Here is a 137,077-nt window from a genome sequence, read left to right as displayed (position 1 = left end):
CCCGCCTTGAAGGGAGGAAGGGTACAAAGTGAGCTTGGTGATGGTGGGGCTATGGAGGAGCAGAAAATGGGGCTCAGACAGCCTGACACCTCCCAAATCTCCTCTAGGCTACATCATCATGCAGGCAGATGAGCACCTGCCTTTCACTAGGGAGTACTGCATTATTATTATTATTATTATTATTATTATTATTATTATTATTATTATTTGTTTATACCCCACCCATCTGGCTGGGTTTCCCCAGCCACTGTGGGCGGCTTCCAACAAAATATTAAAAATACAATAAAACATCAGACATTAAAAACTTCCCTAAACAGAGCTGCCTTCAGATTTCTATAAGTCAGATAGTTGTTTATTTTCTTGACATCTGATGGGAGGGCACTCCACAGAGCGGTCTCCACAACCAAGAAGGCCCTCTGCCTGGTTCCCTGTAACTTCGCTTCTCACAGTGAGGGAACTGCCAGAAGGCCCTCAGAGCTGGACCTCAGTGTCCGGGCAGAACGATGGGGGTAGAGACGCTCCTTCAGGTATAAGACCAAGAGTTGAAGCAGGGCAGGGAAGCCCCATTCCTAAGGCTCAGAGAGACCCCCATCAATCCCAAGAGGCAGGATTTGACAGGCTTAATCCACTCTGGAGGTTCCTTGCCTGCAAATTTCATTGCATATCTGAAAACAAAAAAGGATGCAGGCATTTTTAGATCCCCTGTTACAATAAACAGGGGCAAAACAGAGCCTCAGATCTAACAGAACAAATTCAGACCAGAATAATGAATTAAATTGGCACAAGGCAGAGAGCATCCAAAACATATTGGGATGCCTCTCAGTGCTACAGATACAAGGTGAATATGGAGCTTGGATTAAACTTCCAAAGAGATCCAGGTTTTTCTAGGAATTTGTGGTGTTCATGCCCCATTTTCACTTACTAGGGAGTTGCCTCGTGTTCTCTACCTGTTGTAGCTGCATCCATCCCAAAATAAGACTCAGACTTTTTTTTCTCCCTGGGCAAATGACTGACTGGTGCTGCTTCTGTTGAATCAACGCTGATTGAAATGAAGAGAATGAACCTCCCTGTGGAGCTCTTTGCCCTAAGAGACCCGAGACAATGGAATCCCCAGACAGGTAATTGGTATCCGAGAGACAATTGACAGGGATTAGGGGTAAACAAAGGGAATCAATTATCTGATAAGAGGGTTTAGGTGCTGACACACAATGGAATCAAAATTATCTGTGTCATGGATCAAAGAGAGAATTCCATCCTTAGCTGAGACAGCTCCTGCCCACCCAGTATTGCAGAAACTGGTACCCTGACTGCTGCCATGTGGGACTATTATCAGGAAAGTCCTTCTTCATGCTGTGTGTGTAGTTAAGCTATGGAACTCCCTCCCACAGGAGGTAGTGGTGGGCACCAACCAAGATGGCTTGGAAAGAGGTTTAGACAAATTCATGAAGGAGAGGGCTATCAATGGCTACGAGCCATGCTGGCTATGCTTTGCCTCCACAGTGGGAGGCAGCAATGTTTCTGAAAACCAGTCACTGGAAACCACAGGAGGGGAGAGGGGTCTGGTCGCAGGTGCTGCTTGTGGGTTTCCCATTGGGGCATCAGATTGGCCACTGTGAGAAGAGGGTGCTGGACTAGATGGGCCAAAGGCTTGAGCCCACAGGCTCGTCTTGTGTTCTTAAGACTAACACAATTTAGATAGGAGCTGGGATTCTGGGCTACAGAACTCTCTCTCTCTCTCTCTCTCTCTCTCTCTCTCTCTCTCTCTCTCTCTCCTCCAGCCTATATAAGACACCTGTGGGGACCATAGCTTAAGAGGAATCTACCCCATGTCCCTACAGCTAGTGACCTTAAGGGGCCCCCCAAAAGCAACTTATTACAGCTCTACATCTTATTGGGATAACAATTTTAAAGGGCAGGGAGATCATGAAGCACAATTGCAATTGCTTTCTGGAGTTACCAGTTGATGGTTGTAAGGATTCCCCCCCCCCAAAGTTCTCTTTCCAAAGTTCAGGTGAACCTAACCTGTTGATGTAATATGTCAAGGGATAGTGATAGGCATTCCCCACTGAACACTGGAGGTGCAGACACTGCCTTAAACTGAGTCGGGCCATCAGTCTATCCAGTGTAGTAATGTCTATTCTCACTGGCAGCAGATATCCAAAATTTCAGATGGAGCCATTCCCAATCCTACCAGGGGATGCCAGGGATTAACAGAGGGACATTCTGCATACAGAACAGGTGAGATATGACAGCCCTTTCCCAGTTAAGCTTTCTCAGCTTCTGAAAAGTCAGCCTGCGGCAGGCATTGCAACCTAGAGGGATGGGAGGGGGTCCCTAAGCAGCAGACAGCCCCAGTGGCTGCCTAACGAAGAGAAATAATTAGCGCCACCCGTACTTCCTAGGTCTGGTGGGCCTTCCTGCCTTCCCTTCCAAGAGGCTGTATTTACATTGCCTTTGCATTCCTTTGAATCTTCCTTCCTGTATGTCTGTGAGTTAGGAAGCCTGTGGCAGGTCCTAATGGTGGTTTTGCAAATATAATGCTAATTGCTAGATTTTGCAATGAGATTTTGCAATAAGCAGTACTTATGTGCCCAGCTGAGCTGCTTCCTACAGGACTCTATTGCTGGAGCGGCAAACACTTGGAGCCTGAATGGTGTCTGTTGGCACAAAAAGACCCAGGAGAGGGGTGCTGAGCACCATTGGCTTTGATAGCATCAGACAGAGCACAGTCCAGGCTAACAGGAAAGTCAGCGTTGGGGCAAATCAAGGGGAGCAGCCTAGCGGGGTGGGCCAGGGGGGCATTTGATGTGTGCATATAAAACACATAAAGAATCAAAGACATCGCAGCAAGAGCAGTAGTGCCAGAATTTATCCCAAGGTGAAGGCAAATGACAACAGCAGACCTAGAATGAAGGGAGGGCTCTGATTCCTCATGCCCTCATCCAGCTATCTCTCCAGGAATCAGCAGAGGGACCTTGGCAGGCCGGCAAGTGAGCCTGTCCCTGAGCAAGGATTCCACCATAAACAGTAGAAGGGTGACTTTAGGGAGATACAGTTTTCCTCCACCACCTATAGGCCTGGACCACATCCACCTGCAGCTGAAGCATGGAACACCTGCCTGGAGTGACAACAGGGCACGGGGCACCCAAGCAAACAGGCAGCTCCCTCTCTCTCTGAAACCTTCGTAAGAACGTAAGGAGAGCCTGCTGGATCAGGCCAATGACCCATCTAGTCCAGCGTCCTCTCCTCACAGTGGCCAACCAGATGCTCATTATGGAAAACCCTCAAGTGAGATCCGAACAGAAGAGCAACTCTCCCCTCCTGTAGTTTCCAGCAACTGGCATACAGAAGCACTGCTGCTTCCAGCTGTGGAGACAAAGAATAGCCATCATGGCTAGCAGCCACCAATATCCCTCTCCTCCATGAATTCATCTAATCCTCTTTTAAAGCCATCTGAGTTTAGGGCCATCATTGCCTCCTGTGGGAGCAAGTTCCACAGTTTAACTCTCTGTTGCATGAATAAGTCCTTTCTTTTAGGTGTCCTGAATCTTCCAACATCCAGTTCATTGGATGTTCATGAGTTCTGGTGTTATGAGAGACGGGGGGGGGGGACTTTTCTCTTTCTGCTTTCTCTATGCCATGACTAATTGTACAGTGGTACCTCAGGTTAAGAACAGACCTCCAGAATGAATTAAGTTCTTAACCTGATGTACCACTTTAGCTAATGGGGCCTCCTGCTGCCGCTGTGTCGCCGCTGCGACCGCCTGATTTCTGTTCTCATCCTGAAGCAAAGTTCTTAACCCGAGGTACTATTTCTGGGTTAGCGGAGTCTGTAACCTGAAGCGTCTGTAACCTGAAGCGCCTGTAACCCGAGGTACCACTGTATAGGCTAAACGTCTATCATGCTGCCTCTTAGTCATCTTTTCTCTAAAGGTCCCCAATGCCGCAACCTTTCTTCATAGGGGAGTGGCTCCACCCCCTTAATCGTTTTGGTTGCCCCTTTCTGAATCTTCTCCATCTCTACAATATCCTTCTTGAGGTGAGGGGACCAGAACTGTATGCACTATTCCAAACACAGTCACACCCCATAGATTTGTAGAATGGCATTGGCAGTTTTATTTCCAATTCCTTTCCTAATGATCCCTAGCATGGAATTTGCTTTTTCCACACCCACTGCACACTGCGTTGACGTCTTCAATGAACTACCCACAATGACCCTAAGGTCTCCAGCTCCTTCATCCCCAGCTCCTTGCCTCACTTTCTCAAGCAGGCCTGACTTTCTCCTGAGAACAGCTGCTGCCTCCTCCTTTCTTCTCACCCGCAGCCACCTTTAGGCCGATGAAACCCTCCGGAGGGCAAAATCCGGTGAGGTGCTTAGGCAGCTCTCTTCCTGCAGAAGTGACATGATCTAAGAGCTGAGTTTCTTTCTTTCTTCCTGCTTTGCCAACTGGGAGATGATCCAGTTTTTTAAGCCTGCAAAAGAGATAGTAATTAACAAGTCTCTTTCTTCACTCACTACGGATGTCAAGGAGGTTGGAAGAAAAGCTGGAGTATCGGTGATGTTCTCCGCAGGAAGGCAAAGGTCAGGAGATGGGGCCAGGGAGCTGAGCTCTTCCTCCCCAAGAGGAACCATTTGCTCAGCTCTCTCCTTCAGAGATGAGAGGCTGAGCTTGACTTTCAACATCTGAAAGCCAAGCCAAGGGAGATGCTCCACATTAATGGATTAAATCCAGAGAAAGTTTTGCTGATCTGTGCACACTCCAGAGTTGAGCAATGTTGCTGTGGAGCCACAAGTCTGGGAGCTGATTTCTTTATTTAAAACATTCATTGTCCTACTTTTCCTCAATGAACCCAAGGTGACTAGCTGCATACCTTAAAACAATCACTTTATCTTTCTAGCAACATGCTTCTCATTTTTTTAAAAAAGCATTCCTTACTATTTGTTTTCATGTGGGTTGGTTTTTCTGGGGGGGAGGGGGTTACCTGTTTGTGTGCCTTTTGGTTTTCCTCGTTTGGGCAAGACTCCCATTTGTTTTTGGAAGGAAGCCTTCTTGCCTCTAATGACTTCTTTAATTGGTATCCTCATGGCCCTGGTTGTCCCCTTCCTGATCTGAGGTTTACATTCCAGCTGAGATTGTAATATTGTGTGTGTGTGTGTGTGTGTGTGTGTGTGTGTGTGTGTGTTTTAAAAAACCAACTCCCAAGCGCTTTTGAGTGATTTGACCATCTTGATTTGGCCTTTCAGCTTCCTTTTCAGAAATCCTCTCAGTTTTGAGAAGCTTAGTTGTTTACAGCAGTGAATTGGAAAGCATTGCCCGAGTTACTTATTTTTACTATAAAAAGAGGTCCTGTAACATTCATTCATTCATTCATTCATTCATCCATTCATTCATTAACAATATTTATGGCCCACTCTTAATTGTATGTTTTCAATCCTAGGGTGGGGAGCAAAAATAAAAAGATAAACAAACAGAGAATGTACAAAAATTACAAAATTGTATAAACAGGATTAAGAAACAGCAAAATGAATCTATCATATGCTTAAGCAAGCAAAACTACAGCAGCAAAAATTAATATTTCCAATTTAACCAAATACCCAGGTAACAACAAAAAAGAATCAATCAAATTGAAATAGATTAAACAACCAACCCCATGGGTTTGGCAACCGTTCCTACTGGAGGATGTATTATTACCAGAGCAGTCAAGCACATCATTTTCCTGTTGTCTAGAATGGAAACACAGGGGAATGTGGCTTCAGACTGGGAGGACTTCCTGTCATACCTGCTCTGGAGCTTCCTCCCCTTTTGGGGGCCAGGTAGATGGGCATGACCCTAGCTGACCAAATAAAAGGGCTAGCCATGCAACCATCTCTCTCTTGGTGTTGAAGTCTTGCTCTCTTGGCTCTTAGCCAGTGCATGGCTCAGCCTTCACACAGGACGGAGCCCACAAGCAGAAAGTCTGAGATGTAGCTCAGACTTCTTTTCACTGTAACCACAAGATAAAGCCTGCCTTCAGATTACTGCTGTGAACTGAATGTGAGTAAAATTATATAACTTTATTCTTACTTTTAAAGAAGACTGTGTTGTGTTGTATTTTAAGAGAGAAATAAAGGGGAAACTTGCCGGGAACAACCAAGACTAGACAAGCCAGACCAGATTGCTTAATTACAAATCATCAACTTGCATCCAATAAGTTGCAAAGGGATTGTGCTCTGCTGTTTACTCACTGGCATGAGTGAGGAGGGATAATATCAAAACAATATATCCTCTCCTACCTTCCTTAACATTCCCACACCTAGCCCATATTTCACTTATGGCAGACAAAGTTCCTCCCTCTCAGTAGCAACAAACATATGCAAAGGAAAAGAGGGGCTGTCAGGGGTAAGACAAAACTAAAAGGCTTGCACTTAGCTCCTTCTCTGTCTCTTTCTCTCACCATAACATGGAACATTATTTTGTGGAGCCCAAAAAAGAGCACCATCAGTCTCCTTCCCCAAATGAGAAAGCAAAGAAGAAGGAATGGTTTTGTTCCAGGCAGCCTTTGGGGTGCCAGAACACCCCAAATTCATGCCAAAATGTGGGTTTAACTAATTTGTCCTGTGTCCCTTCTCCACACATTGCAGCCTTGGGGAAACAGCCATGACCCAGGGGGCTCTTTCTTCTTGGCACAGGGCAATAGGACCAGGTTGTGGCTGGGTTGGGGGCATGTTTTGCTCTGCTCCCTTTCCTTTGCTAAGCTCTTAATCCCCTCCCTGGCTCTGCTACCTCTGATAGCTGCTCAAGGTGCCAAGATGATGGAAAGTCACTCCCCTCTAGGGATCTCTGCCTAAGCCAGCACTGGTTGCTTTGCCCTTTGAATCTCCTGCCACTTGGAGGGGATTAGATGCCTTTGGATATCCTTCCAGACTGAGGCTGGCAAACCCAGCAGCACCAGCCCCACCCCCCAGCCAGGACAGGGAGAGACCTCTAGTCATTTCCCTGCTGCTGAAGGAGACATCAGGCAGCCTCTGCCCCATGATCTCCACTTCAGAGCAGCTGCCAGATAGGGGAGCTGAAGCAAAAGGCAGGAACAGGAGAGACAGAGGGAAGGCCCTTCATAGCCAGCTTTTGCGGGGGACCCGGGAGGGGGGCATCATCAGAAGCAGAATATAGACAAATCCAGTGTGAGGAAAGCTTTTCCACACGTGCCAATATGACATGAGAGCCATCTCTTCAAATAGCTCCAGGGCTACCACATGGAAGATGGAACAAGCTTGTTTTCTGCTGCTCCAGAGAGGAGGACCCGAACCCATGAATTCAAGTTACAAGAAAAGGAGATTCAGACTAAACATCAGGAAGAACTTTCTGATGGTAAGTTTGACAGTGGAGGTTTTTAAGCAGTGTTTGAATGGCTATTGGCCAGGGATTCTTCAGCTGTGATTCCTGTACTGCAAGGGATCAGGCTAGATGAGTCTTGAAGGTCCTTTCCAACTATACAATTATATGATTTTATGAGATGCAGAAAGAGGAGGAAACAGCCACTGTGGAATTCCTGCTTCTCTTTTTATTATCATCACTCAGATTTTTTTTCCTTACACTGTATTTTCAACCCAGAGGACTATTCTGACAGGTTACCATTAAAACACACACACTCACACACACCAGCAACAACGACATCTAGTCATTATAGAAAACAACTCAGCCTAATAAAACATTACATAGACCCATTTCAGTTTGGGTTCAGATGTGGTTTGTGGACCAAATCAGCCTTTGGGGGATCTTTATTGGGAGAGGGATAGGGGGAGGGGCGACTTTGTTGCTTCTGCTTGATCTCTCCATGGTCATGGAATCCTCCAGGAATGGCTCATTTCCAGATGTCGGTCCCTGTTTTACAGTGGTCCCAGCCCTACCTGTAGCGTCAGTTCCAGACAGTAGCATTTGGAGATGTTCCTTGACTCCCTGGCATTTCTGCCTAAATCTGCAGTTATACCATTTTATTCGGCATATGCAAATTTTATGTAAATTTATCTCCTCTCTTTTTTTTTTGCCAATGCATGGGAAGAAGCCAACCTGATCTCAGGAGGTGCTGGGCCCAGGGTGGAGAGTACAGCATTCAAGGCCCTGATCCTGATTCCTGTGCTCCAGATCATGACAGTTCAGAGCTCAAACACCCTCTACCCAAAGGCATGAAGACTCAGAAGAATTGGTCCCTTGGTGCTTCACACATCCTCTTCCTTCACCCCTCTAATGCCTGTCTTGTGTTACTAATGAATCGACTTCCCTTCTGCAATAATCCATTAACAGGCAACAGCTAAAAGTGAGGCTGGCAAGAATTACTGTTGTGCAAGAACAGCTCCAAAAGGGGCTTTGGGGAGAAGGAATTTTAATGGGATATTGACTGACAATATCCCACCTGATATGCCAAACTGGATCTGGAATGCTTCCATGATGACTCTCTCTCTCTCTCTCTCTCTCTCTCTCTCTCTCTCACACACACACACACACACACACACACACACACACTTGTTCTACCTTTATTAAAGAGAGCTGCAATTAACTGCTCAGCTGAACGCTTTAGATTTCAATTAATTTCCATTAGGAGATATAATTGCTTCCCAGAGACAATAATGCCGCACAATACATTCCGCTTTCCTGTTACATTTAAACAGAAATGCTGCAGCCAATTGGAAGAGCCATCTCCTCCTTAGAATCGCAGAGTTGGAAGGGACCCCAAGGATTATCTAGTCTAACCTTCCCCACTCAATTTGAAACCATACTAGCTAGCTTAAACGTGCTAGCAGTTTTATTGCTGCACCACAAAGAGCTTACTGTTTTGAACCCAATAAGTTAATGGATGTCATAATCTAGCTAATATTTGGGATATATTCAGAGTGGTAAACACAAAAGGAGATTGTGAGGAACTCCAAAAGGAACTCTTCAAACTATTTACAGGTAGGTAGCCGTGTTGGTTGGCTGTAGTCGAAACAAAATAAAAAATAAAAAAATTCTTTCCAGTAGCACCTTAGAGACCAACTAAGTTTGTTATTGGTATGAGCTTTTGTGTGCATGCACACTTCTTCAGATACCACTATGTAACTTCAAACTATGTAACTTTTTTTTTACTTATAGCTGATGTATAATAATCCCACCTGGTGACCACTCAAGTAGAACTTCTGTGGCTTATCTTAGCACTTGGGCAGGTTCATACAGGTGATGTGATTGCTCTGTGCTTCTGCAAAAAGTGCTGTTGCTCGCACACACTCATGTGATAATTCTGATAGCCGCAGGAAGCCCTGGAAATGTGCTGAGCTGGCAATTTGGACAACCAGGTCAGTCAGATGTAGACCTTTGAAGATCTTCACTGAGGACCTTATGATTCATTCATGAAGCTATACAAAACCTGCTTCGTCTGTTCGGCAGCTGTTGCCGTTTTGCTGCATGTCTCCTCTGGAAGTCTGAATAATCCACTTGCCAGCACAATGCCTGCCCTATGTCTTCACCACCCAGACATAAGAGACGCAGTCGCAACCTACACAGTGCATTACATAAGAACAGAGGAAGAGTCTTCTGGGACAGGCCAATGACACATCTAGACCAGGATCCTGCTCCCACCACAAGATGCCCCAAAGGGATGTCCACAAGCAGGATTTCCATCAGCTGGTATTCAGAAGCATTGCTGCTTCCAACTGTGGAGGCAGAGCACCACCATAATGGCTAGCAGCCATCGATAGCCCTCTTCTCCATGAATTTGTCATTGCAAGCCATCCAGGTTGGTGGCCATCATGGCCTCCTCTGGGAACAAGTTCCATAGTTTAACCATGCACAGCCTGAGAACTGGTGAGCACGGCCTCCTGCGAGGCCTCACCCCACCCTTCTGTTGCCCCATCGCTTTCACCCAAGAAAACACACAGTTTTTCACTGAATCAGACCAAAAGTCAATTGGATTTTCTCGGGATTTATGTTTGCTCCTTCTTATTTAGTAGTAAAGAATGGCTTTTCCAGGGGAAAGTACTGAAAGCAAAGGCAAAACTGCTGAGACCATGCCTAGAAAACATGGGGCAAGCATGCGTGGGACAAGAGCCTTCAGTTTTCAGGGGCTACATAAGAAGGAGAAGCCCCCTTCCCCTCCTTTAGACTCATCATCTCTCCTGACTGGTTGGGAGTATTATATGAATCGTTAATTCCTAATACCTTGAAAACTGTGCAACAGGCTTTGGATAAGAACAGCTTGATGTTTCAGAAGCAATTCATGATCTAAATTACCAAGTATAAATCACATCTCTGCGATGCTGACAGACTTTTAACAATGATCAACAGCCCTCAGAGGATTGCAGCAGACTTCTGGATGCATATGGAGGCTGAGGAAACTAGGCACAGTACGGAGCACAGAGACAAATGGTGCGCTCACAGCCCACCTCTCAGCACCTCCACTACCTGCCACCTCAAAAGGACACAAGAGCTGCCAGGCTGGGCAATTCACTACCACCAGCAAATTTGGCTGCCTCATTGCTCATTCCTTACTCCAAATGGTTTATGAACTAGCCAAAAAGCCCTGGTCCCAATACTGATCCTCCATCTCAAGGTTGGTTTTGAGGTGTCCAAGGCTTGGGAGCAGAGCTTAACAGCGTTCTGGCCTACTGTCCAACTGTCTCTGGAACTCTAGGGTTATAGTGAGGGCATAAAGCATGCCTTCCTGCTGCATTAAACTGAGTCCTTTGTCAGTACATTGGTACCTTGATTCTCAAACGCCTTGGTACTCAAACAACTTGGAACCCAAACACTGCAAACCTGGAAGTAAGTGTTCCAGTTTGCGAACTTTTTTCAAAAACCGAACATGCTCCGTTTTGAGTGCCACACTTCCATTTTGAGTGTTACACTGAGGTCTGTCTATTTTTGCTATTTATCTTGCGTTTTTGTTTTTGCGGCTTTTTTGTTTTGTTTTTGTCACTGTGTGGAACCCAGCTCAGCTACTGATTGATTGATTGATTGTATGACTGCAGTACATTGTTTATTGCTTTGATTTTATGGATCAATGGTCTTGTTAGATAGTAAAATGCATGTTAAATTGCTGTTTTAGGGGTTGTTTTTAAAAGTTTGGAATGGATTAATCCATTTTGCATTACTTTCTATGGGAAAGCAAGCCTTGGATTTGGAATACTTTCGTTTTGGAACAGACTTCTGGAACAGATTAAGTTTGAGAACCAAGGTACCACTGTAATTGGCTGCCAGGTGCTCCTATGGAGTCTCCAAGAAGAGCAGAGCCATCCTCTGGTGCTTGCCTCCAGAGATGCAAAATCAGAAGTGCCTCTGATCAAGGGGTCCCATGTGGTTCTCATGGGTCATGGCTGTTGAGAGTCCTATCCTGCATGAACAGATGTAGGGACTAGAAGCCATGAAGCCAGCCCTCAACTTGGCCCCAGAACAGTCCTCCTCCAGATGTGAGCTCTAGGTGCTGTGAAAAAGAAACCGCATTTTCCTTTACCTGGGAGTGCGGACCTTGTATGGCTCTGAAGAGCCACCTGGGCAAAAATGCCTGTTCCTAGCATCTCCAAACTGAGATTTCCAGAACTGTCCTCTGTTGAACCAGGCGTATAAACATTAATTAATTCTAGGGCAAGTAATTAAAAGATGCAAAATATGACCAACACAATTAGATTAGGTGCTCCTACCCCCCACCAGCCTCTAAAAATTAGATGACAAACCTGCCAGGCACAATCAGCAGAAGCCGAGGCCACGAGCCCGTTTTGATGCTTGTCCACCTTTGGCGAAAGTCCCAACCTGCTGGTTTTGCACTACTATTTGCTAATCAAGCAATTTCTCCAAGTTTCTTTTGGAAGAAAGTTCCTGCGGCAACTTAGCCTGGAGCTCACAAGGGCCTCACGTGGTCAACAGTTAATTAGTTACAGGCTGTGGTAGGTAGATGAAGACAGAGGCCTCCGTTGCATGGCAAGTGATGCTTCCAACCACGCAACATGCCAAAATGTGGGCACAGGAGCCCAGGAAGGGGTTTTCATAAGGCCTTTGGCTGTGGCCTCTGTGAACTGAGTGAATGGGCAGTAAAATGGCAAATGAGCCTCAACAGAAACAAGTGTGAAGTGATGCATCTTGGGGCAAATTATTATTATTATTATTATTATTATTATTATTATTATTATTATTATTATTATTATTTTCCCATATACCTTCATGAAATCTGAACTGGTGGTGGTAGATCAGAAACAAGGCCTTGGGGCTGTAGCAGGTAGCTTGATAAAAGATGCTGAGCCAGTGCACAGCAGCTGTGGCAAAGGCAGATTCCATGCTAGAGATCATTAGGAAAGGGGTTGAAAATTAATTTTGTTTAATTTTGTTATTTTTTGTAGTTTTTGTAGTTTTGTAGTGTTATGTATTGTTTTGTTGTATTTTGTGTATGTTGTTTTAATTTTTTTAAATAAATTCTTATAAATAAAATAAAAAGCCATAGACTGTGGTGAAAATGTCAAAAAAAAAGAAAGAAAAGAAAATTAAACTGCTGGTGGTATCTAATGCCATTATAGAAATCTGTGGTGTGACGGCCACACATGGAATACTGTGTACAGTTCTGGTTGCCTCTGAAAGAGCTGGAAAAGGTTCAGCAACTAAAATGATCAGGTAGTTGGTGCAAGTCCCCTTAAAAGGAGAGGAGACAGCATTTGGGGGAGTTTTTAGTTTAGAATAAAAGGGGAATGAGAAGTTAGAGAACATGATGGAGGCACATTAAACAATAGATTATGTGGAGACACTGGACCAAGAGAAGTTTCCCCTAGTCTTTTCATAATGCTGGAACTTGGGACCATGCAGTGAAGTTGGCAGATTTAGGACAAAGGAAAGAACTTATTCACACAACAATGGAACTCTCTCCCACAGGAGGCAGTGATGGCCACCAACTTGGGCAGCTTTAAAAGAGGATTAGACAAATTCATGAAGGATAAGGCTATCTGTGGCCACTAGCCAGGATGGCTACATTCTCCTTCCACTGTCACGGTGCCTCTGAATACCAGTTATGTATTAATTTTCAGTTGCTGGGAGCTGTAAGAGATGCACTGAGGTCCTGCTTGCAGGCTTCCCTTTGGAGCATCTGTCTGGCCACTGTGAGACCAGGAGGCTGGACTAGATGGGGACCCTTTGGCCTGTTTCTTATGTTCTTAATATAGATCACTGCGGAAAGCTTCATTCATCTCTGATGTGCCTTTAGAAGAACATCTGACAAATGAAACTCAATTAACTACAGTGTAATTATGCTTCCATTGTGCCTGTGCTCATTCTTATCATTTGGCTAATAGCTTTGATCCCCATGTTGGAAGTGAGCATCCTTAGAGAGCTTGTTTGAGCCACTGCGCAGAGAGAGGAGGGGGAAGCAGCCTGGCCCAATTCAGGGAGGGGGAAGCAGCACACAGAGGAAAAGACATTTCATACCCTTTGCCACAACATCACTCCTAGATCGGTCCCATGCAGAGCTGGAGGGTACCTTGTAGGCCAAATGGAGAGCAATGCAGCTCAATGTTCAATGCAGGAGCAGCCCCAGCTGAGTGGCTGTCCCTTCTCTCTTAGGAGCCCTCTAGACTAGAGAGAGAAGAGGTCCGCAATAGGGAGGTAACGATCTGTCACATAGCTGTCAACTTTCCCCTTTTTTGTGGGAAATTCCCTTATTCCAGCACAGTTCCCCATTGCAAAAAAAATGAAAAGTTGACAGCTCTGATCTGTCATTTGTGGATCTCTTAAATTCAGCAACTATTTGCAGTTTAAAAAAAAAGATCCTCATGAAAATTATTCAGCATTTTAGTGTGGATTCTTCTTAGCAAGCTACCATCGGCAATACTACAGGGGAGATTCCATTTGCAGAGAGACTATGCCCCTATGGACAGAGCAATATAGAATCAGTCTAGCAGGTTGTTTTGCATTGCCCCTTGTATCCGACAATTCAATTAAATTAATTGATCAGTTCTTTGTTAGCAGGGAGTGGCAGTCGGGTGAGTGTAAGGTGTGGCCTTTCTACTGTTTAACCAGGATGGGGATAAGATGAAGATAGTAGCCAGGTTTCTACAACACACAATGAGGATTTGTGAATGTTATATACAGTACAACAGTATTTCGACTGTTACATGCAGGTTTTGACTGCGTGGTTTTATTGTACCGAACCTTTCAGGATTTTGTCTATATGCCGGATCAAGGGTTGAGATTGGAATTGAAGTTCAGAAGGGCAAGTTGTGGGGCAGGCTTGGATGGAGCATTTAAAGAGTGCTTCAAAAACATCAGACCAAAATTTGGATGCCAGGGGGCACTCCCACCATAAGTGGGAAAATGTCCAACCCCCCCTCCCCCCCACTGTAACTGAGCTGCAATTGGGGGGGCCTCTTTGATGTCATATGAGGCAGCTGCCCAGGATTGGAAAGCAATTTGTGAGCCCTCGAGGAGCAGACAGGCAAGACATTTCCCATTAAAATGTAAATGCAGCTAAGTTGCCTTGGCTTCTCTTTGCCGCCACAGAAAAGAGAAAATGAGCAGGGAAGTGCTGGTTTCTCTCCAGCTCCCATCAATGCAATCTCCTTTCCTGTCCTGCGCTAACTAGCAAAGGCCACCTTGGAGGTGCCTCCTGACAATTAACCTCAGATTGATGCTGACAGTGGGATGGCCGAGCAGCCAGCTTAGTTAAGAGGAGCCATTTCCAAAGGGAGCAGACCCACCTCTGCCTCCAGCCTCAGGGCATTCCATCCCTGCCATTGCAAGGGATCAAAGCAAAGTGATTCCCAGGATTACTCCTCCTTCCTTGAGCTGCACCCAGCCGCTTGCTTACAGAATCTGGACCCCCACAGACACCAGCAGTCCCTGGAAACACAGCAAGCGGTCCACACAGCCCTCTTTGCTTGCCCACAGCCTTTTATTCCATCCCTATCAGGTGGGGCAGTCCAGCCTGCAGAGAAGAAAATATGGCAAAGGAGTGGGGGCACTGAGGAGGGGGAAGAGATGGGCAGTGTGGTGTAGTGGTTAGAGTGTCAGACCTTGGGAGACCATGGTTCAAAATTCCACTCAGCCATGAAGCTCACTGGGTAACCTTGGGCCAGTCACTGCCTTTTGCCCTAACCTACTTCACAGGGTTGTTGTAGGGATTAAATGGGGAGACAGAGAACCACATACATCACCTTGAGGGAGGGAAAGGAGGGTATAAATGCAACAAATGAATAAATAATAATTTCCTGGAGTTGTAGGCTCCTCCGTGGTCTTTCTCCCATTCCTTCACTTTAAACAAAATGAAAAGAAGCCCTAACCAGTCTGACAAAGGGTTCTGTGTGATTCTGAAGCTCTAAATTCACATAAGCCACTTTTTAATAAAGTTACTACTTTGCTTTCCCTACAGTCACCATACAAAAGATGCAGAATTTCCCAAGCTGTTGAAGAGGTCAGGCTCCCAGAAGTCAGCCAGATGCGAACCTGCCCTGCTCTTCCTTACCTTAAAGACGGCAGAAGCCCAAGCAAGGGAAGCCTCCTCCTCTCCCCACCCGCACCCCCTCCTGCATCTGCAGAGAGAGCAAGCTATTGGGGTCAGGGGCTTGGTACCTCCAAATGAAGGCTTGGGGAGCTTTGAGGTGAGGGGAATGGCAACTGTAGTGATCTGTGGACAATTTGACATTCGTGTGTGTGTGTGTGTGTGTGTGTGTGTGTAAAGGTAAAGAGACCCCTGACCATCAGGTCCAGTCGTGTCCGACTCTGGGGTTGCGGCGCTCATCTCGCTCTATAGGCCAAGGGAGCCGGCGTTTGTCCACAGACAGCTTCCGGGTCATGTGGCCAGCATGACAAAGCCGCTTCTGGCGAACCAGAGCAGCGCACGGAAACGCCGTTTACCTTCCCGCTGGAGCGGTCCCTATTTATCTACTTGCACTTTTATGTGCTTTCGAACTGCTAGGTGGGCAGGAGCTGGGACTGAGCAACGGGAGCTCACCCCATGGCAGGGATTCGAACCGCCGACCTTCTGATCAGCAAGCCCTAGACTCTGTGGTTTAACCCACAGCGCCACCTGGGTCCCTGTGTGTGTGTAATTGCATGTAAATGCTCATGTTGCACGGCTATTATGTTGTATTTGCAATGTAATGTGCCCAGTAGCCTTTTGACAAAGAGGGATCTATACAGGTCTTACCGGTAACTGATCCATCAATTAAATGTGGTGCTGGGTGGAGGAGATCCCACAAGCCACACCTGGGCTGCTAGTTCCCCACCTTTGCTCCATGGGCCCAGTTTATACCTCCCTTATTCACAAAGGCCCCACGGATGCCCTCCCACCTCATCTCTGGGTCATACAAGGACGAATGTAAGTCAAGCAGACTCCTAGTCAGAAATGAAATAAAATGCAGTCAACCTTAGTTTAGACAAGGAGAGAGAATGCGACTTTTCTGCAAAAAGGAACAGGGGTCAAGTGGCTGCACATGCTGTGATTTCCTCCATAAAAGCAGGCAGAGGTGGCAAATCTTCCCAAATCCTATATTAATTGTGTGGCAACCCCTTCCTCTGATGTGACCTTGATGAGCAAAGTGTCAGAGAGGAGTTGTGGGCTGGTTGCATTTAGGATAGCAAGCATGAATCTAGATGAATTTTCCTGTAGCTGACGGTTAAAAGTTGTTAAGTTGGGAGTGCATAATCACACACACCCAATACACACCTTTGTGCTCCCCCATACTCTACACAATCACAATTTGACAAGCACTTTCTTGAGGAGAGGAGGGTGCCTGGGTGGCAACTAACATTTCACTCACTCCGTGAGGCGAACATGAGGCGAGCTAAGCTGAGCTGAAGAAGCAATGCAGGTGCATTGAGGCACCGTGAAAGCTAGTATTTGCAGAACGGCCCAGTGCCAGCTGGAGGATGCAGTGATTCATTAATCTGTGCATCTTTGGGGAATCATAGAATTGCAGAGTTGGAAGGTGCCCCTAGAGCCATCTTGGTCCCAACCCCCTGCAATGCAGGAATATGCAGGTGGCCCATATGGGGATTGAACCTGCAACCGGGGCATTATCAGCACCACACTCTAATAAACTGAGCTAACTAGAGTTTCTCACTAGTCAGGAGAGTCTCAGGCTTGCCCCCTTCCTGCTTCTCATTATGCAGCAATGGAAAGGCCGTATTCCACTTCTAGAAAGTTCTAGAAAGAGTTGAACATCTTCTTGATGTGCCTCTCGCGGGACAGCACTCTGGATGGAGGGGCAGCAAGGCATTCCATGAGACAAGCAGAATCCCTGGCACTTGGGGGAGGGGGCTTGCTATTTCCTGTCTTCTCTCCCCACAGTGGTAAAGCGCCACCTGCTGCCCATCTACCAAACTGCAGCCAACAGGAAGACATGCTGTGATGAATCAGGTCATAGTTAGGGGCTGTTTAGAGACCCATGGAGTTTTAAGGGTTAATGGAATCCCCAGTTAGAGTGGCAGACACCCTTGGGAGGCGGGACATTCCGCTATTTAAAAGGAGGGAGCAGCCGTTAGAGAGGTTGGTTGAGTGGGTGTGAAAGGGTTGGAGAGTGGTGACTGAAGAAGGAGGGTGTGGGGCGAGGTTAGGTTTAGGTTAGGTTAGGAACGTTAAAGATGTGTTTATGTTTATGTTGATGAAACGAAGAATATACACTGTTAACAAACCAAGCTTATGAACCTATACTGAAACCGCTATGCTCTGTACTAAATAAAGATCTCTTGTTTTTGAGCCAAGTCGTCATTCTTTTAGTCCAGCAGGTTATATAAGCTCTTGAGGAGGGGAATTCAGGTAAAGGGCAAAACTAATCTGAAAGGCGATAGTTTGTGTCTTAGAATTCCCTCAGGAGGGGCTAGTGGGCGAAAAACCTGGGATTGCCACAGAGTTGCTAAGAGGGCTTAGTCAACTGGTATAGTGAGGGGATCTAACAAAGAGAGGCCCCGAACTATAGGCAAAGGAGAGGTTAAACCCCAAAGCCCAGAGCAGTGGAAATAACCGGCCACGGCCGCTGGACAGGAAAACTCCCGTTACTAAGGAATTCCCAGTTTATTAAATAAAGGGAAAGACAATAACAGACGGACCTCAAAGGGACAGGTGGGGTGCATGTTAATTTGACCCAGAACACCTGGTTAAAAACATAACTTAGTAACAAGGGGAGAGTCTGAGGTAGAGGTTCGTCGCATATGCCTCCACCAGCATCTACTGTCTTTTGTTTAGTGCAGTGGCAAAGTAGGCTGCCTAAGGGGTTTTTAAAAGGAAGGGGACACTGGAGATGTTAAAGACTACCAGACTTTGAAAAGCTGGTATCACTGGATCAAGTTCATCAACTTCATTGAATTATGTAAACTAAATAGTTTTAGCGACTAGCATGAGTTTTGGCCAAACTGCGGGAGGCAGTGAAAGACAGGCATGCCTGGCGTGCTCTGGTCCATGGGGTCAATAAGAGTCGGACACGACTGGACGACAACAAATACTTTTAATTGGATTTTGAATAAATGTGCAATTAATTGTTACTGCTTTAAATTTTGATCCCTTTGTTGATTTCCTTAGTAGGTTGTGCTTATGCAAGCCACTATTCTGAATGCTTTTTATAGGGTAGGGTAGCAGGTACTGGGGGAAAATTATGGAACCAAGGAAGCAATGGCCTGAAAATGTTTGGGAACCACTAATCCGGTGAACCCCCTTCATGGATCACTGCCTTGTCGTGGGTGAAAGAGGAGAGCGCAAAATATGGTCTGAAGCTCAACATCAAAAAAACTAAGATCATGGCCACTGGTCCCATCACCTCCTGGCAAATAGAAGGGGAAGAAATGGAGGCAGTGAGAGATTTCACTTTCTTGGGTTCCATGATCACTGCAGATGGTGACAGCAGTCACGAAATTAGAAGACGCCTGCTTCTTGGGAGAAAAGCAATGACAAACCTAGACAGCATCTTAAAAAGCAGAGACATCACCTTGCCGACAAAGGTCCGTATAGTTAAAGCTATGGTTTTCCCAGTAGTAATGTACGGAAGTGAGAGCTGGACCATAAAGAAGGCTGATCGCCGAAGAATTGATGCTTTTGAATTATGGTGCTGGAGGAGACTCTTGAGAGTCCCATGGACTGCAAGAAGATCAAACCTATCCATTCTCAAAGAAATCAGCCCTGAGTGCTCACTAGAAGGACAGATCCTGAAGTTGAGGCTCCAGTACTTTGGCCACCTCATGAGAAGAGAAGACTCCCTAGAAAAGACCCTGATGTTGGGAAAGATGGAGGGCACAAGGAGAAGGGGACGACAGAGGATGAGATGGTTGGACAGTGTTCTCGAAGCTACTAACATGAGTTTGGCCAAACTGCGAGAGGCAGTGAAGGATAGGCGTGCCTGGCGTGCTCTGGTCCATGGGGTCACGAAGAGTCGGACACGACTGAACGACTGAGCAACAACAATCTGGTGAACTCTGCTTATCATGTAAACTGAGGTCCAGAACTAGAGGAACAATGGAGTAGGCAGAGGATGAGCAACAGTGCCACCCAGCAAGCATTCATCTGGCAGGGACTCCCTTGTGAGAACAGAACAGAGCCCCACCGCATACAGAATGGCAATGGTAAGGCCCAGGTTTCCCTGGCCACCAGCGTCAAAGAGAGCGGCCGGTGAGAGAGACCTGTGCAGAAGATTCCCACTATAGCAGACCTGTATCACAAGATCTGGCAGATGATGCCCTCTCCAATATCATGCAGGGAAACCGATAGGGTGTGTGCCTCCCAGCAGTCCAACTCCAGTTCACTTTCCTCCTCTGGCATTTCCAGTTCTTTGCATGCAATGCAAGGCTGCTAGGGCCCTCATTCAGCTGAGCCCAAGCACCACACCCAGTGATTCATTCCTGGAAAGACCCAGACGGATACCTTGCTCCTCCTCAGCCCAAGCAATTCATATTTCTTCAGAGGACCTAATCACCCCTGGAGTACAGGGAACTCCTCCTTATATGAAGACACTCTCTTCTAGTCTCTTGTAGGGGCAACTAAGGGGGCGGGGGCAACTAGCAGCACTCCTCAGTGATTGAACTGGGTTCCAGTGGCCCTCAAATTAATCTAAGCTGAAGAATAACTATGCAAGAAAGAACCTATGGGCAGACAGTGTTGATATTTTTGTAGAGGGGTCACACATGCTGTTGGCTGGCTGCCCACCAGCAATCCAGCCACTGCATTCTGCATCAACTGGAGCTTTAGGACCAGACTCCAGGTGGTGCCAGAAGGAACAGGCAGCGTCGGACTGTATGCCCACGCAACCGGGAGTGTGCGTGCGGGGCGCCCCCCCGAAGGGCGCGGAGGGCACTCTCCACGCGCCACAGTTCAAGGTTAGGAGTGGGGTGGGGAAGCTGCTTCCTCGCAGCCAAGGGGAGTGGGCGGCAGCCTGACCTGGGGGGCGGAGTTGCACCAGGCACAAGCGCCACAGCCAAGGCGCAGCTCCTTCTGGCAAGGAGCCTGCTGTGGGGGCGACTGTCTGCGCCCCCTCTCAAAATTGCGCCTGGGGCCACGGCCCCCACGGCTCCCCCTCCTCCCACGCTACGCCTATGGAGGAATTTGCTATCCTGCGGTCTGTCAATGCATTGTCCAAGGCAGAGGAGCTCTCCAGCTGCATAATTGACTGGCAATTCTCCACTTGTGTTTTGCTCTCTTAGAATCTCTTGTCTTAGGGCTATCATTTCCCCGATTTTTTTAAGCATGTACCCTCACACCACCTGCTGTTCTTGAGAAGAGCAGGCTGCACCTCTCTCTCGCTTAAGCAGCGCACCCACGTGAATGCAGAAGGCCGAAGTAGGGATAGGGAGCACCTGTCAGCCAACACCACCAAGACTGAGCTAGATGGCTCAACGGCAGAAAGAGGCTTGCTGGGCTCCTCTGACGACTTAGGGCCTGGCACAGGAGCCGAATATGGCTTATACAGTTCTAATGGGTACCCTTGCCTTTCTAATGCAGGGGAGCTCTCTCTTCAGCATTTCCGTCATCGCTGCAATAACCGCCATCAGCCCTACTTTCCGCGGCTCGCCGCCTGCCCGGTCCTCTGCCTCGGGCGCCCTGCCCATCCTTTCGTAAGAAAAGACTCCCGTGCCGGGAATAGGAGCTGCCGTGCCTTGACCCAGGCCCAGCGCAGTCTGGCTGGACAATGAGAGGTTAATGCCGGCCTCCTCCCCCCTCCCCTATGCATGGACTGTACCATCCAACGGCCGGGAGCGGGGGGAAGAGTGCGCGTCGCCCGGCCTGCCGCCCGTTGGGCTCTTCCGCCTGGGAGGGCAGGGCGGGAGGCAGACGGGCCCAAGTGCCGCGCCGGCGCCTCGCCTGGGCCGTTAGCGGGGAGGCTGCCTGCCCGGGCCGGCAGCAGCTGGGGCTCGGGGCAGGGATGGTGCGCCTGCGCCGCCGCGCCTGCCTGGCGCTCTTCCTCTGCGCGCTCTTCGTCCTGGGAGCCCTCCTGGCGCTGCGCACCCTCAAGCCCCCACCCGACGACCCCCGGCGCCGTCGTTTCCCGGGGCCCTGGCCCGAGGAGAAAGAGGCCAAGGAGGCCCCCGCCCGAGCCGACTCCCCCGCGCCCCCGGTCGGGGCGCAGCACCCGCCCGACCGGGACGCCCCGTCCGTCTCATCCTCGCTACACGTCTTCTACTACACGTGGTACGGGACGCCGCGCTTCGACAGCCGCTACCTCCACTGGGACCACGTGATGGTGCCCCACTGGGACCCCAAAATCTCGGCCAGCTACCCGAAAGGCCGCCACAGCCCCCCCGAGGACATCGGAGCCAGCTTCTACCCGGCCCTTGGGCCCTACAGCTCCCGCGACCCGGCCGTCCTGGAGGAGCACATGCGCCAGCTCAGCGCCGCCGCCATCGGTCAGTGAGGGCGCGTCCCCACCCGACCGCGGGGTAGGGGTGCGGAGAGGAATGAGGCCGGGGGAGGGCTGGCGAGGGGCGATCGAGAGACGGAGCACCCCTAACAAGACCCCGACCCCCGCTCAGAAGCTGCCCCTTAAAGCCCCTCGTCGCCCCTTGAATCAGCGGGTGCTGAAATCTCTTGGAGCATCCAAGGACGCAAAATATCCTTCATATCACAGAAGGGAAGCCCAGAGATGCTCCTCAAAGGATAACAGCCTCTCCTGCCAGCAACTGGTCTAGCTTTGGCGGGTGGGAGGTGGGGGGGGGGGTTTGGAAATGCCACATCTGCGCTAGCGGCATCCAAAGCCAAATACCTTTCTTTTTTTCTCTGAGGTTTCCAGGCAACCCTGAGAGGCTGGAGTCTGAAATTTCAGCATCTGGACCTCAGGTGAAATTTCAGCACCGCCTTGTCCCGGACAGCTCCTCCCCCATCACTACTTTTGCTGCAGAGGCCAGATGTCTTGCTATTGGCAGGCACAGAACAAGGGATCAGGAAAGAGAGCCTACCTTCCCACAAGAGCCAATCATATGCCTGTGGGAAACTGCAAGCAGGATTCAGGGGCAACTGCTATACAGGACAACCGCTATAAGCAAGCATTGCTTGCCTCCAGCTGTGATGGCAGAGCATAACGTCCGTGGTTAGCAATCAATAACCTTCTCCCTGAATTTGTCTCAACCTCTTTTAAAGCCATTCAAGCTGGTGGCCATCACTGCATCCTGTGGGAGGGAGTTCCATAGTTTCTATGCGTCAAGTGAAGAAGGGGCAGGTTAGTTCTTTGAGAGGTGGGAGCTGGTAGGTGCAATGGTTTCGACTATCTTTTTGGCCTAGCAGGCTTTCAGCATCCATATTTAAGGGGGGCATCATCATCTTCAGACTGTAAAGCGGCCAGATGTTGAAGGCAGTATTAGCTCCTGTGGGTGGGCACAATCCTCTCTGTCTCTGCAGGAGTCATGGTTCTGTCCTGGTACCCCCCTGGCCTAGCAGACGACAACGGTGAGCCCTCTGAGAGCCTGGTGCCCTTCATATTGGACGCCGCACAGAGATACGCAATCCAGGTGCCTGTTGTTGCCCACTGCTTGGGGCTATTAGGCGAGTTTTATGACAGCTGCTTCCAACTATGTGGCAGCCAGGGTTGGTGGGGGTTCCACTCATGAGCAGTCATCCACAGTGCAAAGGGGAACTACAGTGGGGTCCCTGTTAATTGGTTAGCTTCTCTCTGCTTGAAGCCTTGTAATGGGGTGGGGAAATCTGGAAGCTCATGGAATAAAAATAGTATTACAGAGCCATGCCTACCTGTGACAGTTCAGTCTCTTCTCTCTCCACCCCAAAACTGATTTTGATACATAAGGAGGAACAAAAATGGGGGGAAAGAATGAATCTTACATGGCTGGCGGCTGTCCAACTTCTGTTTAAAAACCTCCAGTGAAGAAGAGTCCACCACCTTCCTTTAACAACTTTTAACTGTTGTGGTGAAGGGATAGGACTAATGTAGGTGGGAGCGGGGATAGAAAATTACTCCTGCAGTTGCTGCTGCCCACTGACTGTGTGGCTGGGGGTGCTGCACAACTGCTGCTGCCCCATGTTCCTTTTCTGCAGGTCACCTTCCACATACAGCCATATAAAGGGCGCGACGACAACACTCTGCACAGCAACGTAAAATATATCATAGACAAGTAAGTACTCAGAGGCCCAAAGATGACAACTGCCAGAGTCCAAATGACATGAAAGTGGCCAATTTGGAAAGCAAAGGGTTAAAAAGATAGGAGAGGCCATTCCTACCCTTGAGAGGCTTGCATAGAACAAAGGGCCACTTTTGCCTGTGTGAAACCCAAGAACTCGGGGCTGAAGATGAGCATTGCTTATTTAATAAATAAAGAGTGTTTCAAGTGTAAGTTTTAAATGCTACTTATTGAATTTGTGGCAATATGCTCTTTTGGCTGGAGAAAAAAAGGCCCTCTCATATAAAAACCTAAAAACCTTCAGATACTGGTGATGCAGTCAGGCTGCTGAGCTGGCTGGAAGGGGGAGAAGGTGGCTTTTTGCTCAGTCTCCCTGTCAAAGGACCCCAGTGCCGGAGCTCAGCTTTCACTGGGTATCTGTTGGCAGACAGACAATCAGAGAAAATGGAAGGAAAGAGGGTATTGATGCAACATTCAGATTAGGGAAAAACCAGGCAACCTGCCTTCTCTGCTAAGACCAGGACCAAGTTTCTCTAGGCTGCTTGTGGACTTATAAGGCCAAATGTGGGGCATTAAACAGCCTGTTATCTTGGCAGGTACGGAACACATGATGCTTTCTACAGATACAAGACCAGCACTGGCCGGAGGCTGCCTTTATTTTATATTTATGACTCGTACCTTACGCCACCCGAAGCATGGGCAAACCTGCTCACCCCTTCCGGCTCCCACTCTCTGCGCAACACCCCCTACGACGCAGTCTTCATCGCCCTGCTGGTGGAGGAGGGGCACAAGCATGACATCCTCTCCGCCGGCTACGACGGGCTCTACACCTACTTTGCCTCCAATGGTTTCTCCTACGGCTCCTCCCACCAGAACTGGAAAGCCATCAAGGCCTTCTGTGACTCCAACAACCTCCTCTTCATCCCCAGCGTGGGCCCTGGTTACATCGACACCAGCATCCGCCCCTGGAACAACCACAACACGCGGAACAGGGTAAATGGCAAGTACTACGAGACGGCTCTGCAGGCAGCCCTCATGGTGCGCCCAGAGATAGTCTCCATCACGTCCTTCAATGAATGGCACGAAGGCACCCAGATTGAGAAGGCCATGCCCAAGAAGACCCTGACCCGGCTCTACTTGGACTACTTGCCCCACCAGCCGGACATGTACCTAGAACTAACCCGTAGGTGGGCAGAGCACTACAGCAAAGAGAAAGAGCAGTGGCTCATGTGAGCAGGCTGCGAAGGGTTGATTCTCATGGGCACGAAGAGGCCCAGAGAGAAGCTGGTAGCCATTCAGGTGGAGGAAGCTGCTCTCAGAGCTGTAAGTTTCTGGAACCTGGGTGAAGAGGGATGAGCTGTGTTTCATGTTGAAATACCTCTTGAGAGGTTTGCTATGCTCCTGCAGGGCAGCACACCAATATACGACTGTGCAAAACTCCCCAGATATAGTTGGGCTAGTGCTCTTGCAATCCTCCTCACTCCAAGCCCTCAGCTTTCCTTAAAAGAATAAATCTCTTTGCCTGCTGCAAGCCAAGAGGACAATTCATTTCAAATCTGAGTTCTGCAGGAGGTGCTAAACTGAACAGCACATTCCTGTTGCTATTCAGTTCCAGGGATATTTATTCCTTCTCTGCCGTCACTGCTACTTAGACCTCTACCCTGTTGCTGCTCCCAGCAAACATAACCTGATGGAGCCCTACCCTTATTAAAAAAAAAAAAAAACCTAGACAATTTGTGTATGCAGGAAAGTTCTCAGAAACCACATGCTGTATTATGTCTTTGGAATCCCAATGATCAGAAATGCACCCAGTCTTGCAATAAAACAAGAACCTCACTGGTGTTGGCATTTATTCCTTCAAGACATGCAGTAAGAACAGAAAAAGTGATGCCCCAGTGACCTAATGGGGCGTGGAGTTTTGGTGTTTGCTTCAAATGGAGATTGCTCCTTAATATCTTGTTGCAGACTTTGTGGAGTGAGTTGTACTCTACTCCAGCCTATGAATAGTTTGGGGGTTGGGCTGGAAAGATGAGCAAGTGTGCTGTTTGGCCCCATGCCTGCAGTTCAGGCAAAGTTACTAAGCGAGCTCTACAGTGGTTGCATGGGGAAAATGAGCTAGATTCTCATTTTGCCATTAATCCTACACCACTGGGATTATCAATACTGTATGTCACCCTCCAATAGGTAACCCACCCCCCACCCCCGTCTTAGAATTCCCCACCCCCCGCATACTAAAGAACATGGAGTCCAACATGCACTAGGTTTCCATTTTAATGATATTGGTCAAAAAGGCAGCCTGTTGCTTGCCCTTCAGTGAATGGTCTGGTCTTCGTTTTCAGTAGAGCTGGGTTCAAGGCAGTTTGGTCCCCCCTGGTCACAGGCAAGCTCCACCTACCAGGGCCCCTCAAAATGCATCTTCCTGCTTTTCTATACACTCCATGATTGTCAGCTGCACTGTCTTGTTCAAGTGCTTCAACCCCTCCAGGCCAAGTGTTCAAAGGATAGAGAGAACAGACTTCCTAAAAGGGATACTTAGGCACAAAAGTGTGTGCCCCTCCCTAAATCCGAAAGGAAATGCCAGGAAGGAGAAAATACTTTGCCCCCAGCAGGGCCAGATCCTTCTGGAGTCACAGAAGTCAACTGGGAAAGGAGGGGAGGCTCCCTTTGCACCCAAGAAGGGCAGAGTTATACTTTCCAGGACAAGGCTCTTGCAAACAGCTTCCTGATATGCCACACACCATTTACTTGCCCAGAGACTGTGTGAGTTTACCACATAGAGGTAGCTCAGCTGTCAGGCCATACTTGACTGCCAGGATCTCAACGGTCTGAATAAGTGCACTGCAAAAAAGAAAAGAAGGAGTAAGATGTCGGGGACAAAATCTGCATTGTATGCACCTTAATATTCTTGAAGGCTAATTTAGCAGCATCTGTGTGTTAAATGCAAAGTCAAAATAGGAAGTTTGACCCAATTCACAAGGCCCTCCACCTGCAGGAGTAAGCAGGTGTGCTTCTGGGAATCATTTGCAGGAGGAGCCTGCCTCCTTTAGGACCACCACCACACACACCCCTGGGGCTAAATAGTTCCATCCTATTCAGAGGAATACAACTCTGCAGCCTACAAATGCCACTCAGGTGGAGAGGAAGCTGTGTGAGGCTTACCATCCTCCCCGGATGATCTTGAACTTTCCAGGAACAGAAAGGTCAATCACAGTAGAGCCTAGGCGTGACTCTGGTCTATGGATGTCCCCAGTGGGGCCCCCATCAATTACAAGTGACAGGTGAGGCCAGAGCTCTTGGAACTCCTGAAATACAAAAGAAGAAGAGCCTAAGAGCTCAGCAGGCTCCTGAGCCAGTGTGCGCCACAAGATGCTAATAGCCAACAGCCACAGAGAAGAGGGTAGCATTAGCTCCTGCTTAGACACACAGTGGCTTTACCCTCTAAGAGGAGCAAGCCAATTAGAACAAAATGGAACGTAATGCCCTTCCCTGGGGAATTGGAGAGCCACACAGGCTCACATTATCATCCCGCCCTGGAGGTTTCAAGCAGCCCTTACCGTGACTGTGAGGGAGCTCGCCCCCTGACTGATGTTTGCACTTGTTAAGGCCAGAGGGCCAGCACACTCCCTGGCCAGCTCCCTGATGAACCAGTGACTGGGGATGCGGACACCAACTAACTGTGACAAAAGTGGGGTGGGGGAGAGGAAGAGATGAATGAGCACCACTACTTACTTTTAGCTTTTATGTATATATAGTTTTAAAAGGCAGGATATTTATACATACATATACAGTATATGCCCCACTTTCCACTGCACATACAGCATTCAGGATACCTTACAGTGAAGTCCAACACAAGTTAAATTCAGTTAAAAAAAAAAACCCCTAAGAGGGCAGGTGTAGCAAGTAACACAAGACGTTCATCTACCAAAACACAGGGAAACCCTTAACACACCAAATTAAATGCCTGCTGGAATAATAATATAAAAAGGCTAGGCAACAGAAAGGGGTATCAACAAATTTCCTAAGGCACAGACACAGAGAAAATTCTAACTAGTCAGGCCTCCACTATCACCAGGTCACGAAGAGCAACCATAGCAGATCTTGTGGGCAGGTTGGTATGGAGATTTCCCCACTCTGCACTGTGAGAAGAACGTCCCACATACATCCCCGCTCATTTGAATAGGACAGGAAGAAGGAATCTGTTGCACTTTTATCCCACCCGTCTCAGAATGCAGCGACCCCTCCCAGGCCACGTAACTTAAGTGAAACTAAAACAGGAAAAGAAGCAGCCATGCTTAGCTTGAGACTTGCAGTCCTGCAATAGCTTTAAAAAAATAATCACAAGGAAAATAAAAATCTCCACTAATATTCCCAACCAATCAGATTTTCCTTTTAGCCTGGAGTGGAGGAAGGTCCACTCTGATGTCAACCTAAGAGCACAAGCACAACACCCAACTGGTAAGCACCCTTCTGGGAAACTGGGAGTTCTCCAAAAGGTAAAAGGGTCTCTATAGAACTTGCTAGGCAAGACTCACTGGGGTGAAGGGGTTCAAGTCTTTGTTGAGGGTGTCCGAGCGCTCCAGGACCAGAGTCACTGGCCCAGGAAGGAGTTCCTGCAACAGCTTGTCAGGCACGCAGACGTTGCAGTACCTACAGAAGGGGAAGGAGGAGAAAGTATGCACAAGGTGAGCCCATCCTCTTATCACACTGCCAAAGGCAAGCAGCAAAACAAAAGGGTGAGCTACCAGACTATTAATTGACTGGAGGCGCTCGTTATTTACTCTGAAGGATATAAAATCAACGCTTGTGTTTTTTTAACTCAAAACGCCACTGGAAATAAAAAAGATTCATCAGCTGATACACCTGAGTGCCCCATCTGAGTGGGGGCCTTGCCTGGGTTTCTGCCTTCCTGGAAGGGGCAGAAGTCGCAGAAGGCCCTATCCACCGACTTTCCTGCTTCGCCGAAGGAAGGAGGAGGAGACGCGGAGGGAAGGCCACCCCCCATTGCAAGACCCCCACTTCCTTGGCCGACCCCGCCGCACCTGTAGACGTGCTCGACGTCGGCGAGGCAGATAGCGAGGGGCTTGCTGGCGGCGCGGCCCTTTAGGCGGTAAACGGCCTCCAGCGCCCGCGAGTCCTGCGCCAGGCAGGCCACGCCGTAGACCGTGTCGGTGGGCAGCGCCACCAGGCCGCCCTCGCGCAGCGCGGACGCCGCCGCCAACAGCGCCGGCTGACAGTCCGGCCCGGAAGCCGGCAGAGGCATCGGCAGGGGGACCCTCGCCATGGCGGAAGGTGCGCCCTCCTCAGAAGCAGCAGCCCCGCCGCAGCCGCGCCAAGGTCTGACCGGGAAGGACGACGACGACGAGGAGGAGCAGCACCAGCAACGCCGGAGCCTCAGACGGAGTAGGAGAGGCGCTCTGTACATGCGCAGAAGGAAGGGCGGCGGCGAAGGCGAAGGGGCCCCTCTCCGGCCAGCGGCTCAGCCAGTCAAGCGAACACGACGACGCTCGCCGCTTTGCCGATCCCTTCCATCCGCCTGGCAATGCCACCCCGCACGGGGATGACACTTCCTGTGTCGGCCATGACGCAACTTCTGCCGGCTATCGGGGCGGAAGGAGTGGCGTCGCCGCCCAGGACAAAGCCAAGTGAGGCGCTAGCCCTAGAGTGTCCCGGGCAAGCACTGCTTCCGCTCCTTACAGGAAGTTTAGGCTCTGCCAATTGCAGACCATAGACGTGTGAAGTGGTAGGTAGACTGACCTCGCCTCGGCTTTCCCATGAGACGGAACAAAATCGAAAATTCTTTCTAGTAGCACCTTAGAGACCAACTGAGTTTGTTCCTGGTATGAGCTTTCGTGTGCATGCACACTTCTTCAGATACACTGAAACAGAAGTATCTGAAGAAGTGTGCATGCACACGAAAGCTCATACCAGGAACAAACTCAGTTGGTCTCTAAGGTGCTACTAGAAAGAATTTTCGATTTTGTTTTGACTATGGCAGACCAACACGGCTACCCACCTGTAACTGGAACCATGAGACGGAGTCCGCCTATGTTTCTCGTTGCCCGAGGCGTGCTAAGGGGCTCGCCACTTTGCGGCTGCGCAGTTGCTTTCTTCCCCTGCTAGCCTGGTGGAACTCCGAGAACCGGACTGGGTTGGGGGGCGACGGAGGCACGACCACTCCCCACACGCGCCATCCTGGACAGAGGGGTGGGTGGGGTGGACGTGCAACCATCTGAGACACACGCGCCGCAAGCGGCCGTTGTAATTAGTAACATAATACGGTAGTTGCTATAAATAAAAGGTGGAGGATGCTCGGTCGGAGCCTAACACCCCAACATTTGCAATTGTGATTAACTATTATTATTAATAGGTGCTAAGAATATAAGTACTGTTGTTATTTATTAATATTATTATTGTTATTAATACAGTTATTAATATAAGTGTCCAAAGGAGAGAGCAGCCAAGCACCTTCCATAAACAAGCAGCATCGGAGGCAGCTGAGAAAAGCGTTTGCCACCTTAGGCTAATCCTAGTGCTTGGGCAAAGCGCCCCTACCCCACCCCGTTTCACCCAGGTTCCTCCTCAGCACTAGTCAACCAGGAGGGAGAGGGTGCTACCACAGAGAAGGCTCCACCCTGTCTCATCGACTGATCAGCTTTGCCCTCACAGGACACACAGTGAAAAGAGCCCATCAAGTCCAGCATCCTCTTCTCACAACGGCCAGCCAGGTGCCTGTTGGAGAAGCCCTCTACAATGCATTACAGTAGCCCAGTCAGCAGCTTTCCAGGGCACGGGGCATTGTGGATGCACTAACCCTGTCCACAAACTAAAGATGGAATACCTCACTTGGGGCAATGTCACTCTTCTGGGTCTTGGGTCAGCTAATTATTGGATTAAATCCCCAGCTACCACTTCTTCCAAAACTCAGCTCAGGCAGAATGGAGCACTGCATTCTTGCCTTCTCCAGTACATTGAAACAACCAGCTGCATTATCCCAAGTCATACTTTTGGTCCATCTAGCTCAATATTGTCTAAGTGGGTCTGTGGAATCTCAGGGAAGCCTTTACTTATCGGTAGCTTCACCTGAAAATACCAGAAATCGAACACCAGGGACCTTCTGCATACAAAGTGTGTGCTCTGTCACTAAGCTAAAACCCGTTGAAAATAATTCCCATCACCTCCAGAAATGATTCCTCCAAAGGCACCAGATTTAAATAAGCATTTAATTAGGATCTCAGTGGTATTAATATTGCTTTCAATTAAAAAATTAATTTCCACTTCCTTGCAGGTATTTCAAAGTACAATATTAATTTTATACAAAATGGAGCAGTTAAGCAAACACAGTTATTTCACATTTTACATTCTTCAAAAATACAAATTCATGTTTATGCTTCTGGGGTTTTGGAGAGGCTCTTCCTTTGGAAGTACTGTACCTGTAACTAACATCTTCACATCACTCAATGCAAGGACATTTGTTCCCATGTTTCAGTTAAATTAAATTTGTTTAAACACAAAACACATACTCCTGAGAGAAACTGGCAACTTCAAATGATCTCTGCTTCACTCCTTGCATAGCTCTGGAGTGGAGCCATAGCAATGCCATATGTTGTTGTGGAGGAAATCCGGGCTAGGAGGGGAGACCCAGAAAGGCACTTTGCAAAAGTTACATGAGAGCCTTTGGGGACCTCCAGTTACACCGCTCTAGGGCACAAGCCCACACCCCATGTGGGAAGGTGGCAGTTATGGGAAAGGGGCTTGAAATTCCCCCTTGTGCAAGGTTTCTCCCCCCCCCCCCACATACCTCTATCTCACACATGCAGTATTAACAGATGGTGACATCTCCCTACCCGCAATGACTGGGAAAGAGGCAGCCTAAACCCTCTCTCAGGTACCCCAGGAACCTTATCTTCTGCCTCCGCCAGAATGAATGGCAGCTCCTTCCCATTTCCCCACAAAAAAGAGCATTTGGAAAGACACAACACTGCAGAGCAAAGGAATGAGTCATTTCTATTAACAGATTGCTGAAGAAGAAAAATTAAAACATCTCCCTGGACTTTACCAGTGAAGTTCATATGAGGGAAACAAAAAGCCAAAACACCCATTTGTTAAGGAAAGTAGAAACTGCATTTCCTTGAAAGTGTCCACTGCATAGAAACAATTTTTGGCCAGCATGCATACGACTAAGAAGACAGTGTGGGCTACACACTGTTTCCACAAACAGACACACACACACACACACACACACCCCTACATAAATATCCAGTTTCCTTGGCATTTCTCAGTGCAGAACCAGAGTCCAAACCTCCAAATGAAACAATGTAAGATGCAAAAAGTTGAAAGGTCAGCCCTCAACCCAGCTACACTGGATGCTTATTTAAACAACAACAATCCAAAACTGGAGACACAATTTCTAAAAGACATAAAGGAGAAATAATACTCTGATAATAGAAAAAGAAAAATCCAGAGTGTGTGATGTTAAAGAGAATAAGCTTTTCCTTCTGTGGTTTTGCAGAGGGTAGCTAGCAGGCAATGCAGCTGCCTCCTTCTGTGTCTCTTATTTCTCAAGAGTAGGTTCTCTCGTTGGCACCTTTAGCATTTTGAATAGCTCACTTCTACAGATCAATCACTAGCAATGTGCTTGAAGAAGGTGCCAGAGGAAAATACCAATCCTTTTTGGGAAATGAAGGGTTTTTCCAGTTCTGCCGTAGAGACCCTTGCAGTGCAGTAAGGCAGGAATGTGACATCCACCCTAGAAGGTGCTACATGCCAATGTAAGGACGGCTTGCATCTGCCTCCCTGCCCTCCACTTCCCTCTCTGGGGCATTCAGAAGATTAGGATGGCAGCTGCGACCCTATGAATGTATCCAACTGTAACCAAAGTCACCTCGGAATGAGTGAGTGACCCAACCTGATTCCATTCAGTTCAGGCTCCTAGTGGAAGTTTTGCATAGACTGGACATTTGCTTAAAGCATGCATAAGAGGGCAGAGCACACAGCTTAGCCAGTTCCCACATCAATTCTGTTAATCTCACACGCACACACATGGACACGCATTGGACGCACACACAGAGCGTACGAGGACGCCACACCTAGCTACACATATTGCACAGAGGTTAAGTGCTCTTTTTGCGTAACCACATTTAACTTTTACTCAGAGGGGGTAAAGGGGGGAAGAACCCTAATAACTTTGTGAAAAGTTATTTACAAAAGAAAATTGCAGCAGTTGGTTTAAAGAGAACTAAAGTGCATTTTAGAGCCCAGCATGTTAGTGTCATTGGAGGAGCCCCAGCAAAATGTTTCCTTCTCTAGACTCCAGCAGTAGCAGCAGCTTCCAGCAAATGCAGCAGACTCCACCCCCAGTAGGGTCTCTATAGGGGTCAGAAATAAGTCCTCGGTTGCTCCCTGGTTCCTTCGCCTGACCAAGCCACCCAACCCTGAGCCTCCCTGCAGGCCTGGAAGTCACAGAGGGTCAACAGCCCAGGGGTTGAGCTGTGCAAAGCCCAGTTCTTGACTGCCCAGCCTGGCACCCTCCCCACACCTGAATATGGGGTACCTCGGGCTCTGCAACCCTCATCAGCACAGGAAGAGGAGGGAAGGGATTCAAAAGGCTCCAGTCTGTATGGTCAATTTAACAACAACAACAGCAACAAAACAACAACAAAACAATAAATAAATAAAGGAACAGAATCCCAAGGGCTGTCCTGTTCACCACCACCGTTTGCAGCCCTCCCAGAGACACCCAAGCAGGGCAGCAGTGCCAGACCAAGTTTGCCTAAAGCGGCCTGCAAGCCTAAAGGCTGCTGTCACAGGCAGCTCTCCAGGCTCTGCTCACCCAAGTCCCCAGCTGTTTGCTAAAGTGAGAAGCCCTGCAAAGAGTACCAAGTCCCGCCACACCTGGAGCTCTAGGACAAACAATCTCCTATGCCCTATAGCCAAGAGGCAGCAGGCCAACCAACTGTTGCAGCCAAAAGATCTCCAGCCCAAGGACAGTCTCTGCCCTGCTACTGCCTAGGGGGGTGCTTGAGAGCAGATGATCCTTCTGCTACCCATCAACACACCTAAGCCTGCCCTTGAGACTAGGAGGCCAGGTGGGCTACTCACACACCTTCAACAGTTGTGGAGAAGAGGAGATTTCAGCAGAGGTAGCTTGTCACTGAAGCTAGACAAACACACACTCAAGTCCCTTCTTCTCCGCAACTCCTGTTGGTGTTCCTGTCCAGCCTGCCATCAGCCCACAGCCATTGTCTGCCAGGCAAATATTCTGCCTACATGATGAATGAAGTGTCCCTTAAACACAAGGAGGCTGGCTACCAAACAGAAGAACACTATGAATGGCATCTATTTTTTAAAAGTAACAATGGCATATAAATAAAACATTTCCAAGGTGACTTATTGAAACCTTAGAGGCTTTTGGAGGGAGGGGCAGTCTGTGTTAGGATTTTACCCTGAGTAAGTTAGAAGAAAGGATGCCCCATCCAATGCACAGGTTGAGGGCAGGACTGGGAAGGCTGAACAGCGAAGAGGAAACCTTGGGGGTGGGGACCGGAGGGTTGGGAGGACTGGCCAGCTTCGCACCAGCACTTTCATGACATGACGCAGCCATGAGACATTCAGGGCATGGGCTTTGCCAGAACTAGCTGGGTGGGTCCTAAGTGGCAGAAGCAGCCCCTCATTGCTAGCTGAGTCTTCTACAGGCACCTCTGCCAATCCACCTTTGCAAAGGCCTGACAAGCTTCCACAGGGGCATTTTCAGCCCCAGAAGCTGCTGTGCTGGGTGACTGTTTCTGATCAAGCTGCAACAGTGCAAATTCTCTCAGCCCCTGAACTTGTGCAAACCCCCAAGCAGCCCACCTGGAGAGAGGCAGCAGCACTCGCCTTTCCAAGCAGGTAATCTGTCAAAAGATGTGGGAACCACAGGGCCCCTACTCTGGAGCAAGCCGACTGAGTTACATGTGCAAACTCTGGAGAGATGATGAAGAAGATGATGATGATGTGCCTGGCCTGCATTTCAGCACACAAGTTTCCCCGCCCACCACTTTGCCAAAGTGCAGCTGCCTCTACAGCAAGAGATCGCCTTGCAGTCTTCCTCCTCCCTCACAAACATTTCTTCTCTCTCCCCCTCCCCCCATAATAGTGCACACTTAGTAGCAAAGGCACCCCCAAGGAGCTGTAACAAGAACCTCCTGTGCCCCTGGCAAGGTGCAACCAGAGAGCAGCCGGCCCTCAAAACTCGCTCAGAGTGACTGATGCTTGGGTTCATGTCACAACAAGCCAACGTAATAAAGAGACAGGACTGCCTTCGCCTTTTCACTTGAGGAAGCTGCCACCACGAACTCCGCCCAGGGCAAGCTCCTCCTCCCCTTGTAGCAGGGCTTCAATTGGAATCAGTGGGGAGGAGGCAGAGGCGGAGGCAGAAGCCTCGGGGCTCCGGAGAGAGAGGAAGTCCGAGACATCCATGGCACTTAGGGAGTGGTTCTGTGAGTCTGAGGGGTTCCCTGCCAGAGTGCTTTGCTCGCAAGGAGGCAACGTGGAAGAGAGGGTGGTGGCGGCAACAGCAGCAGCAGCAGAGGAGGTGCTGGCAGCCAAGTTGATGGGAAAGGGTTGAGGCAGAGGCCCTGGTGCTGCCGCAGGAGGCTCCCCTGATGCCTTGGAGTCCTGTGAGGAGCAATTCTGCTTCTTGCTGCTGGCTTTGTCCTTGGCTGAGTCCCGGCAGGCACACTGGCACTGACAGGCTTCCTCCTGCTTGATGATGATCACGGGCACACTCAGGCCAATCTGCTGCACAGAGCTCCCTGGAGACAAACAACAATCAGTTCAGAGGCACCAGTACTCCCCTGTGCCTGTCCGTCTGTACCTCTCAGGGCTTCCCAACAGAAATGCAAATGGGAAGAAATGCACATTTTGCCACCCACCACTGCTGCCAGCCTGTTCTCACATGACATGATTCCACCACATACCCTCTCCCTCTGCATGCCTGACATCAGGTGCAAAGCTTGGGTGCTGCTGGGGTCAAGTATGCCCATCCCTGGCCTGAGGCCAAGGCAACAGAAAGTAGCTCAGGAGATGGAACAAAAGTGGAGGAATCAGAAACCAAACAGGGTGAGACAGACATTTGGCCAATAGTTTTATGAAGCATGTACATGGCTGGTTTTATTTGCTTTCTGCAATATTTTAACAATGCTAACAATGATTTATATGATTTATTCACAAAGAATAAATAAATTGGAAATAATATGACAGAAGGACGTACTCAGGTCAAGTACATGGGAAGGTTGTGGATTTCCCTTGATTTCACTCACTGGAAGAAGTGGAGGGAAGCAGATGCCCTGGGGTGAAGATTTATCCCTCACTGAGTGCTAATACACCCCAAAGAAGAAAGCTAATGGCAAGTTGCTCAACGGCCCCCTCCTTGGTGGGTCCTCCTTGCCTGCCTGACATGACACAAGCCCCAGCCCATTCAGCATCTGCCCTTGTGAGTGTCAGTGATGAAAGGGAAGACCGTGATCCTTATATGTGTCACTTACCTGCATTACCAGCAACAGGAAGGGCAGTGGTAAAGAAGACCTTCTCCAGCACTGGAGCCTGTGGCTTTGGCATAAGGAAAGAAAAAAGGCTTTTGAAAGCAAGGGCTAAGTCCAGAAATCAACAAATAGTATACCAGTACCCCAGCCCACTCTGGATAAAGTGCAGTACCAGCTCTGCCCCACCTGCTGAAGCCCTCAATCCCTCTTCATAGCACATTCTGGGCTGGAGCATGGGATTCAGGTCACTCACCATTTGTTCTTGGTTCTGGGAGGTCCTGCTGGCACCATTCAAAATCCACTGGAGATTTTGCTCTCCCATGACAATGCTGGACTGCAGAATGGCTGCACTTTGTGATGGGGTGATGGTGATGGTTGGGCTGCCAGCCAGCACAGAGTTCCCTCCAATAGGCACAGTCTGAACCCCACTGGGGAGGACCTCAGCAACACTCGGTGCTGCTGCTGGGACGGGGGGATTCCCAACAGGCTGCGGAGGTGCCTGAATGTGCTGTAGGAAGTCCTGGGGGTTGGGTGCAAAGAGTGTGCTATTAGGAGCAGGCACTTCTGGAGACTGGAGGACAGCGGAAGGGGTTCCATAGGCTGCTTGCTGAGTGCCAGTGGAGGCAGGAAGCAGTGCTGGGGGGGAAGGCTCAGAGATGCCAAGCTGAAGAACAAGTGGCAGAGACAAAGGAGCAGCTTCTCCGAGGGGTGGCTGGGTGGCAGGGGCTGGGTCTGCATCACCACCAAAATCTTTAACCAAGGCGTCTGCCAAAAGAGAAGCATAGGGTGAGAAAACTCTAGTAGGATCCTGAAAAGCACTTCATGCAGGATCCCAGCTGTGCCCAGGCAGAAACAGCACCAGCTTTTATATCAAGAAGGTCCATGGCATTTGCAAAAGGGAGGCCCCACTGGCCATACACTGATCTTGCTATCTGAGCTCTGGTGAGACTCGTGGAAGCCACGGACAGCAAACGTTATATAGTCACTGCATTTTTATTCAATGCAGTCCATCTCAGGCTTCCTCAAACAGGCTAATTCCCTTTGGGCCTTTCTTCTCCCACCCAGGGCTACTAGAGTGTGTTTTTCTTCATTAGCTTTGCTCTGTGAATTATAGTGTAATTCCCACCAACCATACACCCCTGCACACCTGACACCAAAAACCTACTGAACTGATTTGGGGGCAGTTCACTAAGTTCTCTGTGCTGTCCAAGATTAATAATGATCTATGGAGCAAATGAAAGAGAAGATGCAGACTTGTACCTGTGTGCTGAGAGTCTTCCTGATTTACAGGAGGCTCCGGACTCTGGAACATGGACTCAAAAATGCTTGCTGGTGAGATTGTACTCAGGTCTTGTCCATGCATCTGGGGAAAGGAGGGAGCAGTGAGGCATGCAAAGTCAGCTGGTCTGTGGTTGAGCCTGGTGGCGATGCTACCAATACACTCAGCCTGCATTGCTCAGAGCAGACATCCCTGAAACACCTGGCTCAGGAAGATACAAGAAGCCTGCTTGCTTCCAGCCACACCACAGAAGTCCACCACAGGAATGGGGGAAGTTGAGCTCTTTACAAAATGGCAGAAGGCTGTTTCTATGACCCACACTGTCCACTATGCTGTCAGAAGAGATACTTACTGGATTTGAATTATCCCGCAGTTCTGAATCTGTGGACATGAGGCTCAAGTCACTGAGACAGAGTGAGTGGTTTGTATCCTGCAGAGGTGGAAAGGAAGCCTACATTAAGCAATGCAGCGGTTGCAACTATGAGCTTGGTTAGCACCACAATGCCAGTCTTTTCAAGAGCACCAGTCCTTGACTTAAGAACAGTGAGGGTGATCAGAGACTTTGGCCCAAATACATTTTCTATCTCTTTCTTTAAAAATGTTATGTGAAACATCACAGATCACTCACTGAGAAAGGCAGCTGGTAGCAGAAGGAAACTACAACAAATGCCATTCATCTCCAAGGATTCACAAAGGCCCTCACTATGGCAGTTGGGATCATAGAATCATAGAGTTGGAAGAGACCACAAGGGCCATCCAGTCCAACCCCCTGCCAAGCAGGAAACACCATCAAAGCATTCGACAGATGGCTGTCAAGCCTCTGCTTAAAGACCTCCAAAGAAGGAGACTCCACCACACAGATGACACAGGAAAAGAGGAAACTGCCTTGTACTGAGCTAGGAATAGTTCAGCACTGTCTACGTGGCTAACAGTGACTCTCTGGGATTACAGACGGGGGCTTTTCTGACACTGTCCCTACAAGTCTGAGCTACTTATCTGTGCCCATCTTTGATGACCTGCCCCTCCTATTTCTTAGATATGCCTTTTCATTTTTTTTAACTCCTTACAAAGATTGTTGTGCAGCTGCATTCATTTTCTTAGAGGTTTCCCATTTCTCTGTCTCACTGGGATTTTTTGTGATTCTGCTCCCTTTTCAGGAATTCTAACCCTTCTTGAGCTACTTTCCCCCATCAGTTTCTCTAGTCTGCATTTATATTCAGTTTCCCTATCTAGCATTTCTTTGAATCTAATAAATCAGCATTCCTGAAATCCATTACACATCTAACTAGGCTCATCTTTAGCCTTCCATAAGAACAAGAACTCCAGCTTTACGATCATAGGATTAGCATAAAAACAGCTTTTACAGATACGGACAGTGTTGCTCATATCAAGCCATCAATCTCTTTCAGTGGCAGAGAGTTCCATAGCACAGTGCACTGTGTGAAAAAAGATTACCTTTCTGCATGCCACAATCTGTAATTTCACCTGCAAAGGTACCAAAGGAGCTGGATTCCACAAATCCTGGATACTGACAGGCACTCACCAAGGCACACCATGATATCTAGTGCTCCAATAATGACATTTTCTCTGAGAAAAAAGCACCCACCTCAGAGATGCTGTTGTTGGACAGCATAGCATAGGAGGGCCCCTTCTCGTGTCCCTTCATGTGACTCTTGAGGCTATATTGTGTGCTGAAAGTCTTCTCGCAGCCATTACTGGGACAGAAGAAAGGTCTTTCACCTACAACAGCAAAAATCTATGTATTTGTACACATCCAACACCCTCTGGGTTCCTTGTTGCTCAGCAGCTCCAGGATCTCTCATCCATGAGGCCACATCTAGGCTGCAGCTGCTTAGCATTAAGGAAGCAGGAAAGAGATTCAGTAGACCCAGCCTTACCGGTGTGGGTCCTGACATGCGTCTTCAGGTGGTGGCTTGCAGCAAAGGCTTTTCCACAGCCATCATGATCACACCTACAGGAGAGGAATGGAGAAATCAGGGAGGAGCTTCATGCAGAAACCAGTTCCAATCACACCTCTTGCTTCCCAGCAGCCTCAGGCCATGCATTAATCTGCACACAGGGTAGTGGAAAGTTCTGCAGAATGGAAGCCATGCTCTTGAACATGGTATTATAACTTAGGGAAGACTTAAAGAGAGCAAGCAGAACATCTGCCAATGCAGTCTCACAATCCCACTGAGACGGAGCTCAGTGGTTGACCAGGGCACCATCAGCATGGGACAGGGCTCCTGGGTCTTTGAGGACCTGCAATTAGAGAAAACCCTTTCTCCAGTGACTTCTCCCACCACTGCAGTACTGGGACTGCTGATGAAATTCTCCCTCCTAAGTAGCAAAGTGGTGGGGTGGGGACCCCCAGGTTTTGCTACATTACAACTCTCCTCACCTGACCCTTGGCCACACAAGCTGGGGCTGGTGGAAGTGGGAGTCCAACAACATCTAGAGGGCCACCAGTTCCCCACATGTGGACTACAACCACAGGGCAACAAAAATACTGGGTGGATGATGATGTATTTGAAAGGCTATATGGGTCCTGCCAGACACACAGGACATTCACTAGAGGTGGACCCAGGGCGAGAAAGCCTCAAGACCAACACTTTGTAGGTCAGAGAGGAGTCAAAAGCCACGTGGCTCAAGAGTAAGAGTCCAACCCCCCCCCCCCATGTAGGGCCAGAGAGGAAGCTAGGAGAAACCAGGCCTGTTCTACAGCACAGGGCTTGACAAAGAACCCAGGATTCACTAGGGTATGCAGCCAGGTGGCTCACCTGAATGGCTTCTCTCCGGTGTGGGTCCGAATGTGTTTCCGCAGGTCACTGAGTGTGGTGAAGTACTTGCTGCAACCCTCTGATTCACAGTTAAATGTTTTTCCCGTGTGAAGCCTTTGGTGGGCTTTTAACCTACAAGAAGGAAAGAAGTGGGCTCCGGTACCACAGGCCTCTTTCTTCTGAATTGAACTGAACAACAAGGGAGGCACAGGGAAACAGCAGCTTCTGTCTGAGAAGCAAAATCGGCCCACCTTCCCGGCAGTCAAGTAGGCTCCTCTCCAAAACCCTTGCAGCCAGCTTAGAACAGCAGCCACTCAATTGGAAACTAGACTTTGAGAAATAAACTTCAGAGGAGCTAACCAGAACTGGTGTGTGTGTGAGAGAGATTTCTGCAAGGAAAAGAGTATTTCCCCCAGGAAAGATGTTTCACTTAATGCATGGGTGGCTAACTTGCATGTTCCTTTCTGGATGTTGCTGGGCTACAACTCTCATCATCCCTGAACTTTGGCCATACTGGGGCTTACTTGGAGTTGGACGTCCAACAACATTCGGAGAGCCACAACTTAGTTGCCCTTGGCTTAACATTGTGGTTACATCTTTGACATTTCATGTGTGTGTATAATAAGGCACTGTCTTGAGAGAGGGAGGAGGAAACGCTCCTACTCTTACCTGTACAGTGTATTGAAGGCTTTTTCACAACCCTGGACATCACACTCAAAAGGTTTCTCCTTGGTGTGGACTCGAACATGGATTTTGAGACTATAGGATGTTAGGAAGGCCTTTCCACACCCCTCTTGGTTGCACACAAAGGTGTACTCCCCGCGGTGTGTCTTCTGGTGGGTGCGCAGGTTACCTGCGGTGCTGTAGGTACGAGGGCAGCCCTCAAACGTGCACTGGTAACGTTTCACCTGCCAGAAACATGATGTACTTTAAGTCTCCATACTTGATCAAAGAATCGTAAAGGGTTCCACTGTTAACTTCAAGAGCTGCCATAAAACAGCTCTGCTAGATCAGGCCAAAGGCCCATCATGAATACTGGCTGCAAAAAAAGACCCTGTAGGGGAAGGTTTTAAAGATGTTCCCCCTATAGGTAAAAAAAAGAAAGCATGCAAAATGTATCAAAAATGAGAAAGAGAAGGAAAGCTAGTTATAAGAAGAAAACAAATGAACATCGGGGATTATGTAGAGTGTGTGTTTGCGCATGCAAAATTTTGGAACCTAAAAAGACTCCTGAAATGGTTACAGATGGTTAAAATTATTAGAAAACAGACTAGAGGTTCCTTCCTTTGAGAGGCTTAAGGCAGAGAAGTGCATCCCCCAATTTCCTGCAAAGCACTCCCCAACTCCCTCTTCACAGATGATGTTGCTGCTACTCCTTCTGGTTGAGCTGCTATCACTCCCTTGTGGGCTGTGCTGTTTCCAATGAGAGAAGACCCTGCTATGCTGTTTCCACAGTTTTCCCTTTCTCAGAGGACCCTGGATTGTTGCCTGTGCTTGAGGTTCAGGTATTTCATTCAGCTCTTCAGACTTTGCCCAGTTTTGTGCCACTTACAAACAGGCACAACCACAGAATGTAATATTTCTGGATACCTGAAGGGTCAGAGACCTTTTTTGGCAACTGATGCAACGTGACTAATTTCAGTGGCTTAACTTGGTTTTTTGCAAAGGCTGCCATGTGTGCTCCTGTACTCCCACTGCCAGCTGTGGGGTTGATGACCAGAAGACTTTGTGGTTCTGGCCAGGTTCCCAAAGCAGTCAGCAGCACAACTTGCAAAGGAAGCTCCCTTTGGCACAGGGTGCACTTGTTCTCCATGTGCAGGTCTGAGCTGGTTGGCAACAGAATGTGCAAATTAATTGTGCACATGACTCTTCTGTGCCACACAGGAGCACATGAGACTCTGACAAAGGGGCATACACATAAAATCAAGTTTCCCATTGATACTAATTCATATATTTCCCAAACAGTGACTTCTAAGTTATGTTAATTTACAACTAAACAAAGTATTATTCACAATGGGGTCGGTGAGGAAAACCTGTGTGAGGAAAACAGCAGCCAGCCTGCTCAATGGCCAGGGGTGACATGGGAGTTGGGAGAGGGCCCTGTCATAATCAAATGTGAACAGTAGTTTTTCTTCAGGATAAGTTATTAAATGCTGCCCCCCTTCTGTAATTCTCAGACATACACAAATATGTATTCTTCCTCCATCATTTCCAAAGCAGCTGCTTTCAATTATCATCTGAACTTAAGGCAATAGACTTGAACAGGGGTAGGCAACTTAAGGCCCGGGGGCCGGATACGGCCCAATCGGCTTCTCAATCTGGCCCACACATGGTCCGGGAATCAGCGTGTTTTTACATGAGTAGAATGTGTCCTTTTATTTAAAATGCATCTCTGGGTTATTTGTGGGGCATAGGAATTTGTTAAAAAAAAATCCAAAATATTGTCCAGCCCACCACATGGCCTGAGGGAAATGTTGCTGACCCCTGGACAAGAAGCTCCTGGCGGATTTTGTCCTCCATAAGAGCAGCAGAAAGAGATAGTTATTCTATTATACCTGAAGTTAAGTCAGTCTCAATATTCCTAATTTTTTTTGAGAAGGCAAAAGGTATATCAAAGGAACTTTCAGCCCTTCTCTAAATCTGCAGAAGTACTGGGCTTATATACGGCTGAAGTCATCAAACCACACTGTGGCAGTCATATTGAAACCAAAAGAGCAGCTTTAAGATCTGCAGACTTAAAACTGCAACCTACGATTTCAAAGGGCCAGAAACAATATGCTAAACCCACTTTCTCAGGATTCCGTTTGTGCAAAGTTTAAATCTACTTCCTTATAAGAGAAGTTCTACTTCTCCTTTACATTTTTGGGTACAGCAGTGGATGTCTTGCCTTGGTAACTGTCTTGATGAGAGCCAATAAACTGAAGCGCAATCCAGATAAGACTGATGCACCATTAGTGGGTGGTTCCCTTGACTGGATGTATGAGAACTGATTTAAATGCCAGGCAAAAACAATTCTTTTTCACTAGGACTTTGGCTCTTAATTATCTGTGGCCTTGAGTGGGTGTAATGTTTAAATCCTGCTTTTAAAAAATAGGGTTTTTTGTGAGTCATTCCAAGATTTAAGTCAAGAAGTATCTCTTAGCTGCCTCTCCAAAACATACACCCTCCTGCTAATCCATAAATCAAAACTGAGACAGTTCGGAGCTACTCTCTGTTACTGTCTGTCTCACCTATGCACAGGGTTAACTATACATTATTACAGGATGTGGCACTCAGCGCAAACCTGAATAATGTATATTGGTCATAGATTTTTCTTTTTCTATCCTAGTGCAGAACCTTTTATTTAAAAAAATCACACATGGCACACACAGCCCTAGCGATAATGTTTTACTATTGTGAAAACTCCCAAGACAGGGTGTATAGCATGAAAAAGTAGCAAAAGCTTCCCTTCAACCATGCACTGCTTAGTATGGAAAGTAGGCAAGTCTATATGCCTGCTATAGAAGGGAAACCACTGCTCTCTCTCACCCCCAAAACCTGAGAAGCTCTGCTCACCCTTTTCCTAAAGATACTTGGAAGTGTAACAGTGCATTTTTGTATTATATAAACCTGACTTGAAGGGCAACATGTGAAAACATCCAAGATCAGCTTAGGCACGGCTTCTCTGACACAAGTGTGGGAAACGGCCAGACACTACAGAATCAGGAAATTTGTTTTCTTGGGCGTTTTCTGATGATGATGTTTCAAAAAATGACCCCGTGAGTTTTAAATGCAACACAAAGAGCAATACAAGTTTCCATACAGCTATATGACAGGCCTCCGGATAGAGGAGCAGGATTAGATTAGAATCTGCTACTTACTTCTTTCAGTTTTGTCTCAGGACACTCTGACTGCAAAGTAAGGGTGGCTCCTTCAATGTTTCGTGGCATAGGAGTTGAGCCAGGATTGATCGTCAGATGAATCTGGTCCGGAGAAATAATGTGCTGAACATAACCCTGGGACATTCCTTCATGGTCAGCTATCAAAGGAAACCTGTCCTCATGACCATCAGGTAAAAAAGGCAAGTGATCCCCACACTGCCCTTCATCCTCCTCGTCCTCCAATGGCCCCCGGTCTTGTTCAATGAGGACTGTTGTTCTGTCATACACAGTCCTGGATGAGGATGGGACAAGGCCATTCTTGTCCACAAACCACAACAGTTTATCATCCTGGGCCAAGTCATCTTCCTCCACTTTGTAATAGATGACATTCTCAGGACTGTTTTCCCCCATGGTTTAGTGGCATTCCAGAAGGGTCACAGAATGAACATAAGACAGCTCACCTGTAAAAAGATCACATGGAACAGGGTAGTCAGTATTACAGTTTTCCATTTGACACCCAATTTACTGTCTTAGGATTCCTTTATTTCACATAGTTGTTTCAGTTCTTCATGCCTTACAAGGTTTTTAAAGTGCAGTGATGTCAGTGCCCTTCTATTTTCTACAGATAACTCCATGCAGAAGGCTCAATTGAGTCAAAATGTGTCGTGCTAGTGTCACAAAAAATCATGCATCTTTTAAGTCTTACTTCTCCCTCTCTTCCCCGCCCCCGCCCTAGCATTGGAGACTTGCTGGCTTTTGCATGGCTCCTTCTGGCATTTTAAGGAGACAAGCCACGGATATATGTGTATATACATAGACTGCTTGTAAATTCTGCAAATGTCCCAGCCGAAAGGCTACATTATATGGGTCACTCTTTCGGTCACCAGGCTGGCTGACGAATCGCCCCTCCCCGCTTAATACTGAAAGAGTCGCAGGAGGAGGAGGAGGAGGCTGAAGAGAGCCTCAGCTGAAGGAGGGCTCTGTCGCCCCAACAAGCTCCGCTTCGACAATCCCAAGGAGCTGCTGCCGCCGCCGTGCCCGTGGGGAAAGGAGATCGCGGCCCCGCTTCGCCGCCACCCCCGACAGTGACCCACGAGTTGCCGCGAGAGGGCGGCTCTCTGACAGGGAGGAGGAGGATAGGGCCAGCCTCGGGGCAGCCCGAGCACCAGGCTCGTTTCGCTCCAGGGCCGCCTGTCCGCCCCGCGCGCATCTTACCGGCCGCGTCCAGCTCCAGGCCCAGCCCGGCCCGTGTCAGTGCCATGGCGCCTGCCCGGCTGCCACGCGCAGCCCGAGCGCCAGCACTAGCTCGCTCGCTCGCTTGCCCGCCCGTCAGTCCGCTCGGCTCGCTCGGTCCGTCCGTCCGAGGTTTCCTCAGACATTCGCGCTTCCGCTTCCGAGCAGCGCGGGGCAGGCCGGGAAAGCACCTCTTCCGGCCACGCCCCCTCCTACCACAGATGGAGAAAGGCTAGAGCGGTGTGTCGGTGGTGTGTACTCGGGTGGGAGGGAGGGACGGATGCCTTCAAACCCGCAAGGAGTCGGAGCGTCGGCGAGGCGGATCTTCATTGCAGGGCTGTTGTGAATCATCCGAGAGCCGACCTTGCTGCCTCCCTCCCCTCAAGGGAGAGCGAAAAGCCTCTTCTGGGACCGAGTCCAGGCTGCATCTGTTTTGCGGGAAGTGGACGGGAAGATGCTGGGGGCAGGAGACAGGACGCAGCGCGCAGCTGGAGTTGAAACGGTTTTACCCACCCAAAAAAGGCTCGGGACTCGGGCGGCTTGGAAAGAGGGCGAGGGAATGCACTGGAAAAGAGTGGCGTGGATGAGAAGTGTTTTAAAAGCCTGAAGAACGCAGGACGAATTGCTCCTTGGGATATCTATTTTTATAGACCTCTTATTTCATTTAAAAACAATAATAATGTCAAAGCAGTTTATATAAGCACCCCAGGATGAGCAGGTACAATTGAAGTCAGGGAGAAGGCTCGATAATTTATAGGCTTGTTAATTAAAAGACTCGTTAATGAGCAGGTTGCCTGGAGGGGCCCTAAGTGGGCACAAGAGAGGGGGAGGGGTCTCCTGCCTGCTTACTCTCCCTGTCACTCCAATCTCAGCGTAGGTGGTAACCCAGTCAATCAAGGCTGCTCTTTCCTTGAAAGAACTTGGCAAGTGCCCGATCACCACACCAAGGGAGCAGGGCAGAAACAGGCAGCCAAAATAATCAAGCAGTTGGCTTGCAACAATTGAAGATTTAAGGAAGAGGTAATGAAAGGGACACAATAGCTTAGTGTGTAGAAAATGGAGAGAAATGTTTCTCTCTCTCACGGGGCTTGCGCACACATCCTCAGAGCCCCACCGCACACTTCCTTTCAATTTATGAAGGGTTGTGTGTTCCATGAACCCACCACTGTAGTTGTTATAGGGGCACAGGAAACTGTTTCTAGGCTAGGAGGCCCAGTGGGTAAGCCCACTAATAGGAGGAAGGCAGGACTGAAAAAGAGGAAGTGAGAACTTCCCCTGCAGTTACAGCATCAAACATAGTTGCTAGTCAGGGCAGCACATCCTGACTATGATACTTCCATACCTAGCAAGAACACAAACTGTGATCACAGTCCTGGGCCTCCATCCCCATTCAGAGAAACAACAGACTCCCACCAGTGAACCAGGCTCCCAGAAAGTGCCATGAGCTAGACATAAAGCCAATGTGGCTTTTAAGTGGTCAGAGATTTAGCTTTAAGCCAGCTTTGTGCACACTCCTGATCTCTATCCAACAGAGGGCTATCGAAGCCTACTAGCCATGATGGCTATGCTCATGATGGGCCATTGCCTGAAGCAGCAGACTCTATGCTCTTATGTTAAGATCCTAAAGGCACCTCTCGGGTGTTGCTGCTGCCAAGCCAGACATCTCCTTGGATTAACAATGAGAGCAAGTAGCATGGACGTTAATAAGTTAAAATGTTTAATTATATTTATATTACATTCTTTGCTTATAAAAGTAGCTGATTTAGGTTATCAAAGATTAAGCATTAAGGCAATGGCAGATAAAGAAGGACATTGTTTTGTCACAAAACATGACATACCGCAGTCAAGATCCAGTGTGCTGACTGACTGCTAGTTTAATATAAAAACTCACTGTGCTTTAAAGTGCTGCTAACACAGTAGCAGCTGCTTCTTCCCACCTGACCTGTGCTCCAGAATTAAAAAGTATGTACATGTCTTTACATTTTTTTAAAAACAAACAAACCAATTACTGCAAAATCTAATTTTCTGAATATACAAAACTATTTTTTACAGAAGCCCTGCCTATAGTTACTAGTCCTTGGCCTTCACAGTGTGATTTCTTCCCGCGAAAGGAACTGCTGGATGAATTGCTGAGCTTTCCGCTTCTCGGCAGTGCCTGGCTTGGTGTGACCAGGAGGGGGACGGAGCAGTAGCCCCCCAAATATGCTACCTGCACAGGAAACATGATAAAAAAATTAATTAGTGTTTGCATACATAAGTGGCATCTGAGTTCCATGTAAGGAGCTATCAAGGGGGGTGACTGTATGCCCTCCTCAAGGCCCACCGCACCAGCTGATGTTTTTTGGTATGGTGTCCCAAATGATTAAATGCACAGGAGTTGAGATGCCAGCTCACTACCTCCACTTGGCTCAACCTATGTTTTAAAACAAGCTGCTCCAGGGCATAGTTAAATGAGCTGCATTCCTGTCAGGTGTGTGACAAGCCAAAACATTTAAATCAAATAGGTCACGACCCCGTTTATCCCAGTTCACTCATCCTAGGATCATCCACCAAAGCCAGGATCAGTTCTCACCAAGAATATTCACATCCAAGTGGTTTTTCACAGAGTGCTGCAGTAGTTCCCGCAAAAATGCTATCAGGTAACTGAAGACATTTTTATGACACTTGGGCAGTGTGGAAACCACCTAGGAGCAACAGAGAAGGAAGCTGCCGCACGCATGCAAACACACTTGCCCCACCAAGGGACCAGGCAGCCTCTTGGCATTACATGTCTCCCATTTTGGCAGCCGGCCTCTACTGGCTTACCTGATTGCTCAGCACATGGCTGTCAGCAGCCTCCAAGCACTTATCGTACAGCGTGTAGCAGATTACCGGCTCAGGGAGACTCTCCAAGAAGAGCAGCAAAGCTTCCGCCACCGAGTGGTTGCTGCCATCTGGCCAGTGATGTTTAAGGAACAGGCAGTCACCAAGATGGGACCAGTGCCAGCTGCAATGTTGAGACACTGGGAAAGCCCACTCACCCGTAAGGAGGCCCCAGCATAGGGGGCCGCACAACCACAGAGGCAGTAAAAAAATGCAAGATGACAACTAGCTGCAATAAGGTATTCACAGGGGGAGAAATGTTTGCCTCATCTGGTGCAGAAACCCAGCTCATAGGTAGCTGGGATGGGGATTGGGTTGGCTGAACTGCTAAGGAAGGGAGGGGGTAAACTTTGCAGAGAGGATCAGCAGACTCCACAAGGTAATGCAGTGCAATTGAATCTTATGCAGGGGTTACGTTCCAGAAACACCAGAAGGCTTTCCCAGTGTGACAAGAGCATTTAAGCCCTCTTGCCTTGCTTGCATTTAACTTGTAGAATTTCAACCAGCCTGCCTTCAACCGCATATGGTTGAAATTGTGCATAATATGCAATTGTACTGTACTGAATTGCAAGGGGTGGGAGAGAGAAAGATAATGCCAGTCCCTCTTTCAAAACACACTTCCTCCAAGGATACTGAGCGTATCCATCATCCCTGTGTCCAGGCAATCACGGATCTGTTCAAACTCGACCCTCAGGCCTGGCTGCTGGAAGAGGTCCTCCTGCAAACATGAGCAGCCACAGTGAAAGGCAAGGAAGGCAAAAAAAGAGATCAGTTTCACTTTGCTAGATCTGTGGAGCTGCACCCATGAATACAACCACACATCCCAAGAGCACAATGAACCCAACGCAGCCAAACTCCAGGGCACAAACAGTGCAGAAGCCCCCTTGTTAGTTAGCAAGCACCATAGATACTGTTCGTTCCCCAGCATTTAATGAGCACTCCTGCCCCTGCTGGGCTTTGCCAAAGCTAAGCTCCTATCCTAGCCTCTTCCCATAACAAGGCCAAGCACACAAAAGGAAGTTCAGGTTCAGGGGCATCCTTCTAACCTGCTGGCAAGCATTGCGGTACAGGTGGTCAACCATCATCCACAACTCCTTAGGAATGTCCAAGGGCTTCTCGGGCCAGGAGGAATCGTCGTCACTTGACCACAATGGCAGCAGAACCTGGAAGGGAGCAACAGGGTTGGAGAAAGGCCACAATCTCAGTGGTAGAGCGCCCACTCTACATGCAGAAGACTCCAAAGCTCAATTCCCTATAGCATCTCTAGGTAGGACAGGGAATGCCCCCCTGCCTGAGGAGCCACAGCCAGTCAGTGTGAGCAGTCCTGGTCTGGAAGGGCTGTGTAGTCTAAGGCAGCATCCTCTGCAAAGCAGCATTGCACATGAAGCAGAGTTGGAAGGTCCCCAAAAAGTCACCTAGTCCAATGGCCTGCAATCCTCATCCCAAGCCAACTCCCTCAAAATGTCTTTGGGATGAAGGGGAGGACACTTGGTTGACCATAAGAACTCACTAGCTTCCTGATGGCCTCTGGTGACATCTCTTGGATGGGCTCCCTCATGTGGCAGAGGGTCTGCAGGGGACACCCGAAGCAGCTGGGCAGGTAGTTCCCTGACACAGGCAAGAAGTAATCTTTGCCCCGGTCAAGGTGCAGCACCAGGATGTCCTCCAGCTGGTCCTCTCCAGAGTTCAAGCGCGTTGCTGTCGACTTGTTCACAAACAGTTCCAACTCGACCGTCACCTCAGCATCTTCAGGGAGAAGGAAGATGGACAGTTTTACAACACCGAGCCTCAAAGCATCTCACAACCTCACGTAGTTTGTGGGGTGGGGAGAAAGAGGGGGAAAGATGGATCCCTACAAGGAAGGTCCCTGATGGAAGATGAGCAAGTTCCTGCTGAAAGAAACATTCCAGAGCAAACCCACAAAATGCTCGCCCAGCCCCACTGTCAACACACACCAGGATCCACAGAGTCCAAGGACTCAGGATAAATTGAGAGCTAGTGTGGTGTAGTGATTAGAATGCTGGAGTAGGACTTGGGAGAGACCAAGGTTTGAATCTCCACTTGGCCACCAAACAACATCTCCAAGAAAAGGGGAGGGTGGCTGCTTTGTGAGTCCAAAGAGCTGCAGGTAGAAGACTGTCTGGGTCCCTGGATGAGGCATTGACAGCCCCAGCAAACAGAGTCTGCTCATGAATACCCAGAGCCCTCCCTGCCCTGACAGCTGGTGAAATGCAAAGGGTACTTCGTGTCACAATAAATCTGTCTTTTAATTTTTTGCTGGACTTTTGCTGTTCTTGCTACAAACACGGCTGTTCTCCAGATCAATGAAGTGATACTTTAATTTGTGAGCAACTGTGGCTATCGGGGCTCTGAACCAGATTTGTCCGAAGCTTGAATCAAACTGAGCATATTTGGAGGACCTTGGATGGATCAGGTGCACACAGCCACGGGATGCTGAATCAGGTTGGGCTGGCCAAGAGCAAATTGTGGCTGTCACCCGGAGGGAGGATCAGGCAGGAAAAGTGGTAAAACCCCATGAAAAGGCAGAGACCTCCCAGCTCACCAGGTAACAGGAAGCCCTTGTTGGGGTTTGCCATCAGCCATGGCTTGCAGTAGGCCTCTTCATCCAGCTTGTTGATGAACTCAAACTGGCAAGGAACGGGCCCATTGTGGATGGTGAAGGACGCCACCTGGTGCTGCATGTACTTCACATCCTTGAAGAGGAACTGTGGGTGGGGGAAGAAGCACAAACATGGAGGAGAAGGGTGAGTTGTGCATATGTAGCCTGGAGAAGAGACTGAGGGGGGATAGGAAAGCCATCTTCAAATAACTGAAGAGCTGTCTCCATGGAAGATGGAGCAAGCTTGTTTTCTCCTGCTCCAGAGGGGAGGACCTGAACCAATGGACTCAAGTGACAAGGAAGGGGATTCCAGTTAAAGGTTAGGAAGAACTTTCTGAGGGTAAGAGCCATTCGGCAGTACAACAGAGTCCCTCGGGAGGTGGTGCACTCTCCTTCATTGGGGAGTTTCCAACAGAAGTCAGGCAGACAGCTGTCAGGGATTCTGTAGCTGTGATTCCTGCATGCCAGAGGTTGGACCCTAAATTACCCTTGAGGTTCCTTCAAGCTCTACAATTCTATGAACCAAGGGCTTGACCCCCAAGCTCCACTGAACACCCAGGTCCCAGTGGCAAGCTTGGGAAAGGTCTGCTGGGAAGCTCGTTCTGTGGAATGCCATATGTGGCCTTGAGCCAGCAGGCCCAGTGGGGCTGTATCTCCAGAAGCAAGCCTCTTGGTGCTGCGCTCTGGCCAGGGCAGCAGCAGCAGCAGCAGCATATCCTACCTCCCTCTTGGAGAGGGTGACCGACGGGATGCTGGCATTCTCCATCTTGTCCAAGGAGCGCACTATGTCTTCAAAGGATTTGCGGTAGAGCTCCTTGTCGACCACTTTCACCTGAATGAAACATGCAGCAGCAGAAGGGTCACTGGAGGGAGAAGGGGGGGGAGAGACAGAGGGGAGGAGGTTCCCCCTCCCGGGAGTCCTCAGCATCACCTGCCATATTAACTAAGCACCCAACACGCAAGATGCAGAGGAAGCTGGCTGTCAAACGCATCCCATGGGGCGCACCCCCCCCCCAAAAGTGATCAAGGGTTCTGCAATCCCTCTCCTCTGGCTTACACCAGCCATAATCCTTGTTCCAGCCCTTTCACCCCTGGACTGTATCAGCTCAGCTGATAAGGAGAGAAATCACCATGTGGTAGGTGCCCAAGAAAGACCTAGAGAAAGGAGGTCCAAGATTTGATTTTTTGCAAGGGGGGGAGGTGGAAGATGCAGCATTTGCTTGTGCAGCACAGTGTCTGGCCAGCCTCAGAGCTGGCCAAGGTTGCTGGGATTCCTGCATTGCAGGGGGTTGGACTAGATGACCCTTGGGGGGTACCCTTCCAACTCTATGATTCTGTGGAAGAGAAGGAGAGGGTGGCAAAATGGAGGGAGCCAGAGTGATGGGAGCCCTCCCCAGGCTCTCACACCAGCTGGGCTTGAGGGAGGCGGATGCCTACCCCAATGTCAAAGATGGCACTGACTGGCTTGTGGTCGCTGCCCCTCAAGGCCATGTGGCTCCGGTAGCTCAGCTGAGAGATATTCTTCCCTCTCCACAGGATCCGGTCACACCAGGCTGGCGTGCGGCATTTCTCACTGCATGGGAGGCAAAGCAAGGAGAAGAACGGTCATTTCAGCCACCAGACTTGGCGCGGAAGCTCTCGTCCATTCTGCTGTTGCTCTGTCGGTGGCAGAGCACACGAAGACTGTGGAAACAGCAGACAGCGTCTGCAATACCCTGAGAGATGGGAGACTTCAGTCACTCCATACCCCAAACCAAAGGAGTCCCTGCCAGAAGAAAACTAGCATGTCAGACATGTTGGTTCCAGCTTAGCCTTCTCCTCATTATGCTAGTTTTCTATGGAGTGGGGCTGTATTGTGTGGAGGAACATTTTGCTCTGGGTGTACCAGCTGTTTTCAACCTAAGAACAAAGCCTTGCCATCTTCTTAGATGTAGGAGTCATCGGCAGCCCACAATTGAAGTCTGCAGGGAAGGTTTCTAGAGATGTCCTAGGAATGGTGGTCCGCATTGCTCCATTAGCTTCCCCATACTCCTCACGGATGTTCCTGTTCTATTAATTCAGCTGCTCTGGAGAGTGTGAGTGGAATGGCCCCAGGCTTAAGAGCCACATGGGATGAGCCTGGAAAGAGAACAGTGCACCCCCCTGGAAACCTCCCAAAAGGGAAATCTGAAACTGCCAAATAAAATTACAAGGCTGCTGTAAACTGTATCAGGAGAGGTTAGCTTCCAAAGTCCAGGGACATTATTATTGTTCTTGTTGTTTACCGGTAATTTATTACCCACCCTTCACTCCAAGGTCTCAGTGTGGACTGCAACAATTTAAAACACAACATTAAAAACTTAAAAACAAAAACAAAACTTGGTTTAAAAATACAACCACAAAAAATAACATCTCATAAAAATAACAGTAACATGTAATGAAAAGTAACTGAAAGTTCATACAGTTGCTTATTTTTAGATCTGCAGTCTTTCTGCATTAGAAATCTAAACAGAGCTGACTTTTCCCACGTCATGGGATGCACCCAGTAAAAGACACCCTTCTCATGCCATTTTAAAGTCCATCTACTAACCAAAAGTGGCAGCTTTCAAAATGGTGGGAAGGGCTGCCACATCCCCTTGCCGGCATTAAGCCAAGGGGAACATTTTGCTTGTGCTTCCCCCCCCAGTTTGTAAGCCCTCTGAGGTGGGGCCATCACCAGCTTGTGTACTTCGGGGTTTTCCTCCAAAGCAGCATTCTAAGAGCTTCTAACTGGATGTTAAAAAAACGAAAAATGAAACAGAAGTTCACAGGTTAGAATGGCTTTGCATGCATGTTTGTTTTTTGGTCTGGTCTTGTGCAGATGCTACAGAGAAACATCTGCACAAGAGAAAGCCTCTGGCTGTTCTGGACCATCACCATTTCCCTGGCAGAGATGGTGACATGCGAAGAACAGAGGACCCAAAATGGCTCTGGTGCTCCTGACAAGCCTACCTGGTGTCCCAGTCATCAGACCCAGTGTTGTATTTGTATGTTGGCTGGAAGGAAATCTCTCCCTCCAGGAAGCCTTCAAAGACTGCCTTGGCCTCCATCTGCTTTTTCAGCTGAGAAGGAAAGAGAGCAGAGAGGTGAAACTGAGCAGCAAAGCATCTTTCGAACCCAAGCCTCCCTCGGGAATGTCCACACCTCCCTGCCTGCTTTCTTGCGGCAAATCCTGCCTCCTGGTGCAGCCAACCATGTCCATTAGAACTCCTGACTTACTAGAGCAAAATAGTTGATTGGTTATCCTACATGTCTTAAGGCTCCTTTGGAACTCACCGGGACTGTTTTTAGTCTTGGTGGAATAACAGCCCAGTTGTGTTTTGTTAAATTTGCTTACAGGTTTCTCAAAAATTTAACGAAAACATTTATTCAAAGGAGAAGTAAAGGGACTCTTGCAGTTGAAAGATTCCCCAGCCTTTCCTAGCCACTTTCTGGAAGCAGCTGCAGCAACAGAGCAGCTTTCCCCCAACACCTGCCCTGGCCCCGTGAATGCCGCAAGAGCTCTGCACTCTCTCTTTGGAAGGCTGACCCTTGTTGGAAGGCAGATCTTGCCTGCCTACCGAAAGCTCCCTCACATACTTGGTCATGCTGATAAAGGGTGGCGAAATCGTGGGCCTCCACCAGCTTCTTCACACGCTCCACATCCTGCTCCTCCAGCCTGTAGTTCAAGTCTCCCAGCCACAAGACCACACTGCAAGGGAGGCGCTGGTGTAAGGAAATGGCTCCAGAACCCTAGAGGCTCTTCACAGCTCCTATTCCTAGCCACGTAGCCCCAAGATGCACAGTGTCACCCCAGCAAATGAAGAGATGTTCCCAGCTCCTTGCCCACCCACAACCTTCCTAGTTCCTCCTACTAACTTGGAAGCAAATCAGCGACCACCAGAAGGTCCGGGAAATACATGATCCTTCACACAAGTCCTAGAGTTGAAGCCACCTAAGATGGAAGACAGGCAGCGGACTACAGTGCTGGCAAAGAGAGCTGCTTTGAGACTGGTGGCGATTTCCCCAAATAACTATGTAGCCCTCCAGTTGTATTCCAAATCCCAATCGTACAGCCAAGGCCAGGGATGATGGGAACTGTAGTCCAGAGGACTCCCACCACTGGCAAACTGTCTTGGCTGGTGAAATAAGCAGCACAACCAAACTATAGATTACACAGAGGGTACATGCAACTGTCTCCTGGGGGAGGCTTTTTTCCCAAAAGCAAATGAAAAGCAACTATAGAAGTCTTATGAGCACAAGGAGGGAGAGCTGCTGTTGCTGAATTCCTTTCCTTCCAGCTGTTTCTCCATCCAAAATGACCTCCTTCATGGGAGAAAGACACCGTGCAAGTTGGGGTGGGGCTGTACTTTGAAAAGGGAAATGGCAGGATGGAATGGGATTAAGCAGCCACTCGCCAAACTGCTTTTCATTTAAAAAAAAAGAAACGGTAAGAAATAGAATCAAATTTATGTGAAGCCAGACAAATATTAAAAATTAGGGAAATGGGGTGAGGTGGAGGGTGAAGAGAAGAGACAAGGCCCATACCATAAGAAGACAACAAAAAACACAGTTCAGATGGGTGGGGTACAAATAATAAAAGTATTATTATTATTATTATTATTATTATTCCCAAACCCATAAAGCCAAGTTTCCGTATTTGCTCCACGACTTCACAGCAGAGGCTGGATCCTTTCCCGCTTGCTTCCCTCCCCCTGCCCCCACTTACTCGTGCTTGCCAATGGTGAGGGGTGGCAGGCCTGGCTCTGGCGGGCAGAACTGCATGCGTCCACAGATATCCCGGACGTCCTGGTTCCGCCGCTCGTACTCCTCGGTGTGGGCTGCCAGGTGGGAGTTCACGAAGCAGACAGTGGTGTTGTGGAACCGGAAGCGGATGGCCACTCCCCCCTTGTTGCCCTTTATTCGTAGAAGAAGCAGAAGCAGCAGAGGAGCAGCCGGGGAGAGAGAGAGAGAGAGAAGGTGGTGACTCTATTCCCTGCCTACTATGGAAGAAGCAGGCAGAACAGACTCCAAAGCAACTAGCCAAGACCTCTCTGAAGCAAGCAGGAAGGTGCAAAGGCCTATGAAGCAGGGGGTGGCTAACCTTTTGGGGGCCAAGAGGCTAAAGCAAAACTATGTAATAGCGGGCATGGCCCAGTTTTAATTCAAGGAGAAAATCTGGTGAGTCACAAAAACTTTTGGGCATCACAGAATCGTTGCAGAGGACCCGAGTGGTGTAATGGTAATAGTGTCAGACTAGGATCAGGGAGAAACCAGGGTTTGAATCCCCGCTCAGCCATGAAGTCTACTGGATGACTTTTGGGCCAATCACTGCCTCTCAGCCTAACCTACCTCACAGGGCTGTTGTGAAGATAAAATGCAAAGTGGTATGTAATTGCAATAATAGTAACAACTTTTTTTTTAAAAAAAATGTTTTTTAAAAAGTTTGGCAAATTGTGGGGGTGGGGTTGAGTTGGGACCCCCTACAAAACCTTTTGAGGGTCCAGATGCAGCCCACGTTCTGCAGGTGAGCCAAACAAAGCCCAGAGGCCCCCTCCCCTCATGTCCATCTCCTGCAAGAGTAGATGAGATGCTGGTGACGGCGGTTAAACCTGAATATTAACAGGCAGCCCACAGCAGCCTCATCACACCCCAGAAAGGATGAGGGGGCAGCACCCTGCAAGGCTCTCACAGAGAGAGGTCTGGGTGGCCCCAGAATGGCAACAGCAGACTCTCCCCTGCCCACCCCCCAGTTTGAGGGTGGTGAACACTCACCATCCTCCCCATGATGCCCGTGCCAACCGTCTCAGCCTCAACCTCAGAAACATGCACAGCGAGCTCAGTCCTGACGTAGAATAGCATCAGCATCCCAACAAGCCGGATAAGCTTTACCTGCATGTTAACCAGGGAAACAAAGAGACAAAGGCTATTGGAATAATAGGTTTGTAGAGAAATGACCTCTGGGGGCCGTTTAGTTCACACCCCTGCAATGCAGGAATCACAGCTCAGGAATCCCCAACAGATGGCCATCCAACTTCTGCTTATAAACCTCCAGTGAAGGGGACTCCACCACCTTACAGTACTATCAAAGTCCTTCCTAATGCTTAGTCGAAACCTCCTTTGTTGTCATTTGAGTCCACTGGTTCGTGTCCTACCCCCCTGGAGCAGCAGAAAACAAGTTTTCTCCATCCTCCATGTGACAGCCCTCCAGATATTTAAAGAAGGCTCTTATATCACCTCCCAGTCTCCTCTTCTCCAGGTTAAACATCCTCAACTCCCTCAACTGTTCCTCATCAGGCTTGTTTTCTATGCCCTTTATTGGTTGCACTCTGCTCACATTCCAGCTTGCCAATATGCCGGGTGTGACCTCACTGGCTGCTGCCCACATTGCCCTGGAGGGAAAATGGAATTGCCCCCCCCCCTTGCAGAAGGCTCCTTTTTGCCTTCCCCATCACCTGTGGACTTGGAGAAGGCATGAGCCTCTTTTACAGTCCTTCACAGGGAAGCAGAGTCCCCTTGTCCCCAACCCCTGCCATTAACCTCTTCTGCAGAACATCCCGCCCCCAAACACACACACAGAAGGCTGCATGAAGGGGTAGAAGAGCCTCAGGGAGAAAGAGGAGGTCACTGGGCCTCTTGGCAGCTGAAGCCAGCTCACCTTGGCATACTTCGCCTCGGGGTGAAGGCTCTCGGTCACAGCTTTGAACCATTCCTCTTCTTTTGGCGTGTCATTGAAGAAAAAAGCTTCTTTGCTCAGGTCAAGCTCCTGGAAGCTGCATTCAAGAGAGCAAACCATGAGCTGGGGGGGGGGGGCATACCCTCCCTCCATGGAGAAGAACCCAAGAAGAACCTGCTGGGTCAGGTTAATGGCCCAGAGTTCAGCATCCTCTTTTCACAGTGGCCAACCAGATGCCCTCATGGAAAGTCCTCAAGCAGGAACTGAGCGCAAGAATAGCACTCACTCTTCTTCATCCATCAGTTCCCAATCAAGTAAAAGATTATATGTTTTACACAATATTTCCTTAATATTTTGTAATACTGGGGTGCTCAATTTAGAATCCTACTTTGCAAAACTTTTTTTTTTTTTTAGAACTGAATTGAATACACTTCTTAGTTGCTGCGTCCGACTGTGGAGGCAGAGCCTAGCCATTGTAAGCTAATAGCCATCAGTAACCCTCTCCATGAATTTGTCCAATCCTCTTTTAAAGCAGTCTGGGTTGGTGGCCAACACTACCTCCTGTGGCCGCGAGGCACTGCAGGAGCAAGAGACCTCCTCTACCTAGTAAAGTAGAAAGATGAAGGGCCAATTAAACCAGATGGCATCCCCAGTGTTCAAGAGAGCTGCTCACACATGTGTATCCAAGTGGGCAATGCTCATCAAGAGGAGGAGGAGGAGGACTAGAGCAGGAGGGGATGGCAGGTGCAAATCCCTCCCACCCAGCTCACCGGGTGACCCGAGAGTGAGTCACTGCCTCTCAGGCTCGCCTACCCCACATGGCTGATGTACAGACAGAATGAGGAGGGGGTGACCCATGCATGTTACTTTCGCTCCTTGGAGGAGATAAAAGGTGGATGAGAAACATAACAATAAATGGTTAAGAAGAACCCCACACGTACCCCACACAGTAAATGTCTGGGGGCTCAGCATCTTGGCTCAGCCAGGGCTGGAGAGTCTCCTTGGGCGACTGGCCATTCACGTTGTATGTGCCCACAAAAAACCTGCCAGGAAACACACAAAATCTTGCTCTGGATCTTGTCAACAACCTCTGCCCCACCAGCACAGGAGGAGGAGGAGGAGGAGGAGGAGGAGGAGGAGGAGGAAGAAGAACCCACATTGCCATTTCTACACCCAGGCCGGGCCGCCCTGGCACCCGAGTGAGAGCCAGCATAGTGCAATGATTAAAGTGTTTGTCTAGACTCTAGGACCTGGGAAACCAAGGTTTGAATCCCCTCTCAGCTATGAAACTGAGACCTTGGGGGCCAGTCACTGCTTCTCAGCAAACCCTACCTCACAAGGTCGTTGTGGGGTTTAAATGACGAAGGGGAGAAACACGCACCTGTGCCACCTTGAGCTCACCGGAGAAAATGAATGCAATAAATAAATAAAATTAGTAGGCAAGTAGCCACGGGGCTTGTGCATTTGTGGTGGAAAAGGCTCAGGGTCATTCAAGGAATCCCACTGGGGGAAGCGTGGAGCTGCCTTTGCCACACACCCCCGGCATCGCTCTCTCAGAATCACCCGTACTTGAAGCCCTGGAGGTATGTGTACTCGTCCTCCTTCTGCAGCAGCTGAGACTTGATGATGGTGTCTCTCAACCCAAAGGTCTGCATAGACAAGCCCCGCATCTCCTCTGACACCAGCACACTGGAGGACCGGACCATCTCGCTGGTGATGTCATTCTTGGGCTTGTTGGGCCTGGAAATGAGAGGAAAGGGCAGAGGGAGGGAGGAAGATTGGGGAAGGGGGCAGGGGTTGGTTTATTTCATGTGTTTTTGCTATCAGCAGAAAGCAAAGAGAAGCCAGGAGCCCCACGCTGGCACAAGGAGGGCCAGAGTGGGGCTGCAACACTAGCCCACATGCCTCCCCCTCACTGCCTTGAGTCAGTGCCAGGAGGAAAAGCCCACTCTGTTCTACACTTACAAGTGTTGCATCCTCAAGACAGGAACACTGCCCCCCTTACAAGGGGGCAGGTCTGCAAGAGGACAGGTGAGGACTGCCCCCCCATTAGATACAGGGTGGAGTGGCCCAGCTGTGGGCCCAATCCAATTTGGGAGCCTTGCACAAGCACACAGTAGGGGTTATCCTTTCCTTCCAAATTGCTGTAGTACATGTCAGGCAGGTTCCCCTTTAAAACAATGGTTCCCAAAGTGGTGCCCTCTGAGGGGCTGTGGGATTCCCTGCGTAAGGGGTGCTAAGAGGCGGGGGGTGGGGAGTGCTGCAGTGCAAATGACTATCATACTTAGAAAAGTTGGTAACACTAGATCAAGTTCATTCATTTTGTTGAATTAAACCAATTAGTTCTAATTGGATTATGAATAAATATGCAATTGTTACTGTGTGTTGTTATGATGTTATTATCTTCCTTAGTGGGTCATGCAAACCACTATTCTGAATAATGCCTTTTATAGAACCAAGGGGCCAGTGGCCTGAAAAGGTTTGGGAACGACTGCTATAAAGCGCAAGGGAAAGGATAGTAAAATGAATTTCAGGGAGGTTCTGCTCCTGTTAACTTTTGGAAGTCTGCCTGAGAAAAAGACACTCTTCTGAACTGCAATCCAAGCCCCTCAACCCCAGAAGCAAAAGGCACAGAGGCACTCTGACCCCATTACGTTACATGTTTCCAAGGCTGGCTGTGGCTGTCATGTTCAACTTACTTGGGGACGGCAGCAGCAAGACTGGCACCACTTGTGCTGCCCACCTGGTTCATAGCTGGTGGCTGTTTCCCTTTCTGCTTTGGGTCCTCATTCCCAGCAACTCCTAGAAGCAAAAGGAAGCCCATGAAAGCAGTCTGTCTCTGACCAGTGCCTGGGAAATCTCAGCCTGCCCAAGGCTGACTCCCAGAGAAGGAGGAGGCTCCTCCTTATCTCGGCTGCACCATTCCTTGGGGTGGGGTGAAGGGCAGGCTGCCAGAATGCTGCGCTCCTCCTCACAGTTGGTCTCAGGGATGGCCAAGCGGAAAAAGATGAACATAGCAAGATGGAGAACTTGGGAGGAAAGCAAGCAAGCTGCCTTTCAGCACAGATCAGAGCCACAGGCCACAATGAGAGCAGAAGCAGCGAGCCCTGAGGGCTAGGGGAAAGGATCCAGCATAGCCAATGGCAGCCTCCCAGATCCAAATTCCCGCTCCTGCCTTCTCCAAGGGATTAATGTTCTGGTCCTACACAAAAGCCACCCTTTCTCTGCCACCCCTTACTAGTCTGAAATGCAGGCAGCAGGACAATCACATGCCCCACGGAAATGGCAAGGTCATCTGTGCTTTACGTTACTGGTTTTTTAGACTACTTAATTACAAAGTGGTCTTTGACTTCACCTGCAAAAGCACACTCCCTCCATCAGCTCGAGAGACAGATGCCAATGGTGTTATTAGCAGATTATCCGAATGCCAAGGGTGTTATTAGCAGTTTTTCACATTATGTTTCTTCCAGGCAAGAAGTAGAGTATTAAAATCACGGGGTGCAGGCAAAGCTGCCCATTTTGCAACCCTCTCTGCACCAGATAAGCCTGCCTGAACAAAGCCATCTAAAGTGATTCAGCAGCATGGAGGGGGGGGAGGATGAGGTTGAGTCCACAAATAGCACACGGACACACCAATCACTCACAATCTCTTACATTCCTAGATACTGAGCTTTTGACGGCGCTGTATTTTTGGTTTGTTTTTAAGTCACATTTCAAAGCTCAAGGAACCAATGGATCCACATTTTTTGGGGGGGGTGTTTCCCAGCCCCACCCATAATAGTCTTCCAGGGTACTGAAAAAGAAGTGTAACCACAGTCACAATTTAGCAAACCTTCAAACTTCAGAAGTTTGAATATTTGAAACTGAGTTGATTAATGCTTTAGGAACCCTGAACATTTTTAAACAGCAGGTTAAGCTCCCTCCTAAAGCCCAACATTCCAGTGTCCAAAATGAGGAATACTGTCTGTAAAGAATTTTCTTTTGGTGGACTATGGGTCAAGTGTTTGTGAGTAAGCTCCACTTTGGACATCTCCATATTATTTTGGCTGAAACAGCAGCATCTGCTCCTGTTGGTAATCCACTTTCTGCGGGATGACGAAAGGAAGAGGGTGGAGGGAGAGAAACCAGCCGAACTTCTCTGAGGCCAAAAGCAGCCCAACCGCTGCTGCCCTTGCAGACAAGCCCAGGCCAGGCAGGAGCATCGGGTGGGGTGGGGGATTACACCACCCCCACCCACCAGGAAAGCCTGAAGCCAGCCGTGCCTGGGACTGGGGAAAAGAGCCTTGAAATTGCAACGTTGCAAAGAGCTCCTAGAAGGCGCTTCCTGCCTCCGCTCCACGTGGAGCATCGCCAGGCAGCAGGTGGGGGCTGCTCGGGCAGAGAAGGAAAGTGCTGGACTGGGGACCCCTTAGCCCTGAAGCCCACCGCGCCCAAAGAGCATTTTCCCCGCAGGCGAAATGGGCTCCCAGCCAGGAACCAGCAGGTGCTGCTGCTGCAGGAGCAACCAGGGACCCGAGGCGGGCAGGCGGCTGCCTGCCGCCAAGGGATTTCCTGCTGCCGGGCCAACGGATCTCTCCCGACCCCTCCCTGCAGAAGAGCCCGGCTCTCTCCATCCCTCCAGGCAGGGCAAAAGCCGCTTTGGGTGTGTGGAAAATGCAGCCAAAGTACAAGGGCGAAATCCTCCTCCTCCTCCTCCTGAGTAGTTGCCTGCGCGGAAGAAGCGCCCGCCGAGGAAACGGCGGGTAGCCCGGAACAGCAGGAAGAGGGCGCGCCCCGGGGCCGCATCCGCCCAGCCAGCACCTGCAGGGCTGGCCTAGGGCTGCAGCGCGCGTCGGGGAAGGGGCCCAGCATCTTCCTTCCCTTAACCGGGCTCTAGTAGAGGCGGGACCTGCTGCCGCCTCTCCAGGCTATGCAAGTGGCGGCGGCCCTGCTTCCCTCACAACGGCCCTGCGAGGTAGGGCACAGTCTGGGGAAGCCACCGCTCCAGGGAGCTTCCCGCCAGCAGGCGAGACGGCCGGTCGGACACCGCAGGCAACGGCGGGCCATCTCTTCCTCCCGAGTCGGGATCAAGCGCCTAGTCCTCAGTGCGCGACTCTTCCTACCTGCGCGCCGCAGCCAAGAAGCGCACATCGCCCGGTCTGAATCCCAGGAGCGGCTGCCCACCAGGCCACACCCTTCGCTCGGCTCAGCCAATCACAGTGGAGTTCGCCTCCAGAAACGCCCCCGCCCGAGGGTGGGGCGGATCCAGATCAGCCCAGCAGAGCTCAGCAGCGCCCCCACAGGAAGGGATAGCAAGATGCGGACTCCCTCACCTCGCGCTGCTGCGGCTAAAAATGCCTTGATTCATCGTTGATGGTCATGATCATCACAATGAGCATTTTCTCGCATTGCAAGCGGACCGGTCCCCTCATGCTTTGGGAAGCTCCGTGTGCGCTGACGATCCGCCACACATAATACTGGTCGTGCCATCAGCTCTACTCCCTCCCGCGTCTATGCCGCTGGCGGGACATTAAGGGGCGAGGGAAGAGAAGAAAGGCTGAAAGAGTCCGATCAAGTGCGCTTGAGCTTCACCGCAGTTGGGAGTGACAAGACTAAAGTTTTTGAGAAAGGGGGGGGGGAGAGATTGATGGATGAGGGAGAGTAAAGTGGCAGCCCCTTGGACTTCTGGGCAGGAAAGGGGGCAGTCACTTAAGGCATAAGTTCAAGGTTGAGTTCAATGGGTTGTTATTATTAGGATATAAGGCCCCTAACACCTTGGGACCAGTTTACCTATGAGATTGCCTTACCTCCTGTTCACCCACTCAACCGCTCCAATCTGCAGAACTGGCACTATTACAGATGCCTCATAATGATACCCGTTCCACATTTGTAAGAATTCAATATTTTAGTGTGGCAGCACCTACACTCTGGAACTCCCTGCCTATTGATATCAGGCAGGCGCCTTCAGCCTACTATTTTCAGCACCTGCTAGAAACATTTCTGTTTAGACTAGCCTACCCAGATATTTTCCTGCCCACCTAGCAGTTCAAAAGCACGTCAAAAGTGCAAGTAGATAAATAGGTACTGCTCTGGCAGGAAGGTAAACGGCGTTTCTGTGCGCTGCTCTGGTTCGCCAGAAGGGGCTTAGTCATGCTGGCCACATGACCCAGAAGCTGTACGCCAGCTCTCTCGGCCAGTAACGCGAGATGAGCACCGCAACCCCAGAGTCGTCCGTGACTGGACCTAATGGTCAGGGGTCCCTTTACCCTTTACCTTTGCCCAGATATTTATGAAGCTGATGTGAGTTTGAATCTGTTTTTGTTTATAGTTATTTTTACTTCTATTAAGTCTTAATATTGTTGTTAATGCTTCCTATTTATAATATTATGCTGGGTTGTTGTTGTTTTTGTAAACCACTTTAAGGTTGTTTGCAATCAAGCAGTGTGTAAATTTTATGAAATTAATAAATTAGGTAGAAGGAGGAGCCCATTAATGGAAGGAGAGGGATAGAGAGACCCCCTGTGCTGCCCTGGGATATATTTCGGAGGCTTTCTTTCTGGTTAGTCTTTCCACTCAACTACAACAGCACATAGGCAGAGTTTGGATTCTTCCTTCTTGTTGTCTTAACTGTCCGTTGCTGTCATGTTGCCATCCTGCCCTAGAGTGACACAGGAGAATGGGCTTTTAAGTCTGGTGGAGGCCCCATTGCACTAGCAAACAAGCACCGGACATTTGTCCCACCATGACAAATGCATCTTGCTCACTTGCTCTCTCCAGGTCATCATCTCACAGGCAGATGATTTAGTTGTTTATTTAATATTCTGGTTTATACTCCCAGTGCAGGACCCAAGGCAGCTCACAGCATAAATTAAAACAAATACGGTATGACTAAGCACAAACAATCAATACAGACATTAAAAACTAACCCTATTACAAACAGCACTTAAAACCATTTAAAACTGCACAAACACACACACAAACACAACACCACCCCTCAGAAACCCTACCGCAACAGCCAGTTAGTGGCCAAAGGCCTGTCAAAACAAAAAAGTTTTTCACTGCTGGCTAAAGGAAAGCTAGCCTCTTGTGGAAAAGAGTTCCACCATCTGGGAGCAACCACTAAGAAGGCCCTCTCTCATGTCCCCACCAAGCATGCCTGTGAAAGTCGTGAGACTGAGAGAAAGGCCTTCCTAGGAGATCTCAAAGCCCAGGCAGGTTAATTTGGGGAGATTCAGTCCTCCAGATAGCCTGGACCCAAGCCATATAGAGTTTCATGGTCATAACCATCATTTTGAACTGCAAACAACCAGGCAGCCTTGTAACAACAGTGGAGCTGTTATAACAAGGACGATCTAACTTATGTCCTTGCCAGCATCAGGGACCAAGATACCGGTACTTCTGTCTGTTCCTCAGTGGGTTGTTAGACTACTTGCACAACATAGGCTCCTCTAACCTTGCCAAACTCTGTGACCAAGGGAAGCCCAGGGCTTGGAAGCCCAGACAATATTTCTTATCATGAAATGCTGCACTGGAACGCATCAGTGACAATCAAGTATATGGTGGTTTGAAGCCTTTTAAAGAATTGGTCACTGTGGCAAGCTCCCATTCAAGCCTCAGGAGTTCAACACTGACCCCCACTCCAGTCCTTTGCAAAATCAAATATAGCCCAAACTTTGAGGCCCTCCCATCAGCAACAGAGTCTCGTACCTGCTGGGCTGCAGCGCTTCCTGACCTCTGTCAAGAAAGTCTGTGTCTGTGAGCCAAAAGGCAGCTGCACTAGCAAGTTGGCATCACTTGAGATGATATGGACAGTGACATCAGAGCCTATAGGAGAAGGAGAGAGGAGAGCAGCATGAGCAACTTTGTGGGCTGACCATGGGAGAAGCATTTCTGGAGAATAAGCTGCAGCAGCACTCCTATTGCTGCCCCACCACACAGCAGTTTGGACAAAACTGGGAATAGCTAAAGCTACCCAGAAGTCAATGGCTCCATCCTTCTCATTCCCCATAAGCGACCATGGAAATATCTGTATTGAAAGGCACCAAAATGAACAATATACATATGGAGGCAGCAGTGGGGATCTGTGGCAGCACCTTCAGGCAAAGCTCCACATGTGTGCCTAGTACACAACAGCAAGGCAAGTTTTAATCTTTCAACAAGCAATATTCCAGCCCACATGGGTTACAGAGATTGGCTTTGAAGTGTGTGGTTGTTGAAGTTTCAGAATTCAGAAAGGGTGGAGGTGGGCACCCAGGATTTGCTCTGTCACTGTGGACTGCAGGAGCTGCTCTGGGAGGAAGGCAGGAGGCGGGAAGGGAGAGAGAAATTAAATAAGAAACAAAGACTTAGTGGAAGCAGAAGGAAGCAAGCAGAGGATCTCATCTCAGTGGGAACTGGCTGGCTTGGGCCTGTGTGTTGCCCAGTCAGTGAATGCTGTAGCATTTCCCAGGTACAACAGTTTGGTTATCTGTGTAATGTGGAGAACAATCCATGGCCCCCTTGGTGTGGCTCACAGCTCTCTGCTTGCCAGGGAGTGAGTGAAGCAATCCCAAAAGTGAGGGGCAGGCACCATCACACTTCTGGGGAATCATCGTTTACAAGAACCACAGCAGATGCTTACCTACAATGTGCAGGTCATTCTCCCGGGCCACTGTCAAAGGAGAAATTGTTTTTATTATTTTAGTTATTTATTTGTATCCTGCGTTCTTCCTAGCCCAAATTTAAGCAACACAGATAAAATACAGAAAGCTAAAAACATACAAAAGATTGTTTAAAATCTGCCTGGCCAGTGGCTGTTGGAAATGCCACCAAAGGGGTCCCCCTAAGCTCCCCCCAAAAGGCCCGGTCAATGATTATTCATTATCTGGGGGGTGGGGTGGCCAAGGGACAGAAACACGGGTGACAACGTTCCCCAAAGAGTGCATCCACTACCTGGCTCTTTGGGGGATCAAGTGGGTCAACGGGAATCATTTCAAGTGCCCCAAGTCGAGGGGGAGGGGGGGAGGCAGCGGAGCCTTCCCTGCAGGGGAATGTGGCAAGGAAGTCAATAAGGCAGGAAGGAGAGAAGCCCTCACCTTCTACCACGGCAAAGCCTTCCTGCAGGAGCAGGACCCTCTCCAGGCGCACGTCCTCGGCGGTAATGGCCATTCGCCGGTGGCTGTACAGGCAGATCCTGCGGAGACAGAGCCGGGAGACCCCGCGCCCTCCCCATCAGAGACCAGAATCGTGGCCTCAGCACCTCGCCCACAACGTCTCAGCACCCCAGAGATGCTGCTGTCCCAAGCCCACCTCCCCCGGCACCCTCCTGGGATCCTCAGCGCCCCCTTCCGCTCGCTCCCGGGAACCTGCTCCGCTCCGGGGCCGCGCGAGACGGAGGAGCCGGGAAAGGAGGAGCAGCAGCCGCAGCCGCACGGAGGGGCGGGGAGGAAGGAAGAGACCCGCCTCCTCCATTCCACGCCCGGCTCCTGCCCTCACCTGTCTCACCTGTCCCACCTGCCGGGCGCAGCGGACTTACATGGCTTTGCCGTGGCTCTCCACAAGGCCCAGCAGACGGCTCTCCCCACCAGCCAGGAGCCCCTGCACCGCCTGAAGCCGGAGGTCAAGGAAGGGGCCGGAAAGTGCCGGAGTGGCGAGAGACCCCCCACCTCACCCTGCCCGCCCTCCCGCTGGGTCCTTCCCGGGGCGGCCCCCAAAGGATACGACCAGGCAGGTCTCCCCCGCCGAGAGCGCTTCCTGGATGGGCACCGACTGATCCATCCTGCGCGGACGGCGGAGCAGGCGGCACTCCCCGCTGCTGCTGCAAGAGGGAGAGGGTCACCCGGACCCGGCAGCTCCCGCCGCAACCGGGAAGCGTCAGGAACCGAGCCGAGGAGGAAGCGGCGGTGCTGGAGCCTGCAGGCCTCTTTCCTTGAGCGCGGCGGGGCGGGGGGAGAAGACGGGTCCCGCCTCTGGCCTGGCTGCGGCTGCTTTGGCGGCTCCGGCCTCCCGGGCGGGCGCAAGAAGGCGATAGGAGGCGGCCGCCGACGCATCGGCGCTCCCAGGCCCCGACGAGGCGCGGGAAGGACAGCTCCGAGCTCCTGCCACCGGCCTTCCCCCCACGGAGCGGCAACTGCCCGGGCTGCAAACCCTTTCCTTGCCCGACTGACTCGCCGAAGCTAGGCACCCACCCGCCCCGTCTGCTGCCAGTTGAGCAAGGCAGCGCAGCTTGCCAGGGTGCCACTTCCATAAAATGATGCTGCCAGCTCCCCCTGGAAGGTGCACCCCCCCCCCCGTCGGCAGGCGACCTCGGAAAAGTAACGAGGCTCCCAGGCCAGACCCGCTTGAGGCAACAGCCGCTGATCTTGGCGGTTACCTGGTGCAGTGATTGCAAAACCGTGGGTGGTTTTTCTGCCTCTGTGGAGGAGACACGGTGCGGGCCCAGGGCAGAGACATGGACTTTAAACACACACAAACACTGCTCATCTAGTTAAATAGATTTATTTGCAATTTTTAGGCAAGAGAAACATTTCTGATACTAGAAGTGAGGCGGTGGGTGGGGAAAGACAGGCAGCCCAGCGAGAAAGTGGGTCCCTCATTTAAGGCAGCAGCTAAGATCAGCCATGGCAGCAAGGACCTTCAGGGGGGGATAAGCAAAGCTTTCCCCTCCCCCAGGTCCACCCTTGGCTGACCTGCTGACTCCAGCTCAGATCTCCTGCCATCTTTCAGAACAGGGCAGAGGGAGGGAAAGTGGTTCTTGATTATGTAGGTCTGAGCTAAATTATTGTTATTATTTATTCGATTTATATATCACCCTTTATCGCAAGCTCACACAGCCCAAATGTTCATAAATCACTTGGCCCTGGAAGAAAAAGGAGGGAAGGGGGGGGGAGGCATTTGCTGGATGCCTCGTGAGAAAGGCCCAAACCAAGTGGACTCCCCAAGGCATAGAGAGAGAGAGACACACAGAGAAGGGAGAGTTGCTTTTTTGCCACCACCTAAGGACCCAAACAGGCCAGCTCAGCTTCAGTTGTGCCCGGCCGAGAACAGGAGAGCATAGTTCAGGCTAAGGGCGGCCGCACACGCCAGCAGCTGGAGCAGGGGGGTGAGGACTGCCACCTGCTTGGCCCCATTGAAGTGCACTTTGCCATCCAGCTTCAGGCAGCTGGTCTTGGGCATCGCCGGGCAGCACTCCTGGTAGCAGGGCACCTTGGACCCAGCGGAGCAGGGTGGGCCAGCCGTTTTGCAGACTTTGCTGCATCCAGCCACAAAGTGGGGGCCGGTTTTCTTCATCTGGAAAGAGAGAAAGGAGCAGACATTGGCCCACACAAGTAGCAGACGCAGGAACCAGCTTGGTTGCTGTTTCAGGCACTGGTACTGTGGGGGGACCCAGAATCAAGCAGGGTGCCTGCAGAGGGCAGCTGGCACTCGGGGCTGCCGATGGGGATTTGGCAGGCCTCCCCATTTCTTCCTTAGACTTCAGATCTCTCGTCCTTAAAAGCAGACTTCCATTGGATGCTCCAGCACCCATTTAGCTAACTATTCTCATTTCAGAATCCTCACGACAGCCATCAGGGTGTGCACTTGGCCACTGCCCACCTGCTTCCACTTTACCTGGTGGCACCTGCTGCTCTCTTGAGGAACGCAGCTCCTGCTGGTTTGTAAGGAGCTTAAAAGGCTCAATCTGCATTCTAAGGCACTGCAGCGTCACTTCAGGCCTCTGGCCCTGGGGAAGGGCTCCATTCAGAGGGCAGAACCAGGGCTTGGGCGTTTGGAGGGGGGGGTGTTATCATTTCAGGAACGGTACCTCGCAAAAATCAAAGCCCACGATGCAGCCGGCTGCATGCTTCTGTCCCTTGTAGCATCCTTCTCCGTGGCAGGTGAAGCTTGAGCAGACTTTCCCCTACAGAGGGAGGGAGTGAGGGAGGAAAGAGAGGCAGGCCATTGAATTGTGGACACCAGGGCAGTGCACTGGATTCAGCCAAATCCCCAGACAAATTAGGACTGTTCAGAAGGATGCAGGCACTTGTCAAGTTGGGTTCAGACAGCCACACATCTCTGCAGCTAGGACTGGATGGCTCAGAGCTGTCCATGGCTGTCGGGAAGGAAGGAGAGGTGGGCAAGGCAGACAAAACTCACCAAAAAGCAAAGACTCTTCTGGGAGGAGGTGGGCCCAGCTTCTTTCCTGCCCTCAGGGATCTCCCCCTCTGCTCAACAGCTCTTCAATTAAATGATTGATTCAATGTGTGTGTGGGGGGGTGTACCCCTGTTGTTGGGCAGGAGGGAGGACATAGGAAAAGAACCAGGATCCCATTTCCCACTCATCCACCCACCCACTCTGGGGATGCCACTTGCCCCGCCAGCAAACAAGCCATCCCTGCCAGAACATGAAGTGACACCTACATTTTTGGGGGGTGCTTTGGTGGTGGTAGTGGTGGGCGCCGGCGTGGTGGTGGGCGGCAGGTCACCTAGAACAGACATGAGAGATGGAGGAGCTGGCTGAGGCCCCCAGGACCTCTTGACCAACGAGAGAAGCTGTCATGCCAGACTGGCAGGTCGGAGAGAGGCTGGCTGCGGGCTGAAATCCTGCCCTTCAGCTGCTCCAGAGTCCCCACAGCCAGGAAAGGTCTCTCTGAGAAGGCAGCTCTGCCCAGATGCCCCATAGGTCAGCTCAGCCTCCCCAGGGAGAAGGAATCCTGCCAAGCAGAGCATCCTAAGAGGCCTCCCACTGGGGGAGCTTACCATAGGCTGTAGCGTTGAGGAGCAGGCAGTTTGGGGAGCTGCAGCACTCCATCGAACACAAGTTCATGCGGATGGTGCCATTCTGCATGCACATGTCCGTGCCGTTGATTCCCCCACACTCACTGCTGCACCGGGCTGTGTAGCTGGTAGTGTTGAGGCGGAAGAGCTGCAAAGACCCACCAAAGGGTTAGCAGGGCAAGTCTGGCAACTGACCATCAGTACATTATGATCCATGCAGAGAAGTAGGAGTGGCCGGTCCCCACAGCCACACCTTAGCTGATCCCACACACACTTGTAAGGACACAGTCCAGGACGGAGGCCAAGGCCACCCACAGTCCTTTGCAGCCTCTTCTGGGGGGCATTATTATTATTATTATTATTATTATTATTATTATTATTATTGGTTTATATACCATCCTTCAAGATCTTAGGGTGGTTCACAGGATAAAAATACAAGGTAAAAACACAAGTAAATAGTTAAAACAAAAACATCAAAACAATACCTCTCCAACACATTTAAAAGGCTGTAGATTATTAATCAACTTTATAAAACCAAAAAAATACAAATTGACACATAACACTTTAAAACTGTTTAAAACAACCCCACTCAAATAAGCAACACCTCCGGGCTCCCTACCTCACAGTGTGTTGTGTTGTGGCAGGTCTCTGTGTTGTTCCCATGAGCTTCGTCATGGTAGCATCGCTCCCCGGAACACTGGAAGCTCTGGCATGTGAGCTGCAGAGGGAGATGGAGCTGAACCTTCATGGCAAGAAAACTAGACAGCTGCCCTGGCCTGCCCAGGCCAAGCATCCTCTGCCCTAGTAGCACCTCTCACCTGCAACCTGGACCTGGACCTGACCTGCCACCTCCACTTGGGCCTCCCAATTGAATCATTTCCTGGTTCAGCTCTCTCACATACAAACCTGCCCAATGAATACTTTCATCTGCAGGACGTCCCTTTTCACCAAAGGGCTGCAGCCAGCCAGGAGCAGACACTCCGTGCCTGCCCCCCCACCCAGACATTCCTATCCCATCACCTCCAACTGGGAAGTGCCCAACACCCCCCCTCCCCAAACACACACACACAGCAGCCACCATGCTGGGTCAGTTTCTTACGTTCATCATGCTTGTGCTGTTCGTGCTGTTCGCTGAGCTGCTGGGGATGAGGACTGCTCCTGAAATGGGCCCAGGCTCTGAAAGAGAAAGAAAGAGGTTAGTAAATCCCTTGGTGTACAAGCCAAGGAACTCTCTGCTCCTGCTAATGGTTTCCTGGGTGGAGCAGAAGCCTTGCTTATGTTTCAGGAGATGCACAGAGGAAAGTAGCAGGAAGTTCCAAGGATCTGCCTCTTCCTCAGCCTGTGCCCCAGGGGCCTCCCTACGCAAACCTTTCCCCTTCCCAGCCCGTAGCCAGCCAGCCAGCCCTCTCACCTGCCAGTATACAAGAGGTCCATGTGCTGAAGTGCAGAGCAACCCAGAGGAGGAAGATGCCTGCAGATGGAAAAAGAGCATGTTTGTTTGTTTCTTGAAAGGCAGAGAGAAAAGGCACCTCTGTCACCCACAGCTCACTGCAGGGGACCATCAGACAATGTCACATCAAGGCAATGATGGATCCCATTGCAGACCACTGTTCTTTAGGGTGGGGCTCTTGTACTTTTACCAGATGGTTGGCAAGCAGAAATCCAACCAACATCCACTCCCCAATACTACCCCGGTTCCTCTGACTTGCTCAGGAGACACACTGTGCCTTCCAAATATCACCTTCACCAAGGAGCAAGTCACATGTCAGGCTGTCACCTCTGCCAGAAATTCCATCACAATGAAGCCTCTTACCCTGGGCTGGGAGAAACCGGTGGTTGTTGGGACTTGCCATCTCAAGCCAAGGGGATCTAATCCTGTAGGACCCTGCAGAGTGGGCAACAGGGGAGGAACATGTGCATGCATTTCTCAGATTTCTCAGCACACACACCCTCCCCCCCCCCAAGCACAAGGAGGCAATGCAAGCAACCCCTAAACTCAAGACAAAGCTGTAGAAAGGATCCTAAACAGCGTCTTGGCAGAACCTATGTCAGTTCACTAGGAGCAATGGGTTGAATGAAGCAGGGGCCCTTTGCACATTCCTCTGTTTTGGTCTTCTTATCCAGGTAATGAGGCTGTGCAGTCACTGGCTAGGAATCTGATCAGGGCATCAGCTGTGCCCACAATAAGGTAAGATAAGATTTCTTTATTGTCATTGTAAAAGTACGATGAAATTGGATGCCATCCCTTAAAAACAACATAAAACAGTATTCATATAGCGATTGATATAGCACAGAACTTCCGCCATATCCTCCTCCAGGTCTCACGAAACAGTCCTTCAGCTGGTAAGTAGCACATTCAGACCAGATATTAACAGTCCTTGTTACAGTGAGAGCCCATTTCCTGAGAGGGATGTATGCTGGTACAAGGAACAGAGACATGTGGTTGGACTGGTCAGGAAGGCGGTTGCCAGTGGGCCCTTGAAAAGTGGCTCACTCAAGGAGAAAAGGCAGAAGGAGATGCTTTGGACTGCCAAGCCAATTCTCCACCTGGCCAGTATAGTTGGAGCCAGCTGGATCACCCCAGTGCAGAGCATCTGGATCTGGATTTGGTCATAGTCTGCAAGGACAGAACTTGAGCTGCCCCAAGTAACATCCACTGGAGGGAGTCAGAGCAGAAGACATTACCCCTGCCTTTCTGGGGAAAGTCAGCTGGGTATTTCTCTATGAGAGTAATTATGCACAGATTGCTGTCTCCCCCTGCCCCCCAATAGCTTCACTGCCTCAGGCTGTTGCTAGATCCCAGCCCTGCAGCACCTCCCGGAACAGATGCTGCCAATTTTGAGCCATGAAGTGCTAAACAAACCCAGCAAAAGGAGAAGTCCCACATGGAAGACTGTCCCCCTTCCCCATTCTTTCTGTGTGGTGCCACCTGTGTGCCTGATGCTTTAAGGAGAGCAGCACCTTGCCTTGATGAACTTCCAATCTTAAATATGACCACAGAAGAAGAAGAGGGGAAGCAAGCAAGTTGGATGTGCCTCCATTTTGGCTGCATGGCCTTGGGCTTCATTGCAGAAAGCCAGGGAGGGGGTTTCCGCAGGCATCCATCCCGGGAGGCAGCTCCAGGCATGCAAGGGGAGCTGCTGGAGGGAGGAGACCTTGGGATGGCTGAAGGCTGTGGAAAGAAGGTCACAGGCAGAGAGGTCTTTAGATATGAGAGCAGCAAAGAGATAAGACCATCCCAGGCTCTGCAGGGGGGCACACCTGGATTTGGAGCAGACAGGGAGCCAGTGTAGGGATGGGTGGAGGAGTGCCACTTTCTGGTAGTCAGAAGGACAAGGTGAATGTTTAGTTGGCAGTGTGCTAGAGACGAAGGGGCGATAAGATGAGAGTTGACACCGGAGGAGTCATAGGAGTTGCAGAGAAGCTGAATGAATTATTTGCATCTCTCTTCACGGCAGATAGTGTAGGGCAGTTCCCGGTGCCTGAACTAACCTTTGCAGCAGGCAAGTCTAATAAACTAAGACAGATTGTGGTGACGAGAAAAGAAGATCTCTCGTCACAAAATGAAAACTGCTGGAGTGGATGGGCCATTGGCCTAATCCAGCAGGCTCTTCTTATGTAGTTTTGCTATGTTTTAAGGGAAAAGGCACAGTTACCTCAACCTAAGGAGCTTTCTTGACAAAGTGAGTGCCAATTTGGAGCATTAAGTAGTGCACATTGAGGTGCATTTTTAGTAACTGCCAAGCTTTCTTTGCTCAGAGACTCAGCAAAACCTAACAGTATTAGGGAAAGTCTGGCTGCCTTTGATTGCAAACCGATGGATGGGGGTGGGGTGAGCAGCTGCAGCTCTAGATCACTTTATCTATTGCAGGGGGTTGGATTAGGTGACCCTTGAGGTCCTCCCAACTCTGTAATTATATAGTTCTATGATTCTCTTGTTTCTCCTACAATTAGTCTCATGCATCTTATTCCATGTGAAGCTTATTCCGGATTCCAAGAGGACAGGAAGTGCCATTATGGGTTGCTGCTGGTATATTCTTTTCCTGCAGTGTTGGAAGACACCCCCCAACCTCCTCTTTGGGAAATCTTGCAGTGTCTTCTTAATTAAAGCAAGTCATTAAAACAGTTAATATATGTTCACCAGCTTTATAAACTACCCTAAACGGGGTAATGTTTATTGGTAACACTTTCATTAAAGGGTAATCATTTTATGTCTCTATTCAATACTTATTTTGTTTGGAAGACACACAGCATGACTATTCCCAGGGGGCTTAGCAACAAATACAAAGGATTTAACAAGCAAACCCCAAGAAAAATAGGGGGGGGGGGAACCAGCAGGACAGAATTCATACTTAATGCAGGAACATTGAAAAAATCTAACAAGCCGAGTCAGTAAGTCGAAGGCAGAATGAGAAAGCCTCTGACTGGTGCAGAAAACACACCAGAGTCAGCCACGGGCAAGCCTCCTCCAGGGAGCACATTCCTGTAACCAGAAGTTGCCCCTGCCTCACCTCTGGGGCACCCCCATTATCTGCGCTGGGCATATTGGCAGGTTTGCGCAGGATAAATTCAAGGAGTCCATACCATCTGATGGTCCACTCTGGGAACTTGACTTGTGCCACCAAGAATACCGACCACCAGTCAACATCCTTCAGAAGATTCCTACATTCCCGCATTGCAGGAGGTTGGATGAGATGACCCTTGAGGTCCCTTACAACTCTACAATTCTATGATTCTATTATCTGTTCCCACCAGCAACAACGGCTCTCGCACTGAGCATTTGGTTGCTGCGTCTCATTCCCTGGTCAAATCTGCTTAGCCTTTAGCCTGATAACCCTCCAAGGCCTTGATCTCTTGTGGTGCTTAGTTAAGGCCATTAAGGCAGATGCTGGTGAAGTGGCCAAAGGGGTAAGAGCACTCACAGTAACAAGTACTAAGACCTATGAAGGCTGTGGGCTGAGTTCCAGGAACCCCTGCAGGTCCCCAAGCAGTGGCTGCCATGGAGACTGGAAAATGACACGCCCAGAGGCCCAGGGCTCCTCGCTAATGACATGTGCCGTTGGCCCAGCAACCCTGTGTTTGGTTGAGCCCCAGAGGAAAAATGGGAAAGCTGTAGACAGGCATCAAGGACAGAAACCTTCAAGAACAGAAGCCTATATCCTACCAACACCTCCGGCCAACCAACCTACATCCAACAGTCAGCACAAACCCTCATCAGCTCAGCCCTGGGTCATCCCCACCACTCTTGACAGCCACTTTGGAAGCTTGGGGGACACAGCTGAGCCATTAGTTGATAAAGCGGGGCCTGGGCTCTTCCCTAAAGGCATTGCATATCTGAGAAAGATACCAGTTTGGATGATGAAGTGCAGCCCATTCGCTTTCCCAAAATAGAGGCCTGTCGGAAAGGAACTGAACACCAAAGCTCACACCACGATGCTCTGTGTTCCTTTGCTTGGTTTCAACCCTCTTAGAACCTCAAGGAAGCTCTGCAAATTCAGGGGTGTCCTCCGGAACCAAAGCATGCGAGTTCTAATCCAGCTGGAGCTTGGTAGGGTTTGGGGAGTGTCCTTTCTTTCAGAGGGCCTCCACCCTACCTGATCGCTGCTCGTTTAGGATCCCATCGTACGTTAAAGATGCAGGTTGAGGAGCCAACTCTGCTTCGTCCAGGGATGGATTGTCTCACTCAAAAGCCCAACTCAATACAATTTAGAGGACCAGTCCCCTCTGTAGCAGGCAGGTCTCTCATGCATACACACACTCAAGCATGCATCCCCCCCGCCTTCCTTAGCTAGTCCCCCAAAGGAACCCACCAGCTGCGCTCACTTACCTCGCCCTAGAAGCCTGTCTGAGCAATGTCTTCCTCCTGTGCTGGCAGAAGAGGTGCCCCTTGGGGAGCCCTCCTCCCCGCCCAGGCGGAGATGGCACCAACCAGCAGGTAGAGTGGAGTGGTGGGGAAAAGGAGGGGTTTGCTTCCATGATGCTCTGGGCAACCGAGGGCTGCTCTCCCCACATGGGGCCCAGAACACATGGCAGGGTGAGGCACAGTCACCAAGGCTGGCTTCAGGAAGTCTTTGAGTAAAGGCATCAGAGCACTTAAGATTATTTTCATAAAAGATGGGGAAAGGAGTTCCATCCTCCCCCGCCCCAACAAAGACTGTATGCTGTTTACAATAAGGATCTGACAATTCAAGCTTTTCAGGCAGACCTCTGGTAACAGAAAGACCTGCCTGTGCCGCTCAACAGCTGGAAGTTCCTCTCCACCTATGAAACATCTTGGAATGGGACAAAAGGGTAGGCTGCTGTGGAGAGGGGCACTACTTGGGGGTGGGCAGCGGCCCAGAATACTGATTGGCATAGACTGGTGTAGGTGTACAGAGATAAATTAAGGTTGGGGGTGGGGGGTCTCACCAGCAATGCAAGAAAACGAAAAGGATGGGGTGGAGTGAAGGGGCAGGAGACCTGGGGTACTTGGGGCCACCCCCCTCAAACTACCACTGGGGAGAGGGGGCTACCCTTTCTTTTAGAGTTGGCTAAGTTTGGAAGAGTCAGTAGGAGGATTCTATATTGTTCTGAGAGAAATGGCCAGGGAAGGCATCTTTGCGATGGGAGAGGAGAGAAACTTTTGAGGATGGAACAGCTGCCTAGCCACAGCTAGGAGGCAAAACCTACATCCCACCCTTTCCTAGAGACCTCCTCACCTGGGCGATGCATTGCAGAAACTTGGCAGAAACAAAGTCCTTGCCAGCCAAAGTGCCGTGGCCACTTTGGGGAAGATCAAGAGGGAGTTTATCAAGGAAGAGTCTGGGTGTGTGTCTAAATGCTGCCAATACAGTTTATCAAAAAAGGGAGCCTGTGTGACTGTATAAAAATGCTGCTGTTCCATTACAAGTCGGTAACACAAAACCTAGGGATGTTCCTCAAGTGAGATGGATTAGGTTCTGAACTTAGCCCCCCCTCTCCATGGCAGAACACCCCAAATCTACTCCAACCAGGGCACGCAAGAACACAGCTCAGCCAAACCTCCCTTCTCTCACTTCCAATCAGGCTGCAGCCACCCCCAGGTGCCCATCAGGGCCTCGCCTTCCTGAGGCAATTACAGCAACAAATCCATCCCAATTAGGGTAATTAGCCACGCTCTCTGTTCCCAGTGGGTCTCTGGGGTCCTTGGGTAGCAGCAGAGAAACAACAAGAAAAAGAGGAACTAAACCCAGGGAGAAGAGAAACACAGAAAGCTGCCTTATATTGAATCAAGACCATTAGTCCATCTAGCTCAGTACTGTCTGCACTGACTGACAGCAGCTCTCCAGGATTTCAGGTGGGAGTCTCTCCCCAACACAACCAGGAGATGCTGCAGAAGACTGAACCTGGGATCAACTGCTTGCAAGGGAGATGCTCTAGCACTGATGTATGGTCCTTCTCCAAACAGAGACTTCACAAGACAGAGGTTACATGTGGTGGGTCATGTTATGGTCTTCCCTCGTGACTTGCCAGAGCAGCCGCCACCACCACCACCACTGCAGCCACCTTGGATGGTTTTACTTCCTTTTCCAACTAGACTGCAACCCCCTTGTTGCATACACATGTGCCTGTCCTTTCCACCCAGCAACTCGCTGCCTCAAAGCCACAATAGCTGTTTTCCAAAGCAAATGACCCTTAAGATAAGCATCCTGCTCAGAGGAAAAGGTGCCTGTAGGCATTAGGACCCAGGAGCTGGAAGCAGTAGCAGGATATTTACCAGCATCTGCTGAAGTAGCAGGTGGGTTTGAGGAAACCCAGTGAACACAATTGCCTGTCACAGCCAGGCCTCGAGTAGCTGCAAACAAAGGCACTTTCTTCTTTTCTCCCCCCCCCCCCAACTGAAACAGAAGCGGGCCTAGTGAACTACAAGCAGCGACAAAGGAACAACCCTAAAATCATAGACCAGTGGAGTTGGAAGGGACCCCAAAGGCTTGAGTTCAACCACTGCAATGCAGGAATCGCAGCTAAATAATCTCTGGCAGATAGCCATCCAATCTCTGTTTAAATGTATCCAATGAAAGAGTCCACCAGCTTCTGAGGGAGTATTTTCTGCATCTTTGGGAAGGGAAAGTTCAACTCTGGCTTAGTTCTCAGTGAGGGACTGAATCTGTGCCTTGTGTCCCACTTCTAGTGAACAAGGATGCATTATGTGTGAAAGAAGCTGGGAGGAAGCCAGAACGTGTCTATCAAATAAAGCTGCAGACGACACCAGGTGCCCATTCCTTTTGCCTTTAAAACTAAGGTTTATTTTTTATGAAAAAATTGTTACAGGAATCATCACCCCGTGAGCTGTAAGTGTCCTTGAAGCACCTGTTCCCATGGAGGGGTGAAGAAGGTCTGGAGTGGGGTGCATCGGGCCAACGTCTCCTCCAATCACAGCAGGCCTTGGCGCTTCAGATCTTCGTAGGTCTTCTTGTTGACCACGTTTCCACTGGAATCCTCATATTCCTCCTAGGTTGACAGAGAAGCGCATGTGTGGGGAAAACCAGGAAAGCAGTACCAGGGCCCTAAGGCAAAGGTCTCCCCCACCATGGAGACAGCAAAGCGCTGAAACCCAGAGGCTGCTGCCACAGAAACCCAGAAGCCTCTGCAGGCACCCTGCCACTGGGGGAGAAGTGGAGCGGCATCCGCCTCAAGCGGCAAAATGGGATGCACTGCCTCTGCTGAGACTCTCTGAGGAGCCAATCTAGTCCAGCCTCCTTTGGCCAATCAGGTGCTTCTGGGAAGCCCCAAAGCAAGGCAGGAGAACAACAAAGAGTATTCCAGCACCTCTCTATGCTGCATCTGAATATGGAGGCTCTACTGAGCTATCATGCCCTGTTTCTGACATTCAGCCCTGAGTGCTGGTGCTTATGTGGCCGAAACAGCCTCACCCAAGCACAAAAGGAAGGAATCAGTAGCCCAGGGAGAAACCAATGCACAGAAACATGTTTCAACCAATGAAACCCCCCAGCCAGTTAACTACATGCTGGGAGTGGGGCAGGGACACACAACAGATGCCTGTGTAGGAGGGGAAATAGGGTGGGCAGTTAGGGAGGAAACAGCCACCCTGGGACATTTCAGGGCAGGCTCCCCTGGTCACGTGACCAGTAACAACCAATAGTTCTTATCCCCCATGACTTCAGTGGGCTTTGCTAGCCAGTGCCAGCCTTTGCATTCCTTTTGCTAAACATTGGGGACCTCGGTAGAATTTGGCACGGGGACCGGAGCTGAAGGCACACATACCACTAACCCCCAGACTGGTCCTCCCAGTCCCATTCCCAACAGACAACTGCAAGGGATGTCCCAACCCAGCTTACTTCTGTGTCCGGCTGCCACCTCTCCGAAGCTTTCTGTTGCTTCAGCTTTGCCCACACTGTAAACACACATGCACAAACTGTCAGAGGCGACGGTCAACTGCTAGCTCCCAGTCACAACCCAAGATGCCCAGGTGGAGGGATAGCTGCTACTCTGCTTGGAGAAGCACCAGAAGCCCTGCACCCCTACCCAACCAGGGGTAAAGGATCAGGCTCCTGCCACACCATGAGTTGCCCCTCTGAGAAGCTCCACCCACCCAGTCACTCTGCTGATCCTGGCACATCAGCAAAGAGGTAAATAAATTACACAACAAGCCAGCAGCTGACAGAGCAGGTCCATCACTCTGACAGGATGGCCCCCACCCCCCACAATGTGAAACTGGCAGCCACAAGCAAGCCCAGGGCCAGGAAGGCAACTTGTGGCCACTTACATGAAACAGCATCTTCAATCTGTGTGACGTTGGCAAAGTGAGCTGTGTTGGGGATGCCCAGGCATCGCATTCCATGGGCGTGGCGCCATTCCTATGGAACATACAGGAGCATCAAGGCATGGCAATGACAGAGCCAAAGTGCTCTAGAGGGAGGAGGGAAGGAGGGCAGAGAAGAGGCTGGCCTGTGCCACTGCCCTCCATGCAGAACTGCCACACAACCTGGGTCTTGAGTAGAAGGCTAAGCTAAAAAGCAGCCAGTTGGGAAGGGTCCCCCCCTGCATGGGGGGGTGGCGGCTCTGCAAGTGTTAAGATTTGAGGGCTGCTGCTTAGCAAGAGCCCTGAACCTCATGCAAGCTGATAATTTGTTCCGAGGCCCAATCAAACACACACACACTCCCCAAATAAATATTTTGGCACTTTCCAGTGTCCTACCGCAAAGTGTCGTTGGAAAGCTTTGGGCCCACGGTAGGTGTAGTTCCCACAGATCTCACAATTGTAGTTGATGTTCAGGCCGTGGAGCTTATACAGCCAATAAGGGATGGGCTGGAAGGCAAAGGGGGGGGGGGAGGAAGAGAGAGTGAGCACACAAAACAGTCGCTTTCTCCCATTTGTGCTGCGAGCCCCACAATAAGCCGGGCTTACTTTGCCATCCCACCCAAGGGGCAAGTTCTTGGGGTTGTAGATGATTTCGTTATCTTCGTCTTCACTCTCACTCTCACTGATCTGTTCCTCCTCCTCCTCCTCGCGTTCCTCACCGGTCCGTGCCTGCTTGCGCTGCACATTTTCATGAGTCAGCTGCCGCTGCTCCTACAAGGGGTGGGGAACAGAGCCAGTGAGTACAGTAGGAGGCATACTGAACCACAACAGAACCCCAATGGCTAGGGAGAAGGATGGGAGACAGAGCTTACCCCAAGAATCTCCACGTGCTCGTAGATCTGAGCCTCCAGGAAAGCCAAGTCTTTGTTCCTCTCAGTGTCCCTGTCAAGGAAACAGCTCAATGAAGGGATAAGGATACACACACACCACTTGCAGCGCCAGGAGGACCCACATGGGCCCCACAGCTCAGGTTGCTAGTCAAAGCTAAGGCCAAGGACAGCATCTCTCCCACCCAGCCACTGGCAGAGACGCAAGGAAGGAAGGAGCTGCCCCTCTGCTGGAAGGTGATCTGAGCAGGACATGTTCAACTTCACCCCAGCCATACCCCCATGTGCCTCACCGTTTGCTCCCCTTTGTCTTCGGGTTCTTGGCAAAGAGAGAAGGGTCAAGGGCCTCCAGAGACTTGCCCTTGGTGCTGAACAGCCTCTGAGCACGTTCCTCTAGAGTCCTGGAGAGGAGGAAGAGAAGAAACGCATTACGTGCTTGCATCTCCAGATCCGGATAAACCCAAAGCTCATCCAAACAACCAGACCTCTCATGTAAGAACATAAGAGCCTGCTGGATCAGGCCTGTGGCCCATCAAGTTCAACATCCTGTTCTCACAGTGGTCAACCAGATGCCCCAGTATGAAGATCACAGGTAGGAATCGAGTACAAGAGCACTCTCCTTTCCTGTGGTTTCCAGCAAAGGGTACTCAGAAGCATCACTGCCTCCAACTGTGGAAACAGAGCACAGCCATCAGGGCTAGTAGCCATCAACAGTCCTCTCCACCGTGAATTTGTCTAACCCTATTTTAAAGCCACCTATGTTGGTGGCCATCACTGCCTCCTATGGGAGCAAGTTCCTTAGTTTAACTCTGCTGCATGAAGAAGTATTTTCTTTTATCTGCATTCAGCTTCATTGGGTGTCATACACAGGGTCCAGTAGCAATAACAACAAACCACCCCCCACAGCCAGCTCTAAACAAATCCTTTACTTACCCACCACATTTCAGACCCAAAGCCAGCAGTGCAGATTTCAGCCTGTCCAGTCCAAGGGAGGCCAATTCCTGTGGGAGAAGCACAAATACACAGAGCTGACATGACTTGGCAGTAAGTTAACCATCTCCTTTCCCTCGTTTGGCCAGGCACAGCACAGAGAGCAAAGGCGGTGGCGGCAGCAGCAGCAACTGTTCTGGAAAGCCCAGAAGCTGCCTTATACAGAGGGAGACCACTGGTCCATCTAGCTCAGTATCGTCTACACTGGCTAGCAGCAATGGTTTCCCAAGTTTTCAGGCAGAGAGTCTTTCCCAGCCCTAAACAGAGATGTCACTGGGGATCAAACTTGGCACCTTCTGCATGCAAAGTAGGTGTTCTGCCTCTGAGCCGCAGCCCTTCACCTCCTGCTCCCTTCCCAGCACCACCAAGACAGGTTCAAAAAGGCAAACAAACCTCCCAGGAAGAAAAGGCTGACAAGTCCAGGTGGGCCCCAGCATGGGTGAGGGCGCTGCTGGTCTCTTTCTGCCAACAGACAAGAGGGTTAGTGACTCAAGACCCCCCAAAAAACACAGTCCAGAGCTTCGGTGGCCAAATACTTGGAGCTCCTAAGGTGGTTCAAGGAGCCTGTCGGCAGAGACCTGCTCCATGGGACCAAGATCTTGCCAAACCTCCAGCTCCCACCCCATCCTGGGCACTGCTCACCGGCCAACCAGGGAAAGTGCCATTCTCCCACTTCTTCTCAAATTCTGCCTGGATTTTGCCAAACAGCTCGTTCTGGTCCAGCAATGGCTTCACTCGGTCTGTATAATCCTGCAGATATTCCAGGAGCATCTCCAGGTACCTGTAACAATCATCAAGGGAAGAGAGGGAGGAGGTGACAGCCTCCTACTCAAACAATGCTCCTCACCCTGCTGCAAGGAGTCCGCCAACAGAGATCCTACACAGAAAGATGGCAAACAAGGTTTATGGTTCTTTCGGCTTGTTACTAAGCCCATGTGGGTGACAGAGAAAATCTGGTCACAATGGATTTGGGGGGCATAAAACAACTTGAATGGCTTTAATAACTTTAGGAGCAGAACACAAAAAATAGGCCAGACTGATAAAGATACACTAGACGCTTTGGAAGAGTTTAATGTCTGTTCTCTTCCTCACCGCCAAAAGTTCTGAGCTCTCACCTCCTGTATTCAGCATTTTTCCTCTCCTTAGGAATGTCAAAAAGCTGGTCAAAAGTGGACAGGTATGTGATATAATCCAATTTCTGCAGAGGACAGGGAAAAGGGGATCATTAACTGTGACTTCATGCAAGATCCCAATGCAGGCACTGAATCGTTTCCTGGATAATCCCTACTCCCTGCCGCTCATCCCCTTAGCTGCATTCCATTAGACAGAAGAGGGAGACAAAAAGGCCAACTCCATTGGCTCAGCTGGGACCACGTGCCTCTATTTTGCTCTTCCCAGAACTGCCTCCCTAGTTATTAAATATTTGTGAAGCTATTAAGAATTAGTGCTTGAACACCTGTTGCTTATTCCTTCTCCATTCCTTTTTCCTTCTGTTTGCAATCTAATGCATGCTATACTTGTGGGTGGGCAGGGCCATTTGGGTATAAAACAGAGGACAAGAAATGCTTCCAAATCCTAGACACCCTGGTTGAAAATCTCACCTCTGAGGACTTGAGGTTAATGTACTTGAGATAACAGTCATGCAGGTCCAAGTAGCGGCCATATCCTTCTTCATCAGTGAACTCCACAAGGTCTGCAGAAAACAAATAGAGACAGACAACTCAGAACTAGCATAATGAGGAAGAGAGCTGAATCCCCAGGCCAAGAACCAAGATAATTTCCTCTAGCTTGGCTACACTGCAGATGAAGACAAGCAAGAAGCAATCTTGCAGCAATAGGTCCCCTGCCCATTTGCTCCAACTATCTGGAAAGTGTAATGGGCATCAGAATAGGAGGCCAAGCAAGGGGTTATGCCAGACAGGTTAGATTTAAAACTTACTCTGAGCCTCTTCACTAGGATTCTCCCGGGCCTTCAAGAGCTCCTCAAACTCCACGGACATCGGCACACAAATCTACAAGGGACAATTACTACAGGTGTTTAGGATTAAGAGGCCAGATAATGAACAGATAATAAATGCAGTGGGACTGGATCCAAAATACATTAGACCTTACGCTAGTCGTTAGACAAGACATGAAGGAAGGAAATAATAAGTTTGCAGAAGACAACAGAAGACTAAGGGAACAGACACATTACAACAGTGGTTCCCCAAGTGGGTGGTATCACCTCCTGGTGTGGGGTGGGGTTACTTATGGGCTGCTGCAGATGTGCTTCTACAAGCATATTTTTCGCTTATTTATGATTGACCAGGATAGAACCTAAAATGAAACACCTTCTTTGCTTCTTACTGTTTATCTCTTTTACTCTTATCGCTTTTGAAGCAATTTCTGATCGATATCCTGCACTATTGACAATGGTTAAGAAGCTCCTTGTTGCATTTCCAACATCATATTTGGTGGAATGTGGTTTTGGTGTAGTCATCCAACTTCTCTCCAAGCAAAGAAATCAACTCTTACGAAACATGGAGATTTAAGGCTCCTGCAAAGTGACTTTAAACCAGATATTGGGAAACTGATTTCACTTTATCAAGTCTGTCCATCACATTAAGAATTTACTGAATAGTAGTCATTACTAAATGCAGTAATTAATAATCTTGCTAAATAACTATCAGACTTTGAAAAGCAAGTATTACTGGATCAAGTTAATCAATTCAGTTGAATTAATTAAGATAGTTTTAATTGGATTCTGAATAACCATGCAATTAATTGTTACTGTTTTGCATTTTATTGTGTTATTATCTTCTTTAGTGAGTTGCGCAAACCACTATTCTGAATAATGCTTTTTGTAGGGTAAGGAGGCACTGGAGATGAATTTATGGAACCAAGGGGGAATTAGCTTGAAAAGGTTTGGGAACCACCGCATTACCAAATTTTGGGAGGCAGACAAGGAGAGAAGTTGAACAACTGCCAAAAGGTTTTGGAAAGAAAAGCAGCTTGTATTTGGTGCATAAAGGGACAGCATGAAAAGAGGTAGTGGAGATTGCTTCCTGTATGCATCTTTCTATACTAGAAGCAAAGTTCAAACTAGAAAATATAGCATATAGGCTACAGCACAGACAGTCAAGTCACTTTCACAATACCAGAAGCAATCATGAAATCCCAGGGTCTTCAGACCTAGCAAGGCAACCAGTCCTTGAGGATTCATTACACACAGAAACAACCTCACCTCATTTGGGTGTTTCCGATGGAACTCTTTAATCTGCTTCAAACGATTGTAGAACTCAGCAAACTCATTGGGCCCTGAAATGGCACTGAGTTCTTCCTTCCGCAACCTGTAGAAAACAGGAGGAAGCCTTTTCAGATTGGCTAGCAGGACTGCTTGCACAAGGAGAAAGAAATTAGGGCTCTGGCCTGATTGGTGTTGCACATGGAACAAGGACAACAGCAGTCCGTGCTTTCTGGATTTTAAGTGCTCCCCCTCCCTTCCAGTACCGATTCAACTGGAGGCCCCCAGCAGGTCCTGCCAGCTCAAAGTCTGCTGCCCCCTCCCCAAAGAAACTGCCAGGGAGGAAGACCCTTCTTACCCGTCTTTGTCGTCATACAAGTCTCTCAAGTTGCCGCTCACCTCCATGTACCTCTGGAAGGAAAAGAGAGGCAGGGCCCAGGAGTCAGCCGTAACAGTTCTGGTGGCAGCTGCAGCCTCCCCAAGCTAGAAGGGGCTGGGCTTCATGGTAAAACAGCAGCAGAGCTCCCTGCCTGCCTTGCACCATCAGCTGTCCCTTCTGCCTCTCTGGTTGTCTTGAGGCACTTGCATCTTGTGCCATTGAATTATGCCTCCTACTTACTTTCCAAGCTTTCTTAGTGCCACCTATGCCAATGTAACATCATTTGCTACAGGGGAGAGTCTGCTGGGACCATCAAGAGGCACCAGCTTTTCCACCTGCCTTGTCCCCTCCCAGCCCCACCTGGAACCCTTATAAAGCAAAGATGATGACTTAAGCATTCTTATCTCCTCTTAACGTTTGTTTTAGGGAATGCTCTTTGCCTTTTTGACAGGAGTGTGGATATGTTCAGTTTTCAATCCTGCTGGAATCCTTCAGATATGTTATCATTTGCATTTGCGTTGTTTTGGACTTGCTTTCTTGCATTTGTATATACCTGTTTCTTCTTGGCAGCTGCCTTGGGAGCCTTCTTAGCTGAAACGCGGCATATGAATAAACAGTAAGGTAACGCCCCCCTCCCCACAAGACAAGGCCCGGCCTACTCACATCCTGCATGGCCCGCGTGCGGTGGTCCGAGTTGATCTGGTCTCGAAGCTGCTCAGAGGGAGAGAGAGAGAGACAAAGAGGGATGAGGGGGTGCGGGGTCAATCGCGGGTGTGGGGCGATGCGGGACCGGCGCCCCCAGACTCCCCTTCCCCCTCCTCACCGTGGACTTCCGCGTGAGCATCTCCTTGACCATGACGTCCATCAGCCGCTCGCGCTCCTCGTGGTAGCGGCGCTGCTGCTCCAGGATGGTCTCCATGGCGGCGGCGGCGACGGCGGCGGAGGACGAGGCCGGTCCTACGACTCCTGCTCGGCGGGACCGGAAGTGGCGAACCCTCAAAACCGGAAGCCGCCCTTCCAGCCGTCCCTCGAGGTTCCGTCCCCGGCGCAGTAGAGTTCCGGCGGAAACACTATGGCTATAGCTATGGGGGCCGGAGCGGGATGCGCCGAGGCGGATGGGGCACTGCTCCTTCATCCTCTAGTGACATTAACCCTTGCAATGCCGGGGGGTGAGGGGACGGGGATCGTGCCCAGTTTTGTGACCATTCCGACACGCGAATGTCTCGTGAAAATAGAGCAAACTGTATCCCCGCGGGCGTGGGGCTGGAGGCTGAGAGAGTCGCCCATTGTTTTTATTTTTAAAGAGCTGGCTGTTTCGGCTCCTGCTGGCCCCGGAAGAAGCCCCCGTCGGGCCAGACGAGATAGAGGAGACACATGTGGGGGGGGGGTGCCTGATTAAGTGATGAGACAGGGAGCTCGTTGTTGGGGTACCCCACTCCCCTACTTTCTGTGTGGCGATGGTTGACGCCCAACGGGCGAGGAGCCTTTCAGGGCCACCCTGCTGGAGGACTTTCCCTTGCAGCAGGTGGGATGAGGTGGGGATGGGGTGTGACTCAAATCAAGCTGTGCCCCGTCTAGGGGCTTGGTGGAACACGGAGGGAAATAGCGTCTAGAATTCAGCTATTACCTTCAGTGGGAGGTCCATGACTTTCCCCGTCCCCAGCAGTGGGGCGAAGCTGCCCTGTCCGCAGGTATAGCAACCCCCGGCGGGGACGGGGGTGCGCGCGACCAATTCAGAACCCGTGATCGTCCAAAGTTGTCCTCCAACTTTGTGCCACAGTAGCAGTGCCTTTTTTCCTCCTAATAACTTGTAAATGTCAGATATTTGCCTTATAGCAAGGAACTTTTTTTTTTTTTTTAGCCTGAGAGCTGCATATAAGTGCCCCATCCCTGGGCACTTATTGCTCACCCATATTTCCTTAATGAGTGTTAAAGCAGCAGGGGGCATTTTGACTGTGAAGCTGAACTGGCTCATTCTCTGCCGCCACCCCCGTACCCCACAAAATGCCAAATTGGTCCCTTTCCCCACCTGGTAATGTTCTGACTAGGTTGCTTTTCTGACTAAAAGGGGCTGCAGGGGTGTTTATAGAGGACCAGGGCACATTCAAGGGGACCAGGGCACATTCAAGGGGACCAGGGCACATTCCCACACTTGTTTGTCCTGGAAGTGATAAATAGGATCGACACATAAATTGTGTCCCATAAATAGGGACACAAACAAAAGCTTTTTTGGGGGGGCAAAGTTGTTGAGTGAGGGCAGGCTGTAAATTTGTACAATATTAATTATTAAATTCAAAAGGGATCCAAACCCTACAAAAAAACAACCTTCTGAACATTTCATTAATATTATGGTGGGGGAATAACTGGAAGATCACTGTTGAGGGCTCAGAGGCTCCTGGACTCTCCACTGGAACTCTATTGCATAAGCTCTCTTCTCTCTGCAATGGAGCCCAAACCACCCATCACTATAATGATAAAAAGCACAGTCACTCCCAATCAGAACTCTCACCAACTTCCTGCTGAAACAAGGTGCCGTCTGCAGCAAACCAACAACCAAGACTCTTGTCCCCTCCCTTTGCTACATATGAGTAACAGTGTTAGAAACTGAGATAAGAAAGCTAGGAGCTGAATGGCACCTTAAACCTAGGTTATGGGCACTCCTTTTATATAACAAGAAAACAAAGCTGAAAATGAATGAACTACAGTTAAAATATTATGTTCATTTTTCACATGGCGTAGTCCTTCCCCTGCCCACCCCCCTAATATTCTTAAGAGGGTCTCTTCTCCAGTCTACAGGATGACTGGCCAAACACACCTTTCAAGGATCACTCCCCCACCCCGTAAGTTGCAAGAGGACAGGGTGTGTGGGTACACACACAGCCACTGCCGTCTCCCCTCCCCTCCTAACTTGGGGTGGGAGTGGGAGAGTCTAAGTCATGAGCACAGCATTGTACCCAGGTGGCAAAATCTCCCTTCTCTCCCACTTCACACACATTTAACAGTATGCTGGCTCAGGAACTGTGTGGTCCAGTTGCAATTCCTCCCTTCTGTGCTGTCCAGCAGGGAGGTTCACCCCCATTACCCGCAGAAGTGGCTGAGATGCTCCTACATGGGGTTGACCTCTTTGGTCTGTCCTTGGCAAGCACCATGACAGTTAAGGCAACATGTTAATGCATTCCTGGTATTGTTTGTAGTGGGAACACATTAATCTGCTGCCCCAGGCTCAGATGCTATCCTGGGATTCCTGATTGGGGTTTAGCAACTTCATTCCTGTATCTTTGCTGCTCAGAATCACCTCCATCCTGGATGCTGCTCAATAAACGCTGTGAACTTGCATATTTGTTGCTAGGGCATGATAGGGATTGGAGTCTGAAGGGCTCAGGCACTGTTAGGGGGCAGACCAATGCCATGCCCCAACACCCCCCCCCCGGCCCCATCTCTTGACCCATTCCACTCCCTTTTAAAAACTTCATTTAAAAAACCCAAGTTTTCTTCCAGGGTGGCTGGGTGAATTGCAAAACACAATGCAGGTGAACCCACAACCATCCACCTTAATTTGCCCAGAGGCTGTGGCTGTAGAGACCAATGTGGGAGAGACATGTTTTGTTGCAGCTGGGGTAGATGAATGTGTCCAGTTGTGCTGCTGCAGATGCACCATGGTGATATTCAAATATGTGGGTGTAATGGGTCTGTACCCCAGTCCTTTAAATACTTAGGATTACTTCCTGCTCTCCCTTCTCAGGTTACCTGCAGGCTTCTAAAATCACTTGTGGGAAGCAATGAAGAGTCATGCTGAGATGCTGCCCAGCAGGGCTGGCCAATAGGGCAGAAGAGAAATTGGTCATGGGGTGAGGGGAGAGTGGTGGGCCAAATACAGGAGCCAGAAGGTTGGTGTATGCAGTGCTCCCCTGATGTGCTTAGGTATGTATGAATGAAAGGTGGTTGTCCTGGTGTGGGGTCATATCCTGCATGGGAACTTCTGCCCCCTGCATGGCAAACACGAGCTGTTCTACCTCTCTAGGGTGCCAGCCCTTCATAATCAGGAGTTAAGGCAAGGAGTGGAGTGGCAAAAGCCTCCTTCAGTGCCTGACTCCTATGTGCGGCTGTGGCTGTTAGGAAGCTGCCCTGTGGAGCTGCTGGTATTGTGGCCTTGATCTTTCTCTTTTGCCCCTGACTAGAGGTCCCTCCCCTCCCCCACATGCCAAAGGTGAGTAGGGGGCAGAGGCTCCATCTCCATCTTCATCCCCAGCTCCCCAGACCAGTGCCCAACAGGAGGCATGCTACAGCTGCTGTTGTAGGGTCTCCTGTCCCTCGCATTGGCTCCTTGTCAAAAGACTTTCCCTGGTCAAAAAACTTAAAAATAAAATAAAAATCCTTACAGTAGCACCTTAGAGACCAACTAAGTTTGTTCTTGGTACGAGAACAAGAACAAACTTAGTTGGTCTCTAAGGTGCTACTGTAAGGATTTTTTAATTTTTAATTTTGTTTTGACTATGGCAGACCAACACGGCTACCTACCTGTAACTTTCCTTCCCTGGGTGGGTCTTGAGCCCTTGGCACAGGAGGGCTGTGGGATCCCTATCCCCCCCCCTCTCTCTATGTGTGGAGACAAACATTAGCAGAGTATCAGCAGCAAGGCTGGTCTCTCTGGCATGGGTGTGTGTTCCCTATTGTTGTAAGTTCATGTTTGTGTGTTGGCGTCATCATCAGGACCATCCCAGGTTGCCATACTTTGTTTCTAGGGATGCTGTGAACATTCCTGTCATTTTGTGCTGAAAAGAGGACGACCCCTTTTGGAAAAATGGAAGCGGAGTTGCAGCGATTCTAGTTCCAACTTGAATCGGAGCAATGAGGATTGGGGGTTGCTAAATCTTCCACGGTTTTTGTTTGTTTGTTTTGTAAAGCAGGAAAGCCCGGCTCGAGGGAATTCAACCCAGAGCAACAAAGAGGAGGGAGGCAGCAGAGGTCTGATGCGACCTATCAGGCTGAGCACGGGAAGAGCCAGCATTCAGGGTTGACCCAGCAGCATCGGAGCGGGGAGCGCTTCTATTTATGTTGGAAATGGGAGTCGTCCCAGCGGATCGGGCTGCCTTAAACGGGACACGGCTGTCTTAAATGGAACTTTACTTTTAGTATAATATAACCACGAGCAGTATAAGATCAAAGCCGCAATCCTGTGCACGGTTATTTGGAAGTGAGCTCCATTTAAATTCGGGGTATAGGGGGGCTCATTTCCAAGAAAACCCCCAGCGGATGCCTATTGCGCTATGATCTGAATTAGCGCACCTGGGCAATAGAACTACGCGCTCCGGGACCAGCGAAGCCGCCACTCGCCAGCGCCTTGGGGCTGCTGTGCGCTATGCTGCGGAGCCGCCTTGATCCAATACCGGGGTAGGATCAAGGGGACACCCGGCGAAGACTGCTGCTGTTGCCCCTCCGACCAGCCGGCCGGGGGCAGCCTGCCCCGCTCCAAGCAACAAGCCTTGCCAAGCCGCGGCGAGGAGGCCTCTGGGCCGGCGGCAGGGGGCTCCTGCTGGGCGGGCCCTTTGGCGGCGACGGCGGCCCCCTCCCCTCCCTAATGGGCAGCGGCGGCGGCTCCGGCTCCGCCCCGCGAGGGCAGGCCAGGGAAGCAGGCACAGCCGCCGCCACTTCGACTCGGGCAGGCGGAGAGAGGGACGAGCCGAGCGCCTCTGGCGGAGCCGCGGCTGGACAGGGCGCAGCAGGTGGGCGCGGCGGCGGCTGGAGGGAGCGATGCGAGGGGGGGTGGCACCGCCCCGGCTTTGTTTCCCGGCGCTCGCAACCTGGCAGGCTCCGCGTGGCGAGCGCCTGCCAGCGGGAGCAGCAGGAGTAGGACGCGGCGAACCGGCGCGCGACTCTTCGGCTGCCTGCGCGACGGAAGGAGGCGTCCTTTTTTTCGGGGGTGCGCGCGGAAAAAGAAACTCAGACCCGTTTCTACCTCCCCTAAGCCGGGCGCGGGCTGAGATCCTTTTGACTCCCGGGCAAGCGGGTCCCCTCACCGGTCCCGGGAGGCAGCGAAAGTTTGCCCGCAGGGGAACGCGCCCTGGAACTCCCCCCCCCCCGACGGCAAAGGCGGAGCTGCCGCTGCGTCCGAACGCGGTTGCCGGGGGGCTTGAAAACCGAGCTTGGCGGAGGGAGGCGTCCCCTCCCCGGCTTCGCGGTTTAGAAGCGCGCTGTGCAGCCTCGCCCAGGTAGGGCAGAGGGGGTGGGGAGGACCTCTCCGTCCTGTGCAACTTCCGACGCGCGGAGACAAAGCGCGCCGGCCCAGCAACGCCGGGGAGGGGGGGGCAACAAAACGGGCCCTGGGGTCTCCACGTCTCCGGAAGGCCTTTCCCCACCTGCACTCTTCACGTCGGAAGCAAATGTGTGAATGAGCGCCGTGTGGGTCAGAGGATGCGGGAGAAATCTCGTGGAGGGAGAATTTGCAGAAAGTTGGAATAATACCTGGGAATTCCATGGCGCTTTGTTAGGGGGTGTCCCCTCGTTTAGTACCTGAGGCAGGAAGCCCAAATGGCGCTGACTCGTCCCTGCCGATGGTTATTACAGAAAACTCAGACAACCACTAAGATTTTTGTGCTAAACAGCTGGCCCGGGGGTGCCCTGCAAAGGTTCCCCAAAATCTGTCGTTTGGGGCAGCCTGACCCTGTTTAACGGTAGGGTATGCCTGCCCTCAACATTCTCCAAGGTTTTGAGAGCAAGACCAAGTTATAAAGACAAGAAATCCCTTGCTTTCCTCCAAGACCCCTTCCATTCTGATCTCCTGTTTTCCACTCCGTGTCTTGTGAGTGGCAAAGAGCCGAGCTTCGGGGTCCGGGTTACACCCCCACCCCGCCAGCTGCTGCATGTGGCTGTGTCCATCTTCAACACCAGCCCCATGTCGTTTGGATGTGTTACAGGATTTGCAGGGTGGGGGGTGCTCATATCTGCAGGTTCAGGTTGTTGCTTCGTGTGTTATGAATCTCCTCCCCCAAGAGAGGATTTTCTTCATGTGACTGCTGAACCCTCAAGTGAGAGTTCTGGACGCTCAAAGAAATTTTTGGAGAGGAGGTTATATGTGGGAAATGAGCACATCCAGATGTCCCTTCAGTTTTGGACAGGATGACAGTTTTGGTCAATGAGACAGAATGCTTCAGTCAGGTTCTCTTCCATCCCAGTGCAGACCCTGTCCCAAATGACCATGCTCTAATTGACAATCTTGGGGATGTAGGTGCTCCAATTACAGGGTTTGGAGGAGACAGCATGGTGAATATGGCAAATAAGTTTTGTTCAGGCAGGGGAGCCAGCGGTGGCCACAAGGTTCCCACAGTTGACTTGGCATCAGGCTTCTTGATTGTTAATACCTAAATAACATTCCCACCCACCCACAACATTTGTAAACAGATTCATTCCAGCTCCTTTGTTTTTATGGCTACTGACTTAAATGAACTCCCTGTGAACAGATGTTTTGTGTGTCGTTTTTTTTTTTTTTTAAAGTGTGCTGGGTATCAAGTTTCCAGGATTTCCAGATTCATTCCGCTGCCGCCATGCTCTTTTACTCTGCCTTCCATGTTTGCTTTTCCTGCGGAAAGGGGAAGCCTCCCCTTTCTTCCTGCTGCTGCTGCTGCTGTGGGTGTCTCTGGGCTGTCCAGCTGTGGACAGTTCAGGGCTGTAGGAGAGGAAGGATGTGTTGTTGTCGTTCACAAGGAAATCCACTTTTCTGAGTTTGTGTTATGCCCCAAGGTGACTGGGCTCATCTCTGCAGCACATGGGGACACCTTTTCATCTTGAGTCAGCAGGGTGGCTGAGCAATATATTTCCTACATGGTTTTCTTAAATAAAAATATTCCATCCAAATGGCTTCCAACGTTGTGTGTGTATATATATTCTCATACCAAATGCAATGCAGTAAAAACAACTGCCTTTGCACAAACGAGAAACTCATAGGAAATATGAAGCCATGAGCCCCCCGGGCTGCCTCCTGACTTTAAAATGTTCGGAGGTTCAGACAAAAGGAAGTCCTTCGTTACTCAGTGCATAGTTAAATTATGGTATTCACTAACAAAAGCTTTTGTGATGGTCACCAACTTGGATGGCTTTATAAGGGAATTAGATTAGTTCAGGGAGGATAAGGCTATGTTCTACATTCGCTGTCAAAAGCTGTATGTATGCCTCTGAAGTTGTTGGGAGTCGTAGATGGGGAGAGTAGATGTTACACTCAAGTCCTGCTTGTAGGCTTCCTATGGGCATCTGGTTAGTTTGCAGTATTTCTCAAACTTGGGTTTCCAGCTGTTGTTGGACTACAACTCCCATCATCCCTCACTAGCAGGACCAGTGATCAGGGATGATGGGAGTTGTAGCCCTACAAGAGCTGGAAACCCAAGTTTGAGAAACACTTTGAACCCCACCTTTCCTCCAAGGAGCTCAAAGTGCTGTGGTTCATGCTACTCCTCCACATTTTGTCCTCACAACAATCTTGCAAGGTAGGTTAGGCTGTGAGACCATGACTGGCTGGCCTATGGTAAACCTGTGAGCTTCATGGCCCAGTAGGGATTTGAACCCGTCTCCCAGGTCCTAGTCCAACACTTTGCACCACACTGGTTCTCTAGTTGGCTGCTATGAGAACAAGATGCTGGACTAGTTGGGCCTTCAGCCTGATCCAGATTCAGGTCCTTTCTCATGAGAAGCCACTGTTTTTAGCTTCACACTTGCAAATGCTCCTTGATGGATTATGACATCCTTCCATCGAGGGATGCTTTCCATGCCTCCCAAAATCCACTTGAGGATCTCATTCTTGCTCTGCAGCAAAACATGGTAGGAGAAGATCTACTTTAGTAAGGTAGGAAGTTCTCATTTGGGCAGCTTAGCCAAACTCCTCTTGTAGGGCTTCTGGATAAGCTTCCAAGGAGCCCAATGTGATTTCACTCTGGTTCAACACTTGGGTGGCAGGGGAATCTTCCTATGATGTGTGAATACTCTTGTCTCTTGTTTGCTTAAAAGCAGCTGACGCAAACTGTAAAATGGGTGTGCATGCCACCTAAGTTGCCGCCCTCTTGGTCTAGAACTGGAGACCTTGCCCTGGACTCATCTCTTGTTATGGCAGCACTGAGCATAAGGGACAGGTCTGTTTAGCTAAATGGGTGGTGTTTTAAGGAGCTGACAAACATGGGTGTTGCTGGCTCAAACCTGGCCTGCCCCCACAGGCTTGTGCAACCTGCTGGGTGTTGGGCCTGCAGCTGGAAGTCAACGTGGTCTCTTTGCATAGATGCCTCATCATAGCTAGATTTTGACTCTCCTCTTTCAGTTAGGGGAGGCCGGCTGGGGCTGAACCCTTGGCCATACCCAGCCAGCCTGCGCTTTCTGTGCTGGAGGGTTCCTTGTCATTTTGGGCTATGCTGGAGGCCGGGCTCAAGGCTGCTGTTGCATCAGTGTTCTGGGGGCAGCCTTGCCTTATCACGCCAAGAGATCCTCAGACAAAGGAATCCACTGCAGACGATAAACTGACTAATCTATTTGAGACGGTGCCAGCATCATATTGGAGATGCCAATCTGGCACCTCGTCTGGTGACTCGTCCTGCTGCCAAGGCTGTGGGTGCCTTTCCTGGAAGAAGCATCTTTGAGCTTTGGGGCACAGAGCCTGCCTTGACCACAGGAGACCCAGCTAGTGGTGGTGGTGGTAGTAGCAGTTCATGCTCGCTCTCCCCCCTCTCTTTTTACTAGTATCACTTATCCAAAGACATATAACTGTGAGACAGATATTTGCATTCTGAAAGGAGAGGCATTTGGGAAAAGGTGAAGCTGCAGATACTGCTATCACCCTGATGCTTAGGGAAATGAGAGATATGAACATATGAAGCTACCTTTTACCAAGTCAGACCATTGGTCCAGCTAGTTCAGTATTGTCTACACAGACAGGCAGCAGTGGGGATTGAACCAGAGACCTTCTGCATGCAAAGCAGCTGATCAATCCCAAGCTCTTGAAACTGGTTGCTCTCCAAGGCTGGGAGGCAAGAACTGCTGAGTTTAGGCACCTGGCTCCCAAAGGGGAACTTGCTGCACAGATTTTCTGTGCTGAGATGCCCCTTCCCAGGCAGGGTTTGGATTTCAGCAAGGGTGGCTCCTTCAGTGCTCAACCCTTCTTCATAGGGGGTTGAGTACCAGAATTCCTGGGGGCTTCACGGTTGTTCTTATGCCTCATAGGGACCTCGGGGGCAGGATCCTGGGCCTTTCACACATTTTTTTTTTTTATTTGATATCCCGCTTTTCACTACCCGAAGGAGTCTCAAAGCGGCTAACATTCTCCTTTCCCCTCCTCTCCCACAACAAACACTCTGTGAGGTGAGTGGGGCTGAGAGACTTCAAAGAAGTGTGACTAGCCCAAGGTCACCCAGCAGCTGCATGTGGAGGAGCGGAGACACGAACCCGGTTCCCCAGATTACGAGTCTGCCGCTCTTAACCACTACACCACACATGCTTGTGGGGCAGTCTGGTTGCTGGACAACTACTGAAAGTACAGAAAGGGTATGTGCAAAAAGGAGGTGATGTGTGGTATGGAGCACAGCTTAAATCTGGGGTGTCCCCAGAACGCCGTGTAGGCTTGGTGGTGGGATTGGCACACATTTCGCTGTTTAGCTTTGGAGTGTCAGAATCTGGTGCCTCCGAATCCTATTGAAAACCATTTCTTAGCCGTGTGCTTCATCATTATCACAGTTATATCCCACCTTTGCAGCAAGGGTCCCAAGGTGGTGTACAAGCTTCTCCCCCTTCTCATGTTATCCCCACAACAACCCTGTGAAGTAGGTGAGGCTGAGAAGCAGTGACTGGCCCAAGGTCACCTAGTGAGCTTCATGGCCAAATGGGGATCCAAACCCTGGTCTCACACAGGTTGTAGTACGACACTCTCACCAATACACCATACACTTGACTTGGCTGTAGGAACATCTCTTGGCAAACACACTCCTTTTCTACTAAAGCACCACATTTGATTCCCTGCAGGAGACACTGGACCCTTCCAGTCCAGAATTCAAAAGATTCCTGTAAACAGGGGCTGAGAGGCAGTGACTGGCCCAAGGGTCACCCAGTGACCTTCATGGCCAAGTGGGGATTTGAACTCTAGTCTCCCAGGGCCTTGTCTGACATTCTGACCACAACACCTTGTTTCACGGCATTGCCTGCACCCAAAACGAGTGGGACACAATGATTCTGCGCAAGATTTGGAGAGGGCTGTCCAGTTGAGGGGCAGGGACAGGCTGCAGGTGGTTTTGGGGTTCTGCATCCTGCTTCTCCCCACATGGGAAGCCCTCTGCAAGGCTGCTGGAATAAGGCACCGGATGTGGGGCTTCCTGTTGTGGGAAATGTGCGAGGCGGAAGAAGCAGAGTGCAGACCCAGCCTCTGTTGGCTTCCTCATTTTTACTAATATTTATTTGTTCAGCTCTTAAAGGGACTCGTGCTCAGTGACTCATTACAGAGGAGGCTGGAGGTGACTGGGAGGAAGGTCCGTGCTCTGCTGGGCTGCTGCTGCTTGCAGGCATTCAAAGAGCAGCTAAGACCTCTTCACGTAGCGCACCAAGTTAAAGGATGCATGCAATCCGCTCCTACTTGTTGTGATGGACACCATTATGGATGGCTTTGGAAGAGGATTTGACAAAGGCTATTGATTCCTAGCTGCCACAATGGCCGTGCTCTGCCTCTGAATGCCAGTTGTTGGGAATCACAAGTCTCAGGTCCTGCTTGTGGGCTTCCCATTGGGGCATCTGATTGGCTGCTGCGAGAACCTGCTGATCTGTTAGAGGGGCCTTTGTTATGATGCAGCTGCAGGGCTTTTCTTAGGTTCTCATGTTAACTTATTTATGACTTATTTATTTATTTATTTTATTATTGCATTAATATCCTGCCTTTTTCCCATTGAGCTTACCTTCTTCTCCTCCCCGTTCTTATTTCTTATCTCCACAACAGCCCTGTGAGGTAGGTTAGGCTGAGAGCCTGTGACTGGTCCCCAAGGTCACCCAGTGACCTTCATGGCCAAGTGGGGATTCGAACCCTGGTGTCACCCATCACAGGCTGACATCCTCACCACTGTACCACAGACTTGACTTGGCTGTAGGAACATCTCTTAGCTGTCTATCATCTTTGCAGGCACACTCCTTTTCTACTAAAATACCATATTTGATTCCCTGCAGCAGGAGACACTGACTGGACCCTTCCAGTCCAGAACTCAAAAAATTCTGGTCAATGGTTTTTCTGCCCAGCAGCACTTGGGCAGGCCAGACACACTTGCTTCCTCTCGGTGCCCAGTGTGTTCTGAAAACCAGAACCAAGCCTGCACTCAGTGTGCCACAAACAAGCTCTCCCTCCTGCCTGCAACCCTTCTATGGCAAGAGGGGAAATTGCTTGCTGAATCAGCCCCCCAGCAAGAGGATGTGGCACAGGAAACACAAGCAGCTTGGAATCACAGCAGAGGGATCTGCAACCCCCCTCCCCACTCCAGCAACCTGGCCTCTCTCCCCATGGAGTGTCCTTCATTGCCAGGCTGGGGCCAAGCAGCTGCCTCTGATGACAGATTCAGTGGGGCTTCCATTGTTGCACAGCCAGGATTTTCCTCTCTCTTGGCTTTCATCGCTGCAAATATGTCCAGTCGCAGAAAAGAGGAACCAGTGAAGGTGGAGTGAGTGTTGATGCCTCATAGCTGGAAAGGATGGTAGTTGTCCCATTGCTAACCATCACCCTGCCTGTCATTACAAGGCCAGCTGGCAGCGTGTCCCACCCCAGGAGCTTGGGACGACCATACTGCCCACTTTCCATGGGGCTCAGTCTCAGTGCCATCTGTGTTCAGTGCCAGGGCCCAGCCTGCAAATGGGTGCTCCTGTGGGCATGCAGGACATCCTTTGTCTGGATCGCCGCTCTGTAACTTGTAGCGTGAACAGTCCCCACATAATCCAGATTTCCAATAGAAGGTGGAATTCCCAGCCATAGGCAGGCTGGCTTGAGCCAACAGCACTCCCCACCCCCTTTAAAACTTAAGTAGGACCTCTGGGAGGTGGGCACACTTCAGACTTGTCAGATCTCCTTGTTCTTTTTACTAGAACTCCAAGATCTGCCAACCAGAGCCGGGTGCAAAGACACCGAATTAACACACTGGATTCCTTGGAGAACATTCTGAGCCCAGGAATTTGCTTTCAGTCCTAGAACTAAATTGAGCTCATTGTCCTTTCTTGGGTCTGTCTCTCTCACATACATACAGCCCTGCCTACTCTAGGTAGGGAAAGTTGTTGCTGCTGCTGTCGTTTTCAAGAGTTGAGTTAGAACCCTGTACCTAGGGAAGGAGAGTCCTACATCTTCCAAGGTAGTCTGTTCCAGTTCTTCCTAAGGTTTACCCGGAATCTCCTTGTCATTTGAATTCATTGGTTCAGTTGCTGAATCCTCCATGTAGCAGCCTTTCAGGTGTTTGAAGATGGCTCTTGTATCACCTCTCAGTCTTCTCTTCACCAGGCTAAACAGTCCCAACTCCCTCAACTGTTCCTCTTCAGGCTTTATTTCCAAACCCTTGATAATCTTGGTCACCCTCCTCTTCAAATGCTCCACTGTGTCAATATCCTTGTGGTGCCCAGAACTGGACACAGGCCTCCAGGGGGGTAGTCTGACCATGGGAGAAAAGCAGTTCTTTCCTTCTTTATTGGCTTCTCCTGTCTTGGCGGGAAGAAGCTGCCTTCCTTGTGCAGCTGGCTGGGGAGACATCCAAAAGGGTTAAATGTCTCTGAGCACTAGGAAATCATTAATGAAGGTGGATCCAGGGGAGGGGGGGGTTTCTTTCTGGAGCTACGTGCCTGCCTGCACCTGAGTGATGATGGGGCCATAGGAGTCTTGCTGAGGGCAGGCTCTGTCGCTGCTTCTAGTGTGTTTGGGTGGAAGCTCTGCTGCTGCTGAGAACACCTCCCTCTGGAGGAAAAAGGGCGTGTTGGGGCAGCTCAGGACCGTCCGTGTCTGCTGTGCTGCTCCAGCCTACTGCTGTCTTTAGGGAATGAGGCTCCGTAAGGTGGTTGGGGCTGAATCTCCCCTGCTCTGCTGCAATCTGGAGGTCATGTAAGGGGCCATGCTGGCTGGATTTTCTCTGCACCTGGGAAGGTCAAAGGTGCCTCCTGAAGGGCTGCCTGAATTTATGCTCAGGGTTGAAACAGCTACTTTGGGAAATGACTTCAGTGTTCCTATTTGGCCATTGAACTTCATATGGAGGGTTTACAGTGTCCCTAAGAGGATTAGTGGCCAGGATTTCTTGCAGGGCCTGAAGAGCTTGGAGCGTCTGTGACTCTGGACAGCTCCTCAAACTGGCCCCAGCCTTAGGCCCATGGCCCTTGGGGAGCTCCTCCTGGCTTCACCCAGTGCATGCCCAGGCCCGCTCTGAGACCCCTAGGTTACCTTTGGCTGGCAATTATTCAGGCTGGTGAGGCAGCCACAACATCCACCCCTTTCTCCCCCTGCAGTTTGACTCAGCAGCCTGGAATGTTCCTTCTCCAGCTCTCCTCCAGGGAACCCTCACTACTCCTTCCTCCCAGGAGACATCCTGGGTTCACAGGGATGGGGCATCTTTCATCCGAAGAAAGTTCCTCGTTGGGAGGTCCCCATCTGGCCCCAGAGGGTTTCCTTGTACAGCAAGGCTGTTGCTGTTCTGTTTTTCTCCCGGAAACGGGGGGAGGGGGTGCTTTGGGGTTTTTCCAGCCAAGCCAGGAGCTGCAAGCATTGCCCTCTGCCCTGTTTCTATAGGCCATTCCACCCATCCATCTGTTTTGGAAACTCCTAAGCCACCGAGAGAGCCCCTTCATGAGAGATCTGGCAGTGGAAGTCCAAATAGCTCTCTGAGCTGCTCCCAGCCTTTATTGCCTAGTCCCCAGATGGCAATTGGGGCTCGGCCCTGCCTGGGTTTTGGGCTTGTTCCAGGCATTTTCCATGCTGTGCAACAGAGGGGCCTCCTGGATGCCCTGGGTGAGGCGTGCTCTTTCTCTCTGCGTGTGACATCAGACACACCCTTTAGTGTTTGTGCGCACATGTCTGCAGAACAGAGTTGAATCACATGAAAACCCTTTTTGACTGTCACAGCAGCCCCTGGGAATTGTAGCTTTGTGAGGGTGCTGGGAATGTTTCTACTCAATCCCCAGCCTCTCTGCAGAACTGGGTATCCCCAGAAGGAAAGTTTTAAGAGGCTTCAAACCGATCCAAATCTGTACTTTATACATCTGAAAAAGAGGTGGGGGGGGGGAAACCTCAGTATAGTTTGGAAAACCTTCATGCTGCTCTTGACAAAGTGTTTCTGGATGTTTGGACTGAGAGGTTCAAGGGACCTTTTTCATTGCATTGGTCCCTTGGGCTCCTTCACCAACCCTGCACCCCTGCCCAGATACCCCTCTGGACCTGTGTCTTCTGCACCCATTTCTCAGCATGTCATGGGAAGGTTTGTGGTGGGAAATGGAGGCTTCTCCACTGTACAGAGGGTGCCTCTATGCAGCTTGAGTGTAATGTGGCGGCAGCTGCTTTTTGGGGTCTCTGTCCTTCCAAAGCTGCCCAGGAAAGAAAGTTTTTTTGGCCTCCCAACTGGGGTGGCTTTACCTTCTGAGGCTGCAGCACCTCCTGCAAGCTCTGCATTTCTCTGGGGCGACTGATCCATCTCAGCACCTTCACAGCCTGGCGGGCGGGCGGTGGTGGCATTAGCCCTCCTAGGACACCCTCCCTGCTGCCACTCTGCTTTCTAGCTACAGCCTTGAGCCAAGAGCAGTTGCTGCCTCCAGGTCTCTAATCTCTCTCCCCCCACCACCCGCCACACACTCACACTTTCATTGAATGTTTGGCATCTCCCAGACTAAAAATACAACTCCAGAATAGAGGCAGCTCTTGAAGAGGGGTCCCCCTTGTGCCCTGTCACGTGGCCGCACGAAATGTCAGAGGCAGCTGCCCCCCTCTGTCTTGGTGCGTTCCCAATTTAAGAGCTTGCCCTTTCCCACCTGCTGCTTTCACCATCCTCGGGAGATGCCTCCCTATTCTTTTTTGAGCCTGGATTGTGCAGGGGCAAAAAATAGACCCAAGGATTTTCACATCTGCCTTCCTTGTCAACCTTCAGGCCCCTCCTGCCAGCCCCGAGGTCTCTGCATGGTGTCTGGACAGATGAGGGGCCAAACTCCAGGAGAAATGGGTGGGGTGTGTGTGTGGGGGGGGGGGAGACCATCTCTGTTTGGTCTGATGTAGGGCTCAGGCACAGTTAGAGAGGCAAGGGGCCCTGTTCTGGAGTGTGTGTGTGTGTGTGTGGTGTCTTTGGCATCAATGGTTTTCCTTTCCTGTCACTGCTTTCTTTTGCCCCCAGCTTTGTTTGTGATGTGTCACCTGCACCTATCAGGCGCTGCTTGCTCACCTGCTGAGCTGCTGACATTGTCCACCTGGATGACCATTCACCTCCCCCTCGACAAACCCACCAGGACCCTTTTTCATGGGTTTCTTATAGTGCCTCTCATCACTTACTGGATATGAATGCTGTCTGCAGCAAAGGGCACTTGTGCATATTTTTCAGCACTTGGAAAGATACATGAGTGGGACTTGATGCTCCCCCAGTTGCCAGCTGCATCTAACTTAAAAGCGACAAACCGCGGAAAACAAACATGTTCACACTTGGGACTGTGTGTGCACACGCAGACATGCACACACACATCCTAGCTTGGCTTCCAGGACACTTAGAAGGAAGTCCTTCTTCAAGCAGGGCGTAGTTAAAATTATGGAACCTGCTCCTGCAGGAGGCAATGATGGCCACCAACTTGCATGGCTTTAAAAGAGGATTAGACAGATTCATGGAGGAGAAGGCCATCCATGGCTACTAGCCACAATGGCTATGCTCTCCCTCCACAGTTGGGAGGCAGCCGTGCTTCTGAATACCAGTTGCTGGAAACCAAAGGAGCCCTGTGAGTTCTTGCGCTCAAATCCCGCTTTTGGGTTTTCCAGTAGGGCATCTAGTTGGCTACTGTGAGAAGAGGATGTTGGACTAGATGGGCCATTGGCCTGATCCAGCAGACTCTTCTTACGTTTCGGTGAGAATGCATTCAGAACGTGCATTTGGAGGGAGGGCCATGTTCCTTGTCCCTAGAGAGTGCCAGTGTGGTGTAGTGGTTAAGAGCGGTAGACTCGTAATCTGGGGAACCGGGTTCGCGTCTCCACTCCTCCACATGCAGCTGCTGGGTGACCTTGGGCTAGTCACACTTCTCTGAAGTCTCTCAGCCCCACTCACCTCACAGAGTGTTTGTTGTGGGGGAGGAAGGGAAAGGAGAATGTTAGCCGCTTTGAGACTCCTTCGGGTAGTGAAAAGCGGGATATCAAATCCAAACTCTTCTTCTTCCTCCTCCTTGTGTCTCCCTCCCCCCAAAACAATGGGCTTTGCCTTGTTTGTGTGCCAAAGGGGAAATCCAGGCCCCAGGGAGTCCTCCTGCCCAACTGCATGGAGAGGAGAGCTCCTGCTTCTTCGGCTTCTGCTTTGGGTTGCTGCCTGCTGCCTCTCGTCTGCTGTCTCTCTCTCTCTCTCTCTCTCTCTCTCTCTCTCTCTCTCTCTCTCTCTCTCTCTCTCTCTCTCGTGCACCACCCAAACCTCCTGCAGCAATGCTCTTAAGCAATCCTAGCGGAGAGCAGGACCTGGCAGCCGGAGGATGCTTACCTCACCCGACAAAAATGCTCTGTTACTCAGAAAATGAAAACTGTCTGAACTTTCTGGGCTGGGAGAGGAATTGCTGGTGGTATCTGTTTGAACCGCACCACGGCAGAGGTTACAGAGCCTCCGCAAAGGGGTAATTTCGTAGCTTCTTGAGCGCCATGGAGACTGTGAGCCAGCGACTCCTTGGCTGGGAGTCTGAAGGGACCTCGGCTCCTGCTTCAGGCTCCTGCTCAGAGAGGTGCTAGAGGAAACCCAGAAAATGACTCACCAACTGTCAGGAGTCTGTGCTTGACTCGGGTTGCCTCCCAAATACAGGAGCCCCTTTCCAGTTGGAGAGAACTTGCTTCTGATAGCTGCGTGGGCCAGAGGAACAGCGAAGGTCAAGGCCTTCCACTGGAAAGCAGACACCGCTATTATGAGCTTGACTGCCATTTGGATGCTGCCTGTGTCTGGGGTGTCATTGAGTGCTCTTGAGAAAAGGAGGGTTGAGTTGCCCGGGGGGGAAATACCATCCCCACTGGCAATGGGCCCCAGCAGGGCAGGGCCTCCTTCCACATTGCCCTTGTGTCAAGGGCATAATCGAGGGGCTTGCGTGTGCTGTGAAAAGGGCTGGTGCCAGTACTGTGCCCTCTTAACACCTGGTGCAAAAAGTAGGGCATCCGCTAGGGAGGAAGCAAGGAAGCCCTCTTTGAAGACAGCGGGTGACATGTCCTTTTCAGTTATTTTCATTTTACGGTGCCTTCTGAATCGCCTAACCTTGGCAGGCCAGCAAAAGTGCCTGTGTGCGCAGCGAATGGAAATTGTGACCAAACAGCTTAGCATGTAGGAAGACAAACGTCTTCCTTCCAGTGTTGCAAGCTGTGCCTGTGTGGGTGGGTTGGAGATGCCACTGCTCTGAGTGTGTGTTTCCTTTCAGTTGAGCAAACAGTCGCTGGCTTGTCTCTCTGCAGGTGGGTGAGGCAAAGCGACTCACCTCCAGCCTCTTCGACCCACCTGGCATGTGAGGCCCCTGTGCAGAATGTAGGCCCTTTGGTCCACGGCACTGCAGGGTGGGGGACCCTTATAGGCTCTTGGATCATGCCCACTGCACCCCCGAGCCTGTAGCTCTTCCTGTAGGTGTGTGGTGGAATTTTTTACCTTGCCTGTCTGTTGCTAGCAGTTGTTTCCGTCAGCCCTTTCACAGTATCTGTCTCCATCAGTTGCACACCCTACCCAAAATGTCACCCATGGAGCTTGGGTGGAAGATTCTGTGTTGCATGTGTCAGCCTTCCTTTTCCACCAAGATTCGCCTGCCTGTAAGCAAACATTCCCTTTTCCAGTGGAAGAAGGCCTCCAAGAGGTAGCGATGGCCACCTAATGCTGACTTGGATGGCTTTAAAAGAGAATCGGGCAAGTTCATGGAGGGTGATCAGGCTCACGATGGCTGGGGTCAGGGCCTGCCCGCCATTGCCACCGCCAGAGAAGTGAGGAGAAGTGGTGGCGGCTTTCTGTAAGATCTCGCAGAGCTCATGTGGGATCTCGCCAGAAGCTGCCACTATGCAATCCCAGTAAGCAGGGTTTTGGTGGGAGGGTTGCACCTTCTCGTTTCCCCTCATGTGGGAAGACAGAGCAGGTTGCCCCAGGCCATGGTCTTGCCTGCCCTGGCAGAGGTAGGAGGCCTTTGAGTACCATGGGCTGCTTGGAGTCGCAGGTGGGGATAGCCCTGCCGTTGCCATGCTTGGTGGCTTTCCAGAAGAGAGGCATCTGTCTGGCCCCTGTGAGAACAGAGTGCTGGACTAGACAGGCCCCCTTTGGCCTCATCCAGCAGCCAGGCTCTTCATGTGTTCAGTGATCCTCAGTTCAAGAAACCCTCACCCATGTTAGGGGCACAAGATCCCATCCGACTCTGTAACTTGGCAGAAATCCTCGCAGGGTTCTGAAAAGGCCAGGGAGGAAGCCGTGCCTGTTTGACTAAGGCAGACGAGAAATCCCAAAGAGGGACAAGCTGATAAGGTGGATGCTTTGTGGTGTCAGGTGTGCAAAGGTAGCTTTTCCCCTCTCGTGCCTCTTTTCCTCTGGATCGTCCCTTTAAGACAGTGAGGGCCAGTCACTGGGTGGCTTGTCTTTTCTGGAGACCTTCCTCATGGAGGGATCTTGTTTTTTCTAGGCTATTTCCACCAGTTTCTGGACTTTCTGATCTCTCCTCCTAAGAAAGCAGAGGGAATTCCCTGCAGCCTCGACCCTTCAGGCCGGGAGAAGCCAGACTTTTGCTCTCTGCAGTCTTGTCCAGTTGGTTTTGTGGGCAAGAGCCTGCTGTTTTCCACAGGTCATGCGGGCAGCGCCCTTTAGCCTGGTCCTAAATGGATGGACTCAAGGTGGCCAGGTGTCCTGTAGCACCTCCAGACATCTCCCAAGAGGATGGAATGTTTTGCTTCAAATTGGCATCTCGGAGCAAGCAACGGTTTGTTGTGGCACCAAAAAGTCGAAGTGCCTGTTGTTGAAAGAACACTCTGCTCCTTGCTCCGAGATCCCTTAATACCACCTGGTGCCCTGGCCAGCAGAGCCTGGAGCTGTGAGCCGCTTTCCTTCTGCAGGCTGCTCGGAGGAAGGAGTTGGCAAGGAAGGAGCCCTGGTCCCCATGGGGAGATTTTGCAATGGCAGAGACGGATTTGCAGTTAGCTCCGGCTTGTGCTGGGGCTGTAATTGATACCAGATGATGTGTTCGTGCGCCCACTCTCACCAAGTCTGGAAAATCTCAGCTGTGCAGATGGAAATTCAATCCACCTCTGCTCTGATGGGGGAAGAGGAAAAGGTGCTCCGTGTTCCCCTCCTGCCTGGAGCATTACCCACCCCCTAAATCACACTCTTGGAGACCCCTTTCCCATCCCCAAAGGGCTGCCGTTTGCATGCCTGCCCGTGGCAGATGGCCTGGATTCCTATGCCTGCATGAGGGATGGTAAACTGAGTGACTTCCTGCTCAATTAGGGTCTGGTGCTATTCCAGATTTTGAAGGGCTTGCCTGGTGGGGGGCAGGGGGAGGACTATGGTTGTCTAATAGCCTGGAAAACGGATCAGGATTGGTCTCAGCTGCACACACTCTCTCTCTCCCCCCCCCCTGCCATGGCTTCCCTTGAACTCTCACTGCTGCGATATCGGGCACAACTGGACCCACTTAGGAAAGCTGGCTGCACTGCAGCCCAAGAGCTGCCACTGTGCCTTCACTTTTGGATACCTGATTTATGTCCCTCCCGCTGGAAATAACTCCCTCCTAAGCTGCAGCTCTCCAAACAAAGAGCCACAGCGAGAGGGACTGTTTTGACCAAATTTGGAGAAAACTTTCCTTGAGTTGTTGAGCAATATCAGCCTGTTGCCTCTGTCGGCCCCCCTCTTCTGCCACCAGGGAAACTCTGCTGTTCCTGCAGCAGCAGCAGCAGCTCAGCGCCCTGTCCTGGGGGAGATCCCCAAAGATGGAGGCTCAGCGAGGGACAGTTGTGGCACTCGATTCCCCTTTGGGTGCTTAGTAAATGCAGCAGAGCCCTTGCCAGAGAGACCTGCCTACTGGGGGAGCACCCAACCGCTGGTGTCTCCCTCTTTGTGCAAGGCTGAGACAGGGTGCCTCTGTTTCCCTGGGAGAGCTCTGTTGCTTTGTGAGCAGCGGGCTTCAGGACCCTGAGAAGCCCCAGTTTCTGTGTTTTGCCTTCCATGAAATGCCTTGCAGCCTGTCCTGTCCTGTCCTTTCCCCCTTGTCCTGAAAGGCCACTTCCCACAATGCATCTTGCTTCTTGGGTGGCCATACACATACGCAAGTCCTGCAGGAATTTTGAACCCTGGAGCTCAGCTGACCTTCAGGGGTTTCCGAAGCAAAGTTGTCCAGCTGATAAAAGCCTGTCGTGTGGGCCTGGGTTGCACAGATTGCCTTGGGGTAGCACTGGCAACTCTCTTAGGTCAGCAAGAGGAGACAGACGGGGCTCTTCTAAATTCAGAAAGGAAGGTTGATCAGTGGTGTTGCCTGGGCTGGGCTTAAAGCTGCCTTGGCAGTTGCAGAGAGAGAGTTTCAGCTGGCAAAGGGACTGGCCTCCTCTGGCACAGAGTTGCTCCTCCTGTATCCCGTATCCAGGAAGTCAATTCTCCTCCTCCTCCTCCCCATTCTTTGAAAATTGCTGCTGGCTTTGGGGCAAGGCCCCACGGCAAGAAGCTTCTTAAAGCAGCATGCCAGAGTTTGTGCTCTTTGGCTTTTATGTATGCCCAGGAGTACATTTGCTTGAAAAAGAAAAGTTACTGTTTTTCATTTTTCATTTCCAGGCAGATACCATAAAGACAGAAAGATAACCAATAACAGAAAAGCATACAAATCTCCCTGCAAAGGGGGTGGGGCTTGGATAAAGAGATATAAGTGCATAGGTCTGATAATTTCTCTAAAGGAAAGTTGGTAAAATCATGTGCTATAAAAAAGTTATTTTGTATTAATACATCTAATAAAAAACACTTTAGTAAGCTTGTCTGATTTTGAGAGCCCTTTTAGTACCCTGAGCTTTTGCATTAATTAATTTCTCAATCATTGCTGCTAGAGGCCCTTAATTACAATACCAGTAATACTCCAGCGATGATAATACTCCCCTTTCGGTTTTCCCTGAGCTTTGCCAGAGCCAGCTGGGATGCCATCAGCAGATGGTTCACGAAAGCTTTGCTCAGATTTCGGTTTGTGAAGAGGTTCATGTGAGTCAATGGCAGGGTCCTGTTTGTGGGAAGGTGTGTAATTTTTCTCCAAAAATCAGGTTCCAAAACGGCCAGGCTGTGGGCAGAACCACCACCTAGAGCAGTAATTGCCAGGTTCTGTGCAGTCCTTCCAACATAAAGGCGTTAGGGCAAATTTGAGACAAGCTCCCAGGAGTCGTGTCCCATCTATGCACACAAGCTTCAGTGTGGCTTCTCTGACCTGGGTTGATACACTTCATGCCAGGTATTATTGCAGGAAGAGAATAGTCTCCCAGCTTGCCGTGATCAAAGCCTTTCATTGTTCTCTTGCCCTGTTCTGGGCTGTCTCCACTCTAAGAAGGGAAGCATTTTTACTTCTAAGGACATGTGCAGAATCTCTGGCTGGAACCTGCTTTTACCACCACTGGTCTAGCCATGTCATGAAGAGCTTCACCTGGTGAATTTTTGCATGTCAGGCGGCTGTTAAGAGGCACAGCTAATAGAACCAATTTTTTTTGTAAACAGCTTTTAGGTTTTTCTACAATCAAAGCAGCAGAGGCAGTTTTGAGAAATTTGAGAGCCCAAAGTTCTCCACTGCAAGCAGTACACACACACACACACACAGAATAAAACTGAAAGGAGAAGTTGAGGATCCAAGATTGCAATCCCGGTCTACTTTTACTGGAGAGCAAGTCCTGCTGCATTCATGAGTGTGCAGCATTCGATTGGGCCAGATGTGGTCAAGTACCGGTAACCTTTTTCCAGAAGATAATACTTGCTGGCTTCTCTACAAGAATGATGGACTGTCACTACATGGAATCATCTGTTGCGAGTACTAACACAATCATGCGTATTTTACTCAAAAAGTAAACACTGCTGTGTTGGTGAGGCTTGCTCTCACATAGGATTGCAGTGCCCCACCCCCACCCCCACTCCACCAACCATTGTGTCCCCTGCCCTCTACCCCCCACCTCCCATGGCCCGAAGGGAGCTCAGGCAGGGACTCCCATTTCAAAGCAGCAAAGTTCATGGGGGGGGGGCGGTGAGATTTGCCTCCTCCTCCTCCTCCTCCTCCTCCAACTTGTCTTTGGTTTGTTTCGAAAGGATTGAAATGTTGGAATTTCCTGGAGGCCAGGACTATGGCTCACCCTCCTCTGGTTCCAGGCCAGCTAGTCCAGGCACGCTGCAGGAGCTCCAATCCGGAGAGCAGCAGATGCCTGCCTTCCGAAGGTTCCTTGACCTCTTTGCTAGCACAGGGAACAAGCAGGAAGGGGCTGCAGGTTGCGGGGCTGGGGGAATACAGTGATTCCTTGGAAGGGGACTTTGCTCCTCCTCTCCAGAAGGGTCAGCAGAGCCACCCTTACTGCAAAAAGCTGGAGAGGCAACCTCTGTCCTCCTAAGCGCCTGATCTGCAGTGTATCAACCCAGGGCTCCTGGAATGTTTGCTGCTTCCAGAAAGGGGCTGCTATAAGCGGGCCCTAAATGACAGGCTTTGGGGTGTGTGTGAGAGAGAGGGGGGGGGGAAGAGGTGACTGGATCTATGAAACCAGAGTGGGACTTGGCACTCTCCTTTGCTACAGGGTTGAGTGGCTTCCCCATCCCTCCCCACCCCTCCCCACCAGTTGAACACATGCTCAGGAACAGCCTTGCCCAGCTTTCTGTCACTGCCAACTTGGACTTTAACCCTTGTCAGGGTTAGGAGCTGTTGAGGGAGGCGTGTGGAGTTGCACTGGAAATTCGGGCGCATGCAATCCAGTACTTTTGGAATTGTCCTTTCTACCAGCACCCCAAAGCAACAAGGGGTTGGAAGAAACAAGAGTTGAGTCTCTCTTGGTCCTGGCTGCGAGCGTTTGGGTGACCTTGCCAGTCTGCCAGCCAGCAAGGCAGCAGTCCTCTCCTACTCCTCCTCTTCTCTGCCTGGGCAAGGAGGCTAACAGCCGCTCTCTTCCCTCTTCCTCCAGGACCCTTGTGCAGAGTCCCAGCCCACAGCAAGATGACTGAAGGCTTTGACTGTGCCAGCTGCAAGGAGTCCCTCTACGGGCGCAAATACATCCAGGTGGACGAGGGGCCCTTCTGCATCCCCTGCTATGATACCCACTTTGCCAACACCTGTGACGAGTGCAAGGAGCCCATCGGGCACGACTGCAGGGTGAGGGGGCAAGGCGGGGGGAGGCCTCTGCTCAACTAACCCTGGGGGCGGTGGCTGCTCCTTGTCTTCCTGGTGCCTTTGTCCCATGCATGAGCTGGGATCCTCCAAGCACAGGGTATTTTTGCAGCGCCCCTCCTGCATGTCAGGCACCTTGAGAAGTAACAATTAGTCCCATTGATGAGGTTGATCTTCCTCCCCTTCCCAAGCATGTGCTAAATGGATCCAGCAGGCAGCACCCCTAAGGGCGTCTATGGGGGGTCCCCTCTTGGTAGGTCCTCCTGGCAACTAAAGCGAGTTCTCTAGCTCAGGCATAGGCAACCTTCGGCTCTCCAGATGTTTTGGCCTACAACTCCCATGATCTCTAGCTAACAGGACCAGTGGTCAGGGATGATGGGAATTGTAGTCCGAAACATCTGGAGAGCCGAAGGTTGCCTATGCCTGCTCTAGCTCATGAGTAAGGGGAGGGATGTCTGTGCAGCCTCCTGAAAGGGACCAGCTGTGATACAAGGAAAGGACAGGCTAGGAAAGGAGGACCTTTTGCTCAGTGGATAATGAGATGAGCTGCCGCCACCCCGCTGCTTGCTAGCCAGCAAGGTGAGCTGAACAAGACCTCCGTGGGGAAGGGAAATGGCTCTCTTTGACTGCCAGGCAGCATGGGAAAGGGGGAGGGCCACTGCCTCTGTCCTGCTTGGGGGCTTCCCATTGGGCCATCTTGAGAAGAGGCTGCTGGGGCAGGTAGACCCACTTTGTCCTGACTGCACCCACCAAAACGGGTGGAAATGGGTCCACGCTTAGGGCTGCTTCTGTATTTGCTCACTGGTGACCTTTGGGGAATCATAGAAATGGGAGGGACCCCAGGGCCCATCTAGTCCAGCCCCCTATGATGCAGCAGCTCTTTGCTTCTTGGCCTCCTAGAGCCTCTTCCACAGAAAGATAGGTAAGAGAGAGCTACAAATTCCTCCTCCTCAAAGGTGTGCGCTTGCCTCTTCCCTCCACCCCCATGAGCATAGCGTAAGGGCGTTGTTTTCTCAGACAAGCCCCCTCCCGCTGCCTGTCTCAGTTAGGAAGGGGGCCTCCACTGCAATTGCCCCCTGACCTCTCCTCTCCTCTCCTCTGTTCCAACTCCAGGAGCTCTACTACGAGGACCGGCATTACCACGAGGGCTGCTTCCGGTGCTTCCGGTGCGACCGCTCCCTAGCCGACGAGCCCTTCACCTGCCAGGGCCAGGAGCTGCTCTGCAACGACTGCTATTGCCGGGAGTTCTCCTCCCAGTGTGTGGCCTGCCAGCAGGTGGTCATGCCAGGTGGGCTGCTTTGCCCCTTCCCCCCCACCCCACGGCTACGAGGGAGGGGAGCAAGGGGAGCCACCTCTGCAGCCGGGGTCACCACGGCTAGCATGGGCTCCCTAGAATCATAGTGCTGTAGATTTGGGAGGGATCCCCAAAGGTCATCCAGTCCAACCCCCTGCAATGCCCCACCACAGGCTCCCGGAAGCTGGAGTACAACGGCCAGACGTGGCACGAGCACTGCTTCCTCTGCAGCGGCTGCCAGCAGCCCATCGGGGCTCGCTCCTTCATCCCCGAGCAGAAGGATTACTACTGCGTCCCGTGCTACGAGAGCAAGTTCGCCCCCCGCTGCACCCACTGCAAGAAGGTGGGGCCCCGCCTGCTTTTTTAACTAGTGTGCGGGGGGGGGGACAGCTGGGCAGGGGGCATCTCAGGCCCTGCAGGCTTAGGTTGGGTGGGTGGATAGGGGGCTCTGTGCGTATTGCTCCTGTTCTTCCGCCTGTGCAGTCAGAGACAGCAATGCTTCTGGATATCAGTAGCTGGAAGGGAGAGTGCTGCTCTCATGCTTGAATTCTGCTTGCGGATTTCCCACTGGAGCAGGGGCAGATCTACTATGAAACTAATTAAGCTGAAGTTTCACGGCCCCTAATCCCAGAGGGACCCCAGAAGCAATTTATTCCACATTGCTTAACAATTTTGAGTCTAGTAGACCCAATTGGAGTGGCACAACACAAATTGATTATTTTTGTTGTATATATTTCAACAATCAGCAGCCCAGACTTTGTAAAGGTGTCGGGACAACCCTATTGAAGAAGCTAACAGTTGTGACCCAAACTTCATTGCTGGTTGCATAGGAGCCCCTATGACAGTTCCAGCTTCAGGGCCCCCAAAATGTAGTTGCTGTTTTTCTGCCATTGTACTTGGAGGCATCCGATTGGCCAGTGTGAGGGCAAGATGCTGGACTGGAGGGGCAACCCTTGGCCCGATCCAGCAGCCAGACTCTTCTTCTGTTTTCCCGCTCAGTCGCTGACCAAGGGAGGCGTGACCTACCGGGATGAGCCCTGGCACAAGGAGTGCTTCGTCTGCACGAGCTGCCAGACTCCCCTGGCCGGGCAGCAGTTCACCTCTCAGGAAGACCAGCCCTACTGTGTCAAGTGCTTTGGGAGCCTCTACGCCAAGAAGTGCAGCGCCTGCACCAAGCCCATCACAGGTGAGGTCGGGAGGAGGGTGGAGCCACGGAGGCCTCCTGCGGCCCCTGAGGATGGGGGCCAGGGAGGGGTGCCCTGTTGCAAGTCCCAGCCGTGCCCACATCCCATTCTCCATCCTCCTCTCTTCCCCCCTCAGGCTTTGGAGGGGGCAAATACGTCTCCTTTGAGGACCGCCACTGGCACCACAACTGCTTCAGCTGCTCCCGCTGTGCCGCCTCCCTCGTGGGCAAGGGCTTCATCCCGGAGAATGAGGAGATCCTCTGCCGTGACTGCGCTAGCAACCTCTGAGGCCGGGCCTGGTGCCGGTTGTCCTCCAGGCTTCCTGCATCCTGAAGCAGCAGCAGCAGCAGTGGGGCAGAGAGGGTGCTCCCTCCCTGCTTCCCTTTCCCTGCCTCTCTGTGGCTGGGCCTCGGGGGGATGGATCCACATGCCCCCATAACTTTGTCCCTAGAGGTTTGCTGCGAGGTGGGAGGCCGCTCCCTCTCTCCGTCCCGTCTCCTGCTATTGCAGTCCAGCGAAGCCTGTCTATGCAAGGTCATCCCAGCATGGGATGCAGGGGGAATGTGTGTCTGAAGCGGTTGCAGCCCCTCCAACCTCCCACCAACCCCTGCCCTGAGCCTCTAGGGAGGCGTCTCCAGTTTCTGGGGCTAGCAGCTCCAAGCTCTCCGCCCCTGCCAAGAGTCCCCCCCTTCTCAATTGCTTTTGAAGTGAGGGAGGTGGAAGCGGAGGCTGGAGGGAGGGCACCGCCCCACCCAACTCTTAGGAGCCTCTGAGGGAGGGTGCTGCTCCTCCCTGCCCCCCAGGGGTTCTGTGGCCACCCATCTTTCTTCCCCCAAGTGTTGTCTGCAGTGGTAGGAGGGGAGGATGAGTGGACCCAGGAGCAAACTTTTCAAAACAGGCAAGGCTCCAGAAGTTGGTCTCTCTCGTAGGGTGGGCGCTGAGGGTGCTCAGGAACCTTTGGGTGGGCCTTGGCACTCTCTCCACCCACAGTGACTTTGTGGCCTGCTCAACGCCAGCTGCTCTCCCTAGCAGGATCTCCAGAACGATACCAAAGTGACCCCCCCATCTTCTCCAGTTGCAGGAAGCCACTTCCGGCTCCTGTTCTCTATATCCTAAATTTTCTTCCTGGCTCCTTCTCTCTCCCCTCTTCTAAGGAATATTTTGCCCCCCTCCTGTTCATGTACTGTGTAGCCAGTTCCTTGGATATTTTGCAGTGGGGGAGTCAGTGTGTGTGTGTGTGTGTGTGTGTGTGTGTGTGTTTTTTCTCTCTCTCTGCCTGTCGGAGGTGGTGGGGGGGGACTCCTCCTAGCCTTGCCCATATCTGGCCAGTGTCCCTCCCCACCCCCGCTTTCTGGCTTTATATAATAAACCATGTTACTGGACCATGGATGTCGTTCTTAGCAACTTGTGGGAGGGAGGGGGGAAATATTGCATTTGCCCCATCAGGAATTTGCACTTGATTTTCTCAATGAGCTCTACCCACATTCTGGGGGGCGGCGGCAGGGCAATCAGTGCCTTCTCTCCTCCCCCCCACCTCACCCCTCATTTGTGGCTTTCAGCGCAGGCTGAGAATATGCAAAACTTTGCCCTGTGGCTGCTTGGAAGGAAAATTGGATAATTCCACCCCTTCTGTGTTTGTCAGAAGGACGGACACAAACGCATTCTGGGATCCAAATCTATCTGCATACAGCCTTCTTTGCAGCAGGGTGGGGGCTCCTTGGACTCTTGTAAACAGAAGACAAAATATTCTTGAAATTGCAACCCTGCCCCGCTCCCTGGACTTGCTGGGACATGGACCCAGGGCAGCCGATCTCTGGGCTGATGCAGTGGAACCGCTCCCGCTCTTGCAAACCTGGGCAACGAACTGCTGTGCATCTCTGGAAGAGCCTTTTTTTCTTCTGAAAGCAGCTTCCCCCATCCAGCTCTGAGCACAGGGGAGGGGGTGCTCAGCCCTCCCCCCTCCCCCACAGATCCAGCTACCAGGCTTTTGTTACCTCTGGGCCCCTGGGATCCCCCTCGGCCTGGCGTTCCTCTCCAAAAAAGGAAATGGCCCAGCTGCCTGTGGCCGGCAACATCTGGATCCCATCCCAACATGAATGGGTCACGACTTGCTTTGCCTGCCTGATTTATTTGTGGGGAGGGAGTGGGAGGGTGGTGAGGTAATGGGGCAAGGCTGGAAGGCGATGGTGGGGGTGGGGGTGGAAATGGCTTTGGATGTAGGAGGCTCCTCTGGCTGGGGAACCACAGGGAGGGAAACTGCTGGGTGGGTGACATGGGGGGGGCGCACATTGTGGCTCAGGCAGAGAAGGAGGCTTTGCAAGGCAGTCTGTGAGGCCTGAGACCTTTGCTTAGCTCTTGGGACAGTGCTAGATGTGTCTCTCTCCCCCACCCCACCCCCCATCCATTCATTTTTAGGAGTTGCAGCGCACTCCTCAATGCTGACTTCGACATTTCCTTCCCTGGAACCCCATTGTGGGCCACTGAAGGGTTTAAGTTGCAACGCAAAAGTGCACACTCAGCAGTTCTTAAGGCCTTGGGAAAAGTGCCTTGCTGGATCAGGCAAAGGCCTGTGCCGCCAAGCAGAAGCTGCCCTCTGTGGGCTATGCTGGGCCAGCTTCACGGGGCTGGATAGTTCTAGATGCCCACCGCCTGTTCTGTCCAGGGAAGCCTCTCCAGGAGAGATGAGCTGGTCACTTGCTGGCTTGTTTGGACCTGTTTTCACCTGTGTGTGCTGGGACGGGGCAGGTACCCACTCATCCTTGGGCCCCTTCCTTTTGCCAGCTTCACAGTCTTGGAGTGAGAAAAGGCTTTTGAACAGTGAAAGGAGAAGAATTGTACACATACCCATGTGCCTTTATCAGCCATGCAATTGCCTGCTCCCTCGGCACCTGGCCCTGTTTATCTAAGTCTGCATGCCTTTCCTTTCCAAAAATGCCCCTTTAGTGCTGTCCAGAGCAGAGACTCAAATCAGTTTCCACATGTCCCAACAGGAAGAGCAGTTTTTCTATGCTCCTGCCTCTGGTTCAGCCACTTGCACCTTGGACAGGACTATGGCTTGAGGTCCTCAGTCCCCACCACCAGCATCCTGGTCTTCCCTGGGGCAGTATCTAGTTTCAGAGGGAGGTGGGCTAGGACTCCCTAAGGGCTACTTGCAAAACCCGCCACCATTGCCTTCTCCATGAGGGGAAAACTGGCGTACTTCCAAGGAGCTTGTTTGGGCCCTGGGACTTAAAATTTCTGCAGTGTTAAGAAGAGTTTCCTGGATCAGGCCAGAGGGGGCCCATCTGGTCCAGCATTCTCACCATGGCTAACCACGTTCCTCTATCGGAAGTCCACAAGCAGGACTCGAGTGCAAATAGCAACTGCCTCCACCCAGGGGTGCCAGCCATGGTCCTGAATGCATCTGCAATTGCCTCCCGCCTCCCACTGTGAGGAGACTACTTTGATGATGGGCAGGGGAAACATGGGACAGCTTAAGGTTTGTGCCCCACAGGTGGCTCTGCTGAGACAGGAAGCATGACAAGATTGTAGGGAGATGTGCAAATCAAGGTGTGCTGAGTTATAGAGACACACACCACATTCTGCCTGTCCGCTGGGAACCCCCAGCAAGAGGAACAAGGGCTCTGCTTCTTCCCAAAAGGGGCTCAGTTAGCCTGCCCAACTTGAAGGTGAGTGCTGGCCTAAGGTATGTAGCCTAGGCAATGATGAGCTCATGGGTTGACCTGACCCAAGACTGTGAGTTGAATTCTCTAACCCCTGACATGCCACCTGGTGGACTCAGCCATCCCCTCCCAACCACAACACGGCCTCAGCTCAAAGCCTCCAGGGAAAGGCTCTCTAGAACAGAGCCAGCCTCCCATCACCTTGCTCAAGGGGCTACAGGCAGGCGCCTGGGACATGGGCATGCAGGTGGTCGGCAACAGCAAGTCTGCACAAAGGAAGAGCCAGGGAAGGTGGAGCCTAAGTGGCAACTGTGGGGCTGTTGCTGAGAACACGGTGGTTTGGTTCACTAGTTGCAAGAGCAAATGTCCCGATCCCCAGACCCAAGTTATTAACTTCATTTAGAGCATTTGGAAAGAAAGTCTCTCAGGGCAGCCTAGGTACAATCAAGACAAAGAAAGTCCCTAACCACAGGCTGACAATCTAAAGAAAACTCAAAACATGACACACAAGGGAAAAGAGAGGCAGGGAGGAGGAAAACCAAATTCCAAATTCAGGCACCAATTTCTGAACAGTTCCTATATTGGCCAGCTGGCTCAGTTCAGGGGCAGGAGTTGCCTGATGGAGCTGGGCAAAGCTGATGAAATGAGCCTTCTGCTTCCCATCTCTGCCATTGATGCAGTCTGATGCAATGGCTGCCCTCAGGATGACATGGAAGGGAGAAGAGAACTGATAATGGAGTGAGCTCTGCTTCCCAGCTCTCCCAATGCTGGAATGGCTGCCCCTGGTAAACTAGCAGCTAGCCTTTCCTTTCCCATAGACACAGCCTCCCCGTCACACACATTTCTGTCCCACAGCAGCAGTACAGGCCTCTCTGCTGTCCCAGCACAAGTCGGGGTGGCGGTGGTGGAGGACATTTCCTAAACAGTGGACTCGATTTCCTGTCCCCACATCCCTGCTCCTCTTCTAGGCAGCTTCCTCATCCAGCCAGTGCCAGAAGCAGCTGTTTCAGGTCAACGGGAGAAGGGATAGATGGGTGAGGAGGGGGGTCCCCAGCTGCAGTGAGTTATTCCTCGGCTGAGGGGAAGTTCTGCTCTATTGGGGGGCTGCCTCTCCACTGCCATCTTTCTCGCCACCGCCACCCAGAGACGGAGAGCTGATCTACACCTCAAAAGCAAAGTGAAGGTGGCAGAATTCTGGATTGTATCACTGAGAGGCAGTGACTGGCCCAAGGTGAGCTTCATGGCCAAGTAGTGGCCTGACACACTAGCTATTATACTACACTGGCTTTCTACAAAGTGCAACTTCTGCTAAAGGTCTTCTTTTTCTCCCCTGCCCCACTTTTCTACACTGCATTGCTGTAAGACGCTTCCTCCCCCCACGGCAGGGAGCGGCCTAACCCTACCCTAACCCCCCATCCAAGGGAAGCATTCAGCACAAACATGGAGTTAAGCTATTTGCAATGGCCAGGAATCACTCTGGGAATCACAACCTGGATGTAGGGAGCAGGGAAAAGGGTAAGCATGGCCTTAGTCATAGAATATAATGGTAGACCTGGGAGGGACTCCAGGGTCATCTAGTCCAACCCCCTGCAATGCAGGAATCACTGCTCAATAATCCCTGACAGATGGCCATCCAACCTCTGCTTAAAAACCTTCAGGGAAGGAGAGTGCACTACGGTCCTCCCAGGCTGAGATACAAGTACTCAGAGGACACCCATCTCCTATCCTCCCTCTGCCCCTCACAAACCTCTCCAGTGCCCTCAGGTCTCTGCTAGGCACTCCAGGCACTGACCATTGCTTGCTACTGTGTGCCTGTCTCCTAGAGCGCCTCTCTCCTGAGCCCCTGCATCTACGTTCTGAACATTTAGGTTAAAATCTTGCATTTGAGGGTATTTCAATAATGCACATAAGTACAACACAACGGAATGTAGTTATTATAAAAATTTCCTTTATAGCTGAAATATAAAATAAAGAATAAGAAACTAGGGCTGGGGAGCAACACCCTAAAAATAAGCTTTGTTCCGCTACAAATGAGAAGAGAATGAGGAACCGGGGATGGGGGCTCTTCTTACATCCTCCTCCCTCCACTCTGAACTCAACGGCAGCAGGACTCGTGCCACATTTAAACCTCACAGGATCTCCCAGGAGGGCATTGGATGGGTCGGGAGTTGAGACTCATTAATAGGTCCTGATCCAAGGTGGTTTGCGAGAAGAGCACTCACTCCATCATGCAAATACCGTAGATGATAAAGGAGTAAGAAATGGGTGCCCAAATGCCTGCTTGGGTTAGCAGGCTATAGTAAATAATAATAATAATAATAATAATAATAATAATAATAATAATAATAATAATAATAATCCTTCCAGTAGCACCTTAGAGACCAACTAAGTTTGTTCTTGGTATGATTTTTTATTTTTTTATTTTTTATTTTGTTATAAAAAAGTGGGTCATGGGTCTCCCTTCATCCGTGCACGCGCTCTCCTCTGCACGTTCCTAGTTCTTCGGTCCCCGCCGAGCGGAAGTGGGTCAGATGGGGACCGGAAGTCGCCCGCCCGGAAGTGCCTTACTCACGAAAGCATGGCGGCGGCGTTCAAGAAGGCGGGCAAGTCCCGCCAGCGGGAGCACCGCGAGCGGAGCCAGGTGGGCGGACCAGGCAGAGGCGCTGCGGGGAGCGGGATGGGCGGACGGTCTCTCCGGTGGCGGCTTCTCCCTCTCTTCCCTCCCCGCCCGCCTCGGGTGTCGCTTCCAGGTTTGGGCTCTGCCTGCAGCAGGAGGGCCAGTGACCCCCTGGCTTAGAGGCCGCTCCCCTGCGCCCTGGCTGGGTGGGGAAGAGGTCAGAGGTCGTGGCCAGGGCTGCCCCTCAAGAGCCGAGGCCGCGGCGTCTCGAGCTCCTCTCTCCGCCTTCTGGGGGTGTCGCTTCCGACGCCTTCATGTTGTACGAGGAGCTGCATTAGGAGGGCATCCGAAGGTTTCCTCCCTCTGCCCTCTGGGTCGTTGCGGAGGGTCCAGACGTTCAATAGAAAAGCCCGGTTGGAAGGGACCCCACCCCCAGGATTCGTCTAGTTCAACCCCCTGCAATGCAGGGATCACAGCAAAAGCGTCGCTGAGAGATGGCCTTCCGTCCTCTGCTTAAAAACCTCCAGTGGAGGAGAGTTCACCACTTTCTGAGGTAGCTGGGTGCCATACAACCGGTGCCCATCTTGCTCAGTATGGTCTGCACTGACTAGCAGTAGTGGCCAGTCTCCAGGGTCCTTTCCCAGGCCTAATTGGAGATGCTGGCAAGGATTGGACCTAGGGCCTGCTGCATGGAAAACAGGCACCCTGCCACTGAGCTTACAGGCCTTTCCCCTGGTATTAATGAATGTCTTATAAAAGAAGCTTAAACTTCAGTAGTCTACTTGTTTGTTTCTTTTAAATAAGACACCTTGGACATATAGCCACCTACTATGTTTATTGAGCACTTGTCCCCGTGTGTTTGTTTGTTTCTCTCTCCCTGCTCTCCATCCTCCAGCCAGCTTTCCGAAAGAATCTTGGACTCCTTGAAAAGAAGAAGGACTACAAGCTCCGTGCCAAGTGAGTAATGTCCCTCACTCTCACAATATGCCTTCTGCAGCTGCTCACTAGGACTTGCCAGTATCTTGCACTGCAGCAATGTGATCATCATCATCATCATCAATTGCATTTATATCTGACTTTTTCCTCCAAGGAGCTCCAAGTGGTGTACATGGTTCTCCTCACTCTTCATTTAATACCCATCCCTCCTCATTTCCTCCCCACAACAATCCTGTGAGGTAGATTAGGCTTAGAGGCAGTCACTGGCCCAAGGTCACCTAGTGAGTGTCATGGCCAAGTGGGGATTCAACCCCTGGTCTCCCAGGTCCCTAGTCCAGCACTCTAGCTACTGCACCACACTAATTTGGCTGTGTCAAGTTTGTCTGACCCTTAAATATGCTACTGCACTTCCCTGCTCAACAGTTGATGAACGGGAAGGCTTTTCTTGCAGCAGGCAAGGAAATGGGGTCTCCGCCATGGGCGTAGGCAGGTTTTTTGTTGGGGGGGGCAGGCTTTTGTTGGGGGGGGCAGAACCTCAGTTAGTTAAGTATTTTTATTGATTATTATTGATCAATAAATTTTATTAGGCCCAATTCTTGTGAGCAGCTAGAATTGGGCCCAAGAATGAATTGGCAACCAATGTAGCTGTTTTAAAATATGGGTTGTGTGCCATCTAAATGCAGCCCCAGGCTGCAGTGTGGCTGCTGCATCTTGAACGAATTGAGGTTTGAGTTGTCTTCATGAGCAGCACCATGTGGAGTGTGTTACAGTAAACTAATATGGAACATTTGGAGGGTAAAGCATTCCCCTAATCATCTGTAGTACTTTGTGTGTTCCTGGAAGAGGCTTGCATTAGTTCCTGGTAAAATAGAAAAGCCCTGCCATTGGATGAATCCAAAGGCCTCTTTAGTCCAGCATCCTAGTCCCACAGTGGAGAACCAAATCCCTGTGGGAAGCCTCCAAGCAGGAACTGAGTTCAACTGCACTTTCCTTATTTGAGATGCCTGGCACCTGATATTCAGAAGCGTAAAGGAAGGAACAACTCTTCCCTGTCCCCCTTTTCTAGCCCCCTCGTAGCCTCTCTGTGTAGGAAACTCTTTGTGTGGAAAGGCTGTGCTAATGTGGATGTTTTGTTGCCTTTCAGTGACTACCATAAGAAGCAGAAGGCACTCCAGGCGCTTCGCAGGAAGGCCGAGGAAAAGAACCCGGATGAATTCTATTACAAAATGACCCATGTGCAGCTCCAGGTAAGAGTCTGCCTTGGGAAGCAGCCCTGCATTGGGGGGAACGGGACATGGCTTCCTGCTTGTTTGTCCAAGAAGCAGATAGCGGATAAAATAGCCTTATTAGCCTGAGTAGAGAATAGGATGGGACTATTTTTGAAGGGTGTGTGTGTTCTGTGACCAACCTGAATAGCTTTAAAAGAGATTGGACAAATGCATAGAGGATTAGGCTCTATTTTACCTCCACTGTCAGAAACAGTCTGATTCTGAATACCAGTTACTGCAGACTGGAAGTGGGAAGAGTGCTGTTGCATTCAAGTCCTCCTTATTGGCTTGCAGTTGGGCATTTGGTTGGCCACTGTAAGAAGAGAATTAGATAGGCCTTTGGACTCATCCAGATGGATGGGCTCTTCTTATGTGGGGCTGCATTGGGGGAGAGAAAGTTGCAGTGTAGATTCTACTGTTGACCTTCGTGGCTTGACTGACTGGGTGGTGGTAGGGCTAAATGCCCTTGTTTGCATCTGTATATTTGTCCGCTCCATCTTTCCTACATCTTGTGGAGCACAAGAAATCCCATCCTTGCTATTTTTGTCTTTGGAGTATTCCTGTTTAATTTTCCTGTTCTGTTTGCTTGTTTGTTTGTTTGTTTGCCAAAGGGAAAAGGGGGGTTACTGGCTTGTTCCACAGTGCCTAACCAGTAAGATCTGTGGCAGAGATTGGTGTCATTTTAGGTTTCTGTTGCCCCAGCCCAATCTAAGCCCTTATGGCACCACTGACTCTGTCTGACCAGAAAGTACGTATGTTTTCTTACTGGCAGGATGGAGTTCACATAATTAAACAGCAGGAAGAAGAAACCACGCTGGAGCAGCAGAAGCTGATGAAGACACAGGACCTGAAATACATTGAGATGAAGCGGGTAGCTGAAGTCAAGGTCAGAGCACATTCCCTTCACCCTCTGGGAGTCCCATTGGACTTAAAGGGAATTCACTTCCTGGCACTTATTGTGGGTATGTGAAGGGTTAACAGTCACCCCTGTACATGCTGCTCCCTAGTCTACCACGTGTGAAGTTGGGAAGGAATAGAGTGACTGTGTTTGGCTCTCCTGTATGTGGCTTGGTTTGCTTGTAAGAGCCATGTGCCAAGCTTTCCGCCATGCTCCTGTTTTGTGTGAGGCACCCTGGTCTGGTTTTTGTAGATGAATGATTGTGGAGAGCTGCCTGGCAGCTGGATGGCCATGCCTTGTGCTAGGACGCTGCCCTAGACAGGTGGCCTAAGGGAGCCTTGGGACCCTCCTTTCTATTGGGGAGCAGCCTATTGGTCCCACTGGTTCTCTGTTGCCTACTCTGACTGGTGGTAACTCATCCCAGGCAGAGGAAGGCCCCTGCTTGGTCAGGCTGAGGTGTGGGGGACTGCACTTGGCACTGTCTGCGTGCAAAGCCTGTGCTCTTCCCTGAGTTCAGGTCCTGCCCCACCACCTCCTCCACCTCACCTGGTTCTGTGGCTCCCAGCAAAGATGAAGACTGAGTCACTCTTCTCTCTCAGAAAATCGAAAGGCTGAAGTCGGAGCTCCACCTGCTGGAAGCTGAGGGGAAGCAGCCGAACAAGCACACATTCTTTTTTGACACAAAGAAGGAAGGTAAGCTGGGCATGTACGGCGGGTGGGGGGGCACTTGGCTGCTCTCTCCCCACCCTCCTCTTTCTTGTTTACTTTTCATTCAGAGGAGCCTTCTTTCTCATCCTTCTCCTTTGACTCTAATGCACTTGTGCTGAAGAATGTTGTGAGGGTTGTGGGATGGAAGTTGGAAGAGGGGAAGGGAGGGAGCTGGCCAGAGGCATAAGAGCCTGCTGGATCAGGCCAAAGGGGGCCCATCTAGTCCAGCATTTTGCTCTCATAATGGCCAACAAGATGCCCATTAGGGGAAACCTGCGAGTGCAGGATTTGAGCACAAGAGGCCTCCCTCTTCCTCTGCCCTCCATCACCTGGTATTCAGAAGCCCCCAGGCAGCTTCCTGTTCTGCATGACCCTTCCTTAGTGTCTGGTGAGTGGTGTTTCTTGGCTGACTTTGGCAACCCCAGGGCCTTCCCTTTTTTTCCAGTGCAAAGATTTGACATTGCCACCCATCTGAACACTGCGCCGGAGCTGGTGGGCAGAGTGTACAACCGGCCGACCCTTGAAACTCTGCGGAAGGAAGCCGTTCGGGGGGCCACCACCCAGGCCCAGTTGAAGGTCTGTGCAACTGCTGCTTATCAGCCCCCCCCATAGGCTTCTGCTTGGGAGCTAAACTGAGGGTGCCGGAGCGGGAGGACCCACGTTCTCGTCTTGAGCCGTGGTTGCATACTTCGGCTTGTAGCCAGCTGAGTTCTGCTCTGTGTGGACCCGCTTAATGAATGTATCTCAGCTATTAATTTCAAGGGGTTTACTCTGGGTACTTTGCGTAATGCTAAATATCGCCCCAGGTGCCACGAGGACTAGCGGAGAGGTGCTAGAGTTCTCTCGGCTCCCTGCAGATACAGGGGTGACGTGTTAATCTAGGTAGGCGGATAAGAAGGGAAATATTTCTCAGCCCAGGGTTGGCGGCTGCTGATTTTATTTATAGTCCTCAGGCTTGCATGATTTGGGAAATGGGCCAGAGGGAGCCAGACGTCTGTTCAGTGTGTTTGAGAGTGGGGGAAGGGGATTCCCCCCTTTCTTCCTCCCCTTTCAGTTTGATTGGCTCCAGCCTATCAGAAAGCTCTGCAGAAGGTCACATGACTCCTGCCTGGGATATGGAGGAGGAGGAAGCCTTGAGGAGCAGAAACATTGGGCAATACCCGGCAGCCTGAGAGGAATGCAGAGGCCATCCAGAAATGCTGAGGCGGAGACTGCTGTGGGGGAGATGGGAGATAAGGTCCCCACCCTCCTGTTGTCATATTGCTGAAGTCGCTGTGCTAGTTCAGACTGGTGGGTTCTCTCCTCTTCTAGGAGATCTGAGTCACCTTCTGAAGGTGTGACAAGTCTGGATCCGTCTTCCTCAGTGGTGCTAATTAGCTCACACCTGCCGTGAGATGGCCTTGCTCGGGAAAGCTGGGTCTGGCAGCCTGGGGCCTGGATGCCGTGGGGATCAGCAACATGCTCCCTGGAAATGGCATTGAGCCAGGGCCACAGGAGAGGCCCAAGCTCCCTCTGTACCTGCTCTGGTGAGATGTGAGACCTCCAGGGTTCCCAGAGCAGCCTGCCTGCTTTTGTGAACCCACCCCACCCCACTGCCCTGGTATATGTTTATGTCCTTCCATGGCCTGCTGCTGTGAATAGTTAGGAAGGGTTGGGTTGAAAGGAAGATGCTCCTTTGGGAAGGTCCCTTTGAGAATCCAGGGGAGAAGTTTGACTGCAGGGTGTCTTAAGAATCTGGCTGCAGGAGGCTACTTATTATCCTGCTTCTTCACATGTTGAATGTTTAGCTGTGAGATGGGCTCTGGTGAAGGTGCCCTTCCTCAGCTACAACTCCCAGCAGCCAGCATGACTTCTTGTTAAGGATGATGATGGGAACTGTAGTCCAACAACATCAGGAGAGCATTGGAGTAGGGAAGGTTTGCCTGCAGGGTTGAAAGTGGGGTATGCTGGGAACTTTCACTTAACCCACCAAGAAAAAAGGCAGCCTTGGGCACTGTGTCTTCTCCTTAAGATCGGTTGGAGACACCTGGCGTTTCAGGGAGGACTTGTTTCTGTCCCTTGCCAAAAGCAATAAGTGCCTATCTCTCTCTTTTTCATCTTAAGAAATTAGCCCGCCAGAGGAAGAGTCAGTACACCCTCCTGAAGCAGCGCATTGAGAGGGAGCGGAAGATGTTTGTCATCGCTCAGAAGCTCCAGACCCGGAAGGACCTTTTGGTGAGGGAGCAGACTGTGTCTCTGCCTTCCACCTACCATTGCTCCCCTTCACTCTTGGCTCATGGCTGAGGTGGCAGCATCTTGCTACTGCCTTACAGTGGCTTCTCCTGCCTCTTTTCCAGGGAACATGGGAGGGGGGTCAATGTGTGTCTCCAGAGAGGATCAGTCAGCACTTCCTGCTTCCCAAGGGTGACGTGGGCTTGACTCCTTGCTGCTTCCCAGCCCCCTACCCTACACCTGGCTTTTCTCTCTTGAGCCTTATGAGAAGGGTATGTTGCTTTAAGAAACCTCACTTTCTTCTCCCCTAATTTCAGGACAAAGCCCACAAAGTGAAGCTGAAGAAAGAGACCGTAAACCAGCCAGCTATTTACAAATTCCAGTTCAGGCGGAAGCGCTGACCGCCATGTGCTGTGGTGGGTATGATGAAGGACATCTTATTCCACGATAACTTAGAGGAGGTCTCCCCCCCCCCAGTGGCCTTTCTTGGTGGAGCCGTCTCATTGCACAAATTCATTTTATTATTTTCAGAATAAATGTTGTCTTGTATACCTTCTTTTCAAACAAATCCAGTGAGAGCAATTCTGATTTCTGTTGCTTCTGTGAAGGGGCTCATTGAACATGCAGAGATGGGGCCCTAAGGTGGCCTTGTCAACCCATCAGAACTGGCAAGAAAATATCCCTTCCCCTCCAGATTTTGAACTTCTGCACAGGAACACCTGGGTATGAAATGCAAGTGGGTAAATAATAATAAATTCAAACCAAAATGAGCAGCGAGACTTGCATAAAGAAGGTACTTCTTTTCTTCACTCCATGTATTAAGTTATTTGGCAGCTGAGATTACAGGAATATTGGCTTTCCCTGTCTGGGACGGGGCTTACTTGGTTTCCTCTTGTGTAGGCAGAGAGCTAAGGGGGAGGATTGGCTGGGATTCATGGCAGCCCCACATTTCCCCGCTCGGTGAGCCGTGCTAATTGACCGGCTTGCCGTATGCTGTTTTGCTTCTGAAGGATGTTGCAAGGGGTTTGGCTGAGCCCTTCCTGGGATGTGGAGAGGGTAAAGTTATGCCCATCTTCTGCTCTCCGCAGGTACAATATATCCTGCCACTCTGATAGGGCAGCAGGGAGAGCCTTCCAGAGGAGCAGCCGGCTGGCATTGCCCATCTGAGCTTCTTGGGCTTTGCCTAGCAAGGAAGGCTTAGTGCGGCATGCCCAGCAGGTGGCAGTGCTGCTCTGTGGCTGCAGAGGACTGTGCTGGTTGGGGAAAAGCCAGAGCAGAAAAAGAGCTGCTGGAGTGCTCCTAACCACTCAGCCAGAGGTTGCTTGCCTTGACTCCCGTCTGAGATACCAAAGAACTGAGCCAATGTTGTTTGATGAAGTTGATGCTGATGCTGCTTTCAGCATGCAGACCCCTGTGGTGTGGCTCAGGCCTTTGTCTCCAGCAAGATCAATTGGGATTTCTGTTTACTTTTGTTCTTAATGTGTGTGGCTGAACTGCATTCTTGAGGCGGACCTTTGCAAATGGGTTTCTGCAACCAGGAGAGAAGGCCCAGCTGGGACACTCTCATCACAGGCTGCAGGCTCTCACCTCGATGAGTGTTCCTCTGGTTTCCCCCCTATGTTCTCCAACCATATGAGAAGGCAAGAGAGTGAGGGGGCACCCTGTATTCTTTCAAGGTGAGCCATTGCTGGTTTCCTCTGGGCTCACGATGGTGTATGTTAGGGGGTAGGCTTTGGTGATCCAGGCTGATGATCCTGCAGAGCCCTGTTTACTTGGTATGATGCACACCATCAGAATCTCTGGCAGAAGGGGAAAGGAAGGATCTGAAATGCATTTTGGGGCAGACATCCCAGCTGCCTCTGTCCTGGAAGTGTGCCTGCCCACTTGTGGCAGGTGTTCAATCCCACCTACAGCAAGAACGCTGTAGCTCAGCAACCCAGGATTAGGTGCAGGGAGGTTTGCTTCCTAGACAAGGCATGCAAAATCTTTGCTAAGGGCAGCCCCTCCTTTCCTCTTTCGGCCCTCAGTCTTGCAGAAAGTCGCCCTGCTCATCTCACACCTGGGGCAGTATTGTTTCCTGCAACCTCATCCAATCACTGCAGGGTTTTGTGAGGGTGAAAGGCTGCAGAGGAGCCTGAGAAGAGTCTGGCGGCTGGATCTAACCAAAGGCTGCCCATGTAGTCTAGCACTTGTTTCACAAGGCCCAACTGAGCTCACAAGTAGGACCTGAGTGCAAGAGCACTTCCCTGCCCCTTCTGATCCTCCCAATAATTGGCATTCAGAAACATGCTCCAATCTCTGAGCCTGGAGATGATGCAGCCAGTGTGAGTAGTAGCATTTGGTAACCACCTCCTCCCTGAGCAGGCATTCTAAGAGCCATTTGTAGGAAGGTGATTCTCTTGCCTGTATCTCTAGCAGGTCAGCATGGAGCTTCCTGAGCCAAGTGGTTGCTGGAGAGGCTTGTTGCCAGATTATCCTTACCTCGTCAAAAGAGGTGCTCAGCCCCCCCCACCACCAACCCAATTCCTTTGGACTTGGGGTCATCTTGGCCAGCTCTGGCATCATTCATGCTTGGAATGTGGAAACGGCTTCCATAAGGTCCTCTAGGCCCTTCCCGCTGCAGATGGAAGCCCAGAAAAGTGCCTAGATTGGCAACCAGGGCTGCTGTACAGATCTCTCTTCTCTTCCAGTGTCCCTGGGACAATGCTCAGTCCCAGTGAGTGCTGAGGCACCCATACAGCTCTTTTGCTGCAGGACTTTCCTGTATTTCTCAACCCTGGTGAAGTCTGGAGTGGGAAGCATGGGGTGGGGTCTCTGAGCCCCCAGCACCTGCCTGGAGGAATCTGTGGGGGAGAGAAGCAGCTGGGGATAATTATAGTAACAGGAACTGAACAGGCAGGTTTCTGGGAGCTCCTCCCTCCCTCCTCCCCTTCTCCCTGCTGGGTGATGGTGCATCTGGGCTCCAGGTGACTCAGTGTGTGGCAAAGGGTGGTGGAGCCCTCTTGGGAAATAACCTACTTGCTTGTGCCCCAGCCGGGCAGAGAGCCAGCTGCCCGCTTGCTGCCCTGAGCCCAGGCTGCTTGGGGGCCATTTGCCTGGGCTTCTGGGTGGTTGATCGAGGGAAGCCAAGAGTGTTTGCCTATCCCTGCCCTCTGAACTTGGCCTCCCTCAGAGGTGTGTGAGGATAGGTGTGTTTGTGGAGAAGAGAGCCCTGCAGGCTTCTTTTTAAATCCTCTTTGCAAGCCTGCAGATTGATCAAGAGTTTGTCCCAGAGCAGCAGCAGCAGCAGCCTTCTCTCTGTCAGATAGGAGGCAACTGAACACCTTGGCCACAATCCCGCTGGGCTCATTCAGGCTGAAACTTCCCTCCCTTCCTGCACCCTGCATTGAGTAGGGAGCTGTCCTAGACCACCATGCCAGCCCATCTCACTCAGCCTTGCTTTCACTGGGACTGGCTGCGAATCTCCATGGTTTCAGGCAGTGTCTTTTTCCAAAAGGAAGGGGGAGAGGTTGGGGTTTGAACTTGGGACTTTTTGCATGCAAAGCATGTAGCTTGATATATTCCAGAGTGGCTTCTGACAAAGAGCAACCCAATTGCACTTTCGTATCCATTGCCACTGCTTGGAGCAGCTAGCCTGTATCTTGGGCACAGCTGTCAATATGAGGCTTCTCACGGCTTGAATATGGGCTGTCACTCCCTAACAGAAAGTCATGGCATTGGCATGGTTGGAGCCCCACGCTGGGTCCTTGGTGAGGGGCCTTTGGTAGCTCATTGAGTCCTCAGAGAAAGAGGTGGTTCAAGGTAGCCTCTGCTTCTATCCCAGGCAGGTCAGGGCAGTTAATAACAGCTGCCACAGTGTGCCAGGAACGTATTGACAAGGCTTCCCTTGAACCATTGCTGCAGCCCCTTCCAGCCCCGGCTGCTTTGAAAGCCAGTCCCTGGCATGGAGCAGGAGGAGAGCATAAGGGCCTGCTGGATCAGGCCAGTGGCCCATCTAGGCCAGCATCCTGTTCTCACCGTTCCTAACCAGATGTCCCAAAGGGAAATCAGCAGATAGGACTCTGAGCACAAGGGCAGTTTCTCCCCTCCTGAGGTTTCCAGCAGCTGGTATTCAGAAGCATTGCTGCCTCTCCTAACTGGAGGCAGAGCATAGCCATTGCAGCTACTAGTCATCGACAACCTCCTCTATGAATATCTGAAGAAGTGTATCTGAAGAAGTGTGCATGCACACGAAAGCTCATACCAAGAACAAACTCAGTTGGTCTCTAAGGTGCTACTGGAAAGAATTTTCTATTTTGTTTCTCCTCTATGAATTTGTCTATAATCTTTTAAAGCCATTCAGGTTGATGGTGATCACTGCCTCCTGTGGGAGCGAGTTCCATAGTTTAACTTGTGTGCCGCGTGAAGAAGCACGGGTCAGCCAAATTCAGCCCGGGGGCTTCTGTGGAGTTTCAGGCCAGAATTAACGAGCAGCCCAAATAAGTGGCATGGGGTCCCCTCTGGGGAAATAATTTTGGTGGTGGATAGGACCAAGCAGTCAAACCACTCACACACACACCTGCACTTGAAAGCCCCATGGATGGGCTGCCCTGGACACCCTCCCAGGAGGCCCCCCCTCCAGCCCCCAGTCAACCCTCTCCGCTGCTCTTCTGGGAGGGGCGAGCAGTTTCCTCATGCATTGTCATGAGCTGGGGGCAGGGGGACAGGCAGGCTTTCTTCTTAGTCAGAGCTGGAGCTGAGGTCTGTTTTGGCTGCTCATCAGCATCAGGGAACTGTGTCCCTGCGAGGTTTGATACAATTTAATTAACCTAATTAAAAGCTCTGATTGCAGAGATGATTGGGGTAGAGCCAGCAGCAACTGCATATTTATAATGAGCTGGAAGGTGTGGGACCTCCGCCAAGCGATATGCATCTCTAATGAGCTGCTGCTGGTGCGATCTGAGCGCGCCTTTGGAACGTGAACATTTATTTTTGGCAACGGCGGGCAGTTTATCGCCAAGACGCGGAGGGAGGGAGCCTCCTTCCTTCCCAGCTCCAGGCGTGGCTCTCCCACTCCCAGCCCCCTTGACAGACACAGACGCAGCCTTGCCAAGGTGCAAAGGCAGGCAACCAAACAAACACCCGTCCTTCATGCAAACCTGAGCCCAGAGAGAGAATTGGAGAGATGCACCCAGGCTCCTTCCATCTCAAGTCATTCATAAAACCCAGCACACACCCCATGCTCCTGGCCTCATGCAGCCCACCCTCTGAGCTCTGCTGGTACGTGCAAGGTCTGCACCCATCCCCAGCTGCCCAAATATCTCCCTACTGTCTTGTAGCCCCTCCATGCGCTTTTGGGGAGCTCCCCCAAGGCCTGTCTGCAGCCTCTGACTGAAAGAGATTCTCAGTCCACCGAGACCAGGATAGGCTTTGGAGAGCGACTGTGGTGTAGTGCTTAGAGTGTTAGACTAGGATCTGGGAGACCAGGGTTCAAATCCCCACTTGATTCGTGAAACTCACTTGGATGACCTTGGTGGCCAGTCAGTGCCTCACAGCATAACCTACCTCACAGGGTTGTTGTAGTAATTAGGTGAGAAGGAGGACCAAAGGGAATCTTGCCTGCCCTACTACCTGAGTGAGCTTTAACCTTCTCCATGCATAGCAGGAGCACCTTCCCACCAGTTTGGACCCAGAGTGGTGGCTGATCCATGCCAGGCTGTTGCAGGAAGGCAAGAGGACAAGATGGTCAGTGAAGGAACACCTACATCCCCCCTCTTTCCAAACTGCATTAGTTCCTCTGCACAGCAAGGAAGCTTCCTCAGAGACCCCACTGAGATCTAGTTCATCTGCAGTGGACAGGACAGGACAGGCCTGGTCACAGGGGAGCAGGTCAGAAGATGAAATGAGGCAGAGGTGTGTAAAGGGTGGGAGTCCTGCAGGGAGGTGGGAAGCTGTTTTGATGTTGACCACTATTTGTTGGCAGATCCACTTCCAGGGATTCATCCTTCTGCAAGCACAGTACCATCTCCAGGCACAGCTCCAGGGATTTTCTTTCCCTTTCTATCTGTCCAAATGGGCCCTATGGTGGCTTGCAATCTTTAAAAATGTATCAATAAAAAATAAAATGCAGAACTCGTTACACATTTTTTTAAATGTTAAATTGGAGCTAACTAAAATAAATGCAGTGGAGGGGAGGAAAACACTCAAGGCTTGGTGAAATAAACATGTTTTTATAGTTTGCCCAAAGGGTCTTAAATGAATGGGCTCCTTTGGTTTCCTGGGTACTGCAACTGCAAAGACTCCTCTCGCCTCCTGCATCCCAGCTGAGTGCACCTCTAATGGAAATGTGACCTGGAGCAAGGCAAACACAGTGTGATATCAGCAGGTTCATGTTATATCAGTAAGTTCTTGTTACATGGCCCTTCACAACTCCTGGCACTGTTAGGGCATTGAATTGGGGCCAGAAATGAAATGGCAGTCTGTGCAGATTGTACAACTCTGGAAACAGCCCGGGTGAAGTTCTGGCAACTGCCTCTTGATTTTCAGACCTGTTTCAAAGGCAACCCCACAGAGAGCATCTTTCGGGCATTAATCTTGATAGGATGGTAGCATGCGTGACAGTGGCCACCTCTTTTTTCAGGGAAAGGTGGAATTGATGCACTTTGGAAATTGGGCAAAACCACTTGGAGCTACAGCTTCCCCCTGAGCATCCAAGAATGCTGCTAAACTCTGGACCTCAACCTTCCAGGGTATGGAACGTCATTTAGGACAGGGAGGTCAACGAAGGCGCCAGACGGACCTCTCTGGGGAGAGTATTCCATAGACGGGAAACTAACTCAAAAGGCCCTTGTGGTCATAGTGTTACCTATGCCCTACTTCCAAGGAGTTCAAGGTAGCACCAATGCCCATATGGTAGCAATCCTCCCCCCACCTCCTGCATCAGAAATAACTGCAACATCATTTCTCTGGGGGATTGGGGGTTTCCATTGTAAAAGGCCTGGTGGGACAGCGGTGGTGACTGAGCTACCAGCTGCTGCAGAAGAAGAGGAGGAAGAGGAAGAGGAAGTCATCACCCAGCCTACCACCTCATCTAAGAGTATGAATTGGAGCCCATTGTCTGCCTGTGAGAGACACCAACTGGTTTTACTGGCCATACAGGAGAAATCAGAAGGTTGCCTTGGCTCAAAGAGGACCACCACCACCAACAGCTGGTCACCAGCTCCAGCTGGCCATCCCACCACGGCAGAACAGAGGCAGGAGTCAGCACAGCTGCACATGGCTGGCAGGGGTTCAGTGCATTGAAGAAGCCCAGATTGAGCCCTGCTTGTGTTTATGCCCCCAAGTCTTTCCTAATCCCTCAACGAATAGGGTGGAGTCCCAAGGAATGTGTTGGGGAGTGGGTGGGAGGCATGTGCGTGTCCTCAAGTGACCGGCCCCCTCCTCTAAGGTGGCTCTAGCCTCCCACTGCACGGGGGTGGGGAACACTGGTTCCAGAAGTCACATTTTTGTAGTGGTCTCTCCGCTGCCCGAGCAAATAAATGTCCCAGCAGGCGGACAATTGTGTGCTTATGAGGGGCTCTGTCGGAGGCTCAAGTGCCCTTTGTAGGGGACTTGTCAGCAGTGTGTGCTTTTGCTGAGCGTACGCTGAGACCCCTCCTCTCCTCCCCCCAGAAGAAAAGGCTTCGCTGAATGCCCACACTGGGGACTTTGTTCCCCAGGGGCTTGAGGGCTCTGTGGCCTGTGCCAGCCTTGCAAAATGGGCCTTGCAGACCTGCGTGGTGAGAGATAATGTTTCCTTCTTATCTACTGCTGCCCACCTACACGAGGGCCAGGGGGCTGACCTTCCAAAACAAGCCTTGATTCTTCCAAGGGTTGTTGGCACCCTCCCAGGCCCGCTCTGCTCACAGGGTGGCCCTTGTGCTTGCTGCATGGAAGGACCCCGATCCATGGCTCAGCCCACGCAGGCTGAGGCTGCACAAAGGGAGCTCAGGCAGCCGCTTGGCCCCTCCCCGGGCATCTTCTGGGCAAGAATGTTCCCTTCGCTGCATATAATAGTATAAATGCACACAAAGGGAGGTGCCTGCCTGCGTCAGGCCTTTCACTTGCTCTCTTGGGAGCACAGTGTCGGCCCCTCAAAGGTGAAATCTTCCATCGCATCTGCCCATGAATGTTGGGCTGGCTCCATTCAGTTCCTATGGAGATGTGCAAACTTGATTTTAAAGGGGCCCAAATACCACAAACTCGGGGTACAATCCCATAGAGCTGGTATATTCAGCATTTTCAGATTCAATATCCACTTTTAACCCAAACAGGCATTTGGGGGACTCGTTTATTAATCTTTTATCCTGTTGCAACTGCCCTTGGATCAGGCTGCAACCCACCAGTTCAAGGCTAAGGAAGGGCCATAGTTCAGTGGTAGAGCATTTGCCTTGCATGCAGAAGGTCCCAGGTTCAATCCCCAGCATCACCAGGTGGGCTTCAGAGAGACTTTCTCCTGAAATCACTGAGAGCCACTCAATGTAGACAATACTGAGCAAGGTGGACCAGTGGTCTGACTCTGGATAAGGCAGCTTCCGATGTTCCTGTGAGTGGATGAGCTGCTCGGCTGGTGGAGGTCCCTTGGGATGGCTGGCAGGAGCTCCATGAGTGCAGAAGCTCCTACAGCACAGCAGGCAACAATAGGGGAGGGCTGTGGGCCTGGCACTGTTTGGGCACATCCTCTGCCCTTTGGTTTGAAGGGCAACAAGGACACCTGGGGCTGGTGGAAGAGAAGTCAATGGGAAAGGGAAGATCCAAGTAAGGAAGTCCACCCCCACCCCTGGAAATGACAGAGAGCAGGATGCAGTGCAGCTCAGCAGCCAGGCACAGCGGCACCCCTCAAGCAGTCAATAAGCCCCCATGCACAAAGTGTCCAGATCAAAGGATGCAGCTCTCCTCTGAAAAGGAAACACCTGCTTCCAAAAAGAGGCTTCTGAGCATGTGCCAAGTACCCTTTCAAAAGGGCTTCAAGGTGTGCCTGAACCCCATCACTCCCATCCCTTGGAAAACTCACATCCCCACCCCCTTTTCTGCCTAGGTCAGGGGCAGAGTGTTCTGCTTTGGGACCATGGAGGGCCTTGTTAACAGTGCTGCCTGGCCTAGATCACATCAGGCTGACAGGTGTGGGGATCTTGAGGATAGTAGGAGAGGATATATTGATTAAATATTATCCTTCCTCACTCATGCTAGTGAGCTGGTAGCAGAGCACATTCCCCTGTATATCGCAAGAAGCTGGTTGCTAGATGCATTAGAATCTCTTGAGTTAAGCAATCCAGCCTGGCTTGTCCAGATTGGATTTGTTCCTGGTAAATTCCCCTTTGATTCCCTCTTAAAAAGAATAAAGACAACAGTGTTCTCTTAAAAGTAATAAGAAGTTTACTTACATTCAGTTCACAGTGTGATCCTGAAGGCAGGCTTTAGCTTGCAGTTACAGAAGAGAGTGTGGGTTCATCCCATATGGGGACTGAGCCCATGTGCTGCTGGCTGAGAGCCAGCAGACAGCAAAAGAACAACAAGATGGAACAAGGTGAAACAGCAAAAGGAGAAGGGAAGATGGCTGCGTGACCAGCCTCTTTTATGGGGTCTCCCAGCGTCATGCCCATCTACCTGGTCACATGCAGGGGGAGGATGCTCCAGACAGGTGTGACAGGAAGTCCTCCTGGCTGGAGTAACATCCCCCTGTGTGTCTACTCTGGGCAAACAGGAAATGGTGTATTTGACTGCTACAGTGATGTCACATCCCACAACAGGTGGTGGGAGCGTGAAGGACCAGGCAAGAGGTGTCCCTTCAATTCGAGGCCACCACAGGGCTTATGGCTGCCAAAAGGTTCTCTGGCACTTTGGAACTCCCTGTCTATTGATATCAGGCGGGTGCATTCACTGTACTCTTTTCGATGCCTGCTATAAGGATCCTTGCTTAGACAAGCCTACCCACAGATTCAGAAAGCAGATGCGAGTTTTAATCTCCTTTTACTCTATTGTTATTTTAACTTTTTGAAAGTCTTAAATTGTTATTAATTCTTCTTAGTGGTAATTGTGTGGTTTTATCCTTTTCCTAAACTGCTTTGAGATTGTTGGTTTTTGTTTCTAAAAACAATCAAGTGGCGTATAAAGTTTATGAAATAAATAAATAATAGTTAAAGTGGGCTGCTGGAATGTGCCCACTGCCCTTGGCACAGGGACAGCTGTGTTTGCCAGATGCAGAAAGGCAAATGCCACCCATCTGGCTAGCCCTGTGTGTGGGGTCGCTTTGGGAGCCTCTCTCCTTGCTGGAACAGTCAGGGGGGCATCGCCTGCCTGCTGCACATCTGGGTGAAGTGGAGCGCCCTGCCCAGCCCCAGCTGAATGCACTCCGTGTTCCAGCTGCATTCCAGGACGGGAGAGCTGAACTCTGGCCAGGGAGGCCTTGGGTGGACGGAAGCAGCAGCCATCCCATCTATGCAGCTGCTTGCCAACTGTCGTCAGAAGGAAGGGATGCCCTGAGCCAGTGACGCGCGCTGGCTGGCGTGGGGCTGAGGTCCTCCTGCGCAGCACTGGCCAGGCTGCCAAGAAGGGGGAGAGGAGCTGCTGTTGCGGCCACCGGATCCTGAACCTTCTCCAGGGTCAGGCTTTAGTCAGGAGAATCGGAAACGGAGCCTACTGCTGGGTCGTTCCTGACCTCTCTGCCTATTTTAGCTGGCACAGAGCTGCCCGACTGATTTGGGAATGGAATGGAATGTCTTTGCTAACAGGATCTGGGCATTCTGAACATCATTGTTCGGAGTGAACTGAGAATCACAGAACTGTAGGGTTGGAAAGGACCTCAAGGGTCATCACAGATGACTATCCAATCTCTGCTTAAGGAAGGAGATTCCACCACCTTCCAACTTACACACTTAGGTCAAGGCTTCTGCAAAAGCAAGATGGGTGGGTGCAGGGGGACAGCCAAGTACACTTGCCCCAAGCCTCAGGGGGGTAAGCTGGCCAGTGTGGGGCGGGGAGCTGTCAGGGGCCAGCTACTTTTTGGTTTGAGTTTATAACTTTATTCTAACAAGACTCCCACCTGGGTCTCAGACAAGCATTGCACGGGCCTTCTTAGAACACCTCTGTGGAAATGGGTGCGCGTTTTGTTATCTAGAACAGCTCACCTTGAGCTTAATAGTCCAGAACTCTTCCATATCAACTAAGAACAATCTGATCCATGCACCAAGTTCAGGAGAATGGAGCGAAGCATCCTTAGAACCAGTTGCAGAGGAAGGGGGCGGAGGATGCCACAGGTGGCACTGGAGCTGCAAGGCGCCCTCCAGTGGATGGGCCCAGTGCTGCCTGAAAATGCAGCATGGGACACGGTGTGGGACGCATGGCCTGCAGCTCGCTCCAGCTGCCGCCTCCTTCCTGGCTAAGGGAAGGGGGTGCGGTGGGTGTGGTCTGCCCCGGGTGTCATTCCTGAAGGGGGTGACATCGCTGCCCCACCATTTGGGATGCTTGCCCTGCCCCCATGGGTGGCTAGCCCCACCCCTGGGTGCATAGCATGTGCGCCGCTCCAGGTGCCAGAACAGCTAGCTCCATCTCAGCCGCCCCTGCCCTGTGCCCCGCTGCATCAATCACATAAGCCTATCCATTCTCAAAGAAATCAGCCCTGAGTGCTCACTAGAAGGACAGATCCTGAAGTTGAGGCTCCAGTACTTTGGCCACCTCATGAGAAGAGAAGACTCCCCAGAAAAGACCCTGATGTTGGGAAAGATGGAGGGCACAAGGAGAAGGGGACGACAGAGGATGAGATGGTTGGACAGTGTTCTCGAAGCTACTAACATGAGTTTGGCCAAACTGCGGGAGGCAGTGAAGGATAGGCGTGCCTGGTGTGCTCTGGTCCATGGGGTCACGAAGAGTCGGACACGACTGAACGACTGAACAACAAAATAGTTGCTCTGGCCTTTGCCTGCTCTCTCTCTCTCTCTCTCTGTGTGTGTGTGTGTGTGTGAGAGAGAGAGAGAGAGAGAGAGAGAGAAAAAATCTTTGTGGTGTTCCTCTGACTCTGTCCTCTCCAGTTCTTTTAAGGTGTTGGCCAAAACTGGGCAGAGCACGCTGGCCATGACCTACCACTGGGGCAAACACAGGCATTACCCCCTGCTTGCAATGTTGGAATTATTGGTGCAACCCGAAATGACATTCCTTGCAGGTGATGCTTTTGCAAGATCCTTGCTGTCATGTTTCTTTACTTTGGTTGGGTCAGAGATCCCTGCAGTCTCTCCGCCATTTTGGCCGAGAAGTGTTCCCTTTACTTTTATCATTCTTGAACTTGTTCCTTATAGCAGGGGATTTTCAACTGAGGGGTCATTCCAGATGGGGGCTTAGTGCTATCGATGGGTCCTCCAGACATTGCAGGTGGCTCACCTACCATTTTGTTTTGACATAAGATTTCCCCCAGAAAGGATAAATCCAGATTAAATTTTGTGTGTGTGTGCGTAC

The 137,077-nt window shown here is 50.7% G+C and overlaps 8 protein-coding genes across 12 annotated transcripts; 3 read left to right on the top strand and 5 right to left on the bottom strand.

Annotated features, from left to right (window-relative positions):
- Window positions 1-21,184: 21,184 nt before the first annotated feature.
- MANEAL (mannosidase endo-alpha like) lies at window positions 21,185-25,368 on the top strand. Its single transcript, XM_033157485.1, has 4 exons — window positions 21,185-21,806; window positions 22,795-22,904; window positions 23,446-23,522; window positions 24,125-25,368. The coding sequence occupies exons 1-4, from the start codon at window positions 21,326-21,328 to the stop codon at window positions 24,759-24,761; spliced, it is 1,305 nt and encodes a 434-aa protein (XP_033013376.1). The 5' UTR covers window positions 21,185-21,325; the 3' UTR covers window positions 24,762-25,368.
- Window positions 25,369-25,781: 413 nt separating this feature from the next.
- YRDC (yrdC N6-threonylcarbamoyltransferase domain containing) lies at window positions 25,782-28,811 on the bottom strand. Its single transcript, XM_033157483.1, has 5 exons — window positions 28,568-28,811; window positions 28,061-28,175; window positions 27,083-27,202; window positions 26,688-26,830; window positions 25,782-26,366 (listed from the first exon to the last, which is right to left on the bottom strand). The coding sequence occupies exons 1-5, from the start codon at window positions 28,807-28,809 to the stop codon at window positions 26,270-26,272; spliced, it is 717 nt and encodes a 238-aa protein (XP_033013374.1). The 5' UTR covers window positions 28,810-28,811; the 3' UTR covers window positions 25,782-26,269.
- A 1,919-nt stretch (window positions 28,812-30,730) lies between these two features.
- On the bottom strand, window positions 30,731-45,336 carry MTF1 (metal regulatory transcription factor 1). The gene is made up of 11 exons (XM_033157482.1): window positions 45,181-45,336; window positions 43,966-44,426; window positions 40,775-41,013; window positions 40,106-40,237; window positions 39,224-39,297; window positions 38,932-39,065; window positions 37,678-37,755; window positions 37,307-37,409; window positions 36,300-36,811; window positions 36,050-36,113; window positions 30,731-35,317 (listed from the first exon to the last, which is right to left on the bottom strand). The coding sequence occupies exons 2-11, from the start codon at window positions 44,374-44,376 to the stop codon at window positions 34,833-34,835; spliced, it is 2,232 nt and encodes a 743-aa protein (XP_033013373.1). The 5' UTR covers window positions 44,377-44,426; window positions 45,181-45,336; the 3' UTR covers window positions 30,731-34,832.
- Window positions 45,337-46,894: 1,558 nt separating this feature from the next.
- INPP5B (inositol polyphosphate-5-phosphatase B) lies at window positions 46,895-67,172 on the bottom strand. Of its 4 annotated transcripts, XM_033157479.1 has the most exons (22): window positions 67,032-67,172; window positions 66,847-66,917; window positions 66,407-66,504; window positions 65,953-65,982; window positions 65,040-65,156; window positions 60,053-60,155; window positions 58,923-59,093; window positions 58,295-58,396; window positions 57,336-57,450; window positions 56,453-56,569; window positions 55,407-55,594; window positions 54,278-54,389; window positions 53,651-53,760; window positions 52,118-52,253; window positions 51,402-51,512; window positions 50,624-50,786; window positions 49,571-49,806; window positions 49,107-49,223; window positions 48,694-48,778; window positions 48,004-48,131; window positions 47,771-47,882; window positions 46,895-47,407 (listed from the first exon to the last, which is right to left on the bottom strand). In XM_033157479.1, exons 1-22 carry the CDS (start codon window positions 67,086-67,088, stop codon window positions 47,283-47,285), a joined length of 2,604 nt encoding a protein of 867 aa, XP_033013370.1. In that variant the 5' UTR covers window positions 67,089-67,172; the 3' UTR covers window positions 46,895-47,282. The 4 variants fall into 4 exon arrangements, 3 of the variants coding, with proteins under 3 accessions (XP_033013370.1, XP_033013371.1, XP_033013372.1); XM_033157480.1 differs by lacking the exon at window positions 65,953-65,982; XR_004427167.1 differs by lacking the exon at window positions 46,895-47,407 and having other exon boundaries at window positions 48,004-48,136.
- An 829-nt stretch (window positions 67,173-68,001) lies between these two features.
- Window positions 68,002-76,386, bottom strand: LOC117051266. 2 transcript variants are annotated; one of them, XM_033157477.1, is made up of 9 exons: window positions 75,895-76,386; window positions 71,881-71,952; window positions 71,479-71,541; window positions 71,167-71,243; window positions 70,687-70,785; window positions 70,050-70,215; window positions 69,711-69,775; window positions 69,115-69,210; window positions 68,002-68,600 (listed from the first exon to the last, which is right to left on the bottom strand). In XM_033157477.1, exons 2-9 carry the CDS (start codon window positions 71,918-71,920, stop codon window positions 68,334-68,336), a joined length of 873 nt encoding a protein of 290 aa, XP_033013368.1. In that variant the 5' UTR covers window positions 71,921-71,952; window positions 75,895-76,386; the 3' UTR covers window positions 68,002-68,333. The 2 variants fall into 2 exon arrangements, with proteins under 2 accessions (XP_033013368.1, XP_033013369.1); XM_033157478.1 differs by lacking the exon at window positions 75,895-76,386 and having other exon boundaries at window positions 71,479-71,538; window positions 71,881-72,034.
- Window positions 76,387-78,298: 1,912 nt separating this feature from the next.
- SF3A3 (splicing factor 3a subunit 3) lies at window positions 78,299-86,288 on the bottom strand. The gene is made up of 17 exons (XM_033157476.1): window positions 86,151-86,288; window positions 85,991-86,038; window positions 85,307-85,359; window positions 84,949-85,054; window positions 83,665-83,737; window positions 83,327-83,418; window positions 82,841-82,923; window positions 82,368-82,506; window positions 82,119-82,187; window positions 81,669-81,736; window positions 81,029-81,136; window positions 80,721-80,790; window positions 80,455-80,619; window positions 80,245-80,355; window positions 79,813-79,903; window positions 79,385-79,440; window positions 78,299-78,536 (listed from the first exon to the last, which is right to left on the bottom strand). The coding sequence occupies exons 1-17, from the start codon at window positions 86,244-86,246 to the stop codon at window positions 78,459-78,461; spliced, it is 1,506 nt and encodes a 501-aa protein (XP_033013367.1). The 5' UTR covers window positions 86,247-86,288; the 3' UTR covers window positions 78,299-78,458.
- Window positions 86,289-90,925: 4,637 nt separating this feature from the next.
- FHL3 (four and a half LIM domains 3) lies at window positions 90,926-113,695 on the top strand. The gene is made up of 6 exons (XM_033157474.1): window positions 90,926-91,050; window positions 109,632-109,819; window positions 110,948-111,122; window positions 111,302-111,471; window positions 112,128-112,314; window positions 112,449-113,695. The coding sequence occupies exons 2-6, from the start codon at window positions 109,664-109,666 to the stop codon at window positions 112,598-112,600; spliced, it is 840 nt and encodes a 279-aa protein (XP_033013365.1). The 5' UTR covers window positions 90,926-91,050; window positions 109,632-109,663; the 3' UTR covers window positions 112,601-113,695.
- Window positions 113,696-118,534: 4,839 nt separating this feature from the next.
- Window positions 118,535-125,180, top strand: UTP11 (UTP11 small subunit processome component). Its single transcript, XM_033157473.1, has 8 exons — window positions 118,535-118,615; window positions 119,487-119,548; window positions 120,672-120,774; window positions 121,568-121,681; window positions 122,293-122,386; window positions 122,847-122,977; window positions 124,505-124,615; window positions 124,930-125,180. The coding sequence occupies exons 1-8, from the start codon at window positions 118,553-118,555 to the stop codon at window positions 125,011-125,013; spliced, it is 762 nt and encodes a 253-aa protein (XP_033013364.1). The 5' UTR covers window positions 118,535-118,552; the 3' UTR covers window positions 125,014-125,180.
- Window positions 125,181-137,077: the final 11,897 nt, after the last annotated feature.

This window comes from Lacerta agilis, chromosome 8 (assembly GCF_009819535.1).
Source record: "Lacerta agilis isolate rLacAgi1 chromosome 8, rLacAgi1.pri, whole genome shotgun sequence".
NCBI classification, from domain to species: Eukaryota; Metazoa; Chordata; class Lepidosauria; order Squamata; family Lacertidae; genus Lacerta; species Lacerta agilis.
Note: the sequence above shows the minus strand (reverse complement) of the source record. Positions and strands in the feature narration are given on the sequence as shown.

Excerpts from the sequence above, each read along its gene's own strand:
- UTP11 (XM_033157473.1), top strand. The coding sequence starts at position 118,553 with ATGGCGGCGGCGTTCAAGAAGGCGGGCAAGTCCCGCCAGCGGGAGCAC. Across the intron at positions 119,549-120,671 it reads GACTACAAGCTCCGTGCCAA|TGACTACCATAAGAAGCAGA; the intron begins GTGAGTAATGTC and ends GTTGCCTTTCAG. Across the intron at positions 124,616-124,929 it reads AGACCCGGAAGGACCTTTTG|GACAAAGCCCACAAAGTGAA; the intron begins GTGAGGGAGCAG and ends CCCTAATTTCAG.
- YRDC (XM_033157483.1), bottom strand. The coding sequence starts at position 28,809 with ATGGCGAGGGTCCCCCTGCCGATGCCTCTGCCGGCTTCCGGGCCGGAC. Across the intron at positions 28,176-28,567 it reads GACGTCGAGCACGTCTACAG|GTACTGCAACGTCTGCGTGC; the intron begins GTGCGGCGGGGT and ends CCCCTTCTGTAG. Across the intron at positions 26,831-27,082 it reads CGAGCTCCCTCACAGTCACG|GAGTTCCAAGAGCTCTGGCC; the intron begins GTAAGGGCTGCT and ends TTTGTATTTCAG.
- MANEAL (XM_033157485.1), top strand. The coding sequence starts at position 21,326 with ATGGTGCGCCTGCGCCGCCGCGCCTGCCTGGCGCTCTTCCTCTGCGCG. Across the intron at positions 21,807-22,794 it reads GCTCAGCGCCGCCGCCATCG|GAGTCATGGTTCTGTCCTGG; the intron begins GTCAGTGAGGGC and ends CTGTCTCTGCAG. Across the intron at positions 23,523-24,124 it reads GTAAAATATATCATAGACAA|GTACGGAACACATGATGCTT; the intron begins GTAAGTACTCAG and ends TTATCTTGGCAG.
- LOC117051266 (XM_033157477.1), bottom strand. The coding sequence starts at position 71,920 with ATGGCAAGTCCCAACAACCACCGGTTTCTCCCAGCCCAGG. Across the intron at positions 70,786-71,166 it reads ACAGCACAAGCATGATGAAC|CTCACATGCCAGAGCTTCCA; the intron begins GTAAGAAACTGA and ends CTCCCTCTGCAG. Across the intron at positions 69,776-70,049 it reads CCTCAACGCTACAGCCTATG|GTGACCTGCCGCCCACCACC; the intron begins GTAAGCTCCCCC and ends TGTCTGTTCTAG.
- INPP5B (XM_033157479.1), bottom strand. The coding sequence starts at position 67,088 with ATGGATCAGTCGGTGCCCATCCAGGAAGCGCTCTCGGCGGGGGAGACC. Across the intron at positions 65,157-65,952 it reads GAATGACCTGCACATTGTAG|GCTCTGATGTCACTGTCCAT; the intron begins GTAAGCATCTGC and ends CTTCTCCTATAG. Across the intron at positions 49,224-49,570 it reads CAGAGGCCATCAGGAAGCTA|GTTCTGCTGCCATTGTGGTC; the intron begins GTGAGTTCTTAT and ends GCTCCCTTCCAG.
- MTF1 (XM_033157482.1), bottom strand. The coding sequence starts at position 44,376 with ATGGGGGAAAACAGTCCTGAGAATGTCATCTATTACAAAGTGGAGGAA. Across the intron at positions 41,014-43,965 it reads CTGAGACAAAACTGAAAGAA|GTGAAACGTTACCAGTGCAC; the intron begins GTAAGTAGCAGA and ends TGTTTCTGGCAG. Across the intron at positions 35,318-36,049 it reads TCCTGTTGCTGGTAATGCAG|GGAGCTCTGTGCAGCAGATT; the intron begins GTAAGTGACACA and ends GTTTGTCTCCAG.
- FHL3 (XM_033157474.1), top strand. The coding sequence starts at position 109,664 with ATGACTGAAGGCTTTGACTGTGCCAGCTGCAAGGAGTCCCTCTACGGG. Across the intron at positions 111,123-111,301 it reads CCAGCAGGTGGTCATGCCAG|GCTCCCGGAAGCTGGAGTAC; the intron begins GTGGGCTGCTTT and ends GCCCCACCACAG. Across the intron at positions 111,472-112,127 it reads GCTGCACCCACTGCAAGAAG|TCGCTGACCAAGGGAGGCGT; the intron begins GTGGGGCCCCGC and ends TTTCCCGCTCAG.
- SF3A3 (XM_033157476.1), bottom strand. The coding sequence starts at position 86,246 with ATGGAGACCATCCTGGAGCAGCAGCGCCGCTACCACGAGGAGCGCGAG. Across the intron at positions 82,507-82,840 it reads AAAAATGCTGAATACAGGAG|GTACCTGGAGATGCTCCTGG; the intron begins GTGAGAGCTCAG and ends TGATTGTTACAG. Across the intron at positions 80,356-80,454 it reads CCCTTGGGTGGGATGGCAAA|CCCATCCCTTATTGGCTGTA; the intron begins GTAAGCCCGGCT and ends TTTGCCTTCCAG.